This window comes from Phoxinus phoxinus, assembly GCF_949152265.1.
Source record: "Phoxinus phoxinus genome assembly, chromosome: 4".
Taxonomy (NCBI): domain Eukaryota; kingdom Metazoa; phylum Chordata; class Actinopteri; order Cypriniformes; family Leuciscidae; genus Phoxinus; species Phoxinus phoxinus.
Genome location: NC_136879.1, coordinates 9,258,842 through 9,377,988, shown reverse-complemented (window position 1 = coordinate 9,377,988; position 119,147 = coordinate 9,258,842). Strand labels below are relative to the sequence as shown.

The 119,147-nt window shown below is 39.9% G+C and overlaps 2 protein-coding genes across 3 annotated transcripts; both read right to left on the bottom strand.

Annotated features, from left to right (window-relative positions):
• Nucleotides 1–17,578: 17,578 nt before the first annotated feature.
• Nucleotides 17,579–47,475, bottom strand: LOC306997605 (cytochrome P450 2G1-like). Its single transcript, XM_079610951.1, has 9 exons — nucleotides 47,320–47,475; nucleotides 39,406–39,568; nucleotides 39,170–39,319; nucleotides 38,909–39,069; nucleotides 38,637–38,813; nucleotides 38,381–38,522; nucleotides 21,487–21,674; nucleotides 21,192–21,333; nucleotides 17,579–17,982 (listed from the first exon to the last, which is right to left on the bottom strand). Exons 1-9 carry the CDS (start codon nucleotides 47,353–47,355, stop codon nucleotides 17,801–17,803), a joined length of 1,341 nt encoding a protein of 446 aa, XP_079467077.1. The 5' UTR covers nucleotides 47,356–47,475; the 3' UTR covers nucleotides 17,579–17,800.
• A 4,993-nt stretch (nucleotides 47,476–52,468) lies between these two features.
• On the bottom strand, nucleotides 52,469–94,235 carry LOC306997388 (uncharacterized protein). Of its 2 annotated transcripts, XM_079610694.1 has the most exons (6): nucleotides 94,100–94,235; nucleotides 86,408–86,617; nucleotides 77,021–77,279; nucleotides 76,845–76,878; nucleotides 74,310–74,484; nucleotides 52,469–53,862 (listed from the first exon to the last, which is right to left on the bottom strand). In XM_079610694.1, the coding sequence occupies exons 2-6, from the start codon at nucleotides 86,529–86,531 to the stop codon at nucleotides 53,516–53,518; spliced, it is 939 nt and encodes a 312-aa protein (XP_079466820.1). In that variant the 5' UTR covers nucleotides 86,532–86,617; nucleotides 94,100–94,235; the 3' UTR covers nucleotides 52,469–53,515. The 2 variants fall into 2 exon arrangements, with proteins under 2 accessions (XP_079466820.1, XP_079466821.1); XM_079610695.1 differs by lacking the exons at nucleotides 86,408–86,617; nucleotides 94,100–94,235 and adding an exon at nucleotides 84,846–84,950 and having other exon boundaries at nucleotides 52,470–53,862.
• Between the last annotated feature and the right edge of the window lie 24,912 nt (nucleotides 94,236–119,147).

Genomic DNA, 119,147 nt, shown 5'->3' with positions numbered 1-119,147 from the left:
TTTGCCACAACAGAAGCAAAAGTGACATGTATATCAGTGATGCGCGGGTCAATGTATAAACAACCCGCACCCGACCGACGTTTTCAACTAACCCGCCCGCAACTCGGGCCGCAAAAAAAAAGAAAGAAAATATTGTACCCGACCCGCGTTTTTTAAAAGTAGCTAGTAAATGCTCATCGTAGCGTCATGGGCCATAGACGGAGGAACTAGGGGTGCGCATTTTTCTGAATGCTGTACGATATAGCCTAGTGTTCTGTAATAAAGGCTTGATTCATTAATTTATTTTGTTTCATTTTCTTAACAATTAAGATGCTGCATGTGTTTATCCAGTCTAATCGAAGTGTGCGTCTCTCCCCTGACTTTCCCAACAAAAACCCCGCCCCCTCTCAGCAAATACATAAACTGACATTACTGAGCTATATGCGTTTAAAAGTAGCCTATTAAAATGGCACAATGGCATTGCTCAGTTCAACGTGTTGGGAAATCGGGCATTTTGTCCCGCCTCAGCTTTTATTCGAAAGTTAATAACGCGCTCAACATTCAAAAGGTAAATAAGGATTTCCCACTTTCATCTGCAGACTGAGCTCGTGCGTCATCCTCGCGCAGTTATTCAGCCAATAAAGCGTAGTTTACGTCACTAGTTGGCCCACTAAGCCCCCCTGCACCAAATGGCCTTCTGACATCTAGGTCAGAGGTCCTTGTTTGTCTGTTTTCTGGAGTGTCTCCCCCTCTCACTACAAGTGAGAGACACACATGTGACATTCTTTGAATCATCTATATTTTACTAAAGATCAATGAATATCATAAAATTGCCACCACACTTCAGTGTTCTATTACAATGTTTTCTATTTATTTTACTTCCTGAACTTTTTTGGACACACCTACATTGTCAGTAAATTGAAAAAAACACCAGCTTTTCACTGAAAATCGTCTAAAATAATGTTGTAATAAATTGCTATAACTTGCTTAGGGATTGTTACATGTAGTCAACATTTCATCTGTATATCTAGAATCTCTCTCTTTTAAAAAAAATTATAATAAAATAACAGAACATGAATCTATCAATTTGCCACTTCTATAATACAAAGTGACATCAAAAACCACAAATCCATTTACTCTAAAATCAGCTGCGGGGTCATCATTTAGTAGAACGAAGTAACTCCATGGTGTTTCTCTGTCTCATGTCATTCACTCCAATAAGCAGTTTAAATCAGTGCATTGATTGAATGCTGTCCACTGTAAACAATGTTTTCATGATTTATCAAAACTTTACACAAATATTTTGCCAAATCAGCTTAGGTTCACAAACATTGTTCAGATAAAATATACAATTTTTAGTTTCTGTTGAATAAACTAATCTCTTTCTTTGTATCAACTAAACTTTTTTTTGTTTAAATGTGACGCATTTGGTACTGGCAACATGTGAGAAGTGTGGGTATGCAAGAAAAAAATGAGGTTACGCTACTGTTGTGAATCATCAGAGTCTGAGTGATCCAATTGCAGCTTACTTTATTTAGAAAAGAGAAGTCGACAGGCAAAGGTGAAAACACCGGCAAACAGTAGCAGGAGAGAGCAGGAGAATTCGTGGTCAGTAAACAGGCAAGAGGTCGGTGCAGGCGAATTTCTGAGAACTGAGAAAAACTGTAATAACTTTTTTTTACAACAAAAATTAACCATCATGAACTTACTTAAGATGGACTATGCTATTTTCTTCTAGATCTGCTGTACAGCAGAAACAAACTTTGTTGTATTATTTTTCAGACTTCAAGTCAAGTCACCCTTATGGAATAAAAATAAATGGGAATATACTGCACAATATATTGCAATATATTATATAATACATTTTCATACATGGGAAACTAGTGCTTATATTTTAACAATATACTGCAATGCATCGATCATGTATGGCTATATATTAAAGGGACACTAAGTATCTTTTTAGGTATTTTATTATCTAAAATCAATATTTTTATTCATAAATATGTCCTCAATGGTGTACAAATACCTCGGCCAATTATCTGACTTATTCTTATAAATGAAGAATTAATTATCTTTATATACATGGGACGGGTAGGTCCACGGAGGCTTCCATGTAGTTCTGCCATCTTGCAAAACTATAATAGCAGAGAGGGACAAAAAGTACTAAGCCAACGCGTTTCCACAATGCGTTTTCGTTCAGAGCCAGCCGAAACCAGCAGAAACGCAGGTGCAGAGCAGTGAGAGGCGCTTGAAACGGCACCGGCAAGTTTAAAGTCTGGATTGCATTGTTATTATGGACCATACATATGCCAAGCCACAGGAGAAGAAAACATCGTCGCCAAAAAAGTCAAAAATAGAACGTAACATGCGTGGGATTTCCCTCTTTCTGGTCAATGTATCCCTGCCTCTGCTTAATTATTTTTATCCCCGGTGGGGATAAATTTATCCTCCCCTCAAAGTGATCATAGTGCTACTACATAGTGGCGAGACGGATCACAAAACGTATCACGGATCCATGGTTTGATTAAAGTCAATTTTATTTTAAAATGATTACTCACTCACTCTTGAGCGTCAGGCGCGAGTGATTTCAATGTAAAGACGCGTTTATGCGCGTCTAGAGGTCCTGCGGCGTGGTGTTTAGCGCGGCACGGTAGACACGACCCTCATTCTACTCCAGTTTGCGTGAATGAGGCGAATTGCTATCACAGATAATGTCTTTTCTATCATTTCACTGTAGCTCAGCATCGCGATGTAAAGTTAACGTTATTGCATGATCACAGTTCATATGTGTGGGGAAAGATAAGCTATTAGAGTAAAAATATTGCGTTAGGCTACTTCAGTTAATAAGAAAGAAGATTTTACAATTCCTGCAAATGCAGTGATGAAGTTCATGTTCTCATGGTTTATTTTTATGAATAACAATGTTTCAAAACATCCCCCCATCTGTTTTATTCACAAATCGCACCCTGGGCTAACAACAAAATTTCATGTTTTTCACAGTCAGTACTTAAAGGGATAGTTCACTTTAAAATGAAAATTCTGTCATCATTTACTCACCCCTCAAGTTGTTTCAAACCTGTATTAATTAATTTTTTCTGCTGAACACAAAGAAAGATATTTTGAAGAAAGTCAGAAACCAAACAGTAGTCTGTACCCATTGACTTCCATAGTAGGGAAAAAAAATACTATGGAAGTCAATGGGTACAGACTACTGTTTGGTTACTGACATTCTTCAAAATATCTTTCTTCGTGTTCAGCAGAAGAAATAAATTAATACAGGTTTGAAACAACTTGAGGGTGAGTAAATGATGACAGAATTTTCATTTTAAAGTGAACTATCCCTTTAATACTGTAACATTCGTTTGTTTGTTGTCATGTTGCAGTTTGTTTGAAATAACACACCTGTTCACCTGAAGGAAAACTCGACGAAGTGCTATTAGAAGACATCCTGTCAAAGCTTTTTGGTACATATCGCCTACCGTAGATGCAATGCGCATTTGAAAAAGCGAGGCGCTGGAGAGCAAAATTAGTTTGAATGCAAAATACAAATTCACCACTAGATGGGAGTAATTCCTACTTAGTGTCCCTTTAATACAAAGTATTTATAAATGAAGACAAAAATAGCATTACATGTAATATTTACAATGTTTTATCCTTTATTGTATACATATATTGCACATACATGTTCCCATATAAATGTGAATGTAAGATCACACACATACAGTATACGCACACATTCACAAACAGATATCTAGTTCCCAGCAAGCTTTGCTTCTGACTGTTAAAGGAGAGCAAATGTTAAAATGAAGTGTTATTTAATGTGTTTTGCTCAATATTGATATAGGGGGAGATCTGTTAGTGTTTAATGTTCTGTTATTTTGGAATTGGAAAGGTTTTCTGGTATATTTGAGTTTTTGGGGTCATTGTGCTGAAGAGTAGAGCCTGTGGTCCCGGTTGATGATTGTCCTAATAATACCATTAAGGGGTCAATCTATGGAAATGTCAATTTTCTGTCCCTAGCCTTTACAGAAATATTACACTAAAAAAAACACTTTAGAATAACAATTTCTTTACATTTTAAATAAAACAATAAATTACTTGAACAATTACACCTTCTTGAGCCATCAAGTGGCAATATTTTATTTTCTATTAATTATATAGAATTCCAAGCACCGCAGAAGAGCTCATCCTCACAGTCATGTACAGAGGGACAATGCTTTATTTTGAGGTCAATAACAGGTTTTTACACCATTTAAAATGCAATAATGTATATAACTATCTAATATATTATGTAAATGACGTAAAAAAAAAGAAAATGCAGAATGAATATTATAAAATTTATAATGAAAGTAGTGGTCCCCTGGAGTTGTGTCACTGGTGTTACCGTTGAACAAAAATATTTATTTATCTTATTTTGAAATAAAAATCACACTGATGACATCACATTCCAATTTCCTGAAAAACTATGAAGAAAAGCCCATAGAAAATGCACTATTTTCACTTATCAGAAATCTTTTCATTTATCATTTAGTTCATATGAAGCGTTTAGTTGAAGTCACTGGTATGACCCTAGAATACAAATGGATTAAACAACTTAATTTAGTTAGTAAACCATGATTGACGACATGTGGTTTGATACCTTGGAGCAGCCATTTTGTAAAATACATTTTTCATGAAAATTGTCACTGGTATTACTGTCACTGGTGTCACCTTTCTTATGGGTAACACCAGTGACTCCAATTTATAGAAAAACTTTATTCAAAGCTATTAATTTAGATTGTATGCCAAATGTAACAATTTAGACACCATTCATTGTGTCACTGGTATTTTCTGTTACATTAAATACAATGTCACATGTGACATGATAATAATTTTACATCCATTTAATTCTGCCACAGTTAAGATTTAAAGGATTATCATTACTTGATTTTAACTGGTTTTGAAATATTTTCATTATAGCAAATACATGGTTGTGCAAACAAACTAACCTCATTCAAGCACACTTTTAACAAACCTGATTAAAATAAATAAATCATAATCTCCTTATTTGTTGCATTATTATTATTTTTGGTAACTCTGACTACATGTGCATTTGAAATAATATTTCATAAAAACCTTTAATCTTGGCAAAGAAGTAAGGTAATACCAGTGACAAAAAAATGGTACATGCAGTCTCCATAAATGTATAAATTCAAAGGGTAATCTAATAATGTGGTCTAAGTTTAAATGTTAAAAAAATAAATCAATTTTAAGACATTTTGCCATACCAAAAGTGGACGTTTCTGTAGAATGACCCTAAGACTATAATTACTATATTTTAAGTAATGGCTGTGCATTCTTCAGTACGATGATAGTTTCTTGGCTAAATACTTTGGTACATGCAGTTGTGCTTTTGTTAACTAGCTTGAAAATATGAAACATTTATCATGTAAATAATTTAAAATGTATGAAATATATTACATAGATTATGATATATTAGTAAATATTTTGTCACATATTTTACAAAAACATGTCAATTCCAATGTCAATATATTGTAATATATGTGACCGGTCACGGAAAGTAGGGACACAAGTCGGTTCTGGAGCATTTTGAGTTATTCACAGATTCTGAAAGTGTAGTCTCCAAGCTTTCCAACGATGTGTAACACATGGAAATCTGATAATATTTGGAGAAGTTGTGGCCATTTGAAGGTAGGCACTCAAAAAAATTCAAAGTGGAGAAATCTGCCTCTGAAGATTATGCAGTTCTCACCTCTCTGCTGCTGGGAGTGACAATAGGGCTCATTTACATCTCATTTAGATAAGCCATACCCCCTGTAAAGCTCCCCCTGTAAAGCTGTAAAGCACATGTTGTTTTATTAACATTAAATGGATAGTTCTCCCCAAATGTTTAGTTAATTGTCATCATTTACTCTCTCAAGTTGTTTTAAACCTGAATATGTTTCTTTATTCTGTTGAAGTTATTTGGAAGAATGTGGGTAACCAAACAGTTGATGTTCCCCAGTGACTTCTATATGTATTTCCTATGGTAGTCAATGGGGACCAGCAACTGTCTGGTTACCCACATTCTTCCAAATATCTTCTTTTGTGTTCAGCACAAGAAATAAATAAATACAGGTTTGGAACAACATTAGAGTGAGTAAAGAATGACAAAATGTTTATTTTTGGGTGGACAATCCCTTAAAGGACAAGCGGCTGCATGTTTACTATTAGGGCTACTGTCTCTTTAAAGCAACGCGTCTAATATGTACGCATAATATGACACGCAGATTTCTCTCAATTTAGACATAACCAACTTTCTTTAAGTAAACCTTGAGTGTATTTGACAGTATTAGCTCAAAAAGACTCGAAAGATAACTTAGTCCAGTATCCAGGCGCTGTTAGACAGGCTTTTAGTGCATGCGCGCGTCGGCTGTTTGCGCGCAGAAAAGCGCATTAGAACAGCGCTTCAGCAGCGAACGACATGTTTAACCGGCAAGGCTTTAAAGCACATGCAAATAATGAACTTTTGAGAACTGCAGTGTCCTGTTCCTCTGCGTAAACATTTAATGTGAGTATTTGTCGTGTTGTACACTGGGCTGTTGAGACGCAGACTGCTACAAAAGCACTCTGACTGCTTGCAGCAAGGATCACAGCGCAACTTTGAACTATATCGATGCGATATGGTCTAATTCCATATCCCATTTAAAAAATATATATTTTTTATATCGATATTATATCGCCCAGTCCTAGCACGCTGTTCCCTTGGAGGGCGGGGGCAATAACAAAAGAAACAAAAGCCGGCTTATCCAGTATGGAAATACACACAGACAATGACACGCCCCTACTGCGAGCTAGAATCTCACAAAACAAGCCAATTTCAACCTAAAAATGTACGATTTTAAATATACCAATATTGATATCTAAAACATGGAGAGGCTTCTTCGTGATCTCAACTAACAGATTCTGCAAAAAAGCGAAAATCACCAGTTTTGAAAAAAAACGCTGCTTTCTCATTTTGCTCAAAAGTTGTGCTGCCGACTTGTGTCCTTACTTTCCGTGGCGGGTCACATATTAAAGAGATGATTATAAAAAAATATTATTATAACTAATTTGAGTAAAATAATAATAATTCTGGAATCACCCCTCACTGTAAAGTGATTCTGAGTTTTAGTCAGGTGGACAAGTAAAATCATGTCCTGTCAACTTGCAGTGTCTCACAACACAATAGGATGAGTTATGAAAACCTCAACTTGAAGGGAAATGGAAAACTTTAAATAACGTGTTCATATAACAACAAAATAGGGATGCACCGATCCGATATTCAGTATCGGTATCGGCTCCGATACTGACATTTTTGCTGGATCGGGTATCGGTCGGACGAGGCCGATCCAAATCCGATATTGTGCGTATACTATTCTGTGCTATTGTTAAGCCCCACAAAAGGCACACAAACATTATAAAGCACCATAAAGTTGTCGTGCACTATATTATAAGTGTTCTAAAGCCATTATATAGTATAATGTGAGATATAAATTAACATTTAAGTCATTAAATTCAAGATCACGTACACTTTTCCCTCCGCTGCGGCTGTCAGTCATTCTCCATTCAGCATCAAACAGCGTCGCGTTCGGTTACGACGGTCAACACGATGAAAAACTCTCTCCAAGATGATTCAATGTTACTATAATTATACTTGATCTGTAGATAAAGGTCTATGGTTTTGCATTAAACAACTGTATCTTGCTGGACTTTATTGCTGTACCTTAACTACTTTCTACCGGGTGTCTGTCTCTCACAACACTGGAGTCAGAGCACTATAACTGATCTTCACGCGCACAGTAACTGACATTTAAAACTGTTAAAAGAAAATGCTCAATAAACTATTGCATAGATAGATACTGTATAATACACTACGCATTAAAATGTCTTTCCTTTGTGCTTTGAACTGCTGCGCGCTGTGACTCGTGTTGCTTCAAGCGCATCATTCTGCGCTCAGGGTGCGCATAAGCGCTGTGTGCCGCACTGTATTGGGGCCTTTCATAATATATATCATAATACAGCGACGCAATGAACGATTATTAATAGCCTTTCTAGTTCTTTCCTATATATCATATGTTGCTGCCTCATTAAACCGCTGTGCTATACATTTAAAACATGTCTCAATTTTATAGTAGGCTATAAAATAATTAATCTTTTTGATTTTTGTTATCTTGTTTTTCATTAATGTATTTAACAATACAAAGAGCAATGTGTAACGTTTTACCAGATTTAGTGTTACACTTATTCTCATTTTTGTTCCCCACTAAATGTTTTTTCATGTTCAGATATAATACAATTATTGTATAGGCTACTTGTGATTTTTTCCAGACTAAATTTTACTGCTTAATTATCCACTATTCTAGTTTATAATAGCATTTTTTGTCATAGATTATGGTCATATTTTTTTTGATTTGTTGTTTTTCTTTGTAATGAAGTTGTCTGTATTAAGTAGATTGTGTTTAACACACAAAAGAGTGATTATCAGTTCAACACACATAGTTATAGAAATCCTACTTGATTTTTAAAAAAAAAACTGCCCTGGTATCGGATTGGATTGGTATCGGTCGATACTCAGAATTTTTGGTATCGGATCGGTTCTGAAAAAATGGTATTGGTGCATCCCTACAACAAAACATAGGTTCTATCAATTTTCTGTGTAATGCACATGTGCCAGAAACTCTAAGCCATGATGACGTACTATTTGAACAAATTTGAGGTAGACGTGCCATTCGTCATTTTCTCTATGAGAAGTTGCTGATGCAAGAAAAGACGAAAGAGCCCACATTTAAACGAGTACATGTGGACTTTTATGGACTGCAAATAATGAAATGATTAAGTATACCTTGATTTGTCCTTTCTTTCATGTTAAATTAGGTTTGTTTCATTAGCGCACCTCGTCTGTGTTTTGATTCCAGGCACATTTTGATCACATTTGGCAAACTTGATTAATGTTAGTTATGAGGAGCCACACGCACTGCCAGGTACATTTCTGATCGCTAGACCGAGCTGCTGTCGAGACGTGAGCAGAAAGAGAAGTCGTCATAATAAGTTAATGTTGATAAATAGATAAAATAGTGTACATATACCGGTAAGTTACTTTTTTATCATGTTCTGAATCGGATCTCATTGTTGTTAGAAACACCGAATGACCAGTAAGTTAATATCTGAAGCAGCGCCGCCAGTCCATATTTGTGTTTAACATGACAAATAAAAATGCTTGATTGACTTATGTTTCTTAAGTTTTTATTAACACCCAGTTTTTTTTTTTTTTTTTAATTACATAGGCTACTGCTTCTCAAACTTTTTTGGTCATTCCCCCCATTCGACCCATGAAAAAATGTGACGTAATTGATTCAGCTTGGCAAACATGTCACTGAGATATGCCAATTTCATTAGACATTGTTCATTGCTGAACTTGCTGGAAAGCTCATTCAATCCTTCTTCCTGCAGAAAAATTTAATTTGTTCCCTGAGCTCAAACACTCCCAATGTTTCTCTGTAAAACAGCACAGCACTGTGATCGGTGCCCATCTCCTGACAGAGCGCAGAAAACAGTCGGGATTTCAGCGGTCTTGTTTTGATGTAATTGACCGCAGTAACAATGTCAGACAAAACATAATTTAACGCAGGACTTAACTGCCGTGATGCGAGTGCTTCTCGATGTATAAAGCAGTGAGTCCACTTTGCTTTAGGTGCGACTCTCTTGATGAGTGCCTGCAATCCTGCTCATTTCCCAGCCATGCTCTGTGCGCAGTCCGTGCAAATTCCCAAGCAGTCCTTCCATTTAATCCCTGCCTCTGTCAAGTACGAATCTATAATATTGAAAAATTAATCAGCCGTTGCTCTGTTTGGTATGTGCTTGCAAAACAGTATATCTTCAGTCAGCGAGTTTATTCATCCCTACCAGCAGGCACAATGATATTACAAACATTTAATATGCTGCAGCGCCCAAAATTTCTCTGGGCGCGCTGCTCTCACTATGGAACCGGCAGGAATCAAGCGCGTACAGGAAAAGGGGCTGTACAAAAGCCAATCAGAAAATAGCACTATTGTACCCGAGTAAGATTTAACGCAACAACCAATTTAAAAAAAAGCGTATCCTGGAATTGTTCACGTGATTCTGCTACAACATCTTCCGAAAGTTTCATTCACTCACAGAGGAAACCACTGGAGCTCTGAGCATCACTTTGAGCACAGAGTAAGTCATGATCTCCTGTTTTAATGTTACAACAAATTCATAACTTGTTTGACACAAACAATGACAACTTGACTGCTGTTAGAGAATGTTTCCCAGATAATTAGCATCATGATTTGACCATGTGTCAAATCTTTTCTTCTGCAAGTCTGAGCAATTATTAATAACAACAAAAAGTTAGTGTATCTGTCACCGGGTGACAAAGGCGGGACCAAAAATACCAGAGCATGTCTCCCTGGGGGCACACTTCCGGGGTAACACCAGGCCGGTTCCGGTGAGCCGTCATGGCCGATCTGAAACGTAAACAAGGGAAATTAGCGGCAGCTGCAGCAAATCGGTGTTGATTATGGGGGCGATTAGGACGGGCATGTCAGAGTGGATATAAAAGCAGAGCTTGGAGGATCGAAAAAAAAAGGGGGGTTTGGGAGAAGAGACAGAACGCGAAGGGCAAGGCTGAAGAGAGCGAGTGAGCGCGACTATCGGAGCTGGCTGGGAAGAGGATCGTCATTGCGAGTGTGAGGACCTGTATCTATAAAGAGGATTGTCATTGCGAGTGTGAGGACCTGTATCTGTAAAACCACTGTGAAGATAAGTATCTATTTCCTAATTGCTACAGAAATACTTCGTCTGTGTTCATGGGGTCATTATGAAATACTGGAAGGCTCATGTCTGTTTGCTGTTCCTCTCTTGTGAGTGTTTGAAGTTGATGATTTGAAGACACGTTCTCAGACGAATTCACACGCAGCCCGAACTACGTCACACCCCTCCTCCTGTCTGAATACGAGAGGCTGATGGAGTGACTCAGGCGGAATGGAGTAAAGGCCTAAAATCACTGTGAGGTATTTGTGGAATTGCAGTGCTTACAATTGAAGTGTTCACGTGTGGGAGTGTGGAGTCATTAATGTATGCACGAGTGTGATAAAGGTTGATATACCCTGTCACTCCAAATCCTTCCAGGGGGCATCCAGCCTTCCCGATGTAGGGAGCACCCTAACACTCGTCTGTGTGTATAGTTGTGTGCAGGTGTCCATTCATTCCTATCGTGGAGAAACAGTATGCCAGCTGCTCATGCTGTTCTGAGTACTCGCCGAAGAATCCCCACTGGTTGAGTCCCTTGAGCCACATCGCTGTCCTGAGGAAACCGTAAGTCAGCTGCTCACGCTGTTCTGAGTTACTCACCGAAAAATCCTCGCCGCCCGAGCATCCGGACCCACAGTTTTCCTGAGCAAGCCGCAAGTCAGCTGCACACGCTGTTCTGAGTTACTCACCGAAAAATCCTCGCTGCCCGAGCATCCTGAGCTCCATCGCTGTCCTGGGGAAACAGTACGCCAGCCGCTCACGCTGTTCTGAGTTACTCACCGAAAAATCCTCACTGCCCGAGCATCCTGAGCTCCATCGTTGTCCTGGGGAAACAGGACGCCAGCCGCTCATGCTGTTCTGAGTTACTCACCGAAGAATCTTCGCTGCTCGAGCATCCTGAGCTCCATCTCTGTCCGGAGGGAAACCGTACGCCAGCCGCTCACGCTGTTCCGAGTTACTCACCGAAGAATCCTTGCTGCCCGAGCATCCTGAGCTCCATCGCTGTCCGGAGGAAACAGTACGTCAGCTGCTCATACTGTTCTGAGTACTCGCCGAACAATCCCAGCTGGTTGAGTCCCTCGAGCCCCATCGCTGTCCTGAGGAAACCGCAAGTCAGCTGTACACGCTGTTCTGAGTTACTCAACGAAAAACCCTTAATGTCCCATCATCCTGAGCTCCATCGCTGTCCTGGGGGAAACAGTACGCCAGCCACTCACGCGGTTCCATTTACTCACAGAAAAATCCTCGTTGCCCGAGCATCCTGAGCTCCACCGTTGCCCCGAGGAAGCCGCAAGCCAGCGGCCCACGCTGTCCTGAGTTACTCGCCAAAGAACCCCCGCTGTTCAAGTCTCTTGAGCTTCACCGCCATCCTGAGGAAATAGAGGAAACTAGTTATTCCCTTTGCCCTGAGTTACTCACGGAAAGATTCCTGTAACCAGGGAATTACAGGTAACCATTCCTGTAATTCCTGTTCAGAGCTCCACCGTTGTCACATAGGGACAGAGCCAGCCAGCTCAGCTCTCGGGCCGCCCTGAGGGAGAAAAAGAGCTTCAGCTCTCCTCACTGATGCTATTTTAAGCATGTTTTAAATATTCAATAAAGCCAAGTAACTCATCTTATTTTGTGTCCTGTCTCGTGGTGACCTCCTGGTGTAGCTCCTCAGAGTGGTAGTTGGTACGGTTGGTGGGTTACTGGGCTCCATTCTTACCCCGGCTGGTGACATATCTCTTGCCTGTCTTCAAAACTTGAGAGCCCTGCTGTCCACTCCCATGCATCTATAAAGATTGTGTATGCACATTTAAGAGTGAACGGTCTCTGAAGAAGCATTTAACTTGCGACCATAACCATTGTCTTCAAGCCTCCTCAAAATTGCTTAAAGCAACATCAAATGTGAACTGTGACCTGTGTAATTTTTTAGAGGCTTGCAGTGTTTCACAGTATTTTGTACATCTTACAACACACATTAAAAAGAAAGAGTCAGTGAGGTGCCCCTTTCAAGACTGTAATTTCCAGACCAGTGTGCGCAGCACTTTCCGTGCTCACAAAAGTAGGAATCATCCCCACAGCACTTTAAAAGATTTTCGAACAGTTTTATCAAACTTGCATTCCTGGTGATTCAAACCCTGGAAGTGCAGACTCTAAAACCCATTCATTCAGCCCAGATTGCTCAACAGTAGATAGTGACATAGATGTTGAAGACCTACAGGATTTGATTAAACACAAAGTAGCATCACTGTTACTTCGCATGCAAAGAACTCTACATGTCTCAAGGGCCACCACACAGGAAATTGTAAATGAGCTTTGCAGGGTTTATTCAATTGTGCAAGAGTTCACTCCAAGAATAATTGAAAGTGTATTGGTTAAGCACAATTGTGTTAACCAATGAAGTGACTGCTGCCTTAGCTGAGATAGTTAAAAAAAACAAATCCCCCAACTTCCCTTTCAAAGAGTGGCCCTTTTGCAACCGAATACAAAAGGAAAAGTTGCCAGCACTGTATAGGTCTTCAGTACAATCAATTTATCTGGCTTGTCTGTGTAATAGCAGTGATGTAAAGAATTATGGCTATAATGCCATTTTTCAACCACTGATTAACCCTCTGGGGACCAAGAACGCGCCCGCGCGTTTTGCTCGTGTTTTTAGCAATGCAAAATAAACCTACAGGATGCCCTTTTGCAACCCTCTGGGGACCAAGGTTGCAAAAGACCAAAATGCTCTGTTAATTTTGATCTTTCATTTTCGTGTTATACATCAATCGATCCTGTTCAGTTTCTATTTTTTTTCTGTATACTCACAATAAAAATAAAGTGTTTTGCTTTTTGCCAAATATAGAAAAATTAACATGATGCGAGTTCTGCACTCTCTCTGTCAATGAACAATTTGAAACGCGTTCGAAAATGATCTGTAACTCCGCAAAAATTCAGTCAAACATACCCACGGGCATAAAGCTTGAGATCGCATCTTTCAAATGAAGTAATTTATATAAAAAACAAATATTCTCAGCTTCTGTAATCTGTATGAAAAGAGAGCGATTCCAGTCGAGCTCATTACGAGCTCAATGACTTTAATTCGTTCACGCCTACTCACGGAGCACGCTATTCACAAGATAATGTGTTAAGCCATCTATGCAAAACAGGTAAACGCCCCCAAGCAAATGCTTTAAGTTTCATCATTCAGTCACCTGCGCGTTGGGAAAATGGCACGACACAATATTCTTCAACTTTTTAAAAAGGAATGGAGCTTCATCACTACCTACACCTGCAACTCGGAGTGCGCTTAGCAACAGATTCAGAAATCAGAAAGAGTAAGTAGGCTACACGTATATTTACCCACTATTATTACAGATATTTTACAGATATTTTCACAAATTAATATGGAAAACATGTCGATTTTACTGGTTTTCTAAGGCCAAATTAGAACCAGATGCGCTTTTAGAGAGAAATGCTCCTTTCATACGCATTTCATAATCAGAATGTATTAGCTTTCGATTCTAATTTGTTCGTTTTAAAGTGGACATTTCAAGCTTTAGCCTACATAGGCTATATTTTGTTTCTGTTCTCGCGCTCCAGTTCACGGAGATCATGAAAGCGCGCCTGATTCTTTTATTTTATTTTACAAAAGCACAACGCTTTCTTGTTATTGTGAGTTTACACAAATACAAGTAGTTGCGAATAATGTATTATTATTTTCTGTATGACCAGAAATGATAAGAGTAGGCTATTTTAAGTTGTTTCACTGTTGATAGGAAAATGCAAGTGTTCTCGTCCGCGGCTCCGTGCCATGCAGTCTAACCAGTTTTATGAATGACATTTGACGAATTGCTTTGTTCCTTTTTTGGATAAAAGCGTCTCTAAATATGTAGCCTAATAAATGTTATAATAAAATAATAATAATTATTATTATTTGCGTACACGGATCCCAAACACACCGCGTCTTCTAAGTCAGGTGACTGTAAATGCGCAAAAACTGTTTCAATTGCAGTTTTGCGAAATATTCCTTTTTGCACAGTTGGTCGCAAGATTTGTGTGCTTTGCAAAGGACAGCTTGGTAAAAAGAAGGACACACCAAATGCCAGGCATGTAATGTTCACTTGTGTCTTCAGTTGAACATTTAGTTCATTTTTTCATTTTTCATTTTCATTTATATTTTTATTTCATTCTTTTGAAAAAGAAATGAAAAGGAGCAGAAAGAAGATAAACTTATAATATCTGCCCCTTATCAACATAAGTTAAATTACAATTCCAAAGAGGTGCGCTTACAACACACATCTACTTTGCAACACATATACAAAGACATAAATCAAATATCACATTTCCTGCTAAATTGATGCATTATATGTTTCTATTAGTAATGCTTTTACACTCTTCTTAAAAACAAAAAACGATGTTGAAGTTTTAATTTCACTATTTAGATTGTTCCACAGACTGACACCTTGTATTGAGACGCATCTTTCCTTTAATTTTATTCTAAACTCGGGTTTCTGAAAGACTTCAGTTCCTCTTAAATTGAATTTACTAGCTCTATTGATGAATCTATTTAGTTCCTCCACATAGTGGAATTACAATAAAACAGATTGAAAAACAAAAAAGATTCAAAGCTCTTTGTTTAGGCTTGCCTCATGATGGGCCATTGGGGGTGTGTCTGGGCCATCACCACACCCATGCATAATCCTCGGTCTTACAAAAAAATGGTCTTACAAAGTTTAAATCAATGTATTGTTTTATGTGAACGATTAGGCAGGATGTTTTTCACATCATTTTGAAGCCAGAACTCGAAGCGACAGCATCCATTAGTCAAAAGTCTCCGGAACACATATTTAGTATGCGTTTTGTGGTCTATTCCAGCAACTTTCATTTTTATTTTTTTCAATAACCACGCATAAACATTATTCTCTTAAAAATACAAACATGTACATACATGTTGCTCACATATTATGGTAGCCCTGTTTGTGCTATATAGAGTGAATTTACACCTTTGCCATTAACATGTTTATAAATAACTGAAAAAAGCACAAATGTCAGGGCATTTCAAAACATCCCAAGGGCCCCAAAAACACCTTGGTCCCCAGAGGGTTAAGGACATTCAAGTCCTTGAAGAGGAAGGATTATATGTTCAAAAATTGGGAACAAGTGTCAAGGGTTCTGTGTTGTATGTGTTAGCGGACAACTTGGGAGCCCACTCGCTAGCTGGCTTCCAAGAAAGTTTCAATGTTGATCAATTCTGCAGATTTTGCCTAGTTAGTCGCAAGAATATTGACTTGCATGACGTCAGAGAGGGGGTGTTTCCACTCAGGACAATTGAAACTCACAAACCGACCCTTAAGGAATTGGAGACTAATTCACTGGTTTCCCTGAATGGAGTACAGAGAGACTATGTTCTTGAGAAACTTAATTATTTCTAGAAAGTTCAAGGGTTTCCTCCAGATTTTATGCATGACCTGTTTGAAGGTATATTACCAACAGAGTTAAGTCTTTGCTGATGAGACATTGTGCTACTTGGAGTACAAAATCTCAGAACACAAGTGCTTGCTCAAAGAGTTTTTCCCAGATTTCTGCATTCTTTCCAAGCATCACTTCTTGGAACACTATCCTGAAATGATTAGTCGATTTGGGCCTCTGACAGATTTTTGGACTATTCGCTTTGAGGCGAAGCAGAAATTCTTCAATAGAGTTGCATGACAGTAAAAACTTCAAGAATGTCCTGCTCACATCAGCTTGCTTTGGCTCACTACTTTGATTTGCCAAGTGTTTTCAAACCTGATCTAGAAGCAGGACGTGTTGCTGTCGTTTCACCTGACACACTTGAACGTTCAGTGAGGCAGGGCATTGAGCATAAATATGGAAACATAAGCACAGTACTTCTTTCAACCCATGCATGTATCTATGGTACCAAGTACTCGGAGGGAATGTTTTTGTCTGTAGGGCACACCAGTGGACTGCCCGACTTTGGCGAGATTGTTAAATGATAATTGTGAACAACAAAGTGTCATTCATCCTCAAAGCCTGGTACATAGAATATTTGCAAAGTTATGAGCTGACGAGTAATTGCACTTCTGAACTGCAGGTTGTGGATCACCAGGAGCTTAATGGATACCATCTACTTTATCCTTATGTAAGATCTAGCAAGTTAAACATCACACCAAAAACCTTCTTGCTTCACTAAGGTACATTTGTTGAAATGCACATGATTTTTTTAGGTTTTCACATTAAAGGATGTAATCATCAATCAATGTAATAACATCTTTTTACTCTTTTTCCCAGTTGAACAGAAACCCTGGAATTTCCTATTCCTATTACAAAATGTTGTTTTGCGTGATCATCTCCCCACAGAACATTCAAAAAGTTAGACTTGATCATTTACTCACTTACTCACACACTCATATCATCTTTGGTAACCTATCCTTTTAAATCCTTTAACACTAGAACTACCGGAATTCCATAACTACTAGAACGAGTCCATACTTTGACGTTCATATGGCCGTACTGACCGTAATTTTCGTCATGTCATATCTACATTTGAACCTTCTCTTTAAGTTTTCCGAAGAAGCTTTTAATTCCTGTCGTCATGTTATGACATCATCGCCCTTAAAACAAGCACAAAAGAAAGATTGCCCCGACAGGTGCTGCCTCTCTATGTGAGGAAAGTTTTGCGTTAAACATATTTTTTTCACCACACTCACAACGTGAATAGACATGCAAAAAAGTTAGGAAACGTCAAAGCTTCATACCGATTAGTACAGCCCTGTTTGTAAATAAGTTCAACAATCAATACAAAATCTAAAAATAAATGGATCTACAATGTAAAAATTAATTATTTTATTTTACATTAATGCTTTTTATTTTACATTACATTAATCCTTTTCAGTTTTTTGGAGGTAATTTTGACAAAATAGGGTCATCAAAAAATCGTATACAAAAGATATATCCTTTGATCAATTTGTACTCTGCTTATTATGGCCACTCTCTCTCCATATATATACTGTATGTCTACATTCTTGTAAAATGAGACAAGTAGCAATATCTATGTTGCTCAGCGGGGGGAGGCAATGAGCTCATATAATCGAGGCATGTTGGCAAAGCTGCTGAATTCAGGACTGGGGTCTACGCCATCTGGACCCTTTGGACTACTGAAGCTGAACTTCTGAAGAAGAGACACGATGAACAGAAAGAGCTCCATACGAGCCAGAGACTCACCCACACAAGAGCGTTTACCTGCAGAGATGCATGACCAAATAAAATTATTCATGTTATAAAAGGTGGAAAATAAATTGATAAAAGGTTATTCATGTGGTGAGTGAGTGTGTATGGAGAGTCCCCACAAAGATAGTAAACAGTGTGTGTGTGGGTGTGTGTGTGTGTGTGTGTGTGTGTGTGTGTGTGTGTGTGTGTGTGTGTGTGTGTGTGTGTGTGTGTGTGTGTATGTGTTTGTTTGTACCGGAATGTAGATAGGGAGTGCACTCAGTCCCACAATTCTAAACTCGTTTGCAAAGCTAGAAAGATAACGTCTCGGTTACGTATGTAACCCTGAAGGAGGGAACGGAGACGTATGTCGTGACCGACAAATAGGAATCTCGCTAGAGAGGCCAATCTAATTTGAGTGAAACTTAAAACAAGCCAATACACATTGGCGTGCAATGATTTGCATCAGCTGCACAGCTTCGCATCACGGATATATAACGAGCAGCTGGGTAATTGCACTGTAGTTTTTCGCTGAGGAGCCAAGCCTGATAAGCTGGCCGCCCCGGCGGGCGGCAGCAGATGTGGCGACGGGACATACATCTCCGTTCCCTCCTTCAGGGAACGAGGGTTACATACGTAACCGAGACGTTCCCTATACGTCGGTCACTATGTCATGACCGACAAATAGGAATCCCTAACAAAATGCCACAGCTGCTGCCATAGGGTGCCCCGTCTCTGAGTCAGAAGATCCTTCCTCAGAGGAATGGGCCAGGGAGGGACTGTCACGAGGAGCATGAGTTCTGGGAACCAAGTCCGGGTAGGCCAGTAGGGAGCCACCAGAAGGACCTGCTCCTCGTCCTCCCTGACTTTGCACAAGGTCTGCCAGTGCGTCCGTGCCGAGTGTTCCCTCGGTCAGAGAGTAAAACAGCTGGCAGTTGGAGATCTCTGAGGAGGCGAACAGGTCTACCTGAGCCTCCCCGAACTCTCTACAAATCAGCTGAACTGCCTGGGGGTGGAGTCGCCATTCACCCGGCAGCACAGCTCTTGATAGCTCGTCGGCCATACGGTTGAGCACACCGGGGACATACATGACTCGAAGCGACCTCAGATGCATCTGACTCCAGAGGAAGAGATGACGGGCGAGTTGCGACATGCGACGGGAGCGTAGATCACCTTGCCGGTTGGAGGGACCGGCTCTATCGCGTCCTTTGCCATTAGGACTGCTATCTCCGCACGCAAGACATGGGCATCGGCTGCTCTCACTGTAGTGGAGTGGATGGCCCGAAACTTGGGGGGACGCCGGGCGAACTGAATCGCATAGCCGAGCCTGATGGTCCGAATGAGCCAGCGAGACAGACTGGGGAGCGCTAACCAGGCTCGCAGAGACCATACAAGCGGGACCAAAGGGACCATAGGCGTACCCGGAGTGGGGCAGCGAGGTGGAACACAGGGAACCGGCTCGGGAGGCTCTCTCTGGGAGGCAACCCAGAGCGGAGTCTGAGTGTGCTGTGCAACACTTACCTGGTTCCACGGGGCAGGAGGTGGCTTGGTTGCGTTCTCGAAATAGAACTGATAGAGGAGGCGGATGAGAGTGGTGAGGATTCTCTGCCCCCACTGCTCTTCGTGTCCTCTTTGGACCCAGAGATTTTAGAAACTGCTCTTTTATTGAAAATTTGGGTACCGCTGGTTTTGAGCCCAGCGACGGAACACAAATAAAATGGAACAAAGGATTTTCCACCCGGCCCTCTTCCGTGGGAGAGATTGATGCGTTCATCGTTCACCCGGCCTGCCTTCGACTGGCTCCACGGGGCCATTTAGATGGAGGCTGCTGCTGCGGCGCGGGAGCAGGGGCAGACGCTGGAGGACTACCCCGGCGACGAGCAGACTGAGGGGCCGCGGACGGTGGGGTGGAGGCAGCAGCTGACTGTCGCGGCAGGATGTGTCTAATGGCCTTAGTCTGCTTCTGTACAGCCGAGAACTGCTGGGCGAAGTTCTCGACCGTGTCGCCGAAGAGGCCGGTCTGGGACACGAGGGAGTTAAGGAACTGGAGCTTGTCGGTCTCCCGCATGTTAGCCATACACAGCCACAGCGACCCTGTTGGCGGCCCGGGAAAGCATGGCCAGGGGTCCGTCTCGGGCACCGCTGACACACCCGAAAGAGTACAGAGGTCTGACCCACTCTCCGATGCAGCGATCGACATCTGATCGTCACGGGGAGCATTAAAGGAAACGACTGGTACACACCTCGTGGATAGTCCAGCACGTTCTGTTGGTGGCTCAACTGGCAGCTGAGCATGAGAGGGACGAGGCCCTAGGGGGTTGGTTCCCCGAAGGAAGCGCGCTCACCGTGATCCTCAGGTCTCCCGTGCCACCGCCCGAAGCAACCCTCTGAGGAGGATTGGATCGAGGCAGAGGCACGAGGAATCAGCTCCTTTGCAGGAACGAGAGTCTCGACCGAAGCTCCACGATGGTCATCATCCCACAATGGGTAAATGACTCATCCACGAATGCTGCCTCCGCGTGCTCAATGCCCAGACACACGTGGCAGCGATCGTGACCATCCCGTGACCCCAGGTAACGACCGCATCCAGAAACACACAGATAGAAAGTCATCTTTTTTTTCTTCTTTAAAAGACGTATCTGTGTAAGCTCTTTTAGGGACTGCTCTCACTGGTGCTAAAGCACGCAGGGGTCAGTCACTGCAAACACAGACAGGAATGTGCACCTGTCTGTGCGCTGTCTCTCTCTCTCTCTAGCTGGCAGGTCTTACCAGCTGTAAAAAACGGCTTTTGAGTGCTCTGACGGTGCACCTAAACCAGCTGTTACAACAGCTTTTTGTTTGCTCAAACCAGAGAAAAAAATTAAAAACAGAGAAGAGAGAGAGAGAAAAGAAAAAAGACTGCTCACGCTGCCGTGCTGTAACACCTGCACCAGAAAGGAGAGGTTCAAAGAAGAGGCTTGTAGAAGTCACACTCTTGCAGATGAAGCATTGAAGTGGTTGGCTCCGAAGCAAAAAGCTACAGTGCAATCACCCAGCTGCTTATTATATACCCGCGCTGCAAGACTGCGCAGCTGATGCAAATGATTGCACGCCAATGTGTGCTTGTTTTAAGTTTCACTCGAAGTCAATTTGGCCTCTCTAGCGAGATTCCTATTTGTCGGTCACGACATAAGTAATAGTGACCGACTGATAGGGAACTTTGATTAACTCTGGATTGACATGAGAGACTTTACAGAGTTTACCTGCAGAAAAAGGGAAAAAGGCTGGATTCTTTTTAAAGTTGCCATTGGCATCCAGAAAGTGCTCTGGGTTAAATGTCCAAGGGGTTTCCCACTGTACCTCATCCCTTAGGACAGAGTGCAGCATGGGAAGAATTACTGTGTCCTGGGGAAATAAAATACATTCAAAATTACACAAAATATCCAGATTCAACACAATTCACCAACTAGAGATTATTGGGAAATATTTTATGCATTTTCACAAATCTAGTCATTTCCAAGATAAGAGGAGGTGACCATTGTATGTGTTCACCGTTACCTTTGGTATTACGTAACCTCTGAACGAGATGTCATGTGTGGCATAATGGGGAACATTTAGTGGGACAATGTCCATATATCGTTGCACTTCATGAATCACAGCATCAGTGAAAGGAAGGGACTTCCTGTCTTCCATTGTAGGGATTCTGTTCTGTCCAATAACTCGATCAATCTCCCTCTGAATTTGCTCTAGATCAAATACACCATATGTTAATTCATTAAAATAATTATATATGATCAATAATTAAAAAAAACAAAAAAAACAGAAAGCAAATAATAAATATATCATAAGTACAGAATACTATCGCAGTTACACCGTGTCTACACCAGACGAGAGCGGCGCGACAAAAACAAATAGAACCCATTATAATCAGTGATGCTGTCTACACTGGAAGTGATCAATCACAACAAATTCCCCACGGCAAACTGATGCCCCGTTCTATTTCTGACGTACTTTAAGCGCTCGTGCTACTTCCGATATGAAGAACAAATTGATTTTCAATGGTCACATTGTCACGTCTGGTGTGGACGCTGTTGCGACGTGACAACAATCGAGTGCAGGGTGTACAGTGTTAGGCTAAAAATTTATTTCTTGTATTAGTCCTGACGTCTGTAAAGCTAAAATCACACTACAAATGCAAGGCAATGGCTTATTACTGAGTTTAATGTAACTGTGTGTATGTGTGTGTGTGTGTGTGTGTGTGTGTGTATTGGAATGTCTGGAGCGATCGCACTCATGCCACCTGTGGTGCAAAGAGTAATTTTGATCTGTCTGAAGCTTTGGCCAAAGGGTCTCGCGATGGCTGTCTGTTTGTTCTGTGGGCCATCAAGAGTTGTTAAAGCTGCCGTCAGCAATTTTTTTTTGATCAAATTCAGTGAAATTGACACTATAATCCGACAGAACAACATAAATAAGGTGGTTTTAGAAAAAAACCGAGCTTCTAAGTCCACCTGAAGCGTGTTATTTTGTTTTGCAAAAATCCACCGCTCCCGGTTCATCGGGTCTAATCAGCGCAGGGGGTGTGAGATCTGACTGTCAATCACAGGTCGTGCACAAATCACAGATCCCCCTCCCTCGCGCAGACGGTGACGTTACAATATCACATACACACGACACGCCTGAAGTTCGCCTGAAGATTGTACGAAGCGTGATGGCAGAGAGAAAATCTAATAACAAGCTTCCAATTCCTCGGTTATTGCTATCTATGGATAGATTAGCCAGGGCAGCCTACCTCCGAGTCTATGGTGTTGATCGATGCTGAAGAGACGGACGCGTTCACAGAAAATCAGGTACACACGCACTGACGATGGGCGGGTACTCGTTGGTAGTGGGGGAGGGGCATGAGAGTTGTAAACATTCAAAATTTTGTCTAAGTCCACTCAATCTGCCAGACTTGCCGACAGCAGCTTTAAGGTGTCGGAAGGGTCGTTTACGGCAGCCACGCTGGCGCCACTAATGTGATTTGCATTTTAGGAATTCGGAGGTTAAACTCCCTGGATCTTTTAGCAAAAATCTGTTCATTTTTCAGTATGAACGAATCATGATTCGGGTCAAATTCTGGCACATTTACAGCCATGTTTATTAATGTGCACTGCCCTTGTAAACAAATAAACTTAAACGTAAGTCCAACACTCTTGTAGTATGCATATCTGTGAAAAATGATGATACAATATATTTCAGACTTGTTTAACTTCACACACAAGGCTGAGAGGGATAGCTCTGGAATTCAAAGTAAATCATTCACCAGGCCGAACTTCACTGGAGCAAAACTTAAAGTTCTTTATTTGTCATAAAGCAGGGTTAAGGGTAAAGGGGAGAAAACTTGAACTTAGGTACTTCTTCTGTCTCAGGTGGCTCCTTTTGCATCAATTTACTTCTGGAAAAGAAGCAGAAGAGGTGTAGGATTAGTTGAGGAGATTCACTTTACTCACGCCATCAATTAAGCCTCTATCTTCAAGAGGGTAGTTGGGCTGGCTGGGCTTGAATGCATCCAACACTGTGTCTGTCCTCTTCCCCTGCTTCTCTCCCTACTGTGGCTTCTTTGTTCACTTTTATGTGATTACTAATTGGGCCCAACAGCCTGCAGCTGAGGCTGCCTGTCAGAGGGGAATGCTGCACACCTGTGTTAGAGCTGTCCTTGGTCCTGAACACCACTGTTTCACCCAGACCTTGTGCCCTCGGATGGTGCTCTCCATGGTGCTGCAGGTGACTGTGCTGCGTTGTGATAGACTGTTACCTTCTGGCCACCACATACCCCCTTTTCTAGCTCTAAATTCCTATTTGGAGTGCACGCCCAAGAGCAGTCATGCCTCCTGGACAAGGCATCAGCATTCGCATGAGAACTCCCAGCCCGGTGTTCTACTTTAAACTGGAAGTCCTGCAACTGAAGAAACCAGCGAGTGATTCTTGCATTTTTCCCTTTGTTTTGAGACATCCATTTTAGGGGAGCATGATCAGTTATTAAAACAAATTTTCGACCCAACAGGTAATACCTCAATTTTTCAAAAGCCCATTTTACAGCAAGACACTCTTTTTCGATTGTGGCATAATTCTTCTCATGGGGCAGCAACTTACGGCTAATAAACATGACGGGGTGTTCCATGCCATCCTGCAACTGAGACAGAGACCCCTACTTCAGAGGCATCTGTTTGTGGAACAAACGGTTTGTTGAAGTTTGGGGCTTGTAGGACTGGTTCACAACAGAGAGACTGCTTGAGTTCGATGAAGGCCTGTTCTGCTTCTTTGGTCCAGCTCACCTGGTTTGGGAGGTACTTGCGGGTCAATTCAGTTAGGGGGGGCTGCTTTTGTGGCGAAGCCAGGTATGAATATTCGGTAGTAACCAAGTAGCCCAGGGAAGGTTCTTACCTGTTTCTTGGTTTGAGGTCGGGGCCTCAAGTATGGTGTCGATTTTCTTAGGTTGGGGCTTCACATTTCCTTTCCCCACAGTGTACCCTAGATAGTTGGCCTCTTCTTGGGCGAGTGAACACTTGCCTGGATTAGCTGTAAGAGCCGCTGACCGTATTGCTTGTAATACAGCCTCTAGATGGTGAAGATGCTCCTCCCAACTCCTGTCATGGATAACAATGTCGTCAATATATGCAGCAGCATATTGCTGGTGGGGACGGAGGACTCTATCCATGAGCCTTTGCAACGTGGCTGGTGCTCCGTGGACCCCAAAAGGAAGAACCCGGTATTGAAAGGTCCCCTCAGGAGTGGAGAAGGCAGTTTTTGGTTTGGCTTGGGGGGTTAGAGGTACTTGCCAGTACCCTTTGGTCAAGTCAAGGGTTGTGATAAAACGTGCAGGGCCCAGTCGCTCGATTAGCTCATCTATCCTTGGCATAGGGTAGGTATCGAACTGGGAAACTTCATTCAGTTTTCTGTAGTCATTACAGAATCGTGTACTCCCATCTGGTTTTGGTACGAGGACGATAGGACTTGACCACGCACTTTGGGACTCCTCTAGGTCCTCTAAATCATTCACCAGGCCGAACTTCACTGGAGCAAAACTTAAAGTTCTTTATTTGTCATAAAGCAGGGTTAAGGGTAAAGGGGAGAAAACTTGAACTTAGGTACTTCTTTCTCAGGTGGCTCCTTTTGCATCAATTTACTTCTGGAAAAGAGGCAGAAGAGGTGTATGATTAGTTGAGGAGATTCACTTTACTCACGCCGTCAATTAAGCCTCTATCTTCAAGAGGGTAATTGGGCTGGCTGGGCTTGAATGCATCCAACACTGTGTCTGTCCTCTTCCCCTGCTTCTCTCCCTACTGTGGCTTCTTTGTTCACTTTTATGTGATTATTAATTGGGCCCAACAGCCTGCAGCTGAGGCTGCCTGTCAGAGGGGAATGCTGCACACCTGTGTTAGAGCTGTCCTTGGTCCTGAACACCACTGTTTCACCCAGATCTTGTGCCCTCTGATGGTGCTCTCCATGGTGCTGCAGGTGACTGTGCTGCGTTGTGATGGACTGTTACCTTCTGGCCACCACAAGACATGAAAATGCACCTTCCAAACTTAAATGGTTGTAATTCAAGAATGCTTTGGAATATAGATGTAAGATTGGTCTTGTTTAAAAGAAGACATTTAGCAGATAGTGCTTTCAGAAGTTCAAAAGTTTTAGAAGTTTGAGTTTATGAAAATGTACAATATAGAGGACTCTAAAAATGCAAAAAAATCTGAACAAGTTGTGTTTCAAATTTTAGGTTGATATCTCAAAAAAGAAGCTTTCATTAAGATTGTGTTTGGGCGCAGTACCAAACTTTTTCACTAGTTGACATTACTGCCCAAGGGCGCCTCCATTTCCATATGTTGTGTAGCACAAATGCCAGATGGTGAAATATAAAACATACATTTTCTACTTGTTGACTTGTTGCATGGCTAAAAGCATTCTTGACATTTTTCGAAACTTAGAGAAAACACAGACTTTGTGAGTTAATGCATTCTATAGCGTCTTCTTCCCTTTGTACCAGAGACATTAACGCATTCTGAAAGCTTTTAGTTGATTCTCTGCCAGATAAGGTGAGGTATCCTGGGGTTTTAATTTTATTTATCGTCCAGCGAACGACGCACACAGCGTCTGGGTTCTTTAAAGCATGGACTTCCCGTCGTGAAGCTCCATTCATGCATTGTCATAAAGCTGAACGCACACACACTAACCACATGTTTTACACCTGTAAGGTTAACAGGTCACATACGCGTCTCGCCCGCCACACACACACACACACACACACACACACACACAGTGGGGGTAAGAAACAGAGCCACACGCACGAGAACTCTAAAAGTGAGAAAAACGCTTTTTGTGAGAATGCAACTTTCTGTTTGAGACGGCGATTAATACGCATGCAAAATCTGATGGAGAATGCGTCTTTACCGGATTAGAAACAACCATTAGATGCGTGAAATACCCAAAAATCAATATAATTCTCTATAACATGATCTAACAGTATCAAGCTTGGTATGGTTGTAAACCAGAAAATTAGACGACTCCGAATTCGTTTTGGGAAACAATCTATTATGCATTATTAAACATTTACTGATGTGCAGAAGGATGTCAGAGTAAACTCTGACCTCTCCCCGCGCGCTCAGGAGGCGTACCTTCACAGACAAAGGAAATCTTGGCACCACAAAATCCCCACTCGTGATTGGCTCTCCCGTGCAGAATAGGCGTGCTCCCGTTTCATTCATAAAATGGAACGACCCCGAAAATAGTTAGTCTAGTCTAGTCCTCCGTCCTAATTCTAGTCTCACTCTAACTTCTAGCTTCAACTTCTCTTCAGAGAGCTTTGCTCTCCGTTTATTTTCCGTTTATAAGACTAAGTCTTTATTTTTACACAAGTTTTAAGCTGCTTTCTTGATTTTTTACGAGCGAAAGCCTAGTGTTTCCACTCTGCTTCAAACAACCACGTGACGCCACCCGGAAACCCGCGACGCTCCTAAAGAAACAGCGCTCTACGCACCAGACGAGGTCTCTTCCCAACCACGACACAAGTAGGCTCATTCTAATCTGATCTTTGAAACAAAAGCTAGTTTCGGGTTGTCTGAGAATCCTCTGGTCTCTTGATTATCGAAAGTATTCCTGAAACTGTGTAATTCCTCTAACTCTCTCTCTACCTCTAAAACCTCTCTCTCTCTCTCTCTCTCTCTCTCCATCTCTTTGTTATATTTGTGTTACTATATACGCTACGTAATCGTTTTATAATAATTTGTCTTGTTTCTGCATATTGTTAAGATATATTCTTGATCGTGTACGTACCTTAAAGTGTCTTTTATTAAACTTCATTAATCTTTGCCTGAGTTCATGTGTTTTGAATCCATATTCTGAAATCAATGAAGATTCGATTCTCTATGCTACCTTAAACGCTCTACCACACTTCTTAAACATTGCATAGTTGAAATATTCCCTATCTGGTCTCTGGGGGGTAAGTTATATCCATTATGGCCATATGGATGTGATTTTGCTTGCCAGGAACTAAACAGATCGAAGTGTTGGTGCAAATATTATATGTCATACGCATTGGTGGTTAAAGTTGTATTTCTAAATACGACTGATTAAAATCATTCCCTTTCTCTATATGAATTATTGTCATGAGTAATCCTGATACATATTCATATAGTCAAGGCGGGACAAGCCCATATTTGGAACCACTTTGGGGCGTATGCAAATAATATTCATCATAACCCATGAATAATTAATTCCCCATTTGAGTGCTAATTTCCCAATTTATACTCAAAGCCAGTATTGTTACAGTTGTTTGAGTGATCTGAATAAGAAGTCAGAAGTATAGGATGGTTTGGCAAAAATTTGGCAGATTTTGAAATGAATTCAACCTCTAAGAAACACATAAAGAACACGCATATGCATTATAGCTCGCTGCCACATCACAAATGGTGAATCTATTATCTTTATATTTAAAACATTTTCAGACCTTTTATTCTAAAAGAATTGAATGGATGCTATCTTTTGAAGTCAAGTCATCTTCATTTATATAGCGCTTTTAACAATGTAGATTGTTTCAAAGCAGCTTTACAGATATAAATGTATAATTTAAAGTAACAGAGATTGTTTTGGCTTTATAGCAGTTCTTGAATAATGTTATTTTCCAGCTAAAGTTAGTTTTGATTGATTCACTTCTGTCGAAATGATCATTTGTTATTAAATTATGTCAAGGAAGGAGGCAGACGATGATTCTTTCTTGACTTTAATAACAGAAAGTGATAATGAACAGAGGTTCTATTACACCCGTGCCTCTTGTCAGCCCCGCTCTCGTTGTCTCTCGCTTTTCCTTAAAAGGGCTTCCTTTAAAGTTACATGCACAACATTCTTAAAGGCACATACACAATACTCTGACATCTCCCCCTTTTAAGAACTTTCTTTTTTTTTTTCAAACAGAAGAACTGTTATCCCAAATTACAATGAACATAGTATATTACCTCTACTTTAATAAGCATAAGGCTGTGTTTTAAAGAATTAACTTAGGCTCTTCTAGACGCTGCTGTACGCTGACGACGTCTTCCTCGCCAAAGAGACCCGCCAGGAACTCAACGTCCAAGTGCAGCAGTGGAACGACCACCTTGGCGAAAGCGGCCTCAAGCTCAATCTGGATAAAACGGAATACATGGAAGGTGGCGCCCAAACCGATGGCACGATCACCATCAATGGGAAGGACTTGAAGAAAGTGGAGCAGTTCAAGTACCTTGGCTCCACCCTCTCGGCTAATGGTGACAGCCTTCCAGACACCAGAACAAGAGTCAACGCTGCCTGGATGAAGTGGCGCCAGGTCACTGGTGTCCTCTGTGATCGACGCATGCCCACCCACCTCAAGGCAAAGGTTTACAAGACAGTAGTCCGCCCAGTTGCCCTCTATGGAGCAGAATGCTGGCCTGCAACCACCAAACACGAACAGGCCCTCCACACGATGGAGATGCGTATGCTTAGATGGACATTGGGACTGACCAGACTGGACCACGTTGCGAATGAGGATGTCAGGAAAATCATGGGAGTAGCACCAATCACTGAGAAGATGCGAGAAGCCCGCCTCCGATGGTATGGCCATGTGATCCGAAGTAACGAAGAGTCAGTGGTGAGAAGAGCACTGCGGCTCAGCCCTGAGGGGAAAAGGCCACGTGGAAGACCGAAAAAGAGGTGGATGGACCGAATCAAGGAAGACATGAAATACATCGATGCCGCCCCCGAGGATGCCTTGGACCGGAGAAAATGGAGAAAGGCTTGCCGACAAGCGGACCCCGCACCTGCGCGGGACATACGCTAGGAAGAGAGAACTTAGGCTCTTCTAACCAACCAACTATTCCTTAAATTAGAGAATTTAACTGTTTGCAAGACTTACATAACAGTATTAATGCTTCCCACATTTATTAACATTTTACTTCTCTTCACTCAACTATATTTAACTCAACCACTAACTTTGACATTATAACAGTTTGTTACCCTCAATTCTTACACTACTTGTAAGACATACTGTATTACAAATGTAGCTTCTGAACTGGTTTACTCACTCTACCAGACCTTGTTACTCTACATCCTTCACTAGTGTGTGTGAGCAGTGAGTCATTTGTCCGAACAGTGTCATCATCACATGAGGGATGTTGAAGCTGTAAGTGGCATCGATTATGCCTTTTCATTCCCCCTTCTGGGCTACTAATCATGTAAGAGCGCTCCGTAGAACTCTGTCTTACAACTGTCACCAGAGTCTTCCACTGTTTTTCCCCATCTAGCTTGACAAGGACTGGATCTCCTGGCTTTAGCGGAGGCAAGTTTCTCACTCCATGCCGTCTATTAAAATAGAATGCATGTTTTTGCTTAGCAGCATCATCTCGTCTCCGTATCAGTCTCTGATTTGGCCACTTTGGGATGAGGTTGCGGTTCAGTGTTGGTAATGTGTTCCTGAGTCTCCATCCCATCAACAGTTCTGCCGGGCTCACTCCAGTTGATGCATTTGGGGTTCGGTAGCTCAGCAACGCTAGTACCGGGTCCTTTTACCGTAGAATGGCTTTTGCTGACTGGACGGCTCGTTCTGCATGGCCATTACTTGAGGGATGATGTGGGCTTGAAGTCACATGCTCAAAGTCATACTCACAGCTAAACGAGCGGAATGTTTCTCTCGCAAATTGTGGGCCGTTGTCGGACACAACAACTTCTGGGATTCCGAATCGTGCAAATGTAGCTTTTAGCTTGGTGACTACTTGTTCAGCTGTGGTGCTCGATAAGTGTAGGATTTCTAAGAATCTGGAATAATAGTCTGAGAGTACGATGTAGTTTTTCCCTTTGTACTCGCATAAATCCACCCCCAAGCGCTGCCATGGTCTTCCTGGTAACGGAGTCGGATTCAGAGGTTCTTTTCTCTGCGTTCTTTTGTGTTCGCAGCAGAATGTGCACTTTTCAATTTTCTGTTTTAATTCAGAGGACAGACCTGGCCACCATACGGACGTCTGTGCTCTTTCCCTACATTTGGTCAAGCCCATATGTCCTTCATGTATTCGTTCTATAATTTCTCCTCGAAGGGACTCTGGTATGATGATACGGTTCCCTCTAGTAAGCAAGCCGTCAGTCTCAGACAATTCACTTTTGAATGCGTGAAAGTCTCTCACCGAGGGATGTACATCGCGAGCCTCTCTACATCGTAAAATGACAGTACTGGTGATGTCATAAGCGCTTCCTTTAGTTGCCAGAAAGCTTGCTCCTGTGCCGAGTCCCAGGTCCATGCGGTTTCCGTTCATAGGAGTTCGTATAGTGGGCTTCCCAGTGTGGCCATATGAGATATATATTTTCCCATATAGTTAATCATCCCCAGCACTCTCTTTAGTTTGTGTACATTATTTGGGGCTTTGAGTTCAGCAATAGCTCTCACTTTCTCTGGGTCTGCTCAGACTCCTTCCTCGTCGACTACCTGACCCAGGAAATGCAGCTCACTTTTTCGGATCTTACATTTGTCTTTATTTAATCTCAGACCGGCGAGTTAAATTTTTTCCATTACCTGCTTTAATCGTGTCGTGTTCTTGCATCGATGCTCCATATATGATAATGTTGTCCATGTACACTTGGACACCTTCCAGATCTGACAACAGCTCTTGCATTTTTCGTTGAAAAATCTCAGGTGCAATGCTAATGCCAAAAGGAAGTCTTTTAAAACAATACCTGGCAAACGGTGTGATGAATGTTGTTAGCCGGCTGCTCTCCGGATGCAGTGGTATCTGCCAAAAACCACTTGCGGTATCTAGCGATGTGAACACTTTGGCTCCTGTTAGTTTCGCAAGAATTTCATCCGTTGTCGGCAGCATGAATCGTTCTCTTTTGATGTTTTCATTCAGTCTTTTCAGGTCAACACATATTCGCACCTGTCCGTTGGGTTTAATGACGGGCACCATAGGTGCGCACCAGTCTGTCGGTTGAGTGACTCTTTCAATCACACCACTAGCTTCCATCCTTTCTAATTCTTCTTCTACTTTCTGAAGCAACGGCAATGGGACTCTACGGGCAGTATTAACAGCATACGGTTCTGCTCCTTCTCTGAGTAGAATCTTAACTGGTTCAGTTTTTAGCCTCCCGTGGTCTCCATTGTTAGTATGGACCTCTTCTATTCGTTTAACCAAGCCCAATTCTCTAGCTACCTTTCCGCTAAGAAGATTATTCACTGTTGGGCCCTTTACAACATATATGGTCAGTTCGTACTGTCTTGCTTTATGCTTTATGTGACTTCTGAATTGACCCACACATTTTAGCTGGCCTCCCGGACTGTTAAGTATGAGATTTGCTTTGCACAGTTCATATTTCTTTTGAAGGTTCTGGAATGTTTGTTCGCTTATTATTGTCACATCCGCCCCTGTATCTATTTTAAATACTACCGGTGTATTTCCTATTGACATATTGACAGTCCATGTTTCTGTGCTTTTCCCAGGCTGTTGTACTGATCCAAGGTAAAATGAGTCAGATTCTCTATCTTCCTTCATGACTTCATGGACTAATTTAGTTTTGCACATGCGTTCCCAGTGGCCTTTCTTATGACATCTCCTGCACTCTCCTCTAAAAGCTGGACATTTCTCTCTGTCTTTATGCTTTGTTTTACCACATCGGCTGCATTTGTCCTCATCATTCCGTGATTTACTAGTTTGGCTTTCTCTGCTGCGTTCAAACCTGTAGCTGGTACGCTGTTTGGGTCGTCTGATCTCTTGAACGCTGCACATTGGATCCCCCTGCTGGCTGACCTGGTGTGTAACTTCCTCTGCTTGTCTTACCATTTGTACTGCAACATCCAGTGTGAGGTCTTTAATTAGTTGTAATCTTTTTGACAGATCCTTGTCTCTAATTCCTACAACTAATCTATCTCTGATATTCTCATTTTTGTTAGCACCAAAGTCACAGTTTTCTGACAACTCGTACAGTGCACGAATAAATGTTTCAGCTTTCTCCCCTGATCTTTGAGATCGCTGGTGAAACTGCGCCCTCTTGTGGATAATGTTGGTCTGTGGTACAAATTAATCATCGTATTTCTTCAAAACTGTCTCGAAATCATCTTCTTTTTCTCTTTCATTGAAAACAATGGATTTGTAGATATTTTCCGCCTCATTTCCCATCGCGTAAATTAAAGTACTCACTTGGACGGTCCCGTCCTCTTCTGTGAGCTTGGCTGCCGTTCTGTATCTCACAAAACGCTGTCGCCATGACGGCCATTCTCCCGGCTTGTCGAAAGTAAAGTTGTCTGGCGGCTTGAATAGTGGCATTTTCGAGCATGTAGTTCTCTTTTTACCTTGCAACTTCTGACACCATGTCAAGGAAGGAGGCAGACGATGATTCTTTCTTGACTTTAATAACAGAAAGTGATAATGAACAGAGGTTCTATTACACCCGTGCCTCTTGTCAGCCCCGCTCTCGTTGTCTCTCGCTTTTCCTTAAAAGGGCTTCCTTTAAAGTTACATGCACAACATTCTTAAAGGCACATACACAATACTCTGACAGCTTAGACGACACCATTCTCTCTACATAGACTTTAACCGCGAACCTGTGATAAACGCTGATGGCGCTCACGTGCGCATTAAGAATTAAATATATAGTTATGTGCGTTTGAATATATAGTTATGTGCGTTTGAATATATGTGCGCAGGTTTGTAATCCCCTACAAACCATGCCTAAACAAAATACTTGTCTTGCCTATAAATTTTGATACAGAATTTTATTTTATTTTATCACTTAAATAAAATACCACGTAGGTACGCAAACCGGAATTTTATGCGGGAAAACCTCGGGATAAATAAAGACACTAAAATTAGCATAGATGCCATTCTTCTTACGATGTATCGATTACATCAGGATTTATGGAAGGTGATCCCAGTTCCGGCTGACCTAATCTATGCAGCCTAACATTGAATTATAGAAGTCAATAATATATTATGTGAATACTAGGTCAAAGAGATGTGTCTTTAATCTAGCTTTGAACTGACAGAGTGTGTCTGCTTCCCAGACAATGTTAGGAAGACTGTTCCAAAGTTTTGGTGCTAAATAGGAAAAGGATCTACCGCCAGCAGTCGATTTTGATTTTCTAGGTATTATTAACCCCCTGGGGTCGGCAATCACGCCGGCGTGATCTGATCGCTTTTTTTCTTATCAGTGCAAAAGAGATTCAAAATACTTTGTTGGTTTTGATCTTACATTTAAGTGTTTTACATCATTCGATCCAGTTAAGTTTCTATTTTTTTTGTGTATACTCACAATAAAAACAAAGTGTTGTGTCTTTCGCCAAATAAAGAAAAATAAACATGATGCGAGTTCTGCCTTCTCTCTGTCAGGGAAGTCCATTCTGAAACGCGTCCGAAAATGAACTGTAACTCAGCGAATACTTGTCACTCAGGAACGAGACATTTGTCTTTATGAAGCTCGAATTCTCTTCTTTTAAATGAAGTAATTTATATTAAAAAACACATATTCTTAGTTTATGTAATCCGTTTGAAACCAAGGAGAGGCGCAGTTTTTCGTTCTCTCTTCATTATTTTTAATGAGCTGATGCCGCCACGCCCCCCGGCGCTATTCACATGGTAATAGTTGAGGTGATCTATACGCATCGCACACGCCCTCCGATCAATGCCATGAAACACGCAGTTTCTCGTCACATTCACGGATAGTTCATCGCGTTTTGAGGATGGCACGCTTCTCCGGTAAAGTCGTCCTCCAGATGATTATGGACAGCGAGGAAGAATTCACCTTTTCCTCAGAGAAACGGTTGCATCTCAGACGGAGAACGGCTGCATTTTCAAGAGCGAATTGATCCCACAGAGGATACAAGTTCGAGTAAGTTGTTTAGTGTTTATATAATTCTTTTCTGATTATATAGAACTCATGTGAATTTTCAGACTATATTTTGCTTAGTTTTGGTTAGCTTTTGACATCTTACAGGAAAGATTGCCTTACAATATCCCTAACATTCGTATATGGTCGTGTTTCAATGTGATTACTCTCTAAACATATTTGTATTATATTTCAATCCGTTTTGATTAGCTTATGACACTGATTATCATGCTAAAAATACTGACTTTTGCGAATATCTGCTTAGGTGTAAATATGATTTCGTGCAAATATATTTCAGCCTCCGGTAAAATGTGATACTGTCTAAATACTAGACATTATATTTTTATATATAAATGTTCGGTTTTGGTTAGCCTATGACACACGCTAAAATATTGCCACAGATGATTGTGAATGCAGGTGTAAATGTTTTAAATGCTGTAAGTGCGTGCGCAGATAATGGCCATCAACAGCTCGCGGTGACGCATCTATGGCCCATAAATAGATATTTCTCCGTCCTATGGCCCATCAACAGATATATAGACTACATGCATTGTGCGTCCATACCCATTAATCGCCCATCTTTGGATAATGTATGCTAACACAGTTGTTTTTATTTTTTTAGGAATGTGTTTGCATCACACTCTCCTTCTCCAGCAGAGGGACACGCAGGTGTCGTTCAGTTCTCAATCGAGAATGATGGTAAGTGCACAGACGTAATATTTTACTGATGAAATGTAATTGTGTTTACAATATACATAATATACTCGTCATAATATACAAGTAGGGCCTACCTATTCTTGTGTGAAATTACAAAATCGGTTGTCTTTTTCTTAATCCATGGCCATAGTGATTTGATAGCGATAATAATACAGTTTCTTTGATTGTGTTATCAACAGATGTGACAATGAACATGTCCAAGCACCGGTCCCGAAGAGAGCCAAGGCAAACAAGCAACAGGTCCAAGTCCACCCTGTCATGGAAAACCGAGACTGATGTTGACATGGTTGCACAGACTGCATGATTCCTGCCCGAGAAACTGGACCGCAAGTGACCTCTGTTTACTCACATTCGCCCATGAGTCTGTTTGTAACAGTATACACTACCTTTCTTTCTTTTTTTAAAGGATGTGTTAAGTTATATTGTTAGGAAAGATTTCTATTTTGAATAAATGCTTTTCTTTTTAATCAGTGAATCCTGAAAAAAATATCACAGGTTATAAAAAAATATTAAGCACAACGGTTTCCAACATTGATAATACCTGATTATCAGATCATGATATTAGAATGGTTTCTGAAGGATCATGTGACACTGTTCTGAAGGATCATGTAAAGTATATCAAAATAGAAAATCATTATTTTAAATTGTAATAATATTTCACAATATTACTGTTGTTTCTGTATTTTTTATCAAATAAATGCAGCCATCTTCCAAAAATATTAAAAATATTAAAAATGGTAAAACGTTTGACTGGTACTATATGTTTATATATGTACGGTAGCACTGTGGTCTTGTGAGGCACAACATTTAGTTCATCCACATAGAGGAATTACAATAAAAACAGATTAAAAAACAAAACCTTTGAATGTCCTCTCATTCTCAGATTCTCCTCTCTGACTCACAGCACCTTGATGGGGGCATTAGCCATGGATGGGGGAGTGTCTATTGTCTCCCCTCATTCATATTCATGGCCATCAACACCCCTACGCATAAAGCAGTACTGGCACAAAAACTGACTTGCAAAGTTTAAATCATTATATTGTTGTTTTGTGAAAGAGTGATCAGAATGATTTTCACATCATTTTGTAGTAAACATTCTAGCCTACAAGAATGGTAACTCAAAAGTCTTGTGCCAAACTATTTAGTATGAGTTATATGAGCTCATTGCAGTGACACATTTTTTCCCAAAACTTACTAACCACGCATAATATTTTTTTTCTATAAAATGCAAACATGTAACTTCCATTTTGCTCACATATTATTGTAGCAGAGTTTGTGCTGCAATACAGCATAATTATGTGTTGGCCAAAGGTATGTTGTAAGTAGCTGAAATAAGCACAAATGTCAGGGCATGTCAAAACCTCTCAAGGGCCCCAAAAACACCTCAGACCCCAGGGGGTTAACTGGCCGGAATTTTGAGATCGCAATAGACGTGAAGGACTATAATGCGTTAACCCTTTAGAACCTGAAGCTAAAATGCGTGTTTTGCGTGTATTTAGATTTTTTGACTGTACAATTCTAAAACAATGTGCTATCTTCATGTGCAAGGTGTCATCTTTTTCAGAAAAAGATTAGCTTTCAACAAATTACAGTTATTGGCCATTATTGTGTGTGTTGAGTTTGTAAATAGAATTTAAATAGACAAAAAAAAAAAAAAAACAGAATAAAATTTTCGATTTTTATTTAGAAAAACCCCCAGAAAAATCACGAACGAAAGAAACTAACACTTTCAAGTTGAAAAATGAAGTATAATACAACTATACAAGTCTTTTTAATGAAATTGGGTCGCACAGTTTTAATTTAGGACACTTTTTTCATACACGCACACATACAAATGCGTCCATTCATATTAGGCACACACACATACACATGCATACACCACATGTAAAGATACATGAAAAAGTAACGGCCATCAGCCTCCCAAGTTTCATTAAAATCATCCCAATCCCCTCTTCTGCTGTCTACCACTTCTTTCACAATATATTTGTTTGTGTCTTTTATTATTTTATGCAATCCAAAACACTCTAACCTGCCGCGCTTCGTATCTCTTGGTTCAAATCCTTCCTTCCCGCTCTGCCAGAAAGCCCGCTGTCATTTGCTGACGGAAAGCATGAAATTACCGTAATAAGCCATATATTGCCGAAAAGCGCATGTTGTCTACTGTCAGGGTCAATTTGAATGGTTTTGATAGTGCAAACGGTTGAAGAGTTACGGTACAATGAATACAGCTTGCTGATCTGTGTCGGCGACGACACATTCGGTTCTAAAGGGTTAAGAGTTCGCTCAAGTACTGCGGAGCTAAACCATTTAGTGCTTTGTAAGTAATCAGCAATATTTTAAAATGTATACGATGTTTAATAGGAAGCCAGTGTTGACAGAACCTGGCTAATATGGTTATACTTCCTGGTTCTGGTAAGAACTCGAGCTGCTGTGTTTTGAACTAGCTGTAGTTTGTTTGTTAAGCGTGCAGGGCAACCACCCAGTAGAGCATTACAATAATCTAGCCTTGAGGTCATGAACGCATGAACTAATTGTTCCGCATTTGTCAAGCATATGACGTAATTTAGATATATTTTTAAATGCGGTTTTACAGATACTAGACACGTGACTTTCAAATGAAAGATTGGTATCAAAGAGCACACCCAGGTTCCTAACCTACAACGAAGACTTAACAGGGCAGCCATCAAGTGTTAGACAGTACTCTAGGTTATTACGTGTGGAAGTTTTTTGTCCAATAATTAGAATCTCAGTTTTTTCAGAATTTAGTAGTTTTGAACTCTTGGCATGAAAACAAACTGAGGTTTCTACCATTCTTTCATGATTTTTCATGTTCATCACTATTTCAAAATAAAGGTTTGAACAAGCCTTAGGAGTATGAGAATATTCTTGTTGCAAATTGATCAATTACGGCTCCTCTGTAATATATTTTGAAAATCAGTCACCAAATATGTAAACTAGAAATTGTAAGCTTTCAAGTGATATAAAGTTTGTCAAGATTAGTTTAGGTTTAGTATAGGATATTACTGTTTTAAATATGTAATGGCTGTGGCTATGGCTATGCCAATATAAACTTGTTTGAAATCTGGTGGATTATTCTTCGTGTGCACTGTACTGACAAGCGAAACAGTAGCAATGAATAACAGTGAAACTATGAGACTTTGATAGTGAAAGAGTGCATTAGAAAACAAGACATTGGGAAGTGGTAGCAAAAAAACATCTGACTTAGTAAACACTGTCTTATCTTTATTTTTGTGTTGTGTGTGTACCAACACAACACAAAATGAGACAGTGTGTCTTTAAGTGAGTAGAACAGTTATTCTCAGTCTTGTAGTCTGCACTTAGTTTAACAGCAAGGAGGGCAATTCGGGATGTCTTACGAACATACCCTGTATGTGGGGGTGCTTGATCATCATCATCAGGGCATATCTGATAGTTGTGCTTGTGGTCTCTGTACCAGCTACAAACAGATTTACAACAGTCGCCAACATGTTATCCTTGTGGAATTCTGTGTCAGGATTGTGTTTCTCCTGTCGTAGCACACAAAGAAACAGAACAGGAATTGTATACATTGTCTAAGTAAATGCTGAACAATGTGTATATAGAAGAGATAAGAGAAAAGAGAAGAGACAACCTTTCTGTACCTGTTTTAGTCTGATAAGGAAGCAGTCAATAAAGTCCTTTGGGTCATTGAAGTCCAAATTCTGCTCATGCTCCTTGATTTTTGTCATAATGAAGGCTTTGATGTCATCTACCTCTCTAAACATGGTATGATGACTACCAGGCAATAACTGCATTAGTTTAGGGAAGATGTTGTACAGCTGTTGGGGTTGAGAAGATAGTTAAGAAGACATTCACAAAAGATATGGTCTTTGCGTTCAAAAACAGAATGCCCATGTTTGAAACTTCTGCTCACCTGGCTCCAAGGGCTGCTGATAAAGCGCACAAGTCTGGAGATGATCTGGAGCAAGTGCAAGAAGCTTTTGTCATCATAATCAAAGCGCTGCCCAAACACCAGGGAACAGATCACGTTGGACACAGCCCGGCTCAGGAAGAAGACTGGGTCAACTGGTGTCGCTAAAGGAGAGAAACTTTTTAGCATACAACTCTCACAGCTGTGAGTGTAGGACACTCAATGTATACCACTGCACTTGTACTGAATTCTCTCTTTCCTCACATTTGGTTTCTTCAAAACTGTTCAGCAAATGCTCGCTCTCTTCTTGAATCCATTGTTCCATTCGTTTGCGTCCCATTCCAAAATCCCTCAGTGTGGTGAGAGTGAACCGCCTCAGTTGAAGCCAACGATCTCCATTACTGATAGTCAAACCTACAAACAAATAGAGATTAAAATCTAGACTGAACTACATTAAACTGACAACATCTGTCTTTGACCACAATAAACAATAATCTCACCGTAGCCTCTCAGAATTGTGTGCAGAAAGGGAATGGGGGCTCTGCCTTTGAAGTCATCTGCCTGGTCCACTAGAGCCTCTTTCACTGTATCATAACCGACCAGAACCACCGTTCTTTGGGGTCCAAGGTATACCGTCATCACAGGTCCATAGGTTTTACTCCACTGTTGGGAGAATAGAATTTACTGTTATACACCAGTGCAAACTCATCAGATGTTTCTGAGTATTTCATACTATATGTAATTTGATAACCCTTACGAAAAATACGTTTATTCAAGTGTGCTATTAGTATACTTCTTTTAAACTAAAAAATAAGAAAGTATACTTTCAGTCTACATTTTATATACTTCTCAAAAATATACTTTATGTACTTCTCAGAAATATAATTAAAATTACACTTAAGTGTACTTGACTTATACTGAAGAGACTTATACAAGATATACTTAAAAGTATAATTAAGTATTCAAAGTATACTTGGCTTGTAGTTGTGTTGTTAACTCTTTTGATCGAGTAGCCTAATAAATATACTTTTTTGTACATAGTTTTTTGTTTACAGTCTTATGAAACTTACATTGTTTGAAAATATTGATTAGAATATTGATATAAAACAGATGTTTCTAATTCTGCGTATCTGATTTTTTTTAAAGTCTAGTCCACTGGTAGTGTACATAGGAATTTACTTTAATTCTACTTTACTCTTTCCCCACCATTGACTGAATTTTCCAGCTATCCGTGTTTTCACTGTTATACGTAGGGGGCGCTATGACAAATCTTCTAGTACAGAATTGGAGAAGAAGAAGCTGAAACAAGTGATAGAAGATGGCTCACTCAAATGTAAAATAACGTGATCATCAAACATTAAACAGCGTGTAAATCAAAACTGCTTAATGTTTCCAAATGAAATGAAGCGTAACATGAAGAGAAAATTACTGTGACGCTTTGTGGTTGTTGGACTTGATCTACTCCATCTGTGTTTTTATCATCGTTCTGAATCTGATCAAGGCATAGTCTTTGACAAAAAAATTATTTTCTCAACTTTTTTGTTTAAAATGTTACCAACATTCAAGTGTTGATAAAAAAGGATGCATAAAGCTAATAAAATGTTTTTAAAATTAAAGTACAGTTAAGGGTATTTTTTCAAGTATAAAAATTACATTTGAACATAGAACATAGGCCTACTGCAAGAGCAAAAATGATATATAAATAGTAAACTATAAGTATAATGTTAAGTTCACTTAAAGAAAACTTGTAGTATAAAACTTCTAAACTAGTAGTTTACTGAGAGTGTACTTCAAAGTGTACTTTCATAAACTAAAAATGTGCTACAAGTATTAAAATGTAAACTACTAGTATACCCATAAGTTCACTTGCAGTACAAATGAGAAACCTAATTATGAACTAGTTGTGCACTTAAAGTTTACTACTGTTACACTTATAGTACACTTAAACATACACATTTATATACTAAAAGTGGGCCAATTTAGTCCCAAGCGGTATTAAAATAGTACACTTACAAGTTTACTACTAGTACATATTGACATTACTTACTACATAATGTATACTTAAAATATACTTGAACATTACTTAAGTATACTTCATAAAATTAACTTGAAGTATACTTCTTTTTTAGCCTGGTTCTACCAGACTCTCGTACATTTCATTTGTACAGAGAGTCTGGCCTCTCTCCATTGAAAAGAGTTAACTTCCTTGAAGGCGGGTACTCTGTTGAAGTTTAAAACTATTGGATCTGCCCAGAGCCACTCAGGATCTGCCATAACCAATTGCTAACGTTTGTTCATGACGTATATCATGCGCCTGAACCGGCCGTAAACACGTATCCGAATGATCAGAGGATTGTGTTTAGAATAAGATGTCTGTCAATGAGAGCTGCAGGTTTTGTTCTTCGAATTTAAGAATTCACGGAACAATTACAAATTCTAAATGTATATTTATGGGCGTCAGTTTGGTTTGAAATGTGCAGGGTACAGTGACGCATTATTTTTTTTTCTCTCTTTCGCGCAGGTCATGTTTTGATCCTGTAGCTTACTAATGTAATTAAATAAAACTTTATACAAACGGTGTCCGACTCGTTTTATGAAGAAGAAAACCTTAAGTTTTCAAAAAGCAGTAGACATATGACCCACTATATGCTTCATAAGTACCATGTTGACAATATGACATGGAGTGGTTTAATGTACCTGAACAATGATTACCAAATTTCTCTCTTATATTTCTCCTCATAACCACTGAAAACGGTCAAACAAAATCTAACCCAAATTCAAATTATTTTGGACGTTATCTGATATTATTAAGCGTTTCTACTTCATATTTTCAGCAGGGCAGCGGAGCGGCTGTGGGTTGAGTCCCCACGGTTCTCATGCCGCGTGCCCAACCACCCCTTGCCCTCCCCCAAACGTATCCCAATGTTACAGTTGTTGCAGTGTTTTGAACAGAGAAGTGTGTACCCAGCACAGCAGCAGAACGACTAAATTGAGCTCGAGGTAAATAAAACGAAAAAAAAGTTGTGGGTACAAAATGACGAAACCTGGTGGGGACCACCGAAATCGACGCTGTAGTAGCAATTTTAATCTTTTCTTTTGCTTCTGTGTTTTCTCAATGATAATATATGAATGCCATATGTTCTGTATTTTGAGCTTTATGCTGTAACGTTGATACAGCTGTGATTGTGACACTGAGACAGAAGACCCTAGGCTAGGGAGGGGTTGAGGCAACCATGGGGGTTCCTCAGGCCCCGTTTACACGATGGGAAAACGCAGATATTTCTCTGCGTTTTGGCCTGTCATTTACACGAAAACGCCGTTTTTATCCCAGAAAACGATCATTTCTAAAAACTCCGGCCAAAGTGGAGATTTCTGAAAACGCCGGTTATATGTTGTCGTGTCAACTGGGAGAAACGGAGTTTTAGGTTCTCTCTTGTCGATTCTGAGGATTCTGATTGGCTTGTATGGCTTTATCCTTCTCCCTACACTGCCGCCCATAGGTTTAGCATAGTTATAAAGGCGCTCGACGGCGTATTTATGCGGGTTGTGTGCACGATGTTATTATTGAAAACGGAGGGGGAGAAATATTCGTTTCTCTAAATACCCGGCTATGTGTAAATGTGGCCTCAGTTCCTGCCCTCTGGGGTGGGTGTTTATAGAATGCTTTGATGAGAACATTATAAGACTACCAGGAAAACACCTATCTGGGTCTCACTCTGCCTGCAGACTGTCTGTGAAGGCTGGGGTTTCTCACCCCAGCCTGCAGCTGGCCTGTGTGGCTAGACTGGGAACTATTCTGCAGAATAAATGTATATTTTCTTTTAAATACAATTTGAATATTGACGTCTCTTTTGCCTGGGAATGCTGCGTTTGTTAAATATTGTTTTGCCACAACAACGCCTATGTTTGACACTAAGGACAGTGATAATGTATTCAGTCAACTGTCGAAGCTGGGTCTAATCATTAACAATACGCCGCTGTGCTCGGTTCGGATCTGCCGCAAATGCTGTGTAGTGATCAGTGATCGCTCGCATCTTTCTCCACTGCCATTACTGAACTACAACTCAAACTAACGCGCGACATCAACGTCAGCGTTCTCAGCCACTCCCTCTGTTCGCTGATTGGACCGGTGAAATTTTGATTTCAGAAAACCAAAGAATACACCACAATTCCAGACCTAGTACCGAAGAAAAATTCAAATTGAGCGGAAGTACATACAGATGGTACTCAACCAGAATGCCTATTACCGCCGCACCAGCCACCGCCGCGGTAAAAATAATCCAGTCCGCGGTAAAAATAATCCAGTCGCACTTCAAAGTAATTCGTGAAATGACCGCCAGGTGGCGCAGAGGGACATTGTGCAAAACAGCAGCTATTGCCGTATTTTGAAATGTAAGCGGGGTTAATGTCAATTAACAGATGAAATAGGCTACTATAGAACATTGTTTAGGACAGAAAAATAGAATCATAATTTAAAAATAGAGACGAGAACAATATAGGCCTAGGCTTTATTTCATATTGTAGCCTACGCCTAGATGTCGGTGGGCGACATAAGCCTATTGCCCGTTGGGAGCAGCGTGATAAAATAATAAATAATAATAATAACAAAAATAACAAACAAAAATAAATTAGGTGTAATGAAGCTGATTATTTTTTACGATTCAATTGAGGAATGAGACGAATGAAGAGCGTTTTTCTGGAGAACACACACTGGAGAAACCGGGCATTTCTCAGTGAGAAAATTCATGGCTGAGTGGCAGAACTTACGTATCGGTCATTTGGATGACACGGGTTCGAATCCCGGACAAACATAGACTATTGTAGATTTTATATTAGCCTATTAATGCATGTCATAGCCTATTATTAATGCAGACAATCAAACAAACAAAAAACATTTTTTTATACAGGATAGCCTTTTTTTTTGTTTTGTTCCTAGCCTATAAAGAGTTTGTAAAAACATGGTTTTAAGCAAGGTGCGATATGCCAGGGGGACGGGGATTTCCTTCTGGTCTAAACATCCCTGCTTCTGCTGAATTATTTTAATCCCCCCTCCCTCCACAGTAATCAATGCTATAAATTACTTCACCAATGGACCATTTAAAATATATAAAATAAAGATATGCAACAGGCACGTTTAAACGACAAACAATAAATCAGAACCAGTTTCAGTTACGTTCATGGTTCCAGTGGCCTTATAATGCATGCACGGCTTTCAAAATGTCACAAAGCGTTTTGAGATAATTTTGAATGAAATATTGAAGTTTATAATTAAGTCGACAAAAGTGTATCTGTCGTCTCTGTCTCCAGGAACTGCGCGTCACAAAAATGAACCGAAACCCACTTTCGTCCGCTCAGTCACGATAAGAAATCGGCTATGTCTAAAGCCTTTAAATGTCTAAATATTTAATAAATGTTATCTGATTAGGTAATCCGTATGAAACCGAGAGGTGCAGAGGATCTACTCAAACTAGCTATTATGTGAGCGCTTCCCAATGAGGAACGGACAAGGGTGTACATCTCGCTATAATTAAATAGGCTAAATCGCCCTGAATTAAATTGTAAAAACACATCAGATAATGTATTTGTCGAAATGTTGCGATATTGTTTCATTTAAGTTCATAATTATTCTATAAATGTTATTTAGTTTAGCAGCAGCAAGCACTGTGGTTCGAGATTTATATATAAAATAATAATAAGCTAATTCACAAATCGCGCACCCTGGTTGTAAGGATCCAAAGATCCCCATGGAATTTAACATTGAGTTGAACATTGTATTCATGACAACGTTGCTCAGACTCGCTCTCCCAGTTCAAAACTAGATTAAAGACGCATCTCTTTAACCAGGCATTCATATAAATGTTTTAATCTTACAGTTAAATCCGGCCTCTAGTTCATAACCGCCAGAGGAGAACTGGCCCCCGACTGAGCCTGGGTTCTCCCAAGGTTTTTTTTTCTCCATTGGGTCACCTGATGGAGTTTTTCGTTTCCTTGCCACTGTTGCCTTTGGCTTGCTCAGTTGGGGATATTCAATTTAATGAATCAATCAATATTACTATTGATTAGCATTACCAAACATGGATGTTTTATTATTATTTTATTTTAATACTGTGAAGCTGCTTTGATACAATCTGTATTGTGAAAAGCGCTATACAAATATTCTTGACTTGACTTGACAACAAATGAACATGCGTTTGAACAAATGAACATGCGTTTGTATTTAGGTTTGCTTGGAAAAAGCTGGCCCAAACCGAGGTAGCGTTTTATTTCTTCAATTATTGAAATAATTAAAGGGCACCTATTATGGAATTTTGAAATGTACCTTTCATGTAGTGTGTAACATAGATCTAAGTGAACAAAACCATCCTGGAAAGTTTGAAATATGAAAGTGCACCGTATATAAAGTTATTGTCTTTCAAAAGTAAGAGTCGACTCTGAGTCATTTTTATGAATCGTTAGAAGACCGAAGCTTTTTCTCTGACTAGATGACGTTAACTTGTCAAGTTATTTGAATACGATACGCCCACTTATTGCGCTCCAAGGCCAGCAGGGAAACATCAGGGCGACGAGACGCTGTGTTCTGAAGTGCGACTCAAGTGAAGTCAGCATTTGAAGACTAATTGGCTACAATTCATATATACACAACTATACCACAGAAGTATAGTCCGAGCCTTGTGCTTTGTTCGCGCCATTTTGAAGACGATTGCTTTACCAACTTAAATGCAATCAAACTTGGATTCGCGAGCCGGCTGATATTGAAGGAAGGTTCAGTTCCAAGTGTATTTGCATCAGCTTCCTCCTCCGTATCACAACCTGTAAGTGTTATTAATAATTGTTGCTTTTATGTTTTATGTAGCATGCTTAATAATTATTTTGTCTGTTGTGTAAGCACCGTTTAGCTTCTAGGTCTTCAATGACAATTGTATGGATATATGTGAAGTGTTTGTCGTTGTTTTCGGAGTTGTCTTAAAGAATAGATTAATACCTCGTATTAACATAACTGCATTTTTTTTTTTTTTTTTTTAAACGTTATGTTTATGCATCGGGCTAACGCAAACAAAGACTGATTGTGCTTTTACAATATGAACTCTGGGCTATGCTCGCTAACATAACATTAAATTATTTATCTTATTTTTAGTTTTTTACTACAAACTACAAAGCAGTGGACTATAATCATTATTATAACACAATTTAATTGATAAAAGCATCATTGTACTCCGTGTTAAACAATAAGTATTATCTCTGTAAACACTGCTGGGTCATCTGACCAATCAACGAGTAGCGTCGCGCAAAGGAGGGGTTTGGAAAAATGAGTCGTTGAACGAATCATTTGGGAGTCGGTGAGCAAATCAGGTAAAAATAAATGCATATTATACGACAACAAAAGTGTTTTTTGTCATTGCATGCATGTAAAACTGTTGTTGGGGACTCCCACAACAACATTAGGAACATTTTAAATGTCATAATAGGTGCCCTTTAAATGTTTAGTAATAAACTTTTATGACAGAAATATTAGCCTACTAGCCTACATGTAGCCTAAATAATTAAATTATTTAATTATCAACACTTTACTAGCCTAATGCTAATGTCTAGAATAAGTGTGAATTGCGAATTCTCTTTGTTTTAAGTCGGTTTCAAACTCCGATCGCCTGTGGGGGGTTGGGGGTTCAGGAGGTGTTGAATGTTCCATCTTTCATATGGAGAGTGAGCCTGATGACCAGGCAAAGGCAAAATACTTTTAAAGATAGATCTCTCGATGTGTCCAAATGTAGGCCCTTAAATTATAAATATTGTAGTTTTATGTATTGTATTTAAAGGGGTTTCACACACACTTTCAGTTGAAGTGTTCAATCCATTTGTTTCAAAAAAAAAAAAAAACACATTTGTTTTGTAGAATTTTAACATGTTTGAGCAGTGTGTGTGTCAATAATCTGGCATTATCTAAACATGAACTATCGACGAAACGCGTTCTTGCCAACTAAACGAATGCAAGTGAGCAGCAGATACAGATCGCTTTTATTCTCGATCCACCTTGTTTTATTGTACGGTGAATTCAACAATTACGCAATAGAGAGAATAAACTGACACTTTTCAAAGTCTGCGAATGTAGCGCCTCTTAGCGGTCAAAGGCAGCAAATACACACCCGCAATTCCTGCGGCGGTAAAAGTCGTATTCTGGTTGAGTACCATCTGTAGGAGGGCGAAGCCAGGCTACTTCTTTTTAGTAAGGGAAACTAAAACCAATGTTTCACAAACAACAATGAAATCTCTCTATGGCAATTTTATTCACCAAAGGCAACTGCATTGTGATGCACATGTAAACAGCTGCACAATGTTCAAATGCAATGCCTTACAATACCTGTGCTCATGTGCTTGTATTTGAAGCATAACATTCAGAAGTACATGATCCTACTTACCTTCATAAAACTTTTAAAGGGTGCATGCTTGTCCATTATTGGCAAGTTTCCAATCAGTGGCAGTGCCAGCGGCCCCGGGGGCAAAGAAACCTTATGAAAAGAAAATAGATTTCCCCAATATATGAATGATCAATATATTAAATGGTTTAACAGTATATTTGGAAATATACAGAATAATACGTTTACTAAAACATCATAATATATGTAATTTTTTATTCAGTAATACACTATAATATATAGATGTATATGTGATAAGATATTGTACTGCATGTGTAATATATTGCATATATATACTTATGCAAGCATAAACACAAAAATATCAAATGTAATATATTTCTTATATTTTATAATTATTTGCATTATAAATATAAAATATTTTAAGCTAGTTAAAAAAAGCACAAGCACACCTGCATGTACTAAAGCAGTATACTATAGTGTACTGCTATTACTTTTCAAATATAGTAATAATTTGGCCAATTATCAACCGAACCGGCTCTAACTCTTCAGCACAACGGTAACCCCAAAAACTCCTATCATCAAAACCTTTCATTCCGTAAATGTGTGTGTATATATGTGTGAATTCACGTTTATATGGGAACATGTACACAATACAGAATACAACTTTATGAATATTACATGTAATGCTATTTTTGTCTTCATTTCTAAATATTTTATATGTAGGCTATTAATATATAGCCATGCATGGTCAATACATATATTGCAGTATATTCAAAAATATAAGCACTATTTTCCCATTTATGGAAATGTATTATGTAATCCAGCGCATTATATTTTGCAGTATATTCCCATATATTTTTGTTCCGTAAGGGAAAGTCCACTCGCCTTTCTTTTCCATTTGACCAACACCAACACAGCCAAGACTAAAACCAATACAAATGAGCCAAAGAGTTCCATCCCTTTTCTCCAAAATGTTGCTTACAGCCCACTAGCCCAGTTTATTTCTTTATATGTCCTTCTCTCAGGTTCATGTTCTATATAAAGTGGAACAGAGCAATAAGAGGTGGTTCCAGTATGAGTGGGACAGAGGTGAAGCATGTGATCAAATACCTCCTTGTACACTTTAACCAGAGCGCTCCATAGATCTTTCTCATTGATCGCTTATGCTGGGTTTTTTCTTATGTACACTGTAAAAAGTGAACATGTGCAGTTGTTGCTTTAAGGATTAAGGAGGTATTTTGGTCACACTTTACAATAAGGTTCATTAGTTAACATTAGCCAATGTATTAACTAACATGAACTAATCATGAGCAATACATGTGTTGTATTTATTAATATTTGTTAATGTTAGTTAATAAAAATAAAGCTGTTCATGTTAGTTCACAGTGCATTAATTAATGTTAAAAATATTTAATTTTAATAAAAATATAAATTCTGTATAAGTGCAGTTCATTATTAGTTCATGTTAACTAATGTAGTTACTAATGTTAACTAATGATGAACCTTATTGTAAAGTGTCACCGGTATTAGTACCTGATTCTACCAATAAATTCTAATTTTGTTGTTCTAACCTATTTCAATCAGTTTGATGTAACATAAAACAAGAGAATGCTGTTTTAACTTAAAGGGATAGTTCACTTTAAAATGAAAATTCTGTCATCATTTACTCACCCTCAAGTTGTTTCAAACCTGTATTAATTTATTTCTTCTGCTGAACACAAAGAAAGATATTTTGAAGAATGTCAGTAACCAAACAGTAGTCTGTACCCATTGACTTGAAGTAACAACTTGAGGGTGAGTAAATGATGACAGAATTTTCATTTTAAAGTGAACTATCCCTTTAATTGAGTTATATTGACCCAACATACAATGTCCACTACAACTCAAGATGGACACATTCGACACATGCACACCTGCTCCTTGCTGATTGGCAAATTTCACTTCAATGAGAAATTGTGGTTTGGGATTATTAAACAAGTTTCATTAAAGGTTGTATCAGTGATTTCACGCACACAAATAAATGATCACATTCATCTAATCTTTCCTAATGATCCGCTAGCTGCCCGCCCCATAAGCATGCCGTCAAAAAAATGTGTCTCTGTAGGCAGCCTAGGCTCTGAGATCTGCACACAAAAACAAATGGTTTCACAAACACTCAAAACCAAAATAAATAGTGTTCCAACCAATCACCGACAGGGGCTGGGTGTTGTGAGGGCTGAGTGCACGAGCGCAAAACCTCACAACACCCAGCCCCTGTCGGTGATTGGCATTCAAGCAGGTTCGGGTAACCCCACTGCTTAAGAAACCCACTCTAAATCCAGCACATCTAGAGAATTACAGACCGGTATCCCTTCTTCCATTCGTCGCAAAAACACTTGAACGAGTTGTTTTCAACCACTGGTGTGCCTCAGGGCTCAGTGCTTGGACCACTTCTCTTCTCAATCTACATGACATCACTAGGATCTGTGATTCAGAAACATGGCTTTTCCTACCACTGCTACGCTGATGACACACAACTCTACCTCTCATTCCAGCCGGATGATCCGACGGTAGCCGCTCGCATCTCAGCCTGCCTGACAGACATTTCTGGCTGGATGAAGGACCACCACCTTCAACTAAACCTTGCGAAGACAGAACTACTTGTAATCCCGGCTAACCCAGCACTTAATCACAACCTCACCATTCAGCTAGGCTCGTCATCCATAACTCCATCAAGATCAGCCAGGAACCTTGGAGTTGTAATTGATGACCAATTGAATTTCACGAACCACATTGCTAGCACAGGTCATGCAGATTTGCCTTGTACAACATCAGAAGGATCAGGCCCTTCCTATCAGAGCATGCTACACAACTCCTTGTTCAGGCGCTTGTTCTATCCAGACTGGACTATTGTAATGCTCTCCTGGCTGGTCTCCCAGCTTGCACTGTTAAACCTCTGCAACTGATCCAGAATGCTGCAGCTAGAGTGGTCTTCAACGAGCCGAAGAGAGCACACGTCACTCCTCTCCTCACAAAATTGCACTGGTTGCCGGTTGCCGCTCGCATCAAATTCAAGTCACTGACGTGACTCTGCAAGCGAGCGGCGTCTTGTGGTGCCATCTCAAAGAGGCACGAAATCTCTCTCTCGGACCTTTACCATGACTGTTCCCTGCTGGTGGAATTATCTGCCTAACTCAGCCAGAGCTGCTGAGTCCGTAGCCATTTTTAAGAAACAGCTGAAGACGTATCTTTTTCGGCAGCACTTGATCCATTAATACTAACACTTCCTTCTCTATTCTAACTTCTAACTTTATTCTAAAAAAAAAAAAAAAATTTTTTTGTGTTGGATCATACTGTCAAGGGTCATAGCACTTACATACTGTTGTCCTACTGCTAGTTTAATTGCTTCTATTGTTTCTCATTTGTAAGTCGCTTTGGATAAAAGCGTCTGCTAAATGAATAAATGTAAATGTACATTCTTATCATCAAGCAGCTGACTGCATCAGATCACATTTCTCCCCTGATGTTCTTGCCATAACAAACACAGTTACAGGAACCAGTCGACATTATTATAAGGTCAAGTCAAACTGCCGAACTAAAGCAAACATGTATCACCATAACGGTGATGCCAAACCAAACTATTATTTTCAATAAAACATTAACATCCAAACGTAATTCTCAATGAGACCTTCTGTAGACTCATGACAGAAATAAAGTAAAACTGTTAGTAATAAGTGAAGCTAGTAGGGCTGTAACGATACAGCAAACCCACGATTCGGTTCGTATCCCGATTTCTGACCCACGATTCGATACAAACCGCGATTCTTGCGAGGAGGGAGGATTTTAAAAGCCAAATAAATAAATAAATAGCTAAAGCTATAACTCTGTTTTCTTGTAACAAAATACTTTTGAAAAACAAACAGAACTATACTCCATTGTGGAGATGATTCGAGCATGTTAAAAATTCTTCTGAGGTAACCGAGGCTTACTGTCTGTGCTGTAAACCACAAATAATATATTGCCTATTCCGCATGACCCGCATCTCAAGCGCAGGAATAACGCTTGCCACAAAGTGAACGCGCATAGAGAAATGCACACTTCCTACGAATTAGCCTAAGCAGCCATTTCTTTATGTTTTGAATTAACGTTAAATCAAGTAAAAGTATTTCAAGCTTTCTATATAAGTTTCGATTCGTTTATGAGGTGAGCTCCAGTTCACGCGCGCGCCGGTGCCCCACACACACACACACACACACCGCGCGCTTTGCTCACTTGCTCTGGTGTTTGCTTGTATGTGTGTGTGTGTGTGTGTGTGTGTGTGTGTGTGTGTGCTCACGCGCGCGTGTGGGGGAGAGGTGCGATTTTTGAATAATAATCAAATGATACCCAGCGATCTTCGAATATTATTTTTGCTTGAAATTCCCATACCTAATATGTAAAAGACCCCGTCACAGCCCTAGGATCTATTCTGGACGAGAAAGATAAGTCTGGGAAGGGGTGTGTCGATCGCGATCTGCCTTCTCACACTGCGACACAGGTTCGTGGATCTGAGTGTCGCGATTTCGGTTTAATATCGTAAATCGTTACAGCCCTAGAAGCTAGTAATGATGTTTGTGGACTTAATTTAAATTTTTAATTGAATGTATTATTTTATCTTTAGTTGATTTCATCTAAGGCTGTGGCTGGAAGTCAGTTAGTTTCTGTTCTTGTTGTTTCTCTTTCCTTCAGTGAGTCTGCTTGCATTTAGTAACACCCTGTAGTGTGCATACTTAATATTCAATTAATCTGTGCTAACCTATGTGGGGCCTACATGAAAACAAAACTGGCTAGATAGCCAGGGGATCGGGTTAGATAGCCCAGGTCAAACCCATTTGGGCCCCACATGGGAATTTTAAGCAAGTAATTTTTTCAGAAAACAAGTCTTATTATCTTACTTATGCTTTTCAAGTAAATATGTCTTGATTTAAGAATGTTCCGATGTTTGTACTGAAAACCAAGACATACTTAGGAAGAATTTATTTATTTTATTTTTTAGTGAAACACTTGTTTGAGCTAAATATATATTATGAAGAAATGAGCATTCATCCCCCAGTTTACTATCTTCAGCAAATCTGCTTTGTCATCCTCTGTTTCACTCTTGGCCCAGTCATTTATCGCACTGTAAACATGATCCTGTTCATAGCTGAATGACAGATGGGTTGACACACTCAATATGATGTAACATCATATTTCCGTTTAATAAACACTCACCTTTGTTCTCACTTACACAAACTCTCCATAACACAAACAGAGAAATAATGTGAGCAAAAGGGGACTTAAAAAAAGAGGGAAAGAGGGAAAAGGTGAATATAACAAACTTTATAGAAATATTGTACATTAAATTCAGGAAATATGCAAAGGTAACAGAAATCAGAACAGAGCACATGGCAAATGTTCAATAACGCTGACCACAATAAAGTCTTTTTTTTTTTTTTTTTTACAATGAGAGTGATAATGACTATTTTTGCAGTGTAGTGTATCCACAAATGTCTGAAAAGTTTTCAATAAACTTTAAACAATATTTTGACCCCTTACATTTGAAAGGGATACATACGAATTTTAAATTAGGTTTGAGCGTTCTAACAATCAGCAACCTTTTTATTAGTATTATTTTAAATGGGAAGATAATGTATATTATATATTAAACAATAACCACAACATAGAGAAGTTAATAGGGACACAGTTGGATGAACCTCACAAAACCTGCCAAGGGCATTTCTGGGTCATATTTCATATTAAAATGGAAAGCAAAATATAAGAATGTGTATTTGTATAAAAGGAGTGCATGGGCATGACAAGAAGTGCTAAGTTAACATAAATGTCAATGCAAAAAAAAAAAAACACACACACAAAAAACACAATGTCTTAAAAATAGGCTTTGTTTTCCAAATATAACCAGTATCATCTCCGCATGTTCTAATTCACATAGTTTACTGTCTTCTACTGTAAGGAGATTATCAAACAAACTTTGAATACAGCATTTGCACATATTATGACCAATGGGTTTGTATGACTTTTCAAGTTGCCCTTATTACTGGATAATTATTTAAAAATGATGGTTTTCGCACTCACAAAAGAGCAATTTAAAATTAAGTAAATATTTCAAAGTTAAATATATTCACTGCAGGAATTTCCATTACATTTTAAAGGTTTGGGAATAACAAATTTCCACATTTTTCCATGAATGTGTGAACCCTGTGGATAATGTAAACATATTCCATTAAAATGCAAACCCTCCACAGTCGAACGCATCAAAATCAGAGTCTCCCTCAAAGTCGAAGCTGTTAATATGTGGCGACTCTATGGCTTGGCTGCAAGCATGGAAAGAACTGCCTCCTCCCATCTCAGAGAAACCTGTGGAGTGAGTGATTTCGGGAGCATGAACAGCCAGGTTAGAGGAGGCGGGTGGACAGGAGTTCAGGTAGCCCAGCGCTGAGGACGCGGCGGCTCCACCCATCAGTAGACAGACGGCTCTCACAGCCCGTGCGTCGCTGCTGTTTCCGTGGCGCAGGCAGTCTGCGGAGTGAAGGGGCGGAGCCACTGAGGGAGGCCGTTGGTTTATGCTGCCTAAAGTTCACAACAGAAACGGTTGCAGATAAGTGTACATAAACATGTTGACATTGTATCATTGCATATGCACCATCCACAATCACAGAGGCTGTTCATTATGTGCTGAGTCAACGTTTACAGAGATTAGAACCTCTATGGCCTACTTTATTTTATCGACAATGCTGTTCCAGACACAGTTACAGGAACACGCTGACTTTTTTGTACTTTGGCTTATTCACCGTATCTCCCAGAGTTAGATAAGTCCATACATACCCTTCTCATCTCCGTGCATGCCGTAACTCTGTCTGGGGCACCCACCGCTAGCCTAGCTTAGCACAAAGACTGGAGGTAAACGGCTCCATCTAGCCTATTCCTCCCAATAAGTGACAAAATAACGCCAGCATTTCCCAACTATATTCTCAGAAGGCGAAGCACTGCTACTTCTGCTGAGTGATCTGCAGAAGTAGCAGTGCTTTGCCTTCTGGGAATATAGTTCCCAGTATGTATACGGTTAGAAGATGGCTGTGTCTCATGTGACCTTGTTATTTGTACACGCTGTGACTATAAAAAAATCACAACATGTAAATAGGAAAATGTTGACGTTATTTTGTCACTTATTGGGAGCAGTATGCTAGCTGGAGCCGTTTACCTCCAGTCTTTGTGCCAAGCTAGGCTAGCGGTGGGTGCGTCAGACAGAGTTACGACACGCACGGAGATGAAAAGTGTATGTATGGACTTATCTAACTCTGGGGGATACGGTGAATAAGCTAAAGTCCCCAAAAAGTCAGCGTGTTCTTCAAGCTGACACCTTTCTCCTATTAAACTTTAAAAAAAAAGAAATGACCAGGCTCAGACAATGTTATTAAAAATTTTAAAACTAGTGCTTATATTTTTCAATATACTGCAATATATGCATTGAACATGTATGGCTATATATTAATGAATATAAAGTATTTATAAATGAAGACAAAAATAGCATTACATGTACTATTCACAAAGTTGTATCCTTTATTGTGTACATATATTGCACATACATGTTCCCATATAAATGTGAATGTATGTTATACACACACGCACGCACGCACGATAACAGTGGTTATCGTTTGGCGTGGTTATCTTTAATCAAAGTCTGAAAAGTTACTTCCGGTCTGGAATGGTTATTTTTCTGATGACGTAGGTTTGACAACTTGGGTTGCTTAAATGCTTAACCACTCCCCTCAAACCGTTACTCTGCTATGGCCGAGAGATGGAGAGGAGCCAGTAGTATATTCCTGCACAACCGGAGGCTGCAGTTTTAGGACCCCAGTTTTAGGACCGCAGTTTTAGGACCCTAGTTTTTTGTGACAGCGCCACCTACCGAACTGGATGATATAGCGGCGGCTGCTGTTTCAGGACCGCAGTTCTAGGATCCAGGTGGTTTAGTTTGTACATCAAGATCCACCTTGATCCTAAGTCTCATTAGAAAATATATATATATTTTAACAAATAAGATTATGGAATAGAATAGCTCCTGCAGCAGGTGGATTAGAGCAAGTAGCATCAAGCTACACGACACAATTTAAAAGATTAATATTAAACTTTTACTTAAAGCTCACTTTAAACCACCATCGAGTAAGATAGGATATTTGTACCATATTCCGGTCGCGGTTTAAAATGGTTTTAAGTCATAAAAAGATGTTGAAATATGGTATAATAAAGCAATTTATATGCAGCTAATGGCTACACCTTGCTTGGCACTGTAAACATTCTTAATTCATATGAAAATACCCAAAATTGCACGAAAAACACACACAAACCACATATACTCGAAATCGTGCATTTATTAGCTTCTTGTTTCAGGTGAAGAGATGTGTCTTAGCTTTGTTATCACGGATAACAGGACCGCGTCATGCAGAAGGGCAGGATTATTGTCACGTTGAACGTGAGATGATTGACAGCTGTACAGCGAATGAGACTTGCGTACATTACTGACGCAAATCAGGAAGAGGAGACCCAGATCTCGCTGTGTTCGCTGTTTGAATTTTATCATAAACACTATCGAGTCTTAAATCTTTCTAATGATGCTCAGTTTGTCCAGATAAAATAAGTAAGAGTATGATGTTTTAATGAGTAATGAATGTTGAACAACAATCTGTTGTGATCAACAATGTGATCTTTTATCTTTGCCGCGAAAGGGGTTAAATTTGTGCTTTTGGTAATCCAGTTCTGTAGGTGGCGCTGTCACAATAAACTAGGGTCCTAAAACTGGGGTCCTAAAACTGGGGTCCTGAAACTGCAGCCACTCCCGTTGTGCAGGAATACCCTTCTCAGAGGAGCAGCGCTGAAGTAAAACCCTGCCCTCTGTTCAATATTCCCTTTCACTCGGAAATGCGCCACAACACTTGAGAAAAGTCGTTTGCAACTTCCGGTTCACTCGGACTTTAAGTGTATTTGATGGGGCTAAAGTGGAACTATTGCAAGTATACTTTAGGTAAACTTTAAATATCTTGCATTTAAAGACTGATATTATACTAAGATAATACAATCCTTAATAGTGATATTAAAACGCATTTTAGACTTATTAAACCTTTTAAATAGACTAGAAAACATCTCGGTTACGGATGTAACCCTCGTTCCCTGAGTAGGGAACGGAGACTTTACGTCGAATGACGACGAAAGGGAACTATGTTGGCATTAGTGAAAATTTTAGTAAAATTAGTGAGAAAATTCAGTTTCTATAGAGGTCTATGTTTTGCTTTTGAATATTTTAGTGGGGCTCTGCCCTTACAGATGAGCCGTGTTGAAGATTTTATTATTTAGAAAATAAGTAATTTAGTTACATATTAAGACACTATTATTTATTTCCTTTATGAGTGTGTGACTTTGGTTTGTCTTTTGGGGGCTTACAGAAAGGTCAAGAATGCTGATGCAGCAGTGAATTCTATTTAAGTGTGTCACATGGTGCAAGACCCTATCTATAGGATGTATGACCATTTTTGGAGGCGATGTATGTATATATGTGAAAAGCTAACCGATGTTCGAGAGTCATCTCCTGCGGGGAGTCATCTCCTGCGGGGAGTCATCTCCTGCGGGGAGTCATCTCCTGCAGGACCTCCCTGCGGGAGGTTGCTCGGCTTTGTTTTGTTAAATAAAGTCTACAATATTTCTGGCATCAAAGATCTCTGAGAAGTGATTTCATAAAAAGATTGAAACCACAACAAGTGGCGACCCCGGCAGGACTTGTTAGGAGCTGAAGGAACCACAAAAGGCATCGCTGGTGACCGGCACAGACAACAGTGGCCACTGTACTTTGAGGTGAGCATTTTTGCTTTTGTGTAAAGTATGTGTTGGTCACCAGCTGCCCTGATGTGGTAAGAAAAGCTTCTTCAAATTTAAAAGAACTAAAACAAAATTGAAAAAGGGGTCTTTGATTCCAGAAATGATTGCATGCATTGTGATTTCTAATATTAAGGGCTTGAGGATCTCAAGAAATTTGAAATAGCGCGGGGGAGCTCCTGGTAATACTTGCCAGTTCTTATGCAATCCTATTTGGATTGTATGGGCACTGGTACTATTAGTTTTGCGCTAAGGTTTTATCGTACGTACGAAAGGGTTTGTATTTACTGATAAGGATATCAGTTGGTAATCTGTGTTTTATTTATCAAAAGGGCCATGATAGATATATAGCATGCACACAGATTAAGATTAGCCTATGGTTACCGCCTTGTTAGGTTAAACAAGGGACTGCTCAGGTAGGTTAGATCTTGTAGAATAGGATAGTTTTAGCCTATGGTTACCGCCTTGTTAGGTTAAACAAGGGACTGCTCAGGTAGGCTAGATCTTGTAGAATAGGATAGTTTTAGCCTATGGTTACCGCCTTGTTATGGGTTTAACAAGGGTCTGCTCGGATAGGCTAAATCCTATAGTATAGTTATCGTTTTAAAAGTATCACTGTGTTGAGGAAGTGAATCAGTGAATATTTAATGTAGTGTTTTAAAATAAAAAAAATTGAGAAGTAGCAAATACTTCAGATCTGACAGGGAATAGAGTACAGAATAGGGTGTGTGTGTCTGTGGGATCCTGTGTCTTGTTTGACTGTGCCTGTGGGTAAAAATAGTGACCCCCCTGACCCTGGTCACTTGAAAAGGGACAAAGAATGTGTGAATGGGATTTAGAGACATGTATAAATTGTTTGAAGATATTAACTCTGCAGATTAATGCAGTATGAAATAAGATAAAAAATAATATATATATATTAATAGATCAATATAAATAAGATTGCACGTGCTTAATATATTATATGTTATATCTGAAGACGTCTAAAATTTGTATCTCATTATCCCTGAAGACAGAGTGGAAAAAATTATTCCATTGCAGATAATTAAGTTTGTGTTAAGAAAAAATAAGTTGTGCAGTGTGCTGAAGGTGAGCAAGATTGGGTGACTAAGTTTAAACAATCATAAACATTTTACAAGAATCTTAGAATTGTAGTAAATGGGAATGGTTGATTCTGTAATTAAAAAGAAAAGATAAGAGGAATTCCTTGATGTTGGTTAAGGAAAAATGTTATTCACCATACTAGATTATTTGAACACAGCATGGAAATATAGAAGAAAGATTGAAAGCTGATTTTATGATAGGGAAAAGTTAATTATACTTAGATTATCAAAGTTAGATTATTGCTGATATTGAAAAACAGAAATAGCTTGCTTTTTCCTGCAATGAAGAACTTGCTTTACTAAAAATAGAATGGAAGAACTGCTGTTGTCAACCAGTGAGATTTTTATATAGAAGAACTAGTAAAAAAGATGGTTAAAAAGTGAAATTTAAAGAGCTAATAGCTCAGGCACAATTGGACCTAGTATTTTTAAAAGTTAAATTTGATTCATGCAGATCTCTGAGTGTTCAAATTTCAGATGGCTTCAATGACAGTTTCGAAAGAGGCCAAAGGTCAAAGACACGACTGCAGAAAGAAGCAGACAGAAGTGGGTGAGGGGCTTTCTGCTCCCCTCCTGAAATTGACTTTCTGGAAAGCTGAACAAGGAGAAAGACTGATTTAATGCTGGAAAAGGTGAAACGTTCACTTGAGACTTTTCCTAAAGAAAAAGAGAAAATCCTGAGATGCAAAACTCAGGCAGGATCAACTTCAAAGCCCAAACTGAGAAGAGGCAGAGAAACAGCAGAGCCTAACACCAGGCCTTTGAGTGACAGCATCGGCTGATGACAAATGCAGAGCGACAGCTAAGAAGCTTCAACAGACTGATGATCTAAAAACAGAAGAACTGACCCTTACGGGGCACTGCAGGTGTGGCCTCCTCAATGATCACTCTAGAGACTGCTTCAAATTTGGTTAATTATTATGTTAACTTTATTCATTTTGATTATTCACTGGTCTCATAGCAATTCTTTATATTATCTGCTAAACTAACCCTCTCTGCTTTTTCAGTAGGTACAAGTCCAGCCCTATAAGAAAAAGAAAATATGTTGACAGACAGAAGTGGGTGCTCAAACTCACCAAATAATTAGAACGGAGGCTGGATTTGGGATAGTGAGGGCTATTAGATTAAACAACTATAAGGCTAAAAGCATGATAGAATTATTCTCTGGCAAAGAAAAAGACAAAAATGTCAAAGCATGATTATTATTGTTGACAAAGCAATGATACTGGTCACTCCATCTTGTTTTGGTAATTTCTAGAGATAGATTGGAGGGAAAAGTTACCCCAAAAGTCCAAAATTATGAAATCACAAACGTCAAAACTGGGATAATGAGTTGGAAATGTAATTGGCCATGGATCCAAGATTATGCAGAGATCTCCAATTTCTTCTTAAAAGCAGCTCATGAGCAAAGACAAAAATAATATGAAAGAAAAATTAGACCAACTAGGCCTATTATTCTAAAATGTAGAGGATATTCGAGTTTATAAAAAGAAAAAAGGTTTTGTACAACCGGTGTTAAACGGAAACCTTATGATCATGGAAACTTCTCAATAGTGATTGGACATAGTTGTGTTGACCTGATCAGACCTTGTGGCATTCCACAGCTAAAATTATAAGTTCTGCATTTAGAGCAGAACCTGCTGCAGCAGCCACAGGAGTGTGTGTTGACCAATGTGTGTGACTGAGGATGATTGGAGTGAGAGATTGTGTTTGAAGAGACACAGAGGCAAATCAATTATTTTGCCAATACAGCTGTATTGAAAATTGAATATGTGGGCCCACAGGGCAAACTCTGCCCAATAAAATAATGACCATGGATGAATTTGATTAAATTTCCTGGTTGAAACTGTAGTGGCAATAGAAAAAAAAGGGGAAAAAACAGTGCCACATTTTGCGCAGCGCATAACACATCTTACTTTCCTTTCAGAATATCATGATGGAGCATAACACATCTGACTTTCTTTTCAGCATATTGAAATTAAGCTGATTCTTTGTCAAAAGTATGAAATAATGTCTTGTAACTTCTGTCTTGTAAAGTGGGTTGAGTGTTGTCCAAGATGAATAGTGTGCTGATAGTGGGACTCAAAACAATGAGATACGTTTTTAATTGACGAATTGTAAAAAGTACATTTGAAATTGAATGTGAGAAAAATGTAAAGAGGGTGCAAATATGAAGATAAAAAGCCAAAGTTATAAAAAAAAAAAAAAAAGGGAATATATGGGTTCAAGCCCTGCTGCTAACGAAAGGAAACCACTCAAACTTGACCAGAAACACAGTAATGAAAAGTTGCAGAAAGTGGGAAATTCACAAGGAGCTGTGCAAAGAAGAGAATCAGAGTGAAAGAGATGAGTACAAGTTCAAACAATACTCAACATCAACCAAACTTTTCTAAAAATGTAATGTTAAAGCCCTTGAATATTTAGTAGCAACTTAATAATAACCCCACCAGGAAAAATTATTGAAGAGAGAAAATATATGGTATGATGATAAAATGAATGGTAATGACTAATTCAATAAATTTACATAGCATAATGGGAATTAAGACAATTCATAAAGGAAAATAAATAAAAAATAGAACTAAAAGACATTTTAAAATAGGAAAAAAAAAAGGGTACTCCAAAGCAATTTAAAATTACAATTTAGGGATACAGTTGAAATTAAAAACAAGTATTAAGACTGGCTATTAACAAATATTAGATTTCAACTTTAATTCATAAGATTATGTTATGATTCAATATGCTATTGACTAAATAAAATATTAACTAGTGCTAATAGAACGACAAATTTAATTGGAAGTTAATCGAATTCAATAACAAGCAGGCACTTAAGAACAATTTATGGTACCAGAGGAGGGTCAAAAAAGATATTTGACATTCACATGAAGGACAGATTGTTACACCAACATCACTTTTGAATATTCTCAATCCAGATGCGCAATGGTTTTGACCAGTGCGCAAGGGGGGAATAAGAAGAGATTAAGAATAAGGAAAAAATGAAAATTAAATTATAAGGCAAATCTGTCCCCATGTGAAATTTGTGCCAAAAAAAACAGTTAAGAAAGGAACAGCGACACAAATAGGCGAGAAGGACTATTAAAACGCTTGATAATGGATTATGTGGACATGATATAGACGGGTAAAGGCAATGTTATTAGCAGAGGAAGGGCAAATGCAGAAATTACATTTCTAACAGAGAAGTATTCCTTAGATTTGAAATGCTATCAGAAATAAATTCAGATAATGGGTTAGCAAGTTATTCCAAGAGTATTGAAGATTAAAATGAATTGTATACGAACACTTAAATTGCACACAAGGAAGTTTTAATAATAATTAAGTTATAATGCTTTATGTTTTAAATGGTTGATATAAAAATTATGGATTTAGATTTACAGAAAAAGAGAAATGTAGGCCTACATATAATCAATATGTAAGGTAGTAGAAAAGTTATTTTCTAGAGTTATTTTTTCTAATTGTCTAATGAGTTTATTGAATGACTTTTATGAGGTAAATGTAACATTGCTCTAAAGCTTTCTTAGTTTGAGTGATTACATGGGACATAACTAGTTTATTCATGATAGTTTATTTAGAAATTAGTAGAAAGGAAGAAAAGGTATTCAGTTAAGAACCGCTTGAACTGAGGAGCTCCAATGAGGAGCTATAACGCAAGATTAAAAATGTCTAAATGGTATTTATTGTTACATTTTGGTAATAAAACTGAATTTAAAATATGAAACTTTATAACGAAGCACAAAGTGATTTAAAGGATAAAAGGTGCACTACAATGTTCTGTTCGTTCATCAACTAAAAATGATTGACTAAAAGATTGATTCTTCGAATTTAATAATTGATATTCCTTCATAAAAAGAAGCAATTGAAAATGAGAAAAATAGGTATTTAACCCAGCCCTATTTTAAATCAAAATTCATATGGATCACGAAAAATAAAAACGCAAAACAAAAATTATTTATTATAAATCAGCAGAGATTTACTGTAATGCATTGTCTGCAGTAGGAGAAAAGTGTTGCACTTTTACCAAATAATACTGCGCAGGGAGGAACATTTAGCGAATACAGGAAAAAGTAAAAGTTTAAGAACAAAAAGTTAAGAAAAACTTGATTTGAAGTTTGGAGGAGTATGAACATGGTTTGCTAAATTAGGAATGTTTTCTGAAGTTGCAATATTGAAAGGTGGTTATTATTCTGTTGTGTACTTCCCATATTAAGATCACTAGTTGTCAAAACCACGGTTAAGCAAATGGAGGTGCTAAAATATCAAGAGAATGGAAAGATAAACTTAGAGGGCAACCAAAATACATATTATCAGGATTACCCAGGCCAAACAAATTGGATTTTACAAGCATTGGACAATGATTCAAGTGAGGAAGGAGAAGATGATTGACGAGCCAGACCCTGGGTGTATGTGCTAGCCTAACCTCTCCCCGAAGGGTGACCCTCTACGATGCGTAAAGTGTCTGGGTCGAAGAGAAAGTCCACACTACAAGAAAAACTTTTAATAGTATAATGCATGGTTTGATGTTTGACATACTCTACTGTGACAATAACAGGCAATGCTGAACCAACTTTATCCACACACTTATAACAGTGTTTTTTGTTTTATTAGGGAGAATTCGAAGTCTTTTACTTTCTCCATTGAATGAAAGAAAGAAAAATATATGGAGAGAGATGTTTGGCTCGAATGCTCCTCCGGAGTGTGGTTGCATAATCTAGTCATTGGAAAAGAGACTGGGTGACTTGATTTAGTCACTAGGTAGCATAACTGAGGGGGTTGGATTTTGAAACTACACTCTGGAAAAGGATACTAAAAGTGGGGCTTAGATAAGCCCCAGAGGAGGGAATGTTGAAGATTTTATTATTTAGAAAATAAGTAATTTAGTTACATATTAAGACACTATTATTTATTTCCTTTATGAGTGTGTGACTTTGGTTTGTCTTTTGGGGGCTTACAGAAAGGTCAAGAATGCTGATGCAGCAGTGAATTCTATTTAAGTGTGTCACATGGTGCAAGACCCTATCTATAGGATGTATGACCATTTTTGGAGGCGATGTGTATGTGTATATATGTGAAAAGCTAACCGATGTTCGAGAGTCATCTCCTGCGGGGAGTCATCTCCTGCGGGGAGTCATCTCCTGCAGGACCTCCCTGCGGGAGGTTGCTCGGCTTTGTTTTGTTAAATAAAGTCTACAATATTTCTGGCATCAAAGATCTCTGAGAAGTGATTTCATAAAAAGATTGAAACCACAACAGCCGCAGCTGATCTCATGTACTGTATGTATGTAAATATTCTTAATACATTTACATTTAGTCATTTAGCAGACGCTTTTATCCAAAGCGACTTACACCTGAGGACTACAGCAAGCGAGTCAGCGTGAAGAGGCAAAAATAACACAAGAAGTGCTCAAAATACAAAGTTCAGGCATTGCTCAGAGTAGCATAAGCCAAACAAGGGAGGATTATAGGAAGAGGTTTTTATTTTATTTTTTATTTTTATGTCAAGTTCACATTTCACTAATATTTCTCCTCTACAAATTATTTCTTGTTGCATCGTTTTATTTGTACGGTTTTCAGTTATATTTTAGCCAGCGGTTCCCTCCCTAATATAGACCTTGTGGCATGTGATCTAGATTTACATTCTAGGCATTGTTACAAATTCAGTTCTGCAAAAATACAAAATATGTAAGTAATACTTGGCTACAAATCAATTACGACATTTACGAGTTTGAGGGTGTATAATGTGCTACAGTCAAAAGTTCTCTCACCTAAAGAACTGTACTGATATTGTACTGTGTAATGTAATTATACTGTGTGTAGTAATACAAAACCTGTAGATGACCCTGTAGGCCAGCTTCCTTCATGGTCATTCCATGCATAAGAACATGATTAACTAGAGTGCAGTGCACTAAGTTAGATGGGTTAAAATGCAGAGGACAAATTCCGAGTATGGATTACCATACTTGCCCTTCACATTTCACTTTCACTTCAAATGTTCTTTGAGTCCCCTGCCCTTATTTTCCTCTTCCTCTCTCTCCCACCCTTTTTAGCTCTCCCACCAGTGTTAGAATGCATTTTCCAAAGCAGATACTCAGTTGTGGCCCTGATTATTGTCATCAGTTTTCTTTTGCGCGCTCTCTATACAAGAGCTGACAGTCTCCTTCAAAGCAGGCGCAGGCACACCCCTCAGAGAATTTCAGAAACTTCTCGGTCTAATGGCAGTCGCATCGCACTCCGTATGGGATTAAAAAATATAAAAAATGAAAAGCCTTATATAAGCCTTATAATGAAGGCAACACATGCTGTAAGTGTCTATATTAGCTTTATTACCCCCCTAGTATCAAAATGATAAGTAGGCTACAAATACATAATGAGCATTCATGATTAAATGTTTATTTTCACCTGCAGCGCATCCTGGAGAGAATGACGCACCACGTGACTACTCTGCTGTACGATGGTGCTTTAAGTTTAACTTCCATTATAATTTTAATGTATTATGTTTTGTTGCATTGATGAAATTAAAGAAATACAATAAAGAAATCAGATTTTTGATGTCATTTTTACTTTAGGATTCGAAAAAACAACAAAATGTGCAACGTGCACATTGGCATCCTGTAATTTCAGACATCCCCATGGAAATAAAATGCAGTCCTCTTCAATCCTCAATAATACAATACAATCCTCTTCTCTCTCTCTCCCCCCCCCCTCCCTCCCTCCCTCCCTCCCTCCCTCCCTCCCTCCCTCCCACCCAACCTCCCAACCAACCAACCAACACCCCACCATTCGTGGCTTTGGGCAAGCTGGGCTTTCTGGCGAGTGACGTCTTCAAGCTCGGCTGTCAGACTTTTGAACTTGGACACCCACAAATCGTTGTCAGCTATATCGGCCATTTCCATTTCAAGGTCAGCTTGAATTACTCCTGGGAATGTGTTCAACAAGGACGGGTCAATCTCCAGGGGAGTGACAGGGAAAGATAGTGTCATATTTTCCTTTCGGAACTCGCTGAATCTGCTCCCAAATGCAGTTTGCATATCTACGATCGCACCTTGTAAATAATCACCGTTGAGTGTGTGATCGTGATGGGCTTCTTTGAACTCTCTCAGGGAGGGGAAGTGAGAGAGCTTGCCTCGCTGTACATCTCTGGCGAATACAGTCAGCTTGCGTTCGAATGACAAAACAGCTTCCAGCATTTGCAGTGCAGTGTTTCCCCGCCCCTGGAGACTTTTATTCAGCATGTTTAGGTGACTTGTCATATCCACCATAAAGTGCAGTTTTTCCAGCCACTCGGTATCTTCCAGTTGCGGGTAGTTCAGGTTTTTGCTTTTCAGGAATGTTTTCACATGTTCTAAACAAGCAACAAAGCGACGCAAAACCTCACCTCTGGACAGCCATCGGACTTTGTTGTGTAGCAGGAGATGGGAATATTCGCTGTCAACTTCATCTAGCAATGCACGGAACTGACGGTGGTTTAATGCCTTTGCAATTATCTTGTTCATCTCGATGACAAGCTTCATCACCTCCATACACTCCGGTGGGAATGTTTGTGCACACAGTGCTTCTTGGTGCAAGGTACAGTGAAATGCAAGCAGATTTCAATCCAACGCTTTCTGTAATAAAGTCACAAACCCCTTTTGTGATCCCCTCATACTCGGCGCCCCATCTGTAGCCACTGAAATCAGGTGGTTGGTGTTTATTCCATTGTCATTTAAACACTTCAGCACAGCTTCACATATGTCCTCTCCGCGTGTTTTGCCTTTCAGTGGTATTAATTCGATCATCTCTTCTTGCGGCCCATCAGAGTTAACATACCTGCATAACAGCGCTGCCTGTTCAATATCGCTCACATCACACGACTCATCACAGGAAATTGAGTATGCTGGAGCTGAATTAATGTCCTTGATTTGCTGATTGGTGATGTTGCCTGCCATTTTAATGGCCCTTTCCTTCACTGTCTTTGCGGAGAGAGGCATATCTTTAATTTTCTGTATTATCTCGGTTTTGTTTTTGAAGTCTGAAAATAGGTGCTCTGATATTTTAATGAATGAATCCTTCATGTAGTCACCATCTGTGAACGGTTTCCCACGCTTTATTATCTCCCGGGTTGCAACAAAACTAGAAGCAGTAGTGGAGTTTGGAGATGCAATCCACTTCTTAAATTTATCTTTGCGCTCCTTAATTACCATTAAGTAATGCAATCGCACTTTTTCTCTCACTCCCAACTGCGTACTTGGCTGCAAATGTAGCATGCCTTCCCTGGAAATGTCTTTCCACATTAATCTTTTTGTTATTTGACAACTTCTCATTACAAAGCAAACATTCAGGCAATTCTTCCACATTGGCAATGAAAGCAAATGATTCGGTCCAAGAACTGTTGAATCCTCTGTTCTCCTCAACTATCTTTCTCTTTTTCCCCTTGGGATCCATGGTCCATGACACACCCGCCGGTTTGTTTGCTTGTCTGTCAGCCACCGGTCTGGCATCACGCGCGCCGCCGCCGATCTGACAGAAACGCGCGTCGCAGTATATGACGTAAATCTTCGTTGACAGAAATGTTGAAATTAAATATTATACACATTTTTACAACGTTGAAAAACTTTAAGAATATTTGTCATGTTTTTCCTCCTACAGAAATTATATATTTTTTTTTTTCCATTTTCATATTTTTTAAAAAGCTCGGCTCTAGAGCAGCGGGTTGCCGACCCCTGGACTAGAGGCATGGCCTTGTCATGGGCGTGGTCCTCTGGGTTTCCTATTCAGGACATTTGTTCGGTGGCCGGTTGGTCCTCGCCGTCCACATTTGTGAGGTTCTGTAACATGGAGGTCCCTTCCCTGTAGGCTAAGGTCCTTTCTGTATGATTTGACTCGACGAGGTCCGGTCTCATCTATGTGTTAGGTCACTGTTTATAAGCTCATTTAAAAGCAAGATTTAAAAATGTGGACATTTTTCTTGACAGAAGAAGGGATATTCTGATGTTTACTGTGTGCAGAATTTTCCAAACTCACCGGAACATTAAGTTTTAATCCAAACCAAGCCAATGTGAGAAAGCTGTGGCCGTTAAAAATAAGCATTATTTCACCACAGGGTGTCAGTGTTCGTCTGCACTAGTGACCGCGATGCTGAAGTGTGTGAAAACAGATGCATAACATCAGTACGAACCACGAACATTTATTTATTTGGATTAAATACTTTAATCATTCAATGTCATTTTTCCATGTCAATCTTTTTACTATTTACATGCTCATGCCCAAAATGCTTAATTAATATTCAAAGAAGTTGACTGTCATTCTCCTCTACGCTGTGTGCGTTACTGTTGGAAGATTAATTAAATAGCCTAGCCTATTTAACATTGTTACAGGCACCTCGCGAGCATCCATTTATTCAACTATTTTAAAAATACTGGAATAAAGCACCAATGCACACAACCAATCCTTTTTATTAGTCAAATTCATTAAAAAAATTAAACTCAACAGGTATGAAATATAAGTAGGCTAAGAGAAAAACACTGTTAATGAGAAGACATATAGGACTGCTGCAGGTTAGTGGATAAATATATTTAGCCTATGTATTATTCAGAATGAACAGTTGGAAAGAAAATATATTCATAGGAACATTTCAGAAGGCTCAAGACAATTAATACAGAGATCATTATTCATTGTTTTAATCAATTGGCATCCATAAAACGTAGTGATAATCTGCATTCTCATGTATGGAGGTGAGCTGAACACTCTAACCAGAAACTCCCGATATGTAATAAGTAGAACGCGGAAGTAGTTGTGCAAGTCCATACTCGTTCCCTACTCTCAGGGAACCGAGGTTACGTTACTAATCGAATACGTTAAATGTGTTTATAGTTTTGAGAAATGTGTTGTATTCAAAACTGAATAAACTATTTATAGGAAATTGGGCTAAATTAAACATTTGTAGTGTTTTAGCAATCAAGAAAAACTGTAATATGAACTATCAATGAACATAATAAAATAGATAAAAGTAATATATTATAAGCCCTAAAGGTATTTTTGGAGTGACACAAAACTCAAGACTCATAACTCCAAAACTATAGCAAGGAGAGTCAAAAGGTAGCTATCGTTTGATTGAACACTTTTTATTTTCATTTTAAAGTATATATATATATATGTATATAAATATATCTTTTTTTATTTTGCATATCTTTTTTATTTGACATGGAATAACTCAGGAAGGAAATAGGGTAGGAGGACAATTCTTTTTTGGTGAAGTCCCCCTAAATGTGAGCTGCACCTGGATACAATTGTGTGGTGATTGCATGAAGGATTGATTCCTTACAGCATTTGGAACCAAGATAGCCTTTTTGTTCAGTCGTTGACGCCCCCTAATGGGCTTTTTTAAAATTGTTCCTCCATGAGGAATATCTTGTGATCAACGAATATCTTTAGATCTAAGTGATGGATTATAGTCAGTAAGGGCTCCTTTTAATTGTGACAGTCTGCTGTAAATAATGTTGTGCCATTTTCTATGATCTGTACATGCTTCATGAAGTTATAAGCGAAAACCAAACGCGAGTGCTTCATCAGTACTTGGCGATGTGCGTCTGTGGGACTTTTTTTGTGTTAGAAAGCCAATGAGGAATATCTTTAGATCTTTTTTTTTCTTTTTTTTATTCAAGCTAGGCAGATACAGGCTTTAACAGAACATGTTCCGAGAGCCTATCGTGATCTGCAGCTACTCATGACTAGATATATAGGATAAGTGACATTAACCATCAGGATATTACAATTTTTTTGCTAAGAATGTGTTTGTTTAGTCTCTTCTTGAAGGCCTGAACATTCTTTCAGGTGATTTCACCTACTACAGTACAGGGGAGGCAGTTCCAAATTTTACAGCCGAATGAGGAAAGCTCCTCCCCAAGCATTTGGTGTTGGACTTGGGGAGTTTTAAGGCGTGACTTGGTCGTGCTCTTCGAGTGGTGCGGCAATGGAGGTCAGGTGGGGGTAGCAAAACTTTGAGGTCCTCTGGACAGTTTTCAGTGTGCATTTTGAAAAGCACAGTTGTTGCTGCAACAATTCTACGATGGCTGAGCTGGCTGACTGCATATTTCCTTAGGGCAGTGTCCTCATCCTCCCCAATGATTTTCAGTGCCTTTTTCTGGATGTTGTCAAGCTGCCCGAGGGTAGTCTGTTCATCCAGGCGAGGCATGAGTACTCCATGGTGCTCCTGACTTGTGCCTTGTAGACATTGGCCCTACCTTTGGCATCAAGCTTGTTGGCCAACCTGTGCAGAGCTCCAAGACGCTGTCCAGCACGCTTGCAGATGTTTTTTACAGGTGATTAGTCCATAGCTACTTCTTATCGATCCATAGTCCCAGAATATTCAACTGCTCAGAAAGGTCAATTTTGGTTGCCCCAAAGAGAAGGTACGGGCATGATGGAGGCCTCTTTTTCGACAAAACCATACCCTTGCATTTGCTAGGCTCGAACGTGACCTTCCAGGTGTCAGCCCACCTGCGAATATTCTCCAGGTCTTTATTTAGGGATGCTGTGGGACCATTAAGTGTCGTTACTGGGGCGTAAATGGTGAAATCGTCCGCATATAGAAAAATGCTATTATCGCACTGTTCTACAACATCGTCTATGAAGATGGAGAATAATAGCGGGCCGAGAATGGATCCCTGGGGCACCGAGGCGGTAATAGGTTGAGGTGATGAGGACTGACCAGAGAGCACGACCTGGATGGACCTTCCTTCCAGGTAATTCTGTAGCCACGAAGGTAATGGCCCAGTTATGCCTTTAGCAGAAAGCTTATCCAGAAGGCCGTTATGCCAAACTTGGTCGAACGCTCCTTTGATGTCTAGTGCAACATCTGATTGATGGATTATATGGTTGTGTACATCATAACATCTAAATTAGTTTTATTCAAGCCAAAAATATTATTTACTATTGCAGAATCAACCTAAATACATTAATGTATAGAATAAAAACAATGTTTTGTTGGTATAAATTCTATACCAACACAATAATTGTTATGGGTGAAATCAAGTAAAAAATAAATAATAAAACATAATAAATAAACCTCTTTAGGTTGCCACATTTTAGTGCACCATTGAATGAGAGACCTACATACATAATACAGAACATAGCAGAGAGAATAAGCATGAAAAAAAAAAGAGTTAAACATGTTTAACGGATTATAGCATAAAGAGAGAGAGAGAGAGAGAGAGAGAGAGAGAGAGAGAGAGGCTTACCACAGGACAACTGCATTGGCATCACAGGAGATTTTTATCTTTTAATCAGCAACATGTAGGGATTATTTATTCTGTTTTTCCAAGTGTACTCTTAACCATGGACAGTGATGATTTATGATAGTAATAACACCATGATACTTTGATATACCATTATCATCAAGAACAGGCAGTGGCTTCATTACTTCACCTGTGTTCACAGAAGAATCTTCTATGAAGCTGATTAATTATTTACAGGTCCCCCCTCCCCCTTATAAAGCGTTTTACGCACCATTCTAAAGGCCTGAATGTATGTGGTGATGTTTCTGGATCAACATTCCAATCAACCAATTCAATTTGAGGGGTAGTTTTTTTAAGTAGTCAAGTTAACTTTCAGCTTTAAACTTCACTCTATGCTGCGCTGAAAGCGCTTGGGGAATATCTTTGATTGACCAGCTGTGAATTAACACCTCAATGAAATTTAACTTGCTAGCCTCAGACGGTGACGTCATTGGAATGCACGCTCGTCAGAGGCTATAATTAGATGTGCCACAGGTGCATCCTCAGGTTTCTTTGTCTTGCAAAGTAAACACCAGAGAGCAAACACTCATGCAAAACTCATGCAAAATAAACACATATATAGAGAAATATATAATTTATTATATTTTTTATATTTATTTATTAATTATTTACATTATAAACATTTCATATTTTCAAGCTAGTTATAATAAGCACCTGCATGTGCTTAAGTATTTAACTATCACTGTGCAGAAGAATGCACAGCAATTAATTTCAAATTGTAGTAATTTTAATCTTAATGGAATTTGGCTAATCGTCAACCGAACCACAGGCTATACCCTTCAGCACAATGGTGACCCCAAAAACTCAGACATACCAGAAAAACTGTTAAATTACAAAATAACAGAACATTAAACACTAACAGATCTCCCCCTATATTAATATTGAGCAAAACACATTAAATAACACTTAATTTTAACATTTGCTCTCCTTTCAGAAGTCAGTAAGAAGCAAAGCATGCTGGGAACTATAAATCTGTTGTAACTCATTATGTGAATGTGTGTGTGTGTATATATATATATATATATATGGGAACATGTATGTGCAATAAAGGATACTTTGTAAAATAAATCATGTAATGCTATGTTTGTCTTCATTTATAAATACTTTATATATATATATATATATATATATATATATATAGCCATACATGGTCAATGCATATATTGCAGTATTTTGAAAAATATAAGCACTAGTTTCCCATATATGGATAGATTTCAGCCTACATGAGTTTTGCTATGTAGAACACAATTTAAAGATTTAATAATGAGCGGAATTATCATGCGCTAGCCAAGTATCGTTGCTGTAGTTAAAACATTAAAAAACAGCATTCCACAGGAAAAGTGTTCAAAGCAGCAAATCCACTACAAATATTTCTAACTTCTGGATAATGATTTCATACAAATGTTAGTGCTTAACTCCATTAATGAGAGTGGCGTATTTAATCTAAATGTGTACTGTATATCAGATGTAATCATTCCGTTTACTTCATTACTTTGCTCACTCCAGTAAAAGAGTGTGCACGGTCCAGAATGTCCGTATGGTGCGTACATATTTATGGCTAGTTTATTTTTTATAAATCCTGATACTGTATGTGCGTGGAAAATTGCGTACATGCATTTCAATGCCTTTTTTTGTGTGTATGCAATGTTTATACATCAGGCCCCAGGCCTACGTACACTGAACTCGCCAGTAGCAAAAGTATTCGTATTCAGAGCAACTATTTGTTTGTCATGGGGGCTGAAACAGAGGTATTCTCGTATTCTGCTCCATCAGCATAGCATAGAGTGAAGCTTGAAAGTGAACGTCTCGGGTTACTTGACTGTAACCCTGTTCACTGAAATAGCCAGCCCGATCTCATCCCAAGGCATCATATACTGACGCTTTTGACAAATCGTCTACATCCAACGCACATGGCACCCTTTAGCGTCAATATGAGACGCAGATAGATATGGGCCAGAAGGCGCCTCCTAGCGGTCTAACTCTAACCCTACCCCAGACCTAAATCCAACCATAACCGAACAAAGCTCTGTGCGTGTCATATTGACGCTAAAGGGTGCCATGTGCGTTGGATGTAGACGATTTGTCAAAAGCGTCAGTATATGACGCCCAAGGATGAGAATGCGTTGAAATAGCAGGAACAAGATTCTGCACTTCATTGCCACACTGAGGATGTACCTGTGGTACATCTAATTATAGCCTCTAACAAGCGTGCATTCTAATGACGTCACCGTCTGAGGCTACCAAGTTCAATGACAATTTCATTGAGGTGTTATCCACATATACCTGTACTTCAGGGTTACAATCAAGTAACCCAAGACATTTAAGCCCCGTTCACACCGCCAGCGACTTTGTCGCTGTATGTCGCTAGCCTCTGTACTGTGAAGTCGCTTGTTGGAGTTCATAGTGTTGTCGCTCTAATGTTATTGGTAGACTGCACATCTGGCCATATCTATACAAAATACCATCACAAGTGATATATATATATACAGTCATATAATTTTAATTTGACTAGGAATTAGGCTCATAAGTAACAGTATGCTGTTGGGAGAGTGTTTTTATATTACCACAGCAGTGTTCAGTGGATTAATTCATTTACTAGATCAACGATCGATCAATCAACAAATTAAACTCACTCATAAATTACTAAAAAGTCATTTGAATTTGACAAATAATACATTTTCTTGTCTCTAATAGTCAACATAATGCAGAGGAAACTGTAAAGTGAACTGCATCAGTGCTAAATTTGCATCATAAAATTACAACACTCGAACAATAAATGTATGAATTAAACTCACTGAGACTGTTGACAGTTTCTTTTCCATGCATGATTTTATTATATCCATGTATGTGGTTACAGTGAAATCATATAAAACCGTGAAATCGCCCTCGAACTCTTCTATTTTGTCTGCACTCGAGACGGTGACGTGAGCTCCACGTCTTCTTTCCTATTGGTTGTCGCTCGCAAAAATCGCTTCTCATTTGCATAAAGTTTACATTTCTGAAATTTTGTCGCGTGTCTCGCGTCGCTTGACACGCCCACATTCTGTCGCCAATGGTCACTGTCGCCGGAACCCACCAGCGCTCCATTGAAATGAATGGGATCATGTCGCTTTGTGTCGCTGGCGGTGTGAACGGGGCTTCAGGCTTTCAACAAGGGATAGGGGCTTCTACTCCATTCTTATTCTCCTTTCAAGTTATGGATAGGGTTAGGTTTAGGGGTAGGGTTAGGACCATGTTTTTGACAGGAATGTTGTTCCAGGATCAACAATAAATGTCTTAACATGTCTTACTTGGCAAAATCACCTCGACCATATGTATGCTTGGGCTGTTGAAGAACATATAAAAAAATTACACAAACGAAAATAACAATTTAATAAACGGAAACTGTGTAAAAACAGTCAGCTTAAGTTAGCTAGAAGAATTATGCGGTCAAATGTCAAAATTAACAAGGGTTTGAGACTTGTAGTTTTGAGGTGCCTTCAGGCAGTCGTCACTTTCACATCCTGCAGGTGCAGTTTGTCACATGGCATTTGCTGCATCTAGAACTTAGTTTCCATGATCAAATATGGCAGAATTCACATCACATAGTTCCAGGGGGAGCAAAAGCCCTTGAATGGGAGTGCTAATAGCTCTCCTGCTTGAGATTCACTGCTCTAGAAGGAACATTTGTATGAATGGCTTATAAAAAGCATGATATTACCATAGCACCACATGGTAATATCAGTGTATATTTTACTCAGTGAGTAGTAAAAGTGAGCCGCACCTCTGTATCTGAAGGAGTTCTCTCTGGAGCGGACACGCGGGGAGCTCAAGCCCTTGTCGCTGAGGTGCGGGGATGTGGGCTCTTTGTCACTGGAGATGTCTGGAAGCGGCTCCCGGTCTGTGATGCAGGGCGTGATGCTCTGCTGTCTCTGCAGGGCCAGTGTTGAGGTCACACCCTGAGCAAAAAGAGGATGCCATTGAACTGTGCAAATATACTGTATGCTGAGTTGTCACGAAAACGTCTTTCTAATCCAAAGATTAAAGATGGCAAAGTGTTCAGTTGTCTCTCATGAGAGATTACAACACTAATCATTGATATAGGATCTGGAGAAGGCACTGCCACATAACATATTATGTAACATGCATTGAGAATAATCCTGCTGTTTGGCAAAGAAGCAATAAACATACATAGTGTCATAGAGAAATAAAATAGACTTGTATAGTCATCTACAGTCTTGCCAAATGACAGCAAAATGAATGATGAATGATGAATTTTCAGCATTAGTACAGCACTGCTCAAGAAACATTTCTGATTATTATCAATTTTGAAAACTGTTGTGCTGCTTTATATTGATATTTCTTTTTGTAGAAACCGTGATGTATTTTTTTCAGAATTGTTTGAAAAATAGAAAGTTCAAATTAACAGCATTTATTTGAAATATAAATCTTTTGTAACAGTATAAATGTATTTACTTGTCAGTTTTGATCAATTTTATGTATCCTTGCTGAATAAAAATATAAATTTCTTTTAAAATAAAATAAAAATGTTTTTTTGAATTGCAGTGTATTAATTGCCCTTTAGCTGTCACCGTCCCGTATATGGGACGCCTACGTATATGGGACGCTTTACTTCACTATATTACAATTAAATCCTAAATTAATCATGACAAACTATATATCGTAGGAAAGGTCTAAGACTCCTTAATAGATATTTTAGCACTGTTTTTTGTTACAAATTATGCTGGAACAGTAATAGATTAATTTATGACAAGAGCGCAATCTACATCATAACAGGGGTTCTGACCTTTGTCACAAAAAGTCGACGCACACACTTTTAATAATTGAAATGTTGGTTTTCATGTTCAAAATTTCATAAGAAAACATATAATCTATTATTTGTAAAAAAAAAAAAAAAATAGTATCTTCTAAAAAGTATAATATATATATTATCCTCTAAAATATAATATTATCTTTTTTATCGCCTTTTTTTATTACATTACATATTTTAGTAGTTATCATAAATTAGGTATCATTTGAAAGCTTACGATCTCAGAATTCATCCTGTGAAAACTATTTTGAAATTGGACATTGTGTTACCATAGAAACAGTACTGTAAATTATTTTATCAGGCTCCTCCCCTTTTGGGCATCATTATGTTTCATAATTTATGATCAAAATATTTTCTAATCTTGACAAAACACATTGTCAGAAAGGTCTGAGTCTCAAGGTTCCATATTTTGTGACAGAAGTGATATTTGGACAGAATTTTATTTCTTTTTTTATGGCAGAATGCATACAGTTAAATTCAATGGAATTCAATGACACCCGGAGGCTATTTTTGGTAATACGCCTAAACAAAATTTCATTGGAACTTAAATTTGAAATTAACATCAAATTTGGAACACAACTTGGTTAGATATATGGCTTTGATTTTATAGTAATTTTATAGTAAAAACTATTTTGTAAAATATATATTTTATATAAAATAAAAATATTAAATAAATTATATTTGATTTAATGTAAATTTAAACTTCCAAAACTTTTTCATACTTTCATTTTTGAATCTGCAATTTTTTCCCTTTAAAACAAGACCAAACTTAGGTCTATACTCCAAAGCATTCTTGAATTACAACCATTTAAAGTCGGCATGAAATCAAAATTGACCCTATTTACTTTGTTAGCGGATATTACTGGTCTTGTGGTGAACAATTAATCCGTGCAAGTTAATACACGGGAAAAAATGGTTTGCCGAAGTTATCTTTAATCAAAGTCTGAAAAGTTACTTCCAGGTCTGGAATGGTTCTTTTTCTGATGACATAGGCTTGACGGGGCTTGGGTTGGTTAATCGCTTAACCACTCCCCTCAAACCGTTACTCTGCTATGGCCGAGAGATGTAGAGGAGTAGCGCTGAAGTAAAACCCTGCCCTCTGTTCAATATTCCGTTTCACTCGGAAATGCGTCACAACACTTGAGAAAAGTCGTTTGCAACTTCCGGTTCACGCGGACTTTAAGCTTGAATAGTGCATTTTAATGTCCATTCTCAAAAAGGGGGGTGACAGCTAAAGGGTTAAAAATGAGACCACTAGGGAAAAAGCTTCTATTTGCAATATATTTTTTTAATTCAATACATTTTTTTTTTCCATCACACGTTATAATATTAGCATAACAATTTGGCTAAAAGATTTATTCCCCCAAAATTACAGTAAAATGTCAGTATAATCTAAAACCTGTTTATTTCAGGTATACAATATTTTCCAGTGTGGTCTCAGACTTTCTGAAACAGTATATTTGGTGTTCATGAAATGTAATAACTCACCTCCTTCACCTTCCTGAGTAACTTCAGCCATTGACTGTTGGAGACAAAAAGTTTAGAATCACACTGACTCACGTTTGTTCATTTTTGCATAAAAGTGCATGTTTTGCCCGCAAATATATACTTATACAAAGGGAAATCATTTAAGAAGCTTTACATGAACCAGGCTGTTGGCCCACCTGCACTCTTCAGGGCTATCAGAGAGCAGGAGGAGGAACTTGTCTTGGGGCAGGATGAGGGCAAAGCAGCTGTCTCTGCGTCCTCCAGGGGGTAAACGGGGCAAGTCCAAGATTTCTTTACCCTCCACTATGGACTCACAGTTACTCTGGAGCGCCACCATCTGGTCAGCTGGTGAGTCTGCATCTCGACACACCATCAGGTTTCCTTCCACCGTCAACACCAGATACTTTTCCTTCCATTGCTTGAACATGAAGCCCCCTTGGGAAAAAAAGAGGGTAAATCTGAGACTTGAATACGTGAAAGTGCACAGTTTTTTCCCCATTCTCAGAAAACAGTGAATTTGTGTGGCAGAACATTTCAAGAAAATTATATTCATTGTTATTTTTTGAAAGTGTCACGGTTCATGGATTCATTGACTCGCCCTCGCTATGTGTGTGTGTGTGGGAATAGTGGGCGCGGCTCATCTGCGGCTCGCTGTTCTCCGCTAATGAGCTGATCAGCGTCAGCTGTTTTGAATGAGAGATGTTCTATATATTGTTTGTCACCTCGTCCTGTCTTTGTCAGATGGTTGTGGAGGTTCTCGCGCCCGGCTCACTGTCTTCTCTCCCTCGCTCCAGTTTCCTGATTCGGAGGTTCGTCTGCCTGTTCTAGATTCGTCTGCCTGTTCCAAGATTATCTGCCTGTTCTGAGGATCGTCTGGGGTTTCCCTTGCGCTGTCTGCCCACGGGGTCCTGCGTTGCCGAGCCTGTAAACTGCTGCCTGCCTCACTTCTGTATATGCTCTAACTCTACTCCTTGTGTTATTAAACACCAGTATTCACTTGCTATTGAATCCTTGACTTTTCCTTCGAGCCATGACAGAACCATCTGACCAGATCATGGATTCAGCGAGTGCAATCAGCTTTGAGCAGATGTATGCCGGTAACCACGCCCGCATGGACCGTCAGGATGAACAGATCGGTGCCTCGGGTCGGGCGATACAGGCTCTGGTAGCGCAGGTGTCCGAGCTCACCTCTCAACTACAACATCTGAGAGGTCCCACTGCGCCAGCACCGCCCCCGCCTGTTCCCCCGGAAAATCCCAACATCAACCGATCGGAGCCGCGCATCCCCACCCCCGAGAGGTATTCAGGAGAACCTAATATGTGTCGAACTTTTTTAACCAAATGCTCGATTTACTTCTCTCTTCAGCCTGTGACGTTTTCCTCGGAGGAGAGTAAAGTGGCGCTGGTAATGACGCTGTTGTCGGGACGCGCGGCTCTGTGGGGAACAGCGGTGTGGAAGAATCAACACGCCTGCTGCTCCTCGTTCCAAGCACTCGAGCAGGAGATGGGTCGTGTGTTCGATCGCGCGGTCGCAGGACGTGAGGCGGCCCGCCAACTTGCCGATCTCCGACAGAACAACAACTCTGTTTCTGACTATTCCATCCAGTTCCGGACGTTGGCCGCCGAGTGCAAATGGAACGAGGAGGCGCAGTGGGACATGTTCCTGCATGGGTTGGCTGACCGTGTTCAAAAGGAGATTTATACGTTGGATTTACCCAAGACACTTGATGAACTGGTTGAACTGGCACTTCGAATCGATGCACGATTACAACAGAGAGAGAATCGACAGTTCCAGACTCCAGTGGGGGTTTTCGCTGAGTTTCCCAGTCTCAGAGGAGTGAACACGGTCAGCCCCTCGAACGATCCTGAACCCATGCAGGTAGGTCGAGCTCGGCTCTCCCGGGAGGAGAGAGAACACCGCCGTTCGAGAGGTCTGTGTCTCTACTGTGGAGAGCCCGGCCACTTTGTCTCCACCTGTCCTTTAAAAGGCCAAGCCCGGCGGTAGGAGGGAGGCTACTGTCGGGCGGGATATCCATGGCCAGACCCTCGAACGCCACCCTCCTTCCGGTGAGACTCCAGTGGGCAGGCCGCGCCTTCAACGGCCAGGCGCTGGTGGACTCGGGAGCAGAGGGGAATCTGATGGACGTTTCAGTGGCTCAGAAGCTTCACCTCCCTGTCACACCTCTGGAGCACAGTATCACCATCCACGCACTAAATGGACAGAGACTTCCGGGCATCACTCACACCACGGGACCCATCACACTTACCACTTCGGGTAACCACACTGAGAGGATCTCACTTTACCTCACTCAGTCACCTCACGCTCCCATTGTCCTGGGTCATCCGTGGTTGGTGAAACACGGACCCAGGATAGAGTGGGGACAGAATTCTGTGTCCAGCTGGAGTAATCAATGTTATGCCTCATGTCTTTCGTCTGCTGTTCCGTCCGTTTCTTGTTCTGTGTTGCAGGAGGAGCCAGTGAATCTGTCTAACGTGCCACCAGAGTATCTCGACCTGAAGGAAGTGTTCAGTAAGTCCCGGGCTGCTTCTCTTCCTCCGCATCGTCCCTATGACTGTGCTATAGATCTACTGCCAGGTACGTCTCCGCCTAAGGGCAAGTTATATTCGCTTTCTGTTCCAGAAAGGGAGGCTATGGAGAAATATATTTCTGATTCTCTAGCAACTGGGTTCATCCGCCCTTCCTCTTCTCCAGCGGGGGCGGGATTCTTTTTTGTGGGGAAGAAGGATGGCTCTCTGCGACCTTGTATTGATTACCGGGGGTTGAACAGCATCACGGTAAAGAATACTTATCCTTTGCCGTTGATGTCTTCAGCCTTCGAGAGGTTGCAGGGAGCATCAATCTTCACAAAGTTGGATTTACGTAATGCATATCATTTGGTTCGCATCAGGAAGGGGGATGAATGGAAGACCGCGTTCAACACCCCCAGGGGGCACTTTGAATATTTGGTTATGCCGTTCGGGCTGTCCAACTCCCCAGCGGTCTTCCAGGCACTCGTCAATGACGTGTTGAGAGACATGGTAGATCAGTTCATATATGTTTACCTGGATGACATATTGATTTTTTCTTCGTCTCTCCAGGAGCACGTTCAACACGTCAGACGAGTGCTTCAGAGGTTGCTAGAGAATGGGCTTTTTGTCAAGGCGGAGAAATGCGCTTTTCATGCACAGTCGGTTCCTTTCTTAGGGTACATAATTTCGTCTGAGGGAGTACGAATGGATCCTGATAAGGTTAAGGCTGTGGTGGAGTGGCCAAGCCCAGATTCCCGTAAGGCCCTACAGAGGTTTCTGGGGTTTGCCAATTTCTACCGGCGTTTTATTCGCAACTTCAGCCAACTAGCCGCGCCTCTGACTGCCTTGACCTCCCCCAGAACGACGTTCAGGTGGTCAGACACAGCCGAGGCTGTGTTTGTCAAACTGAAAGGCTGCTTCGTTTCAGCTCCCATCCTTATAGCCCCTGATCCATCACGTCAGTTCGTGGTGGAGGTCGATGCGTCAGAGGTGGGGGTAGGAGCAGTGCTATCCCAGCGTTCTCCAACAGACGACAAGATGCATCCCTGCGCGTTTTTGTCCCGTCGTTTATCGCCTGCCGAACGTAACTACGACATTGGTAACAGGGAGTTGTTGGCAGTTAAGTTAGCGTTGGAAGAATGGCGTCATTGGTTAGAAGGGTCAGGGGTACCTTTTATCGTCTGGACCGATCACAAGAACCTGGAATATATCAGAACCGCCAAAAGATTGAACTCCAGGCAGGCTCGGTGGGCACTTTTTTTCGGACGTTTTGATTTTTCTCTCTCGTACCGCCCGGGTTCCAAAAACATCAAACCCGACTCTTTATCACGGATTTTTGACCATTCCGATCGCCCGTCTACTCCCGAGTGCATTTTACCCGAGACCCTATTTGTCTCCACACTCACATGGGAGGTCGAGTCGAAGGTCAAATCGGCCTTAGAAGGGGTAACGCCTCCGCCCGGTTGCCCACCGAATCGTTTGTTTGTGCCGGAGGGATTACGGTCCGACGTTATTCAGTGGGGTCATTGTTCCAACGTAGCTTGCCATCCAGGAGTTTTTCGCACTAGTTTTTTAGTCAAGCAACGGTTCTGGTGGCCACTGATGGCTCGTGACATTCACAGTTTTGTTTTGGCTTGCTCGGTTTGTGCCACTGGTAAGACTTCCAATCGACCCCCAGATGGGTTACTTCAACCGCTGCCTGTCCCTTCGAGACCCTGGTCCCACATAGCGCTAGATTTTATCACCGCCCTCCCGCCCTCTCAGGGCAATACGGTCGTTTTGACTGTGGTGGACCGGTTCTCGAAGGCGGCTCATTTTATTCCCTTGCCCAAATTACCCTCAGCCAAGGAGACAGCGTTGACCGTTGTTGATCACGTCTTTCGCTTACATGGCCTCCCGATAGACGTGGTTTCTGACAGAGGACCCCAGTTTGTGTCCAAATTTTGGCGAGAGTTTTGTAGGTTACTGGGAGCGACTGTCAGTCTGTCCTCAGGGTTTCACCCCCAGAGCAATGGTCAAACCGAGAGAGCCAACCAAGATTTGGAGAGGGTGTTACGATGTTTGGTCTCCAAGAATCCTTCCTCTTGGAGTCAGCAACTTTCAATGGTGGAGTACGCACACAATACGTTGCCAGTGTCGTCCACGGGCCTATCTCCGTTTGAATGTAGTGTAGGTTACCAGCCACCAATTTTTCCCAGTCTGGAATCCGAAGTCGCGGTCCCCTCCGCTCACGCCTTTGTCCAGAGGTGTCACCGCACGTGGACTAGAGCCCGTGAGACTCTACTCCAGGTGGGGGCGCGCACCAAGGCTAAAGCCGATCGCCACCGGTCTAAGCCTCCCGTATACGTCGTTGGTCAAAAGGTGTGGCTTTCAACCAGGAACATTCCTCTCCGCTCCGTTTCCAATAAACTTGCTCCCAAATTCATTGGCCCGTTTTCTGTCACCAAGATCATTAGTCCGGTGGCAGTCCGCCTCAACCTGCCTCCAGTGTACAGGAGGATTCATCCCGTCTTTCATGTGTCTAAAGTAAAGCCAGTTTTTCGTTCTTACATTAATCCGCCTGCCCCGGTTCCCCCCCCGCCGCGACTCGTAGATGGGGAGCCTACTTATTCGGTTCATCGTATACTGGACTCAAGACGGAGGGGACGCGGTTTCCAGTACTTGGTGGACTGGGAAGGTTACGGTCCGGAGGAGAGAAGTTGGGTTCCTGCTAGGGACATCCTGGACCACTCCCTTATCGATGATTACAATCGACAGGTAAGGTTGTCTGGGAACGCCAGGCGGCGTTCCTAGGAGGGGGGGGTACTGTCACGGTTCATGGATTCATTGACTCGCCCTCGCTATGTGTGTGTGTGTGGGAATAGTGGGCGCGGCTCATCTGCGGCTCGCTGTTCTCCGCTAATGAGCTGATCAGCGTCAGCTGTTTTGAATGAGAGATGTTCTATATATTGTTTGTCACCTCGTCCTGTCTTTGTCAGATGGTTGTGGAGGTTCTCGCGCCCGGCTCACTGTCTTCTCTCCCTCGCTCCAGTTTCCTGATTCGGAGGTTCGTCTGCCTGTTCTAGATTCGTCTGCCTGTTCCAAGATTATCTGCCTGTTCTGAGGATCGTCTGGGGTTTCCCTTGCGCTGTCTGCCCACGGGGTCCTGCGTTGCCGAGCCTGTAAACTGCTGCCTGCCTCACTTCTGTATATGCTCTAACTCTACTCCTTGTGTTATTAAACACCAGTATTCACTTGCTATTGAATCCTTGACTTTTCCTTCGAGCCATGACAGAAAGGGCTACTTATAGAAATGATACTTTCTATAAATCATCACACACAATTGTATTGATCAGGCTGAGAGTAGCAGGTTTGTAGAGCTTCTTAAATCAAATAATTTTTATTTAAATTTGAATAATTTTTAACCTTATGACACGGTCATGTTTAGTTTCATTGTCTTGTTTAGTTTCTAGTCACGGTTTTCATTGTCTCTATTTGCCTGTGTTCTAGTTCTTCATTAGTTGTCATGGTTTTTTATTACTCACATACATGTTTCCTGTCATGTTAATCATCTAGCTCTTTGTATTTAAGCCCTCTGTTATATTCATGTGTAGTTTCTGAAATATCTTCATGTTCATTAAAAGTTGATCGTTACCATTCTTTCTGCGTCACGCATCACCCTTGGGAATTTAGACGATACATGCATAACACATAACTGAAGCATAACCATATAGCGCTCGATTATTTCAACGGTAAGTTTTTACTATCATTCAAATAGATGTAATAGATAACAGTGAATTGAACATATAACAGTAAATTCTGGTAGTATTACTCAGTTTAAGTGTGCCTTGCAATAAATCACACATTATAAATAAAATCAAGCAAACAACAAAACACAATATCAATATAATCCATGTTATTAATCTTTCACAAATATTTTGTGAGAGCCCAGGCTGGTACATTCAAAAAATGTTTAGCCATTTAATGATACAGGGATGAAGATTATCCACCGAATATAATTGGACCAGTCAATATTTGTGTACTCATTCAGGTATGTCTCCTTTTTTTCAAATACCTAAACTGTACTGAGGCAGTGGATAATATATGTTAAAAACATGCTACAATTTTTAAAAGAGGAAATATAACTGGGTTAAACAGAAATGCACATCTTAGTTTTTTTTCTCTTGACAATAGATGGCATGAAATCACATCTCAACACATTTGATGGCTACACTTTTCTTTATTGTGTAATTTCTATCTCAATATCAACATTTGTGAGATTTAGTCAACAAGTAACAACTAAATCCAAAAATATATGGAAAATAATCATTTATGTCATTACATTTTGTTGAATAAAAAATAAAAATAAAAAGTGTATGTGTACCGTGTGTATTTGTTGGACCAATTCATGTTGTCAGATGTGTGGAGTATACATTTTTTGTTTTATTTTGAAGTCAAAAGATAAAATTGGATGGACATGGAAGGACAAGATCGGCATGTTGTTGTTACTGTTGTTATTGTTATGTTAGCCCAGTAGTGGAAGAAGATGGCCTCTTTGAATAACCAGCTGGTCCAAAAGTATGACCATATTAGCCCGGTTCGGTTAACACTGCATTGGCTTGTATACATTTTAAAATCTTGCTAATTACAAAGCATTAAATGGTTTAGCTCTGCAGTACTTGAGCAAGCTCCTAACTCATTATAGTCCTTCACGTCTGTTGCGATCTCAAAATGCTGGCCAGTTAATAATACATCAACATGCAGTAGATCCTTTTCCTGTTTAGCACTCAAACTTTAGAACAGTCTTCCTACCATTGTCCGGGAAGCAGACACACTCTGTCAGTTAAACACTAAAAACACATCTCTTTAAAGAGGCTATATGTTTTTCTGAAATTTAAACTCGCGACTGACACCTGTGGCCAAAAAACAGAACTGCTCTTCCTTTCTGCACGCTCTCGCAGCGCGCGCTCATACGTGCACACTTCACAAGTCATCTGCTGCAAGGAGGTCAACATTATGTTTACAGAGGTAAGAACAGTCAAATACATATATTGTTTGAGATAAGTGTTCTGAGTGATCTGAAACGTTTAACGTTTAACAAGCTTGACGTCACATCCGCAGACAGCGCGGGAAAAATCCGACCCGACAGAAAATAGGAAAAATAGGATACAGGCTTATAGGTGCACTCACTGTGAGCAGACAAGGTGTCAGTATGCTCATCAGGAGATGTTGGAGTCATAAATGGTAAAATAAAAAGGCTATTGTTACGTTTATTTTGGGGAAAAAGTTCCATATAGCCCCTTTAACCTGGCATAACACATTATCACATTTCTATAAATTCTAATTCGTTAAAGGATTGTTAGGCGGCATAAAGTAGGTCAGCCTGAACTGGGAATACTAACTATAACACCCGATATCATAAGATTATATAATAATAAGAATGGCATCTATGTTAATATAAGTATGTCTGTCTCATCCTTATCTTGAGGTTACCGTAGTCAGCCGGATCTGGTCCATATCCAGATCAGATGGAGGACCTGCACCTACAGTAGACACGATCACAACAGCCCTGAATATCAGCAGAAGCCATGTGAGTAGTGCCTGTGAATGCTTCGTCGACACGACAGATCAGTACAGTTCCTCAGCAAAGACAACAAGAACCAGACAAGCCCTCTGCATCAACCACGACTGCCAGCTTCATCTCCATACTGGCATGATGAATCCCATCTTCAAGCAGAAGTATCTGGATGAAATATTTCGAATGATACCAATCCACAATCTGACTTCTGACTTGATGCAGCCTGAATCATAATGGCACAGTGTTCGTTCGTTGACCAGAGGAGAACTGATGAGGACATGACATCACTGTTTTCTGCAGATCTGCTTCATAGCCAAATTGAACTCATTCCCTAATTGCTGATCTTTACAACAGAATCAAATCAACATGGAACAATGGCACTTTTTTCCGTTTAGACCTGATTTACATTCAAATTTAAAAATGTTTGCATCATTTAATTACTTTCCTGTTATAACAGTAAAGCAGCTTTGAAACAATATGCATTGTATAAAGCGCTATCAAAATAAATGTAACTTGAATTTTACATTTTATGTTATTACAACTAATTTAGCACATTTTTATATTTATTTCCCTTAACGACGCATTGTTAGCACACACTGAAGCATATTCATTGTGCACATGCTAAACTTGCATCTAAATACATTACAAATTAATATAAGTAAAGTAAAATATTTCAAACCAGATAGGACAATCTTTTTAGTATATATTTAGTATAATCTTTTTTATATATATATATATATATATATATATATATATATATATATATAGACTAAGTCATCCCCATTATTCTCATTTGACCTAAATACAGACATACAGAGGGGTGGAAGCAATGTTGACAGGTGGAGCTGACACACTTTATGCTGTGAAAGCCTGAAATCAATAGATGAAGAGCACATACAAATAGCTCATGTCAGATTATAGATTTATTTAAACATCAGGTAGATTAACGTTACAATATAATGATTGGTAACAGAAAATTTCACGCCATTACCTCTTTTTTTGGTTATTCTGCGTTGTCTTTTATTAAAGCTGTGAGATATGTCATTGGTGGATTATGTTAAATATAGTACTACATTCTGGACTGAATGTTGGTAGTTTGAAACACAAACATAAAACTATTTTAATCTCCAATCAATGTGCCGTGATCTTCTACAGGACACATCCTTTCTCTTTTCATCAATTAGAAAGCTATTCTAATATTCATCATAAGCTATTCAAGAAACTTTAAAAAGGAGTTAAATGAACCAGACAAATGTCTGTGCAACATAGAATTTTAAATTTACTACATAGACACAAACAAATCAATGACATTAGTCAAATATTATTCACTATATGGATTGATATAGGCCTATATAATGAGTGGCACACAAAGTGACTAAAACATTAGTGAGCCAAATAAGAAAAAAAATATCTCAGCCGGCACAGGTGGAATGCAGGGATTTAAAAGAAGAGGGAAATCAAAAAGTGTAAACTTTACCATATTTCTTGAGGAATCCTCTGTGCACCACTGCTGCGCTCATTCCTGTTCCCAGCCAAGCAGCAGAGATACAAAGCGTTCGAGCTGCGGCTTTACTCGCAATTTGAGAGAGAGACATGCACATAATCCGCACTCATTTAGAACATTCCAGCGGGCAGCGTCCAATCTCAGCATGCTGAGCAGGGCATTATGGGATTGTAGCGACTGCATCTGAAAGGGAAGACACACCAGTGCTTATAAACATCACATGCACCCTTAAGCTGCCAATCATGATCAGAACCATGAGAAAATCCCATCGAGCTGGAGGTTGAAAAAATGACATGTCAACAAGGTCTATCTCTAAATGTACGCTACACATAAGAAAAAGCATGTGATTTGGTTGGACACTTCTGCATATATTGATAAATACATTTCAAAAGAGTACATAAACACAGTATGCTTATACAAATAACATGCAAATAATCATTTTTTCACCAAGGTTATTATAGTTTTTCTTTTTTTAAATCAGTTTTTATTTTACTACTGTTTAAAATTTTGCTTTAAATTTCTGTTTTGTTAGTTTAGTTTTTATTTTGCAAACAAACTAATTCATATTAAAGATGAAATCTTGTTAAACATGCCCAGTTTACTTTTTTCAGCTGTAAATGTAGCGAACATTCAACAATTTTAATAAATAAATAATTACAAAAATGAAAGTAAAAACGGCAGTCCCTCACGGTGGACTGCCGCCACACATAATAAAATAAAAAAACAACAACATAAAGTCAGGCCATTTTCTCTCTCGACCTTCACGATCGTCGCTCCTCCTTTTATGCTTCTGTAACCGATGTTAGGGCAGAGAGTCAATAACCACACTCCGGAGGAGCAGACACCAAGAAGTGAATTTTAAAAGGTAAGTATTTTATTAATTTAAAATAATAAAAGCAGTGATGCGAATGTTCGTGGCTGGGACCCGGCGTGGGAAAAGGAACGGGGGCTGCAGGTAAGTGGTTCTTCGGGGGTTCCTCTTCTCACTGGTTCGTGGGTGAGACAGCGGCTTTCTTCGTCTCTTCGACCCGTCAGATGTGCTCGTGAGACAGGCAAATGACAGTGCTCAGACTCGGCTGGTGTGTATGTTCGTAGAACAGTCGATGGGAGGATAGCAAGTTCTCCGAGGGACAGACAGTGACAGTGCTCAGGCTCGGCTTGTGTGTGTGTTCGTAGAACAGCCGATGGAAGGGCAGCAGTTTTTCCTCTTCTCCGAGGGACAGACAGTAACAGCGCTCAGGCTCGGCTTGTGTGTGTGTTCGTAGAACAGCCGATGGAAGGACAGCAGTTTCTCCACTTCTCCGAGGGACAGACAGTGACAGCGCTCAGGCTCGGCTTGTGTGTGTGTTCGTAGAACAGCCGATGGAAGGACAGCAGTTTCTCCTCTTCTCCGAGGGACAGACAGTGACAGCGCTCAGGCTCAGCTTGTGTGGCCGGATCGCGGTACTTTACCCGCCTGCGCTCTCGTTCCGGGTACAGCAGAACGGCGTCGTTGGAGAGTTCGTGAGACTGGGCTTTCGTTGACGCGAGCGATAGTGCTCGTGAATTGTGGTACTCAGGGTGTATTGAGCTCCTCGCCACACCGTGCACAAAGGGAAACCTGGACACAGCTTTAGACAGATCAATTTGAAGGGATCTTCATATTCAGACGTCAATTTTCATTCATCACAGTTTCAGAGGAAACACAGTCATTTGATCTCACCACACTTGTGCATAAATCACTCTTATAAATCCTCACACGTGTGCATTTCACTCAGACACTGCAAACTCACTTCATCTCCACAGTGATTAATCGACCCGTTTCTCTTCTCGCTGTAGGGTGAATGACTCAAGGAATAGTGTTTTCAGAAGATTGACGTGAGCACATCAGCGATCCTCCCAGCTGTTCCAGTTACTACGTTTCGCTCTATCAACAGGATAACACACACTGCCCGCAACACAGGTTAGTCACGCACTGGTGATGGACAAGCTTCACATGTGGTTTTCTCAAAGGGTAATCAAATGAAGGGTGCACTTAACTTTTCCTCGGTGTGTTATTCCAATCCTGTGATGGTTTCCTCTCTCACTTTGGTCAGTCACTTCTCCTTTTTCTGCTGTAAAATCTCCTCACTTACTTTGTGGTGCTGCTGTTCATGGTTGCTTCAGAAAATTCACTTAATGAGCACATCTCGGGGAAACTTCACAATAGAACACCGATCAGACATTCAACCTTCAGCTTTCTCTTGTTGCGCCGCTGTCAAGACACACACTTGCCCAGATACACCACCCTCTCACTGCTCAAACACTTCCCTTTTATGCTCCCTTGTCCTGAGCGCGTGCTTCAATGAAGCGCAGCTGATTCACCTCAGCTGCCGCTCGTTATGGCCAGCAATAAAGCATCGCCAGAATTGGGACCAATGAGGGATTTTTTTGAATATCTGGTTCTTTCACCCGGTGACACTTCCGCTCCTCCGTGAGAGTGCGTCGCGCAGGTGTCGCTCATCAGCAATCACGCCACCGGCCTTGTGCCATTCTCTCACGGCCCTCAGCCTCGTCCTGGGGCCTATACCATGAAGCCGGTTTAGGTGGCTAGCCAGCTATGTTTCAGCTTAGTTTCCGCTAACCCTGGGTTTTAGGTACTATGAAAGTAGCTCGGCTTTAATCGGTGTTCGTCGCCATGGTATCTTACGCTGCACGGCTAACCTGCTCCGGGGCAGGTTATGTTCTGGATTCGAGATCTCAGACTGAAGTTTGACCAATCAGCTGTGAGCAAAGAAACATATAGGTGACGTAACTAATTCCCAGTGTCTGTTGCAATGGCTTCACCCTTTCTTCCAAATCCTGTGGACATCTCAGAGCAAATTGTTAGACGAGCACTTCGTAGAGAAAGAGTTTTTAGGGACAGACAAAATCCCCTTGCCTTTCCTGATAGTTACTTGAATGAAAGAAACAGATTTTCCACGGAAGGAATATTTTATCTTTGCGAACTTCTTGAGCCTCACAAGAAGAATTTGACATGTCGAATCCATGCACTTACCGTACCACAATACGGTCGGTGATGCACAGAACCTAGGGAAAAACACGGTTTGTCGAACCATTCAAGGTGGTCCTCGCTCTGCAGGAGTACATTAATAGCCAGCGACCTGGAAAAATGTGTCCACAATTATATTTTTCCCCATCTAGATTACTGTAGTGCACTTAATGTTGGGACCTGTCAAACACACATTGCCCACTTGCATCTAGTACAAAATGCTGCTGCAAGGTTGTTGATGAATGCTAGGAAAAGTTAGCCACTTTTTATCTTTTTTAGGTTTGCTACCAATAAATTTTAGGATACAGTATAAGATTCTGAAATATGTTTTTAAAGCACACCACGGAATTGCGCCAGAATACTTGGCTGAGCTTATTAAGCCCTACAGTTTAGGCGTAAGACTAAGATCAGCAAACAAGTTTCTTCTAACTATTCCCCGTGCGCGTCTTAAAATGAAAGGTGATCGTGCTTTCTCTGTCGCTGGTCCTAGATTGTGGAATAATCTGCCTTTGGATGTTAGAATTTAGAACCTCTTTGAATCTAAATGTTTTTAAGGATCGCTTACAATCTTAACTGTCCTCTCTGGCTTTTTTAGTACATTAGAACATGGATGTTTTATGATTTATGTTTTGTCTTTTAGTTCTGTTGGTTTTTACTTTTCCTTCTTCTAAGCAAAGACCAAGAGACGTTGGGATCACGTTCAAGCAGAAGTTATTCTTTATTGAGCGTTGCTGCAGTTCGTCCAACAAAATCTAATACATTGTAATCTATATACATTCCAAGGAGGAGGGACTTCTGGGAGTGGAGACAAATTCAAACAAAGCATACAAAAGTAGGGAGGAGTTGATTCTATCAAGCGAAAACTGGTTTGGCAGGATATCTGGCTTGCTCAAGAGAAACAGAGCCAATCAGCATAACACTCTATTGCATTACTAATCCAATCAGCATAATGATTCAACGTCTGGGCCAAGAAAGCCACATGCTGAAACAGCAACATGCTGTTGGCTGACAGCGTTTATATTTTACCATTCTTGATGCTTAGATAGGTAACTGTTTATTAAAGTCAAGCGTTTTGTTTAAAGGGTTAGTTCACCCAAAAATGAAAATAATGTCATTAATGACTCACCCTCATGTCGTTCTAAGCCCGTAAGACCTCCGTTCATCTTCGGAACACAGTTTAAGATATTTTAGATTTAGTCCGAGAGCTTTCTGTCCCTCCATTGAAACTGTATATACGGTATACTGTCCATGTCCATAAAGTTAATAAAAACATCATCACAGTAGTCCATGTGACATCAGTGGGTTAGTTAGAAGTTTTTGAAGCATCGAAAATACTTTTTGGTCCAAAAATAACACAAAATAAGACTTTATTCAGCATTGTATTCTCTCCCGGGTCTGTTGTCAATCTGCGTTCAGGACTCCGCAGTGACGCTGCTGACGTAAGACGCTGATGACGTGTTATCTGGTGCGCCCGAGCTTCATTTATAGACTGAGGGAAACGCACGCTGTAAAAGTGTCTCATCCGCGACATACACATTTACGCACCATTAAAAAAATGATATCCACGCAAACAATGTAGAATAGCTTGAATATAGCGTGTGTCTCTCTCAGACTGTAAACGAAGCTCGGGCGCACCAGATAACACGTCATCAGCGTCTTACGTCAGCAGCGTCACTGCGGAGTCCTGAACGCAGATTGACAACAGACCCGGGAGAGAATACAATGCTGAATAAAGTCTTATTTTGTGTTATTTTTGGACCAAAAAGTATTTTCGATGCTTCAAAAACTTCTAACTAACCCACTGATGTCACATGGACTACTTTGATGATTTTTTTTATTACCTTTATGGACATGGACAGTATACTGTATATACAGTTTCAATGGACGGACAGAAAGCTCTTGGACTAAATCTAAAATATCTTAAACTGTGTTCCGAAGATGAACGGAGGTCTTACGGGCTTAGAACGACATGAGGGTGAGTCATTAATGACATTATTTTCATTTTTGGGTGAACTAACCCTTTAATTATCAATGGCACATTAAAACGTAAATTTGCTGCACTCCAGTAGAGCCGCTGCACAGATGACAAAACTGATGAAGGAAGATTGTCAACCGATCGCGTCAGAAAATGAAAATGATGAAGCTAGTCTTTAATCTGCTAAATTATTGTTTTGTGAATAATTCACGAAATTGGAGATGACTTACATTGATACCCGCCATAGCAAAGGAAGACATTTTTAAAAACAGATCCATGCATTGATTGAACAAATCAGACAAAGACTGATTTTGTTGACTTGGCTACACAAAATAACTTTTGCTAAATTGCTTTCAATATAAAAACCAATGAAAATGTAAAAGAACACTAAAATTAAGTTTGAAACCCCATTGCACATTTTAAGGTTTAAATAAAGTGTCGGGGGCAGTTTATTTATTTAAAACAGGGTTGCATCGAGTTCGAGTTTATTTTCTAAGTAAGAAACACAGAATCTTATTCTTGCGACATTTTAAATTTGTATTGCCAAAGAAATTGCAGCTACATAAACAATTCAAACTGTAGCCTACAAAACTAAAATAGTTCAAAGCAACATAAATTAAGATCATGCGTTTTTCTTTGCCTCTCTCTTGCGCTGGATCTCTTTTCAGCTAGTTTATTTAATCTCCCTGCACTGCGCACGCTGGGTCTCTCTCCAAAATTAAACATTTCAGGGTTAAAACACATCATGCAACACATCATACAGCTGATAATACTGTAGCTATATGTCGCTGTGTGTCATCCATACAAATCACGAAACAAATATGTAACAAATAATTTAGCCTTTGTTGCTTCAAAGACACAGAATGCCTTGTTGAATTCACCTTACAATAAAATGAGGTGGATTGCGAATAAAAGCTCACTCACACTCGTTTAGTTGGCAAGAACGCATTTCATCAATAGTTCCTTTTTAGATAATGCCAGATTGTTGACAAACACACTGCTCAAACAGTTTAAAACTCTACAAAACCAGTTGAAACAAATGGATTGAACACTTCAACTGAAAATGTGTGTGAAAAACCTTTAAATACAATACATAAACCTACAATATTTATAATTTAATAGGATTTAGGGCCTACATTTGGACACATCGAGATATTTATCCTTAAACGTATTTTGCCTTTGCCTGGTCAGGCTCACTCTCCATATGAAAGACAGAACATTTAACACCTATAGTCCTGAACCCCCAACCCCCCACAGGCTATCTGAGTTTGAGACCAACGTAAAACAAAGAGAAGTCGCAATTCACACTTAATTCTATTCATTAGCATTAGGCTATTAAAGTGTTGATAATGAAGGAATTAAATTATTTCGGCTACATGTAGTAGGCTAATATTTCTGTCATAAAAGTTTATTACTAAACATTTAATTATTTCAATAATTGAAGAAATAAAATGCTACCTCGATTTGGGCCAGCTTTTTCCAAGCAAAACTAGATACAATCTTCAAACGCATGTTCATTTGTTGTCATGAACAAAATGTTCAACTCAATGTTAAATTCCATGGGGATCTTTGGATCCTTACAACCAGGGTGCGCGATTTGTGAATTATTATTTTGTTTATATAAATCTCGAACCACAGTGCTTCGTTGTGCTGCTGCTAAACTAAATAACATTTATAGAATAATGATGAACTTAAATAAAAACAATATCGCAACATTTCGACAAATAAATTATCTGAACTGTTTTTACAATTTAATTCAGGGCAATTTAGCCTAGACTACATTTAATTATAGCGAGATTTTCACCCTTGTCCGTTCCTCATTGGGAAGCACTTACATGATATCTAAACATGTCTGAGTAGATCCTCTGCACCTCTCGGTTTCATACGGATTACCTAATCAGATTACATTTATTAAATATTTGGACATTTAAAGGCTTTAGACATAGCCGATTTCTTATCGTGACTGAGCGGAGGAAAGTGGCTTTCGGTTCATTTTTGTGACGCGCAGTTCCCGGAGACAGAGACGACAGATAAACTTTTGTCGTTAGCCTAATATGAATAAAAGTTTACAGTTTTGAACGATGTAGGCTACTCTACTCTTATCTGTATGACTAAAAAATTACTGAGTAGCCTATTAGGGCCCAAGTTATTTTAGATCAAATAAATCCAAATGAACGCGCCGCCGCGTTTGTCGAACACTAATTCAACATGCCAGAATAAAACCCAACTTTAGAACAATGGATAGCGCCACTCGGCGTGGTGTGCCAAAATACTTAATTATAAACTTCAATATTTCATTCAAAATAGTCTCAAAAAGCTTTGTGACATTTTGAAAAGCCGTGCATGCATTAAGGCCACTGGAACCATGAACGTAACTGAAACTGGTTCTGATTTTATTGTTTGTCATTTAAACGTGCCTGTTGCATATCTTTATATTTGATATGGTCTATTGGTAAGTAATTTATAGCATTGATTACTGTGGAGGGAGGGGGGATTAAAATAATTCAGCAGAAGCAGGGATGTTTAGACCAGAAGGAAATCCCCGTCTTATCGGACCGGCTGGCGCTGTAATGGCGACAGGCAGCAGCAGAGTAACAGTGTTGTCTTTTAACGTTTAAAATTGTCCCTATTAACTTTGTTTTCAAGTGATCTGCGTGTGACGGTGTTAACAATGACTCACCTCAGTTTGACGGGTTGTTGTTGTTTTTTTACGCTGTTATGCAAACTTTTGGGCGTACTCGGTGAACACCAGGAATCCCTCCAATACACCCGTGAATTTCTCCTCTTCCTGCGTAACTCCGATGCGGGCATCGTGGACCCTCCGGCGGCTCTTCCACCAGAGAACATCCGGCCAGCAGCCACCCCTCCCGCAGAGAACCAGAGTTGGGCACCCAGGACAGGAGTGAGGAAAAGGGGGAGACGCGGCGGCGTACGGCAAAGACTGAAGCGACAAGGCCATCGTCGGATACCTCTTCCTTCAATCATCCTCGCCAACGTCCAGTCCCTTCGTAATAAAGTGGACGATCTCCAGGCAAAAGTAAAGTTCCTTTCAGAATATAGAAATGCCTGTCTCCTCGCTTTGACAGAGACGTGGCTTAAAGAACAAGATCCACTCTCTGATCTTGAGTTGGACGGGTTTGGGGAACCTGCCCGTCTTGACAGAGACTCCACAGTGACGGGAAAATCACTCGGTGGAGGCTTATGTCTTTATATAAATAAGAAATGGTGCAATATTTATCTGCCCAGGGAATTCCCACAGATATTCGTCACCCTTGTTTACATTCACCCGAAAGCTAACACAGATTTAGAAACTCGGGCTATGGTGAAGTGCGTGCAGCGGCTTCAGGGGATTTCACCTGATGCACCAAACTTCATCATGGGCGATTTTAATAACTGTAAACCAGGGAAGTCCCTGTGTAATTTTTATCAATATGTCACCTGCGCAACAGGAAGGACCAAAAGTTTGGACCTCTGTTATGGATCCGTCAAAGGTGCTTATAAATCCTACAGCAGAGCTCCTGTTGGCATGTCTGACCATAACTCTGTTTATTTGGTTCCGTCTTACAAACCGGTACTGAAGAGAAACAAGCAGGAACGGAAGTGGGTTCCGGTTTGCTCAGAGGACTCTATCCAGTGTCTACAGGAATGTTACGGCTGCACTGACTGGGATCTTTTCAAAAACGAATGTAAGGACATTGATGAGCTCATAGAGACTGTTTCTGCATACATCACCTTCTGTGAGGACTTAGTCATCCCTCGTAAACTCATTTCCATATATCCAAATAATAAACCATGGGTCTCCAAATCTGTCAAAAGCATAATTAATTATCGAAATATTAGTTTTAATCAAGGGAACATGACTCAATACAGAGTACTTCAAAAACAAGCTAAAAAGGAACTTAAGCTTGCAAAACTAAATTATAAGGATAAAGTTGAGAACATGCTGAGCACAGGCAACTCACGTCCCGCATGGGAGGGTGTGAAAGCCATGATGGGGATGCAGCCTAAGAAGTGTCCGATTTCCCTAAATGGCATGTCAGACCTTGCACTCTCAAATGACGAACACTTTTTATAATCGTTTTAATATTCATGATTTTAGTGAGGAGCTGTCAGTTTTTAATAATGTTGCCCCTGAGCAAGTCCAGGTTGACAGAAACAAGGTCCTGACACTTTTTAGAGGTATAAAGGAAAGAAAAAGTCCCGGCCCCGATGGCATTGGAGGCCGTATATTAAAGAACTGTGCGGAACAGCTGGCAGACATTTTTTGTTTTATTTTTAAAATGTCCTTATATCTCCAACACCGTTCCTCGCATTTGGAAAGACTCTATTATTGTTCCGGTACCTAAAAATATATCTCCAGAGTCTCTTAATGATTTTAGGCCTGTGGCACTCACGTCCCTCACTATGAAGACGTTAGAAAAGATCGTGAAAGACGATCTTTTGAACTCTGTCCGGGATCAACTGGATCCGTTTCAATTTGCCTACAGACCGAACCGGGGAGTGGAAGACGCAGCATGTACTCTTTTTAATTTGATCTATTCACATCTTGAGGGTGCAAAGAGCTTTGTGCGGCTGCTTTTTATTGACTTTTCTTCAGCTTTTAATTGTATCCAACCACATATTTTAGCAGGGATTTTAAAGAGTACTTTTAATATCGATCCTTGTCTTATCTGTTGGTTGATTAATTTTTTAACTAACAGGTCTCAACGCGTGAGAGTGAATAGTATTTTATCTGATGTCCTCCTTTCCTCTACTGGTTCCCCCCAGGCCTGGGTCCTCTCCGCGATCTTGTTTATTTTATATACAAATGCATGCCAAAGCCAGCACACTAGGCGTCATATTATTAAGTTTGCTGACGATTCGGTAATAGTGTCGCTGCTGACACACAATGACCCTGAGCATGGCGCTATCTTAAATGATTTTACAGAGTGGTGTAAGTCGTCTTTTATTAATATTAACGTGGCAAAAACTAAAGAAATGTTGATCGATTTTAGAAAGAACCCCCCTCTTATCCTCTCTTCTACCCTTATTAATGACCAAGATATAGAAGTGGTGAAACAATACAAATACCTTGGTATTATAATCGATGACAAACTCACCTTTGAGCCACAAGTTGACGCTGTCTGTAAGAAATCACATCAACGCATGTTTTTTTATCGTAAACTTCTCAATTTTAATGTTGATAAGACTTTTATGAGGATGTTTTATTGTTGTTTTATTGAATCCATTCTTTCCTTTGCCCTTGTGAGTTGGTTTGGGCCCCTTACGCTTAAAAATAAGAATAGGCTGCAATATATAGTTAAAGTGTGTGGCAAAATTTCCCACAACCCTCTGACGGACTTAAATTCTATATATGAGACAAGGACCCTCAAGAAAGCACAATCAGTCTTGGCTGACCCAAGTCACCCCCTGAACAGCTGCTTCATTTTGTTGCCGTCGGGCCGCAGATTTAGGCCACATTTACACATAGCCGGGTATTTAGAGAAACGAATATTTCCCCCCCTCCGTTTTCAATAATAACATCGTGCACACAACCCGCATAAATACGCCGTCGAGCGCCATCATAACTATGCCAAACCTATGGGCGGCAGTGTAGGGAGAAGGATAAAGCCATGCAAGCCAATCAGAATCCTCAGAATCGACAAGAGAGAACCTAAAACCCCGTTTCTCCCAGTTGACACGACAACATATAACCGGCGTTTTCAGAAATCTCCACTTTGGCCGGAGTTTTTAGAAATAATCGTTTTCTGGGATAAAAACGGCGGTTTTAATAAATTAATCTGGGCCACAAGCAGGCCATAGCAATGCCACATGTCAGCCAAGAGCAAATAAATAAACCAGAACTGGAGCTTATCTGAGCCACAAAACCTGTGTATATTAAATATGACAAACAAACTTTGTGGCTCAGATAAGGTCCAGTTCTGGTTTATTTCTTTGCTCTTGGCTGACATGTGGCATTGCTATGGCCTGCTTGTGGCCCAGATCTGGCTAACAGGAGTGGGCCACCCAAGGGCCGTCATTCCACGCTGCATGTGGGCCAGATCCGCATTCCACAAGTGCCAGCTGTGGGCCGGATCTGGGCCGACAAAATGTTGCTATGTGGGTCATGGTGCGGTCATAATGTGAGTGTCACAGTGAACTAAAAGTGTAACCACACAGAGCTCTCACTGTGTGCTCATTCTTTGTTCACAACATGAGGTCACTGCACAATCACAGTGCACTCATACTGTGGTCGAAATATGAGGTCACATCACACTCACTGTGTGCTCATACTGTGATCACTGTGTACTCATACTGTGATCACTGTGTGCTCATACTGTGATCACTGTGTGCTCATACTGTGATCACTGTGTGCTCATACTGTGATCACTGTGTACTCATACTGTGGTCACTGTGTGCTCATACTGTGGTCACTGTGTGCTCATACTTTGATCACTGTGTGCTCATACTTTGATCACTGTGTGCTCATACCTCACCAATGTGTGTTAAGCGTGAGCTCAAGGTGAATACTTCACACTCCGGTCCAGTTGGCGGTGGTAAATGCACCATCTAAGCAGGTCTTCCAACTACCATAAAACATGTAAAGAAGAAGAAAAAGTTGTGCATGGTATTGGTACACCGCAGAAATGGTGAGTGGCCTATTTACATAATTTTAGATGTGCAATGTGGTCTGGTCTTTTTTTGCAGCAGCAGATACCATGTAAAAGAAATGTTGAAGCCTGGTATATTTTAATCATGACAATATTATGTATGTTTTTGTCAGGTACACTATCTCATCCATACTCACGGCAGCTCCAATATAGGTGAGATGGTGAGACAGGCTATAAAAAGCATAGCGTCAGACAATGTTCTCTGTCTGTATAACAGAACGGGGAAAGATGGGAAGAAGGTGTTGCCACCTGTGCTCCTGACATGTTTGAAAAGTGTTTAAGTTTTGGTTTGAGCATCTGGATGCTGCTATAGATATTGTAATGTTAACACCTTGCTCTTTGTGTTTTTAGAAAGTGTCAGGTATTTTCACAAACAAAGTGAAATAGAGGTGAAGAAGCTAAAAGTAACCACCAGAACAACACCAGACGCAGAATGTATTCGCCAAGTAGAATTTTTTTTGTCCAACGCCAACACCAGGCTGAAAAGGAAGCCAAATAAAGGAAAAAGCTGACTTTTTGTTTTATTGTTTTTATTGATGGAAATAAAGTATGAGCACACAGTGACCACAGTATGAGCACACAGTGATCAAAGTATGAGCACACAGTGACCACAGTATGAGCACACAGTGACCACAGTATGAGCACACAGTGACCACAGTATGAGCACACAGTGACCACAGTATGAGCACACAGTGAGTGCGCAGTGACCTCACAGTGATCAAAGTATGAGCACACAGTGACCACAGTATGAACACACAATGATCACAGTATGAGCACACAGTGATAATAATAATAATACATTTTATTTTATGGCGCCTTTCTAGACACTCAAGGTCACCTCACAAAACATACTAGTACAATACATTTATAAATCCCAGAAATTGTAATAATTAAAATAATTACAGAACATAAAATCAGGGTACATAACTAAAAACAAAGTTAAGAACGGATTGATCATTTGTGATATGCCATCTTAAAGAGATGAGTTTTCAGGCAGGATTTAAAAATAGAGAGTGAGTCAATATTACGGATATCTGGTGGAAGAGAGTTCCAGAGACGAGGGGCTGAGCGACTGAAGGCTCTAAACCCCATGGTGGTCAAACGGGCAGAAGGTACAGTAAGATATATAGAAGAAGAGGACCTAAGAGTCCGGGTCGGTGTGTTAATATGAAGTAGGTCGGTGAGGTACAAAGGTGCAAGATTATGGATAGCCTTAAAGGCCATAAGTAAAATCTTAAAATCAATGCGGTATTTAACCGGGAGCCAGTGCAGCTGCTGAAGCACAGGAGTAATGTGGTTAATGAAAGGAGTTCGGGTGATAATTCAGGCAGCAGAGTTCTGAACCAGTTGAAGTTTATGTAAAGTTTTGAAAGGAAGACCAACAAGAAGGGAATTGCAATAATCAATACGGGATGTGACCAGTGTATGAACGAGAATTGCTGTACTAGTGAGTGAGAGAGACGGTCTAAGGCGATTGATGTTACGTAAATGAAAGTATGCAGAACGAGTGACGTTATTAATGTGAGCTTGAAAAGAAAGTGTGCTATCTAGGATCACACCCAGACTCTTAACCTGAGGGGAAGGAGAAACTGCGGAATTATCAATAATAAGAGAAAAACTGTCAGATTTAGTTAGTGTGGATTTAGTGCCAATGAGGAGAACCTCAGTTTTGTCACTGTTTAGTTTCAGAAAATTGCAAGAGAACCAGGATTTGATTTCTATTAGGCAATCGGAAAGGGAACTGGGAGGGAGAGATGTGGTAGGTTTAGTGGACATGTAGAGCTGGGTGTCATCCGCATAGCAATGAAAACTAATGTTATATTTGCGAAAGATATGACCAAGTGGCAGCAAATAGATGATAAACAGAAGGGGCCCCAGGACAGAGCCCTGGGGAACACCAGAGGTGACAGGAGATAATTCGGAATTGAAATGTTTAAGCTGGATAAACTGAGTGCGGCCAGAAAGATATGATTTAAACCACTCCAAGGGTGTATCAGTGAAACCAATAGAGACTAATCTGTCAATGAGGATGTTATGAGAAATGGTGTCAAAAGCTGCACTTAGATCAAGGAGAATAAGTATAGTGAATAGTCCAGAATCAGCTGCCATTAATAGATCATTGGTGATTTTCAACAGAGCTGTTTCTGTACTATGACAGGAACGAAAACCAGATTGAAATTGTTCATAAAGTTTATTGTCAGACATGTGTGCATTAACCTGATGTGCGATTGTTTTTTCTAAAATTTTGGAAAGGAAGGGTAAATTAGAAATTGGTCGAAAGTTATTGAAATTGTTGGGGTCTGCACCAGGTTTCTTGAGTATAGGAGTTATTGCAGCTGATTTTAAAGATGAAGGAATAATACCAGAGATGAGAGAGGAATGTATAATATTAGTAATTCTAAAAGAAAGAGAGGATAAACAGGCTTTTACTAAGATGGTAGGAAGAGGATCATGGGCACAAGTGGTTGGTTTCGATTTTCTAATAATGCCTGATACTTCAGCAGCAGAAGGAAGCGTAAAACTTGAAAATGAACAAGAAGGTGTTGTCAAAGAAGCTGAAAAAGACATACTTTGAGAGGTATGGGAATTCAGTTGCTGATGAATCTTTTGTACTTTGGAATTAAAAAAATGACATTAAAGAATTACAATAAGCAGATGAATATAGATGAGACATAGTAGAGTCTGGTGCTCGTAGTATGTTGTTGACCATGGAGAACAGGGTTCTGGAGTTACCTTCCCCTGTGCTGATTATATCTGCATAATAGTTGGATTTGGCCGTAGAAATAGAATCTTTATAATGGAGAATATGGTTTTTGTACATTTCTTGGTGCACAACAAGTCCAGTTTTCCTATAAAGTCGTTCCAGACGACGGCCCTTTGCCTTGAGTGTGCGTAGTTCTAATGTAAACCATGGGGCAGAATGAGTGAAGAAAACAGTGCGGGTTTTTAAAGGAGCCAAAGAATTTAAAATATTTTGTAGGCCATCATTATAATGTGAAACCAGTTCATCAGGGTTAGCTAAGCAGTTTATACTGGGTAGGCAATCAATTTCAGTAAGGAGAGTGTGTGAGCACACAGTGACCACAGTATGAGCACACAGTGACCACAGTATGAGCACACAGTGACCACAGTATGAGCACACAGTGACCACAGTATGAGCACACAGTGACCACAGTATGAGCACACAGTGACCAAAGTATGAGCACACAGTGATCAAAGTATGAGCACACAGTGACCACAGTATGAGCACACAGTGATCAAAGTAAAATTTATTTAAGCTATTTATGGGCAACTATGGGCGTGACATGAAGCCGCAAAAGCTGCGCTACATTTAGAATTGATTGTGATTTATTAAGGGAAAACTGCGTAGGATGTGCGTGCGCACGGTTTTTTAAATCCGAATATTTCTGTGCGTACGCACGTCCTATGTTTCATCCGTACGCCACTTCTGACGCAAATCCTACGCAAAGTTTTATAAATGAGGCCCCAGGTCTTGTTAGTTGCGCCCTATTGGCCCAACCGGACCTGGTTCCCAGAACTCCTCGCGACAGCACCTCCTTGGCCCATTCCTCTGAGGAAGGACCTGCTTTCTCAGAGACGGGGCACTCTATGGCACCCGCGTCCAGACCTCTGGAAACTCCATGTCTGGTATGTATGCATGTTGCCGCTATCGCCGCACATCACGATGCAGTTGAAGGTAAGTCGTTGGGAAAGCATGACCTGATCGTCAGGTTCCTGAGGGGATCGAGGAGACTGAATCCGCCTCGGAACGGTTTAAACCAGTTCGCGAATCAGTTTGAATGATTTGTTTCGGTTTCCTGCACACACTGAATCGTCTGAAGTGGTTTGACACTCGGACTCGTAACAGGAAGATTTAAGAACATCAAGCCTTGGATGAAGTGGCCGTGGACAGTCAAGTACAGTCAAGTGAAAGAAAATCTGCAAATGCATTATTTTGTTTGCTAGCGATGAAGATCTTTATTAGTTGAACATCTTTGTATGCTGTCTGTGAATGAATGATTCAACAGGACGATACATTCGATTTCATGTCATTCAAGTAATACATTTTCCAACCAAACAGATTATTAGCCTACTCCACGATACCACTACTACTATGATATAAAGTTTGATATTACCAGTTTCTTGGACATATACCTAAATGTGTACATTTAATAAGTCATTGTTCACAGATTATGAAATGAACACCAACCATCCCGCTGTTATTTGTGTGTATTGCGCAGTGGCGTTAGAACTCGTCTTGAAAACGAATGCCTTTGTCTGCCTTAGACACAGTTAACCAGTTAAAACACGCTTGCAGAAATTTGATTACATGTTTTGGAGAAGAGACAGAAGAAGATCTATCAATGTGCATTTGATCGTTGTTTGTGTTCAGATGTTCAGTAGTGGTCAGATAATTTTAACTCTTTCTTCTCTGTGACAATGGTTCCCTTTACACGTCTTTGAATGCAAACAGGCAATGCTTGTCTCTTCTGTTTTTGTGGTAAAGATGATTTTACTATAATTATGATGATAATAGTAATTTAAATGAAAAATATTGAAATAAGACCATATTTTTGTATATATATATATATATATATACAGTCGTGCTCAGATTTGATGACACCCCTGGTAAATATGATCAAAATTGGCAATAAAAAAATTGCCAATAATCTTTATCCTTTTGATCTTTCATTCAAAAAATTGCCAAAAATCTAATCTTTCATCATTGAAGAAAAATAATTTTTACTTTAATGAAAGTAAAAATGATTGCGGTGCAGGCAGAAGAAACCGAAGGAGAAGTAAAGTTCCAATAAAAACTTTTACTCACAACAATAACATAAACTGGTACAGAGTGGGTAGAAGGCTCACACCAAATACAACATAGAATGGACCAAGACTGACTGAACTGAAGAAACTTAAATACTAACACAGATGAACATTGATTAACCCTTTAGAACCTAAAGCTAAAATGGGTGTTTTTCACATATTTTGATTTTTTGACTGTACAATTCTAAAACAATGTGCTATCTTCATGTGCAAGGTGTCATCTTTTTCAGAAAAAGATTAGCTTTCAACAAATTACAGTTATTGACCATTATTGTGTGTGATGAGTTTGTAAATACAATTTAAATAGACAAAAATAAAAAAAACGAGAATACATTTTCTGATTTTTATTTAGAAAAACACAGAAATATCACGAACGAAAGAAACTAACAATTTAAAGTTGAAAAATGAAGTATAATACAACTATACAAGTCTATTTTGTGACATTGGGTTGCACAGTTTTCATTTAGGACACTTTTTTTCATACACGCACACATACAAATGCGTCCATTCATATTGGCACGCGCACATACACATGCATAAAACACATGTAAAGATACGTGAAAAAGTAACGGCCATCCGCCTCCCAAGTTTCATTAAAATCATCCCAATCCCCTCTTCTGCTGTCTACCAATTCTTTCACCATGTATTTGTCCGTTTCTTTTATTATTTTATGCAATCCAGAACACTCTAACCTGCCGCGCTTCGTATCTCTCAGTGCAAATCCTTCCTTCCCGCTCTGCCAGAAAGCCCGCTGTCATTTGATGACGGAAAGCATGAAATTACCGTAATAAGCCGTATATTGCCGAAAAGCGCATGTTGTCTACTGTCAGAGGCAATTTGAATGGTTTTGATAGTGCAACCGGCTGAAGAGTTACGGTACAATGAATACAGCTTGCTGATCTGTGTCGGCGACGACACATTCGGTTCTAAAGGGTTAACAAAACAAAGTTGACACAGATGATGATGATGATGATATTTCCTGGCAGGTGCAGGTAATGGTGGAGTGAGTGCAGGTGTGAGCCGGGGTGGATGATTTTGAAATGAAGTGCAGACGGTGATAAACAGGTGATTAAGTGGAAACCGTGACACACACACACAGGCCCCGTTTACACGATGGGAAAACGCAGATATTTCTCTGCGTTTTGGCCTATCATTTACATGAAAACGCTGTTTTTATCCCAGAAAACGATTATTTCTAAAAACTCCGGCCAAAGTGGAGATTTCTGAAAACGCCGGTTATATGTTGTCGTGTCAACTGGGAGAAACGGGGTTTTAGGTTCTCTCTTGTCTATTCTGAGGATTCTGATTGGCTTGCATGGCTTTATCCTTCTCCCTACACTGCCGCCCATAGGTTTGGCATAGTTATGATGGCGCTTAACGGCGTATTTACGCGGGTTGTGTGCACTGTGTTATTATTGAAAACGGAGGGGGGGAAATATTTGTTTCTCTAAATACCCGGCTATGTGTAAATGTGGCCACAGTGTATATATATATATATATATATATATATATATATTAGGGCTGGGCAAGTTAACGCATTATTATAGCGTTAACGCATGAATTAATTAACGCGCACATTCTCAGTTTATGGCCAGCAATATTGTTATGTTTAAGGACATTTTTAAATTAAGATAATGTCTGTACTATGTTATGATTGTACTGTACAATTAAATACAATCGTTGCTGAGTCTGAAGTCTGAACACTTTACCTCAGAGCTTCCGATAACATCAGCAATTTTCATCCACGCAGCTGATTTATGTAAATTAACCCTCTGAGGTGTTTTCTGGGTCCTGGAGGTGTTCTGACATGCTCTGACATTTGTGCTTATTTCTGTTACTTGTGACATTTTCATGGCTAAAATCTTATTACACTGGATTCAGCACAAACTCTGCTACAATAGTATATCAGCAGCATGTATGTAAAAGTTTGTAGTTTTGAGATAATATCATTTATGCGTGGTTTGTGAAAATGACAAAAAAAAAGTCACTGAAATAAGGTTATGAAACCCAAACTGATTATTTTTACGCAAGACGTAGCCTAGAATATTTGCTCCAAAACTATGTGAAAATCACCTTGACTACTCATTCAGATCAGACAATATATTGATTTAAAATTTGTAAGACATGTCTTGTGTAAGAAAGCTTTATGCGAGTAGGCGTTAACCAACCATGAATATTGAGTGTTTCACACCTGAGAGAGACAAAGAGCCTCCTATAATGGCCCTATTAGGAGCTCTCAGGTCCTATGAGGAACTTTGAACAAAGAATGAGGAGATTTTAAAAAGAATGGCTTTTTGATTGTTTGGATTTATTTACAACACAACATAATCCAAAGATACACAACACTTGGCAAAAAAAACACATTATTTAACACACTGAACTAAAGACAGAGACTTAACCAGTAACACACATTTGTGCCATTCCTGAAACATAGTGCATACCTGTCATTTCCCAGGTGTTTGATTTTTCACTTTACCATGTTCTGCTCATGTTGAAGTCAGCAGGACTATACCTAAAAAATTTTTTTTAAAAAGCTGTGAACATGCTGATATCAAGAGAAACTAGGGCTGCACGACTTTGGGAATACATTTTAGATTTGTTCTGGTTAAAATTGCTTTTTAAAATGTATAAAATACACACACACACACATATAATGAACACCAGGTTTGTTGTGCCTTGTAGGCATACATGCAGGGCTGCATAAAATGATAACAATAGTAGGCTATAGCAGGCATCGTTAAAAAGGAACACTTCAGTAACACTACACTAGAGAAAAATATATTTATTATCATATGTTACTTTAAATGTTTACACTGATATGACGTGTTTCGTTGTCACGGCTACATAAACAAATTTCCGCACACAGGAAGACAGATGTTATGGTAATATTTTACATGTATTTTAATCACAAAAACGAACGTTTGCATCAAGTGAAAGCATCGGCACATTGGCTACATAATAAGCTGTTTTAAATGTAAAATGTTCAATGCCGCGCTGATGTGGGCTCGGGTCTGGTATCCATCCTATCAAACACAGCGCGACTGAGAACATTCACTGAAGCATCGAGCAACAGTTCGACTGCAAAGTGAAGTGTATGCAACAATACTAACTATTATAATTCAGAATTATTTCTTACCTTAAAATCTTTCTTGGCTTCAAACCGCGTTCTTCTTCTTCTTCTGATGTAACTCCAATAATCTCACAGCGTGTCTTCCAAACTCGACGAACAGCAGAGGACTGATGAAGTTTGGTGGCGCTTTGTTGTTGAGGTATTGGGCGCGTTCGCGCGATGCATGGACGATTTGCATCTCTATATGTTTTGCGCTTGTGGGTGTGGTCACATTAAAACTAATGAGCAAGGGTTGAACCTGGATATCTTGTTGATTTTATACAAATTACTTAAACAGAGAATATTTGTTTTCGTTTTGAATCAGATAATTTAAAACTACACACTTAAATGATTATAAAGATACAGAGATGTGTGACAAGTATTCGCTGAGTTTTGTTTATGCTTAGAGACGTCCTCAAGAAAAAAAAAGTTCATGAGACGGAAAGGCAGAAAGCACACCCTGTTTAATTTCTTTATTTTACAAAAGCACAGCGTTTTGTTTTGATTGTAAGTGGACACATACAAAAGACACCTCAAAGATTCTTTTTTCATATTTATTAAGTCTGTATGACCATATATGACGGAGTATTTTAAGTTTATTTAGCTGCTATGAAAAAAAAAATCGCACAAATCACGCCGGCGTGATTGCCGACTCCAGAGGGTTAATGTAAAAACTAAATGTATCGTGGAGCACAGGTTAAAGTCAGTAGGCTACATTAACGACGTTTTGAGACAAATCTAATGTAAATTTAATATAAAACTACGTAAATGGCGCAGCAGTATTTTGTACAGGTCCTGAGCCGTAGCTGGGCACCGCAGACATTCGCCGAATGGTGCTGCCGGTCAGTGATGTGAGGTGATGTCTTAAAGAGGCTAGGCACTGAGTTATGAAAGCCAGATAACCTGATTTATTGTTTAGGGTAATAATACGTAATAACAGTAAATGTTACGCACAAGCGTGGCATATCAAGAAATGTACAAATCAGGATGTATATCGTGTACTCTCACAGTCTCTCTCTCTCTCTCTCTCTCTCGCACACTCGCACACACCGGTAGTTAATGTCCACTCCAGCATCAGAATGCAACCATTCTTAATCCTAAATTGTTGCACAGCAGCCAATTATGATTGTCAGTCAGCAAAAGTAAAATCACGCACTGCTCAATTGAATATGAAGGCAAATGGCTTGCATTAATTCAACCACATTTATCAATTCAATATTAAGCCCAAAATAGTTTTTGACTCACCAATCGGTAGATTATTTGTACATAAAATCCATCCGCCGCTCTTTCCTCGTGAAGACGTCGATCACAGCTTTGTAAAACTCGTCTTTACGGGCCTTCAGTTTGCAAAGTCTCTGGCTCTCAATTGGCAGAATGGCAAGGGCTGAAAGACGTGCTTGCCCGGTCCGGTTCCTACTGTAGGTTTTGATCCATTTCAGAGTGGAAAATGTGCGCTCCACCGAAGCTGTAGTGGCTGTATAATTCTCAATACCAGTTGCAGCAACTTTGTTGCTTCAGGAACGGTTGCTTCCAAGTCATGTTGTACTAAAAATTCAAGAAGCTGTGTCGGTGATTTGCCCCTGAGTTCTTGTGAGCCATACAACCCGACAAGATCACTTTTCAGTCTGACGAAGTTAAAGTGCGGAAAAATTATTGACAAACCGAACATTAACATTGTCCAGAATGCAGTAGTAGATGCGAGCTCGTTCTGTTTTGTTTGACAGCCTATTTCGTGTCTATGCCAAAGTTTCACCATCCCAGTTGTCTGGATTGTCGCCGATTGCTTTAAACATGGCACGTAGATCTGGAAGGTGAAATAAAATCGTTTGGACCAGCCTTGATTTGGAGCTCCACCTGGTTGCTGCTGCTCTGGGTATGCAGCGTTTGACAGTCTCATCCAGGAAATGGGTGCGTTTGGATGATTTGCTAAAAAAAGCAGAAAGTCCCTCAGCTGTCTTGAAAAATGTTCTGCACTCGGGGATGCATTTCGTGGACTGGGCTAGAACCAGATTCAACTTGTGTGCACAGCAATGCTTGAATATAGCTTTAGGCACCTTTTGCCTGCACACCATTTAGCTCTGAGGCCATGACAGAGGCTCCATCGTATGTCTGCGCAACCAATTTATCGCAACAGTTGTATTTCTCTAACGTGCCCAATGCTCTCCGGTCGTTGCTGATGTGGCAACCCGCAGGTGGGTTTAATTGATAATTGTGCACAACTACGCCACTCTGGGAATTCCACCTAGAGAAAATAGTGTTACCAAAGGACACGCAAGTTCGTTCATCAAATAAGAGCTGAGAGACAATACAAAAACAATTTACTTTATTAAATCACAGTCACTTTTAAAACAATCATTAAAACATATCGGGCCTCAGTCATAGCAGAGCTCATAAGAGTTTGGCTATAAGGAGGTTACAGGAACACCAGATAACTGGGGCTTACCGGCAGGGTCAGGCTATCAGAAGTTTCATCTACCTATAGCAGAGAAATCATTCCTTTCACCAGTGCACGCAACACACACACCACTTTCCACGGATGGACACAGCACACTGTGAATAACACCACCACCGCTAGAAGAACAATTTGTACGGTTACATATTTTAACCGTACAAATACTGGGAACTATATTCCCTGAAGGCGAAGCACTGCTACTTGGGCGGAGTGATAACCGCAGCACCTGAGACGCGCCGTTGTTTCTTCTGTCAACAAAACCAACGGCGCGTCTCAGGTGCTGCGGTTATCACTCCGCACGGAGATGAAAAAGGTATGTATGGACTTATCTAACTCTGGGGGATAAGGTGCATAGGCTAAAGTCCCAAAAAGTCGGAGTGTTCCTTTAATTAAGTAGTTTATTAACATTTATTTAATTTAGTCATTTATTTGTAATAAACACTTTGATTAATTAAAAAAGTGTTATTAATATGTTAAATTCAGTTTTTTTTAAACATACATGCAGATTGTTAAGTAATATTGTGTGTGTGTGTGTGTGTGTGTGTGTGTGTGTGTGTGTGTGTGTGTGTGTGTGAGTAGAAATAATGCGTCCCATCGTTAATTAGGGCCCAAGCCCTGAAAGGGCGCAGAGCCCTATTGTTCTTCTAAGGATTTTTTGTTATTCTTCTTCTTCTTCTTCTTCTTCTTTATAATATATTTTTTTTCAAGGTTTTTGCCACTTTTGGGCACTTTTAGACCGATCACTTCTGCCACTAAAGATTGCTTTATCAATAATCTTCCTAATCAGTTTCATCATCCCGGATAGCTTAGAAGAACTTGATATAGCAACAGAAACTTTTAACTCTCTCTTTTCCAGCACTTTAGACACAGTTGCTCCGCTGCGCTTAAAGAAGATTAAAGAACATAGTCCAACGCCGTGGCACAACGAGCACACTCAGGCCCTTAAGAGAGCAGCCAGAAAAATGGAGCGCAACTGGAAGAAAACAAAACTAGAGGTGTTTCGGATTTCATGGAAGGAGAGCTCGATTGCTTACAGAGAGGCTTTAAAAGCTGCTAGATCTGCTTATTTTTCAACCCTATTAGAAGAAAATAAACATAATCCTAGGTATTTATTTGAAACAGTGGCTAAACTAACGAAAAAGAAAGCTTCAAGCCCAGAAGTTTCCAAGAAACACAGCAGTAATGACTTTATGAACTTCTTCACTTATAAGATCGATAATATCAGGGACAAAATTATAACTATGCAACCGTCTAATACAGTATCGCATCAGGAAGTGCATTGTAGTCTCCCTGAGGGAAAATTTGATTCATTCATTGCTATAGGAGAGGAAGAATTTTGCAAACTCGTCAAATCATCTAAATCGACAACGTGCATATTAGACCCTATACCAACTAAGCTGCTGAAAGAGATGCTTCCAGATGTCATAGATCCTCTTCTTAATATTATTAATTCATCTTTGTCTCTAGGATACGTACCAAAAACCTTTAAGCTAGCTATGATTACACCGCTTGTTAAAAAACAGCAACTTGATCCTACAAAACTAGTCAATTACAGGCCGATCTCTAATCTGCCATTTCTGTCAAAGATATTAGAAAAAGCAGTATCCTCACAACTGTGTTCCTTTCTTGAAAGAAATGATATCTGCAAGGATTTTCAGTCCGGATTTAGACCGTACCATAGTACCGAGACAGCTCTCGTTAGAGTCACAAATGATTTGCTCTTATCATCCGATCGTGGTTGTATCTCTCTATTAGTATTACTTGATCTTAGTGCTGCATTTGACACCATTGACCACAACATCCTTTTAAATAGACTCAAACATTATGTTGGCATTAGTGGAATTGCACTAGCATGGTTTAAATCATACTTATCTGACCGTTATCAGTTTGTAGCAGTAAATGAAGAGATGTCTTATCAATCACAAGTTCAGTATGGCGTACCACAAGGCTCAGTACTAGGACCGCTGCTGTTCACTCTGTATATGCTACCATTAGGAGATATCATTAGTGTTGTGGCAAAAATTCATCAAACAAACATCACTGCGTGAGGGAGACTCAGTCAAATTATAAAATTAAAGTATTTATTCTTGCAAGAAGGAGCAGTCTAATACACAGCTGTTACCCTGTGCAGAAGAGTGACACACCCCCAGACAGACTGAACCAGCTTTTATCTAAGATTCAAGGTCTTCTTCTTCAGAGCCCTCCTCCCACAGTAGTTTTCCATCCAGTGGTTTTCCATAGACAAGGAAGCCATAACACTAGTTTCGATTCGTCACTAGAGCCAACTCCTAAGCCCTCCTTCACCAAATGGCCTTCTGACATCTAGGTCAGAGGTCCTCGTTCGTCTGTTCTCTGGAGTGTCTCTCCCTTCTGCCTTTCCAGGTACATAAACAGAATCTTCTCACACTAACAAGTGAGAGTCACACATGTGACATTCTTTGAATCATCTATATTTTACTAAAGATCAGTGAATATCATAAAATAGCCACTACACTCCTCACTTTTTATCATTATTAATCAAACATAATAATAATAATAACAATAATAATAAAATGCAAGTTCAAGTCATTACATCACCATCCTAAAAGATCAGTCTCCTTGAACCTGTGAAGAAAAAGTTTAGAATGAAGAAGCATAAGGCTGTTTTTTGTGGGGGAAAGCCCCATTAATTATTTAGCAAGCAAGTAAACAATTTACTAATGCCGGGCTCACTACCGCAGTCACACTAGTAAGGAAAAAGATTATAGCACAGTAGGAAAACAAACAGATAATAAATAAATAAATAAAAAAATAAAAATAAAAAAATAAAAAAATCCCTCAGTTTCAAACCCTGTCCTTGTACGCCATCTCGTAACACGGATGACTGCTACTTTTAACCCTCTTTACATATCAATCGTTCTCAGAAAGAAAAAGAAAACATCAACACATTTAACTGTAATCTCTACTTGAATCATCTGCATAATTTTGTTCACCATCATCATCATCCAGATAGACTGTCATTTTCAATTGAACAGACATTCCAGTTCTCACATTCACCCATGAATAACCATATTTTGTTCTTTTACCTTTAATTCAATCAGGCAGTGGCTCTACTTAATCAGCTTCAACAATAATCCTTATAATTTACATTAATTAATAGATCTTCTCTTCCTGAAAACATTTACCTCAAATATTTTCTAATAAATCAGTAACCAATCAAATCATTTGTCATATACCAATATCAATACTAAGCTCTATTTCAATTTACTCAAATAAAGTCCTCAAAATCATCACAAAACCACATTCTTAAACCATTAGATTGGCCAACATCCTCCTCCAGGCGTGTTGATCATCTCGTTCGCCCCATGGACCTGTGAATGGAGACCTTAAGTATTTTGTTAGTGACTGCTTGTCTTTCCCTCCCTTTTGGTGTGACCTGTGGAATTTTCACCATCTGTTTACAAACTGAAACATATTATCATTAGACATTTCTTGCTTATTAGAGTCAGAGTCCTTTCCCCCTGAAAAACACATATCCACTTTGCTTACGTTAACAAGTTAGTATTCATACATTTGGAAAACAGAATCAGTTCAGCTTGATGCAATCCATCCTGACATTCTGAAAAAGGAAAATTTTAGGTTATGCTCTGTACAAGGTGTAGCACCTTTCTGCCACAATAATAACAATCAGGCCAGGACAGTTAGCAAAATTCATCCATAGCCATTATTCAACACATTTTGCCCTGTCTCCCAATTCTGCATGCTCTCTGTAAAGAAAAACAAATTTTGAGGTTATTGTCAGATAGTAAAGTACGTAGTTTCCACGGCCTTCGATGTCCTGGCGTTTCCTGTTGAAACAATTCAGACAGCAATTTTGTTAGGCAGAAGAATGGCTTCTTTCAGGGCTTTTACCCAATTACCCCTAAATAAACCATATTTGGCAATTGTTATACCATCCCCCTTTTGATGGTCGACACAACTCGATCATCAATTTAACATAACATTTAACATAGTGTCTTCAGACAAATTTCCTCCAGACATCTTTCTCTGCCTCTGAAACAAAAATATTACATTCTTCACTTAAAGCCACAATTTCATTTTCTTATCGAAGTATTTGAAGGGCAACGTCCCTCAGTCTCACTGCGTATCCTGCTTTTCAGGCCTGTTGTTTTGTCTCGCAACCATTTTTAAAGTCATCATTAGTTTCTTTTATCAGGTCAGGTCGTGCTGTACAGACTTGGTCAATGTCAGTCAAAAAAACATTCTCCTCCTGTATCCTGATAATCATAATTATGGCTCTCTGCATAATTTGATATTGACTTAGCCAATGTCTCACTTTGTTGTTGCCGTCAAATCTATAACATCTTTTATTTCAACCCACGATCTCCAACTCCACAATTCCAATTTATATAAATACCTAAACTTATCCAAAAGTAATTCAAATCCACATCATAAATGACAAAAGTAATTACTACCAGACGGAGCGTGATCTTAAAGCTCGTCCCATGTTCTCTATCATCTTCTCATCAGATTCACTCATCATTTGCCTTCTTTACAATTTGTCACTTGCCTTAACACATCTGTAATGAAAAAACACTCTCCAGAGGTTAAAGACACAATATACTCACTATTCAGGCGGAATAGCTGCCCTAAACTAACACAAGACATAAAGTGCTGTCCCCATCACACACACTTATGCTAGACACACATATGTTAACTGCTCATTTCCAATGTTCTTTTTTTATATTAACTCTAAAAGTATAATATTTAAGGTTTAAATAAGATTTAAACTTCACATTTCCCTGTAGCTTTTATATAATTTTACATGGCCTCTTCAAACCGTTTCAAATGTTCATTATTTTGTCTTTAGAAAAGTCAACTGGGTTGTTTTGGTTCATTATCATTATTTTGTTTAAGCTTGCCTTACCAGGCCTGATAACAGAAAGACAAACAGCGTCCCAATCCCTTCCTCCACTCAGCAGTCTCTCTCTCACTACACACAAATAATCTTTTTTTTTTTTTTAACACATACATTTTCTACAGTTGTTTTCTTCTCAAAATGGTTAGTCTGCAGATTCAACAAGTATTATCATTACTGTCTCTGTCCCACTTATCCTACTTACTGTTTTTTACAGAAACCACAATATCATATTACTCAAATCTCAATCCTTCACAAAGAGGATCAACTTTTGTTACAAAAAAAAAATCTTCTGACATCTAATGTCATGCATCCATCTAATGGATGAAAAATAAAAACCCTTTTATCAGTTATATTCAATCTTACTATATGGCAATACATTCTAGCCAACAACTCATTGTTTTTTCACACTTTTACACACGTTGAACGCAGACACAACAACCTTTCTGTTTCTCACTGCTCTGTTCAACTGATTCCCGCACCATCTTGTGGCGCTCAATATCATACATTTCTGCCCTTAATTTTTTTTTTTTTTTTTTTAATCACATTTGACAAAACACCGGTGTACCAAATTTCGCAAGCTTGCTTTTGAGACTTCGCCATATTGACCGCTTATCTGCTTTCTGTGGATTTCTCTTTTACGCGCGTTCTCTTTATTTGTCAAGCGTCCCCGACAAACCCGACCTTTCTTTTAACCCAGTCGGACGGGTTACACTATTAGTGTCCTCCTAATTACGGTTTACCAAAAAATCTGTTACGACTTTCTTGGCTCCCCCTAATTAGCTTCAGCACCCAAAAATAATTTGCTCCGTGGTGGAACAATTCATTTCCAGGTACCTATCTGTATGAAATGTCTTGGTCTGTCACAGTTCTCAATTAATTCCAGATTATTTATCTGCTTGAAATATCTTGTTCTGTCACAGACCTCAATTAATTTCAGATTATTTTCCTCGTATCTGTTTGAAATATCTTGATCTGTACGTAGATCTCAATTAATTTCAGATTACGTACCACAGAAAACAGTTCTCAGCCAATATGGTTCAATTTCACTCTTCCCCCAATTAAACTTAATTTAATTACCTTTACTCAGGGATGCTGTTCCGAGCCACCTCGAGTTCTTTTGATTCCAGTGTCCGATTCTCCCGGCTCTGAAATCGGTCGGCCCCATCTCTCTCAAGTTTACGAGGTAGAGCTGGAACTTACTCAGTCCAGGTGGCCAAACACCGTCCGATCTCAGGTCCAGGAGGCATCGTCCAAGGAATCCCACTATTCTGACACCAAATTGTTGTGGCAAAAATTCATCAAACAAACATCACTGCGTGAGGGAGACTCAGTCAAATTATAAAATTAAAGTATTTATTCTTGCAAGAAGGAGCAGTCTAATACACAGCTGTTACCCTGTGCAGAAGAGTGACACACCCCCAGACAGACTGAACCAGCTTTTATCTAAGATTCAAGGTCTTCTTCTTCAGAGCCCTCCTCCCACAGTAGTTTTCCATCCAGTGGTTTTCCATAGACAAGGAAGCCATAACACTAGTTTCGATTCGTCACTAGAGCCAACTCCTAAGCCCTCCTTCACCAAATGGCCTTCTGACATCTAGGTCAGAGGTCCTCGTTCGTCTGTTCTCTGGAGTGTCTCTCCCTTCTGCCTTTCCAGGTACATAAACAGAATCTTCTCACACTAACAAGTGAGAGTCACACATGTGACATTCTTTGAATCATCTATATTTTACTAAAGATCAGTGAATATCATAAAATAGCCACTACATTAGGAAACATGGAATTAGCTTTCACTGTTATGCCGACGATACTCCGCTGTATATTTCTTCAAAACCTAACGAAACCTACCAATTCACAAAATTAACGGAATGCATAGCTGATATAAAAAATTGGATGACTAGTAATTTCCTACTACTAAATTCAGAAAAAACAGAGATTCTAATTATTGGACAAAAAACTTCCACACGTAATAACCTAGAGTACTGTCTAACACTTGATGGCTGCTCTGTTAAGTCTTCGTCGTCGGTTAGGAACCTGGGTGTGCTCTTTGATACCAATCTTTCATTTGAAAGTCATGTGTCTAGTATCTGTAAAACCGCTTTCTTCCATCTTAAAAATATATCTAAATTACGTCATATGCTCTCAATGAATAATGCAGAACAATTAGTTCATGCGTTTATGACCTCAAGGCTAGATTATTGTAATGCTCTACTGGGTGGTTGCCCTGCATGCTTAATAAACAAACTACAGCTAGTTCAAAACGCAGCAGCTCGAGTTCTTACTAGAACCAGGAAGTATGACCATATTAGCCCTGTTCTGTCAACACTGCATTGGCTGCCTATTAAACATTGTATAAATTTTAAAATATTGCTGATCACTTACAAAGCACTAAATGGTTTAGCTCCGCAGTACTTGAGCGAGCTCTTAACGCATTATAGTCCTTCACGTCTACTGCGATCTCAAAATTACGGCCAGTTAATAATACCTAGAATATCAAAATCGACTGCTGGCGGTAGATCCTTTTCCTACTTAGCACCAAAACTTTGGAACAGTCTTCCTACCATTGTCCGGGAAGCAGACACACTCTGTCAGTTCAAATCTAGACTAAAAACACATCTCTTCGGCCTAGCATACACATAACACATTATAGACTTTTATAATTAGGCTGCATAGTTTAGAACAGCCGGGACCGGGAACACTTCCCGTAATCCTGATGTACTTGGTACATCATAAGAAGGATGGCATCTACGCTAATATTAGTCTCTCTGTCTATCCCGAGGTTTACCGCTGTCCACCAGAACCAGGCCGTATCCAGATCTGATGAAGGACCAGCGCCAGGACACGACGACGCCGCTGGCCTGAAGTGTCAACCAGTCTCTCCTCCTCTCCAATCCGACTTCAACCAACCGGAACTGGACAAATACTCTGATTCATTCTGAACTTCATACACTGTTCACTCATTGGCCAGAGGAGAACTGGCCCCCGACTGAGCCTGGGTTCTCCCAAGGTTTTTTCTCCATTCTGTCACCTGATGGAGTTTTGGTTCCTTGCCGCTGTTGCCTTACCTTCTGGCTTGCTTAGTTGGGGACATTTAATATTCAACAATATTATAGATCTACCTTAAAGGTGGACGATGATGAAATAGTTTTTTGTATTATTTTCATGTTATCACTGTGAAGCTGCTTTGATACAATCTGTATTGTAAAAAGCGCTATATAAATTATAAAGAAGAAGAAGAATTAAAGCTGCAAGCAGCGATTGCGGGCCCAAGCCGGTGGCACCGCCACCCTGGTGCCTTTAGTTGCACTAAAGGCACCGGGTGGCGGTGCTACCGGCTTGGGCCCTCCATCTCTGCTTGCAGCTTTAATTATATATATATATATATATATATATATATATATATATATATATGCTTGGAAACATCACAGTGGAGCGGTGCTTACTGTGAACGGTACGAACTGTACAACTGACTATTTAAACAGAGCAGTGTAATTTTTTTATGTTAGGTTGACTATTTTATTATTAAATTTTATTAAGGCTATAATGAACATGCTGCGATGTCAAGATTGGAATGCTGTGTGTGTGTGTGTGTGTGGTGTGTGGCTCGATCGAATGGAGACATAAAAACATACTCCGTCATTTTGTTCACACAGGACATCATTCAAAGTGCTTCTCTATATTTGTGTGCACTCGCAATAAAGCACAACATTGTGCTTTTGTTAAACTATAAACTCTTGTCAAACTGTAACCTACAACTGTCACCCAACCAAAATATCACACACACACACACACACACACACACACAGAATGGCAGAGAGACAGAGAGAGACACAATCTACATTCAAACCACAATATCTGACTTTCTGTTGGTCTGAGCTAATGACTGTAAATTAGAAAGTTGTTCGGCTTGATAAGATCAATATACACGCTGAGTTTTGTAACTGTAGGTAAAACTATAACTAAGTTATAACACACTTTATGCATCCTTTTTTAATCATAAATTTGTTTCCTCGCCAGGGCCAAACCGTTCGAGATATCAAAAATCCCCTGGCAATTTATCATCTTCCATGTCTTGACTTCATGCTGACCGAGTTTCGGGGTCATCGGATGAATTCTCTAGGAGAAGTGTTTCAAATGCGAGAGCAAGCGTTCTCCAATCAACCCGTAATAGCCGACTTCCTGTCGGGCTGGCGTAAAACTTGACCCAGGGAAAGTTGTTCGGCCCGATTAAATCTGGATGTGTACCGAGTTTCATATTAATTCATGCAAGCGTGTTTGATATACGGACAAGTGTTCGAATCCCATTCCAGGGGGCGCTGTCGAGCCCCCCTGCCACGCCCGGGTACCAGCTTCAGCCTGGCCCTGATGGCCGCGGGTTCTGACCTGTGTGCAAAATTTCAAGAGTTTTCGAGCACGTTAAGGCCCTCAAAAGTGCCAGAGATTTTGCACACAGCAGAGAAAGGGTTAAACTGAACTAGCCCCCCTCCTCACACACACTCACACACACAGAGGGCCAGAGGGAAAATGCTCCAAAAAGTACACATTCAAACCAAAATATCTGACTTCCTGTTGGTCGGAGCTAATGACTGTAAATTAGAAAGTTGTCCGGATCGAAGAGAAGAATATACATACCGAGTTTGGTTACTGTAGGTAAAACTAATACCCCATTTTTGACTAAAGGTGGCGCTACTGAGCCCCTTTCCACGCCCATTTCTGAAACTTCGCACATGTCTATTAGACAATAAATTTGATATGCATGTTGAGTTTCATGCAATTTGAAGTATGTTAAGTGCCTCAAATGCATCCAAAAAGAATATAAAAGTTTAAAGCGTTGCCATGGCGACAGTATTAAAGATATCAATAATCCTTACACAGGTCTACATCTGTCGTGTGTTTACATTATACAGATGAAGTTTGAAGCAAATCGGGTAAAAAAAAGAGGGTGAATTCTAAGCATTTTGAAAGTGACACACTTCCTGCTGCCAGTTGGTGGCGCTATAACTTTGACTCACAATAGTCACATCCATGTTATCGGCTTCTTACAACGAACACACTGCTGAAGTTTCATCAAGATCAATTAATGTATGAGGATGTTATAACACACTTCCTGTTTCCAATATTCGCCATAAATTCGTTTCCTCACCACGGCCAAACCGTTCGAGATATCAAAAATCCCCTGGCAACTTTTCATCCTCAATGTCTTGACTTCATGCACACCGAGTTTCGTGGTGATTGGTTGAATCGTCAAGGAGGAGTATTTTAAATTCCATTGCATGTGTTTTTTAAACTACGCCAAATAGCCGACTTCCTGTTGGGCTGGGGTAAAAAGTCAGAGCATGAAGGATATATGAACCGATGAGATCTATAAGTGTACCGAGTTTCATATTATTTCATGCAAGCGTGTTTGATTTATGGACCAAGTTTTCGGACCCCGTTCCAGGGGGCTCTGTCGAGCCCACCTGCCACGCCCGGGTACCAGCTTCAGTCCGGCTCTAATGGCCGCGGGTTCTGACCCGTGTGCAAAGTTTCAAGAGTTTTTGAGCACGTTAAGGCCCCCAAAAGTGGCAAAAACCTTGAAAAAAAAATTATTATAAAGAAGAATAACAAAAAACCCTTAGAAGAACAATAGGGCTCTGCGCCCTTTCAGGGCTTGGGCCCTAATTAGAAGAACAATAGGGCTCTGCGCCCTTTCAGGGCTTGGACCCTAATAAAGGTGACTTGACTTGACTTGACTCAGCCGAAGTGGAGCGTTTCGCCCAAAGTGTCCTCCCCGCCTGGTGGTCTCCATACGCC

What these genes read in the sequence shown, in the direction of transcription:
- LOC306997388 (XM_079610694.1), bottom strand. Translation starts at nt 86,531, where the DNA reads ATGTGCATGTCTCTCTCTCAAATTGCGAGTAAAGCCGCAGCTCGAACG. An exon ending in TACTCAGGAAGGTGAAGGAG is followed by an intron (nt 74,485 to 76,844) that starts GTGAGTTATTAC and finishes CTTTTTGCTCAG; the next exon opens with GGTGTGACCTCAACACTGGC. An exon ending in GAACTCCTTCAGATACAGAG is followed by an intron (nt 53,863 to 74,309) that starts GTGCGGCTCACT and finishes TGTGAACTTTAG; the next exon opens with GCAGCATAAACCAACGGCCT.
- LOC306997605 (XM_079610951.1), bottom strand. Translation starts at nt 47,355, where the DNA reads ATGGACAAGCATGCACCCTTTAAAAGTTTTATGAAG. An exon ending in GAGGTTACGTAATACCAAAG is followed by an intron (nt 21,334 to 21,486) that starts GTAACGGTGAAC and finishes TTATTTCCCCAG; the next exon opens with GACACAGTAATTCTTCCCAT. An exon ending in CTTTTTCCCTTTTTCTGCAG is followed by an intron (nt 17,983 to 21,191) that starts GTAAACTCTGTA and finishes GCATCTCTGCAG; the next exon opens with GTAAACGCTCTTGTGTGGGT.